Source organism: Marmota monax, unplaced genomic scaffold, assembly GCF_021218885.2.
Source record: "Marmota monax isolate L192 unplaced genomic scaffold, Marmota_monax_Labrador192_F-V1.1 WCK01_AAM20220418_F8-fsc00102, whole genome shotgun sequence".
Lineage (NCBI taxonomy): Eukaryota > Metazoa > Chordata > Mammalia > Rodentia > Sciuridae > Marmota > Marmota monax.
Genome location: NW_026692494.1, coordinates 3,302,385 through 3,422,488, shown reverse-complemented (window position 1 = coordinate 3,422,488; position 120,104 = coordinate 3,302,385). Strand labels below are relative to the sequence as shown.

General features: G+C 56.1%; 6 protein-coding genes across 21 annotated transcripts; 3 read left to right on the top strand and 3 right to left on the bottom strand.

Moving 5' to 3' along the window:
- The first annotated feature begins 7,541 nt into the window (after positions 1-7,541).
- On the top strand, positions 7,542-19,545 carry Nrtn (neurturin). The gene is made up of 3 exons (XM_046443981.2): positions 7,542-7,668; positions 16,163-16,338; positions 18,960-19,545. The coding sequence occupies exons 2-3, from the start codon at positions 16,170-16,172 to the stop codon at positions 19,382-19,384; spliced, it is 594 nt and encodes a 197-aa protein (XP_046299937.1). The 5' UTR covers positions 7,542-7,668; positions 16,163-16,169; the 3' UTR covers positions 19,385-19,545.
- A 2,777-nt stretch (positions 19,546-22,322) lies between these two features.
- LOC124092414 (3-galactosyl-N-acetylglucosaminide 4-alpha-L-fucosyltransferase FUT3) lies at positions 22,323-23,454 on the bottom strand. The gene has a single exon (XM_046443961.1). The coding sequence runs from the start codon at positions 23,445-23,447 to the stop codon at positions 22,323-22,325; it is 1,125 nt and encodes a 374-aa protein (XP_046299917.1). The 5' UTR covers positions 23,448-23,454.
- A 24,120-nt stretch (positions 23,455-47,574) lies between these two features.
- Ndufa11 (NADH:ubiquinone oxidoreductase subunit A11) lies at positions 47,575-53,559 on the bottom strand. Its single transcript, XM_046443989.2, has 4 exons — positions 53,372-53,559; positions 49,606-49,698; positions 49,180-49,302; positions 47,575-47,760 (listed from the first exon to the last, which is right to left on the bottom strand). The coding sequence occupies exons 1-4, from the start codon at positions 53,466-53,468 to the stop codon at positions 47,648-47,650; spliced, it is 426 nt and encodes a 141-aa protein (XP_046299945.1). The 5' UTR covers positions 53,469-53,559; the 3' UTR covers positions 47,575-47,647.
- Positions 53,560-54,291: 732 nt separating this feature from the next.
- Vmac (vimentin type intermediate filament associated coiled-coil protein) lies at positions 54,292-58,562 on the top strand. 2 transcript variants are annotated; one of them, XM_046443985.2, is made up of 2 exons: positions 54,292-55,084; positions 56,428-58,562. In XM_046443985.2, the coding sequence occupies exons 1-2, from the start codon at positions 54,894-54,896 to the stop codon at positions 56,744-56,746; spliced, it is 510 nt and encodes a 169-aa protein (XP_046299941.1). In that variant the 5' UTR covers positions 54,292-54,893; the 3' UTR covers positions 56,747-58,562. The 2 variants fall into 2 exon arrangements, with proteins under 2 accessions (XP_046299941.1, XP_046299942.1); XM_046443986.2 differs by lacking the exon at positions 54,292-55,084 and adding an exon at positions 55,098-55,610.
- A 950-nt stretch (positions 58,563-59,512) lies between these two features.
- Caps (calcyphosine) lies at positions 59,513-61,188 on the top strand. The gene is made up of 4 exons (XM_046443984.2): positions 59,513-59,749; positions 59,831-60,008; positions 60,186-60,392; positions 60,477-61,188. The coding sequence occupies exons 1-4, from the start codon at positions 59,667-59,669 to the stop codon at positions 60,576-60,578; spliced, it is 570 nt and encodes a 189-aa protein (XP_046299940.1). The 5' UTR covers positions 59,513-59,666; the 3' UTR covers positions 60,579-61,188.
- On the bottom strand, positions 61,115-117,088 carry Ranbp3 (RAN binding protein 3). 15 transcript variants are annotated; one of them, XM_046443953.2, is made up of 19 exons: positions 116,968-116,977; positions 116,039-116,165; positions 99,181-99,236; positions 93,292-93,388; positions 83,992-84,028; positions 83,816-83,902; positions 82,048-82,119; positions 77,507-77,572; positions 76,472-76,564; positions 75,056-75,183; positions 72,174-72,293; positions 70,035-70,138; positions 69,176-69,254; positions 68,050-68,152; positions 67,536-67,660; positions 65,864-65,984; positions 63,318-63,460; positions 62,633-62,816; positions 61,115-62,530 (listed from the first exon to the last, which is right to left on the bottom strand). In XM_046443953.2, the coding sequence occupies exons 4-19, from the start codon at positions 93,316-93,318 to the stop codon at positions 62,487-62,489; spliced, it is 1,533 nt and encodes a 510-aa protein (XP_046299909.1). In that variant the 5' UTR covers positions 93,319-93,388; positions 99,181-99,236; positions 116,039-116,165; positions 116,968-116,977; the 3' UTR covers positions 61,115-62,486. The 15 variants fall into 15 exon arrangements, with proteins under 15 accessions (XP_046299909.1, XP_046299901.1, XP_046299899.1 ...); XM_046443945.2 differs by lacking the exon at positions 116,039-116,165 and having other exon boundaries at positions 116,968-117,088; XM_046443943.2 differs by lacking the exon at positions 116,039-116,165 and having other exon boundaries at positions 93,188-93,388; positions 116,968-117,078.
- Positions 117,089-120,104: the final 3,016 nt, after the last annotated feature.

Below are 120,104 nucleotides of genomic sequence, written 5' to 3'. Positions count from 1 at the left end.
GGAATGTTTAAGGAGAACTACCCTGATTTGATCATCACATACTGTACATGGGTCAGATTATCACAGGGCACCCCACATGTTTGTACAATTAAAATAAATATTTTTAAATGTAAGTTTCACTACTTTTAAGTGGGGCATTTGTTCAACAGATAGTTGACAGTTTATGTGCCAGATGCTCCCTAGATGCTGGAGATACAGCAGTGAAGAAAACAAAATCCCCCTGAGCTGGCGCAGGAGTTAGACAGTGAACATGAATCGTAACTACCCTGTTAGTAGTAATGAAGTAGGGAATGGGAATTGGGGATAACACTTTTGGTGTTTGCACATTTTTAGTAGGATAGTCAAGGAAGGCTTCACTAACAAGGCCATATTTGAGTATACTCAGAAGAAGTGAGAGTCATAGGGCTATTGAAGGAAAAAGTGCTCCAGGCAGAGGGCATAGGTCCTGGGGCAGGACTGGACTGAGCATGTTGGAAGCACAGCAAGGAGAAGGAGAGGTTGGGAGAGGACAGGGAAGGTCATTCAGTGTCCTTTGGGCACAGGGAGGACTTGGACTTTGATACCCAGGGATTTGGGAGCCATGGAGGGCTTTGAGCAGAGGAGGGAGGCCCTAGTCACCATTTGCCACTGCCCCCATCATGCCTGGTTATGCCCCCTAAGGTCCCCGATTTTGGAGGAGGCTTGTGCAGTGGGGAGCTCAGGCTCTCCCTGAGTTAGACTCCCTGCCCCTCCCTCCACCTGCCAGTGGGGAACACCCTGCAGCTCTCTCGCCTCCCCTCAGCTATAAAATTGGGCTGATCAGAGCACCTCCCTCAGAAGGAAAGGGCTCCGCGAGCAGTAGTCGGACAGCCGTCGTCACTGCATTGTTGTCACTGTCCTCATTTTCCCTGGCTTCCGTCCAGGAATGCCATGCGTCCCTTCACCACCTCACACAGCACTCAGAAGGCGAGCGCTGTCCACAGCAGGAAGGGGATGCCGTCCTTCTGGTGTGACAGGTGGTGAACAGGCCCAAAGAGGGAAGGGATGTCCCTGAGGCCATCACAGCCTCAGCACCAGTTTTTCTAGGACGGTGGAGAAAATGGAAGGGTCAGAGCTGCCGCCCACCTGGGGCCCGACCACCTTCTGTGGGACACAGTAGGGTTAAGTGTGGAGGCGACCAGCTCCCTCCTCCCTCCTGGGGTGCCTGTCCCCTGCCTCTGGATCCTGTCACTTGTCCCCCACACAGCTTCACAGGAGACAGTTGGGGAGACAGGCTCAGGGAGGCCTGCCTCTTCCTGGCCGAGGAGCCCATGGCTGGCTGTGGACACCAGGGCGTTCATATGAACGGTGGCGTGTTGGCTCATTACATGTACCGTCCACACAGTAGGACGATGGTGGCATGATAGTGCTCACTTGTCCCCCGTGAATGGCTGTCAGTGCTTGCTGTGGGCCAGGCCCTGTTCTAAACATTGATACCTGACTCTGACCTTTGTCACCCGCAGGCCACAGAGGGCCCCTGAACTGCACTTGTCTGGCCTCCCTAGCCTCAGGCACCCCTGTCCTAGGGAGACCCCATGTTGTTCCCAGGAGACTTCCCTCCTGCTGTGGCCTCAGAAGCCTCCAGCCCCTCCTGGCCTCCTTCCCCTGGCCTCCGCATCCCCAAGAGAACAATGGTCTCAGCACCTCTCCTGTGTCCTGCTGTCCCCAGCCAAGGGCTGCCTCACCATCCAGAGCCAGAGACCAAGAGGACACCTCCCTGCCTCTCTCCCCAACAGCCTGTGGACCTCCATGACCGGCTCACTTTCCCGCCAGACTCTCACGTCCATCCCCACCCCTCCCCCCTCCAGACTTCCATCTTCCTGTTCCAACAGCCCAGTGGGAAACACGATCCCGGCAGAGGATGTACCTGACGTGCATGAGCCCCAGGTTCAACGCCTGGCACTGCAAAATAATAATAATGATAATATTGGGCAAAACTGACCGGGCCCTCCCGGCTCCCAGTCCTTCCCTGGCTCCCTAGTGCCCTGCCTGTCCCATTCCCTAAGCTCCCGCACGGCCCAGCCCTGCTGCCTTCTCCCTGCTTACTCCAGAGATCTCAGGAACCAGTCCTCCCTCTGAGCCTCCGCACGTGGTTCCCTCTTCAACAGCACCATTCCCTGCTCCCAGGCACCTTGATCTCCCCACCCTTCCCCCCTGGAAGACTCCCCGACTGTCCCGACGAGGTGAGTCCAGTGCCCGCTCTGGCCCTCTGGCTGCCTGGCCCCATGATCACCTTCCCCACAGGACTGTGAGCCCAGAGAGGGTGGGGGTTGGGTCTGCCTTTGTCACTCTGTGTCCCTAGCACCCAGCACAGGCCTGACACAGGAGGGGGCTCCATGAACACTTGTCGGGGGAAGCATGTTTCCCCGGCTGGAAATGGGGCACCGCGGGGAGCCTTCCCTTGGAGTCCCACCTTCACTGAGCTGTGGCAGGGGCCTGAGGGGTTCCTATGAACCTTGGGGGCATGGGGGACATGAGGAGATGTCACCCAGGCTCATCCTCCCAATGCCTGACCTTGACTGAGGTCAAGGAGGGAGGCTGTGACCCTGGGCCTCTGAGCCGGTGGCGAGAGTGAGGGCCAGGTGGGGGTGGGACAGGCCTGGGGACCTCGCAGCTGGCTCGCTCTTTGCGGCTTCTCTCTGCCTCTGTCTCTTTGATTCTTTCTATTTCTGTCTCAAAGATTCATTTTGCTCTTGCTCTTGGTCCTCTCCTCTGCTCCCCTCTGCTCCCCTCTGCCCCTGCGGCGCCCTCCCAGCCCCTGCCCTCTTCCTGCCTCTCCCTGGCTGGACAGCGCTGCAGGGCAGGTGCAGCCCGGGCTCCATGCCCAACACTGCCGCAGCCACCCCGGATTTGTGGCTGCGACTTCTTTATCGGTGGCTGCAGCTGCCCCTTATCTCCTGGCTTCAGGACAGGAGACCGGGATCAGGGCAGCCCGGGCTAAGGACAGGAGACGGCAGGGCCGGCCAGGCAGCTGGGCAGGCGGCAGTGATGACAGGGAGCCAGGGTGCATGTGGCACACGCGGGTGAGCAGTGGTGTGCACACTTCCATCTGCTCCTCTGTGTCCACGGGCAAGTGCGTGTGTCTGTCTGCACAGCCCTGCAGGGCCCCACCGGCCACCCGCATAGCCCGGCCCCGCCCCCTGCCGGGATTGTCTGCCTGATGGCTTTCCCACCTTGCTGACCTGAGACCCCCAGGGATGGGGCCCTCGACCTGTGACCCGAGGCTGTGAATGGCCCTGTGGGGACAGCTGCTGGCCCTGTTTTTACCATCCTGGCCTGGAAGGCTGGCTCCTTCCTGCCGCCCACAGGCCTCCTGGGCTCCATCCCAGCCTGGCCGTCTTCCCCTCCGGCTCCCGGGCCCTGGCTTGACCCCCAGCCAGGAGCGTGTGTCCAGCTCTGGGGACCCTGCCAGAGTTGAAGTGAGAGTGATGTTGAATTCAGCACCCAAAGCTGAGCGCTGAGGAGGACCAGGGCCAGTGGCGGCAGCCTGGAGTCGTCCCATGATCCAGGCCAGTCCAGGGGACACTACCCAACTCCAAGCGCTGATCTGATGGCACAGGGAGCTGTTCCTCAGGTGGAAGAACTGAGGCCCGGGGGCCTGTGCAGCAGCACACTGCAGGATGAGGACGGGCTCTGTGACTAAGGCTCAGGCCAGAGGCAGCTGGAGGTAGGGAGGACACTGAGTGCCCAGCCACCTCCAACCCTGCACAGCCGGTCCCTGGGGGTCCCAGGGTACAGCCCCAGGCCCTCTGGCCCTGGACCAACTCCTAGCACTAAGATGGAAAGTTCTCCACCAGCCAAGTCTACATCTTGGCCAGCGGCCGCTGGCCTCCCAAAACTGGCCTGGGTCTCCACCCCTGAACAGAACACTTCCCTTGGGAGCAGTGGCCTCCCAGGGAGAGAAGGGGCCAGTCTTGGGGGAGGGACAGGGAGGAACATTCCAAAGTCATCCAGTCCCAGGTCAGAAGCCCTTCTTTGCGGTGTGACCTGGACCTGCCTCTTGATCTCTTTGATCCTGGGGTTTCCCAACCTCAGAACGGGCATAGAGCAGGCTGTGGAGGAGGGCGGCTGTTGCCAGGAGCTGCCAGGGGCAGCCATCTGCAGAGGTGGTGAAGGAGCGGAACTAATTTCCAGGCAAACACAGGGAGGGCAGTCAGGCTCTGAGGCCTGGGTTTCGGTTACCCTTGCCCGGACCCACCCCTGCCTTGGCCTTGACCCTGGCATCCTCATGGAAGGAGCAACGTGCCCAGGGGTGCCCCTGTGCCTCCCCAAGCCTCAGTTTCCCCACTCCTCTGTTCTGGGAAGACCAGGAATCCCACTGTGGTGCAGACACGTGGGAGATTCAAGGCCTAGCTCCCCCCACCCCACCCTGCCCAGCCCAAGTCCCGACAAGGAAAGTTTAAAAATAAAGCGCTGTAAATGCCCCAGCCCCGGCCGCGCAGCCTCCCGCGCAGCCGGGCTCTCCCTTTCTTCGAAGCGGTTGAGACCCCGAAGATTGGTCCTCACAGGGGGTCTGTGGGTTCCCAGTGGGGATGGGCCCCTGGCCTAGCTGGGGGTGGAGGAGTTCTGGAAATGAGGTGTGACTGTGCACCCCAGTTCCTGACTGTGCTGAGTCAGCGCATGTGACGGACAGGGCGCTGTCGGTCACTGCCTGTCTGGAGGGTGACATTGTGTGTGGGTGACTGTGCGACTGTGCCCAGATGGAGGGAACTTGTGCTTCTGGTGTGACCACTTGCGGAGGTCCTGAGCAAAGCAGCATCCTTATGTCCCAGAGTGTGACACTGTCTCCTCCATGTGTGTTTGGTCATCGCGTGTCCCTGACTGTGGCTGGAGGAGTCCTGAGTCCCCACCTTCTGCTCCTGCCCCGCCCATCGACCTCCGCCCCACCCCTGAACCTCCGCGCCCCCAACCCAGAGGAAGAACCAAGTCTTTCAAGTCGCGTTGCCCAGGCAACTATTTTATGAGCGTCCACATGGTGGGCACATGTGTGTGTCCTGCACCCCATGTGTTGGCCCGCCCCACCCCCGCGGCCCCCAGTCACAGCGGGGAGGGGGACACAGGCATTGAGGGGTGAGCGGGAGGCGGCGGAAGGGCAGCTGGTGACAGCTTAATGGTGGCTGGCTGGCTGGGGGTGGGCTCCTGCAGGCTGCGCGTGTGCAGGGGCCTGTGCCTTGGAGCCCTGCCCGCGGCCCGTGTGTGCACATGTGCCGCGGTACCGTCTCTGGCATTCCCGCGGCCCGGTGGCGGGGGTAGGCGCCTCAGCACAGGGTCACCTGAGCGTCGTGTGTGGGCGCTGTGTGCATGTGCAGAGCAGGTATAGGTCGCCATGGGTTATGGCCCGGATGGGTGGTATCATGCCCAGAGCCTGGTGTGTTAACCAGCGCCAGGCAGTAGGGGCAGCGGAAGGACCCGCCAAATGTGTATGAACGCGTGCACGCGGGTGCACCAGCAAGCAGGAAGTTCCTCTGGAGCCAGTGGGCTACATATGTGCGTGTGTGAGTGTTAGTGTGTCAGTGTGAGGTGCAGGCTGGGGATCAGTGGTATGTCCTGCTGTCCAAGTGTGAGCATGTGGGTGGTAGTGACCTGCTTGTGTGGCCTGAGGCTGCACTCGTCCTCGTCTGGCTCTATGAGAGTGGAGGCGGTTTGGGGGTCCTGCCCAAGGGGGAGCGCCCCTGCCACACCTTGTCTGGGTCAAAGCCAGCTGGCGCTGAGGGTAAGTGCCTGCGAGTGAGCATCTGGCATCGCCGCTGTGCATACGCCAAGCACGGTCACTTGGTACTGCATCCCATGAAGAGCGCCAGTCACACCCCACGGGGAAACTGAGGCGCGCGGAGGCCACGCAGAGCACAGACCTTTGTTCTTTTCCATCCTGGGCTGGAGGCAAGCCACTGCGGAGCTGTCACTCCTCTGACCCACTCTCCTGTCCCCGCACCCCCAACCTCACCTGGCTCGCACGTGCACCGCACCACGCGCAGCCCCGCATCAACCCGCACCCAGTGATCCAAAAGAGGCGTGGGTGTATTGGGGTTGTCCTGGGGAGATCCAATGTGAACCCACAGGCTGCCGGGATCAGAGGAATGTAGGCGGCCAGGCCAGAGGGAGAAGGAGGCCCCAAGAAATCAGACAGCGGGAGAAAGAAACCAGACCACCAGGCCAAGAGAACGCGAGCCGGGACCAGGACCCGCGCGCTAGAAGGAGTCTGCGCGCGGGGGGCCGGGGGCGGGGCCTCGGGCGGAGAACTCTCAGTAACTCGGCTGTGGGCGGGGCCAAGACCGCTCCGGCCCCGCCTCCACCCCGTCCCTCCTCTGAGACTGCTGAGCGCCGCCAGGGGGCGCTTTGTAAACGCGGAACCATCGGGGAGGGGTCCGGGTGGGTTTGGGCTCTGGGGAGTGAAATGACGCCGGGCACCGAGGGTCCTGGAGCCCAGGAGGGGGCGCCGACGGGAGCCAGGAAATAGAAGGGGATCCCCGTATGCTCTGAGGCCATATTGGGGAAACTGCTACTGGATGGGGGACTCTGTGGACAGCGGTATCGTCATCAGTCTTAGGGTATCGTGGGCGGTCTTGAGGGGAAACTTTGGGTTCTTGGTTCCCTGAGAGGATTTTCTTGGGATCGAGCTTCTTCAACTTTTTGAGAAGAGGACCTGGGACAGAACCGGCGGGTGGACCTATAATCATCAGTGGGGCGGGGGCCTGTGGGTCGAGGACGCCGCTGTCGAGTGGTGCTGTGGCCCTTAGTCCTCCAGGCAGGGACCTGGGGGGCGTCTTGGGACTCGGGATTTAAGGAAGACATAGGGATCTCCAGAGTAGGGATGGGAAGCAGCCAGTATTCAGGGGGGCGCTGGTCTGGGATTTTCTCCTGAAAGGCTTTCTTGCGCCCTCGGCTTCCGGAAGGGGACCTGGGACGGGACTGTGGGGTCTGGCAGTCGGGCCAGATCCTCAGTGGACTGCCGGGCGCCGAGGGCCGCAAATACTGGCGTCGGGGAACTGTGGCTTTAGGATTCCAGGAGGGGACTCTTGGGAAGGGCGTCTGGAGCCCTGGCTTTCCGGAAGGGGCGCCGTCGGGGCCCCCGGGACCCGGGGAGCTGGCCGTCTAGGTGGTCGCCCTGGGCCCCGCGCTCCTGCCACCTGCGCTCCTCCAGCGCCCCTCGGGCGGGGGCGGGGAGGACGGGGGCGGCTCCGGGCCCGGGAAACCCGAGCCACCGCCCCCGGCCCCGCCTCCGGCCCCGCCCCCGGCCCGGCCGGCCGAGCCGTCCGCGGCGGGAGCGGCGGGAGAGCGCGCCGTGGAGCCGCTCCGAGCGCCCGGGCCCCTCGCGCCGCCGCCCCGGAGCCCCCGCCGCGCGCCCAGGCTGCCCGCGCCGTCCGTGCGGCCCGCGCCCCGCGCCCCTGAGCCCCGGCCGTCCAGGGCACCCGCAGCCCCAGCCCGCGCCGGCCCGGGATGGCCGCAGCGCGCGGCTGAGCGAGCCCGGGGGGCCCCATGGGCCGGCCCGCGCCGCGCACCCCCCGCGGCCGCCTCCTCCGGCCCGGGCCCTCCCGGGCGCCGCGGGCCCAGGCCGCCCTGATGGCGGGCGCGGCGGCAGGGGCAGGGGCTGGGGCCGGCGCGGGCGGCAGGCGCAGCCGCCACTGAGGGGTAGTCCGGCGCCCTGAGCAGGTAAGCAAGGTTAGGTGGGGGCCTGCGGGGACCGGCACGAGACGACCACCCGGCCGGTGCACCCCCGGGGCTCAGGGAGACCATCAGCTTCCCTCCTGGGGCCCGGGACAGGCGCGTGTGTGAGGGCGGGTCGGGGGCGACAGGTCTGTGCGTGGAGGGGCGCTGGGCTGGGGAGGGCGATCTCAAGCGCCCCTCCAGGCGGGAGTGGCGGAGATGTCCCTGTCCGACGGGGCGGACGCGCTCTGCCTCCATAGACCCCCGTAGGTGCCTCGGAAGAGGCCAGGAAGCGCCGGCGACGGGAATGCCCTCCCCAGCCTCTAGGAGGGCGAAACCCAGACACCCCTTCCGTCTCGGGGTCTACAGGGGCGGGGCGGGCATCTGGATCCCGAAGACCCCGGGCGGGGGCTGCAGTCGCGGCCCAGCTGCGCACAGAAGTAAACATCTGTCAGCGGCGCGTTCCAGCCGCGTTCCCTGCGCGCCGCCGCCGCCGGCGCCGCCGGGGACACGGTGTCCTCCGGTAAAGGCCGGGCCCTCTCGGCTCCGGGAGACGCCAGTACTGCCACAAGAGGGCGTCCAACCCTTGGGGTGGGGGGTCCCTTAAGGGCAAAGATTGGATTTGCAGGGGCCGGGCAGCGCCTGTCTTCTCTGTTTTTGTAAAAGAAGTCTCTTGCTCAAAATTGCCCCAGGAGGTGGTTTTTGGGTTAGGAGTCGTCAGGTCCAGGGGGATTCAGACAGTGGGCAGAATGGCGTGGACTGGAGAGAAACCATGTGGCTGCTAGCATACATTTGGGTGGCTACCGGGCTCTGCAGTCCCCAGCCCTGAACTGGGGGAGCAAGGGCAGGAGCCCCGGGTGAAGTAGGGTGGACCTCATGCCTGCCGCACAGCTGCCTATCTGCCCTGCCCTCTCCTGCCCCATGTCCTTGTGTATTCCATGGCACTCTTTGTCTCCAAGTGCCCGGGGCTGAGGAAGCCCCGATGGGGCGTGACCAGCCCAGGCGGATGTCAGTGGAGGGCAGATTCCCGGTCTTGCCAGTCTCTCCCCACCCCCAGTCACTTGCCTGGGGGCCCTGTGGCACCCCTCCCCACTCCTTTCATCCTAGGACTTCTGAGGGTCGGGGTTCCCAAGCTCGTGCCACCCCCAGCGAGCTGCAGAGAGCTGGCTGTAGGGGAGCAGGAAAGAAAACAGACATCCCCCTCTTCAATGGGACAGTGTCTGGAATAGCACCAGCCCCTTGGATTTCTGGCCTCAGCTTTCAGGGCTTGAGCAGAGGATAGAACTTTCAAGAATCTGGGGCAGAAGAGACCCAAAAGTTGGCCGCCAGGCACAAGAACACATTTGTTTCAACAAATGTTTGACAAACAATGATGGTACCAGAGTCCTGGTATGGGGCCTCTTGTGCCCCGTCCTTGAAGAGAGACAGATTTGGAGACCCAGGGACACAGAGCTTCTGTGTAGTAAGGGGTGAGGGCTCTACCACAAGGTAGGAAGGGCATTGGAGCTGGGGCTGTGAAGGATGAAGAGGAGTTTCCTTAGTGGGAAAAGAAAGGACATTTGGGGTGGCAGGATCTTCACATGCAAAGATCTGGAAGCAGGCGGTGGCATGGCCAATTCTGGCATGTTCAGGGTTCATGGTTAGTGTGCCAGAGGAGGAAGAGGGTGGGGTACTCAGGACAGAGCTCTGGGGTGAGGGTTGGAATCAGAAGGAGAGAGGAGATCCTAATGCACTCAGCATTGCTGGGCCAGACTGGGCTGAGGGCTGGTCCACGGGGGGGGGGGGTGTCCAGGTCTCAAGGCCCAGGTGGGGAGGTCAAGGGCAGATGGGTCTGAGCTCCAGGCAGGCCCAGCAGGATGCCACTTGTCCGCATTTCCCAGCTGAGAAAACCAAGGCTGAGCAACTGGGAGGCACTTTCCTTCCTGCTGCTAGTTCCTGAGCTTGGGGCTGCATTGTGCCCAGGCCCCGCGAGGGTGAAGCCAAGCACAGGACGGCCGGGCAGGGACGGTGCCTGTGGGCGAGGGGCGACAGTACCCCAGGCAGCTGTGCACTTGCAGAGGTGCCCGCTGCAGAGAAGGGAGCCTGCGAGCCGAGTGCGGTGACAGAGCCCTTTGGACAGGCTGACCAGGAAGGCCTTTCAGTGAGATAATAGACAGAGAGTTCTTCTTGTCAGATCCAAATGAAATCAGGCTTCTGGTGAGACCTGGAAGGAATCAGACAGGAGCCAGGTCCAGTGGTGCACACCTATAATCCCAGCAGCTCGGGAGGCTGAGGCAGGAGGATCCTAAATTCAAGGCCAACCTCAGCAATTTAGTGAGGCCCTAAGCAACTCAGTGAAACCCGGTCTCAAAATGAAACTTTGAAGGAGGCCGGGGTGTGGCTCAGGGGTGAAGCGCCCCTGGGTTCAACCCCTGGTACTGCTGGAGAATCGAAGAAAGCAAAGGCCCGGGGTGAAGCTCAGCGGCAGAGCACCCCTGGGTTAAGTCTCAGCACTGAACGAAACTGGGGTCCAGAGAGAGGGTTCCATCCGGGTCTGAGTGGCACCGGGCCTCAGGGACTTGAGTCCAAATTTGAATTCGGGAGGAGGAGGAATGGCCAAGTACGTGGTGCCCGTCTTCCTCGGCGTGAGGGTCTGGGCCCCTGGGGCAGGGCCTCGGTTTCCCTCTCAGGTGGTGGCTTCCTGGGGTGTCCTCTGGCTGCTCCTGGGAGAGCCACGTCTCCGGAGCTGCCCGCTGGGCCCCACGCCAGCTGTTCAGTGTGCCAGGCCTCATTAGGCTGATCCTGTCATCCCACCCCGCCGAGCCCCCTCCTGCCAGCCACAGACACCTGTGGGGCCAGCGGGCTTGCCCCATGTGGTCAAGGTGGTTATTTTATGGGCCAACACAGAGGGCCGGCCAGCAGGTCCAAGAAGCTGGTGGCCTGGCACACAAAGGTGCTCCTGGGCACACCTGTGGTGTGGGGTGCAGGAACAGAAGGCTCCAGGTGCTGGGGCAGGGGGTAGGGAGCCGATCCTGGGCCACAGGGCTGCTGTCACGTCTGACCTCAGCCTCCCATGTTGTCCCCTGGCTCTGCTTGCTGGAGCCACACTGGTTGCCTCAAATGCACATCCCTAGCTCCAGGCCCTGCCTTGCAGTTCCTTCTGCCTGGAACCCTCTCCCCAGGGGTCACCTGGCCAGTTCTTACCACTCCCTAGGCCTCAGCTCCAAACCTCCTGTCTGAGAAGCTGTCCTCGCCACCCCTGGGAGCAGCCGGCCGGTCACTCCATCTGGGCTGCTGTGGTCCGCGGGCGGCCAACGTCTACTGTGCCATAGCTATTCACCTTTGTTCTGTCTGTCTGTCTCCCCCACCAGATGGCAGCCGGGCCCAGGGTGTCCCTGGCCCCATCCCAGTCCCTGGCATACAGTAGGTGCTGAATAAGTGTTTGCTGGGTTGCTGTGTGTCAGGAGCAGAACCTGTGCTGGCATGTTGGGTCGTTTCTTTGCCGGGACCTGCTGTGTGTCTCTGAGGAAACCTGTCCCTATCCTGGGCTCTGCACGCAGGGCCTGGCCCCCCGTCCCCACTCCTCACCCCCGCTCCCAGGCTAGGCGGGCTCCCAGCAGAGTGGACTCGCTGGAGGCGAACCCCGGCACACTCCTATTTGCTCTGTGACCACTAGCTGTCCCCTGACTGCGGAGCCGCTCTCTGTGGGAAATGGTTTGGAGCATCTCGTGCAGGCTGTGAGGGGATCGGGCAGCAGAGAGCACTCCGCACAGCACCTGGCCCCAGCCACCAGAGGCCGAGTCGCTGTTGAGGTCATGGCTGTGAGGCCACACGGCCCGAGGCTCAGAGTGTGAGGAGGGGGTGGACAGCCAGGGCTCTGAGGGGTGCATAGGATTCGCCTAACCCCCGCGCCCGCCCAGCTGAGCCCTGTGCTGCTTCGCCCAGAGCAAGGCCACTCGCTTCCTGGACGTGGGTTTTCCACCTGCCACGTGGGGATGAAATGGCACACCTGCTGTCGCTGCTGCCCTAAACACTGGGGACAGCACCGGTGTAGCTTTATGTCCTGCCATGATTATCACAAAGCGGCTGTCACTGGCCTCCCCGTAGGCCAGTGTCCCTGTTTCCATCCCTCGGCGTCCCTGTGGCATGGACAGACCCAGAGCCTCCGAGGACGACCAGGGGCCTTGATGCTCAGGGCAGCAGGGAGCCCACCATGGCTCTAGCAGTGGAGCAGCACCGTACTCTATTTGGGAGAGGCGAGGGGGAGAGGCCGGTCGGGAGGTGGGTGGGGGCCGAGTCCACCCACCCAACACAAGCCGCCACCCCCGCCTGCGGATGCTGCATTCGAACCAGCTGGGCTCTCCAGATGTTCCTGGTTTGCCCCCAGATGTGCATCACTGCCCCGTCTCGTCCTCCCGCGGGGTGGGGCTGGGCCCTGGCCCCCGAGGGAGGGGGCACATTTTTGTGGGCTGTGGAATTTGTTTCTTGTATGAAAGCCATGGCGTCCTCCTTGAGAGAGGCCCCAACCGCTGGCCAGTCCTGCCCCTCAGTTTCCCATCAGCAGGACCCCAGGGAACCCCCCAGGCCACTGGGCGAAGGGGCACCGGACTGCCCTAGGTGTCAGCCAGCACCCCCCCCCCCCCCAGTGCCAGCGCTGACCAGGAAACAGGCATCGGGAGGCAAGGTGAGGCACGTGGGCCCGAGGCCCCTGCCCCGGGCTGCCACCACCAAGCCTGCAGGACCTCACTGAAGGGGCCCTTCAAGTGAGAGACCACCATCCCCGTGGGGACAGCACCTTGCCCCCCGGCCCAGCCGCGCCTTCCTCCTGCGCCAGCCCACTTGACCCCCGCCTGACCGGCCCTGGCAACAGCATCCCCAGAAGCCCCCAGCCAGGTCCTCCCTGGAGCACTCTCTGGCTCTTACTGAGGAAGAGTCACTGAGGGGACGGGGGCATGGGCAGAGGAAGAGGGCACTGCTGTGACTCCAGGCCCGCCCTTCCAGCCTCCACAGGCCGAACTCTCAAAGCCTGCCCCTCACCAGGAGAGGACCCCCCCGCCCCGGGAGGACCCTCCTGAAATCCTCGCCAGCGTGGATGGGGCTGGGGCTGGGGACACAGGAGGCCTGTGGCTGGGAGCGGCCAGGTGCCGTGGAGGGGCTACAGGACTTTGAAGGATGAGCAGGAGCTTGCCAGACGCGGACAGCCCCTTGCCAACCCACCCCTCCCTCCTTCCTGTCTCCCTGGGGGCAGCCATGGGGGCAGACAGAGGCTGGACCCCAGGACTGGCTGTGCCTGGCGGATGTCCCCTGGGGAGCATGGCAAGAGGGTGGGGAGGAACACAGCCTGCACAGAGGACATTGCCCGCTCCTCGCGGCTGGGCCTGCCCTGCTGCCTCCCCTCCGGGCCTCTTTCTCCCCTGCCCCGGCACGGAGGGTTCCAGGGCCTCCAGCCAGAAGTGGTGGCCTTGCCGCAGTTTGGGCCCTCAGGGTCCCAATGGAGGATGCACCCCTCCTCGGTCAGCAAGAGCTCTCAGGCTGTGCACGTCCCCCCAGGACAGGAGAGACTGCTGGACAGGCCCGTGCCCGCGGCGCAGCTCCAGGCCCCGGTACTCAGGCCCAGCAACCGCGCCCGTGGCCCTGGGCAGCCCAGCTGTGCACTCCTGCGTGTGAGCATGCAGCCGGGACGCAGAGCTGGGACGCGCCCGGCAGCCCCAGCCCAGGCCAGGGCACGATGGTGGCAGACACCCCTTGGTGCAGGAGCGAGCCGGGGCTGTGGCTGGGGCACGCGCAGGCGTGAGCACAACGTTGTGTGCGGTGCTGCCCAGGAGCGCACTGAGCTGGGGACCACTCAGCCTGCACGCCGTGGGGTTTGGGTATGGGAGGGAAGCACACCTGTGTGTGGGTGTGGCAGACCTGGAGTGTGAGAGAGGGGCGCGGGTGCCACTGTGGGGAGCGTCTGGGCATGGAACTGTGTGCAGGGCGTGATGAGCTCCCGCGTGTGCGTGAAGTGCTCTTGTGGGGAGTCATGTGGCACGTGCAGGAGCAGAGGGCTGGGCGTGTGTGACACAGGCTCACGGGTGCACACCTGGTCCCCTCCCGCTGCCCGCTGCCACACCTGCCGCACCCCCTCCCGTCGGGCCTGTGCCAGAGACAAACCAGTTGGGTGACCCCCAGACAGAAGGGCCCATTGTTAAGGTGCTTATCGGCTGCGCCTGCGGGGCCCCTCCACAGCGGCCCTGCTTCCCTGCCTCCACCGGAGCTTGGGTGGGGGTCTGCAGCTCCAAGGCCACCAGAGGCCCCTGTGGCCAGCTGGGTTCAGTCTCTCAGTCCACTCTTAAGCCCTTTGCACACACAGCTCCGATCCTGGGTGTTGACACCTCGTGGGAAACTGAGGCGCGCCACTCCCAGACGTGGCCGTGGGGCGAGCTGGGGCTGGCGGCTGGGAGGGCTCAGTCCCCGAGGCTTCCCTGCCTGTCTCCCTTCCTGGTGGTCAGGCCACCAGCTTTCAGATCCTAGCTGTGACCTTGGGCGAGTCGCATGGCCTCTGGGCTCAGTTTCCCATCTGTAAAACGGGGACAAGGGTGTCACCTGCTTCTTAGGGCTCTTGTCAGATAAACGATTTAATTTGTGGGACGGGTGTAGAGGGGTGATGCCCAAAGCAGGTGCTCGCCAGGGGCGAGCAGGGGTCTGGGCGGGCAAGGCCACGCTGCCCTCCTCGCTCCCTTCCCTCTGTCACCTGGCTTTCCTTTCTGTCCTCAGCATGCTGGCCCTGGCCACTGTGTTTCTCTGCACGTTGTCTGTCTTGGTCCCACAGAGTCTTCAGGGCCTGGGCACCACAGGTGCCCGCTTTGCCTTAGGTGAGTGGGTGGACACCCATGTGGACGGAACCTGCAGGCAAGGCCAAGAGGAGACAGACAGCAGAGCTTCGGAGGCAGCAGTGGCCTTCCGCCAGGGGCTGGTGCTGGACTAGAGTGGCGGACAGAACCCTGGACCCTGGACCAGGATCCAAGCCAGCCTAGGCCCAGCTCCCATTCGTTGATGTGTCAGGAGCGCCCTCCAGGGTGACTCTTATCAGACCCCCAGACTGGTCCAGGACTTGTTTACACACCCGGGTACCAGAGAGCTCACTCCCACCAAGACCACCAGCCAGAGACTGCGCAGGGCTGGGGTGTGGGCAGTGGTAGAGGGCCTGCCTGGCAAACCTGACACGGTGGGTTCCGTCCCCAGCACCAAGAGAAGAAGGAGAAAAGCAATACCACTGACAGCGGCAAGTCCCCATTTGTGCCTCAGTTTTCCCAGCTGCAAAATGGGAGACCCATGGGGGCTTGGCATCAGGCCTGGTATACAATTGGAGCTTAATGAAAGTCCCGTCTCGCGTACTGTTTGGTGGTGCAGCCATGTGCATCCATGCGCTGGTGGGATGCCAGGAGGACGAGGAGCCATTCCAGGGCCCGGCTCATGCAAATCACATGCAAATGAACGCAAATCGCGAGCAGCTAAATGCCCGCGCGCTGGGGCGGCCTGCGAGGCTCGCGGTGCGCGCGTGGGGGCGCCCGGGGACCTGAGCCCCGCCGAGCGGCCGGGAGCTGACCCGGCGTCCGGGCTCGTGTAAATGTTTACACCGGGCCGGCCGCCAGGCTCCGCGCCGCGACACCAGGCTGCCGGGCGGGAATGTAAACGCGGCCGGGCCGCCCTGGGTCCGGGAGCGCCCAGCCGGGGTGGGGGTGCGCGGGACGCTGAGCACTCGCTGCACGCAGGAGCCACAGCTCCAGCAACCAGTGCCCTCGTGGAGGCAGCTCAGGGAACTGTGGGGACCCAGCAGGCATCCCTGCGGTGGCTGCGGATGTCAGGGGAGGCTTCCTGGGGGAGGCGCAGTCCACCCTGCCCGAGGGGAAGGAGAGCAGGGAGCGTTCCCGAGCGGAGCCTGGAGGCCGGGCCGTGCTGCTGGGCAGCTTTGGTCCTTGGCTGCCGGGTCTGCGCCTCAGTTCAATCTGCCTGGAGGGAAAACAAGCTCAGGAAGGAGCAGGGAGTCTCGCCCGAGGACATAAATATGTGGGGGAATGGCCTCAACCTGGGTTCCTGCCTGCACTCTGTCATAAGCTCCAGCTGCCCTCCCCACCCTTGTCCCACAGTGCCACCTTCAGGAATGCTCTCACCCTCCTCCTTTCATGGCTGCAGTCAAGACACCAAGCACTGTGCAGCCTCAGGGCCTTTGCACTGGCCGTTTGCCCCACCACGCACCATTCTCAGCCCCCAGGCCAGCTCCTGCTGTTAGCTCCTGGTGTCACCTACCATCAGCTACTCAGGAAAACACTCTGGGACTGGAGTTCGTTGCACCTGGCACGAAGCCCACCTGGCCTCAGGCAGCCTTCTGCACAGCCTAGTGCACTGGCTCTTTCATAAGCCATGGCGAAGTTACGTTCAGCATGAAGTGTTCAAAGTCAGGGGCCCCACTGTTCAGGGTGCCTGGCCCACTGCCCCGTCTGCTGCTCAGGGCAGGCGGCTGACCATCCCGTGCCCACAGGCCGAGGATGCAGCGCTGGAAGGCGGCGGCCCTGGCCTCGGTGTTCTGCAGCTCCGTGCTATCCATCTGGATGTGTCGGGAAGGCCTGCTGCTCAGCCACCACCTGGGACCCGCGCTGGCCCCGCTGCGCCGCCTGCCTCGCACCCTGGACGCCCGGATCGCCCGCCTGGCCCAGTGTAAGCCCCGACCCTTTGGCTCGGATCCCCCATGTGGGGTGGCCATCCGGTGGCACTGCAGGCAGTGGAGCTGGAGGGGGTCACGGAGTTTTGTGTTTCAAGATGGAGGTGAAGGAGGTACAAGTGCCCACCCCGGGCCTGGGCCTGGCCGGTGGGGAAAGATGGCTGCTGGGAACCGGGGTCCTTGGACTTAGCTGTCACAAGGAATTAGGCTCTGGCCCTGAGGGACTGTGGGGGCCAGATGGAGATTAGACCTAGGCATTCGGCCCAGGCGGCCCCCACAGCGCAGCAGGGGATCGGGAGAGGGAGGCTGGATCCAAAGCCCCAGTGACCTGCCTGGTGAGAAGCCACAGAAACACCAGGGGCAGGAGGCCTGCGCAGGGCGGGACAGCGGAGGGGCACCCTGGAGGCATGGAGCCCAACGTGGCAAGGGCCTGGCCCAGCTCCCCCAACTGTCCCTGGTGCCTTGAGCTACGAGGACTGTGCGAGGGCCCTCCCCCGTGTACAGCGCACATGCCCACGCGTGCGCCTGCGTGGGTGGCTGGGCTGTAGGACGCGTGCGTGGTGCCTTCGAGAGCTGGGGAGGGCAAGTCTGCGCCCGCCCTTGTCAACCCACACAATCCTCCTTTCTTGTCCTCACAATGGACAAGGGCAGCCCCCGGCATGAGCTCCACTCCACCCCTCTGAGCTGAGAAGTCTTCTAGGACACTGGGTCCCTGAGACCCGGGCGGGGCCCCCCAAAGCCAGGGCTGCAGACCTGGGGCAAAGCACGCCTGGTGGAATTTCAGCCCCAGGGAGGGTCCCAGTTCCATGGGCAGGTGCCTGCCTGCCCTGCATCCGGTCCCAGGGAGAGGCGTTGATCCCCCAAAGCCGCAGCGCTCTAGGCCCTGAGCTGATGCACAGATGGTGGGGTTTCAAGCTCGGGGAGGTGGATGGGGCATCTCCTCTCTGTGCAAGTGGCCAGCCCTGCTGGAGGGAGGCAGGGACAAACACTAAAAGATTGTTTGTCAATTATTTCTTAGTGATTCAGGTTCAACTGTGCATCAGTATTTTATCTGTGAACCCCATGAATAACTGCCCATAGACATACTTCTGGGGTGGAGACAATTCTGGTGGGGTTCTAAGCTCCGGTTGGGCTCGCTCCTAGCCCCACTGAAAGCCTTATGCACCCTGTCCCCACCCTGCGATTAAACAGGTGGGACTGTGCAGCTCAGGGGTCCCTCTGTTCCCACCTTTCAGTCCCTGCCAGGACAGGGACAATGCAAGATTCTTTGAGTAGACAGGGAAACCAGGGCCACCGCCTGCCTGCCTGGAGCTTCAGTAGCGAGTGTCTGAGCCCAGGTTCGTCTGGTTTCCGAGGTCCTGGCAGGGAACAGATACCCCAGGGCAGCGGCAGCCAGCCCCTCCTCCTAGACCCTCCTGGAAAGCTCATTCTTTTGCCAGCCAGGTGCAGCAGCCTTGGGGCAGGACTAAAGTCGGAATTCCCTTCCAACCTTCATTGTGACTGCCACCTGCTCTGGGGTAGGGAGGCCCCTGCCTGCAGTCCCACCTCCCTCGCCCCTGCCATCCGTCCCAGCATCTGCACTGCTCTCCTGGGGATGCAGGGTGTTGGGGCAGGGCCAGTCACTTGGGTAATAAATTTAGGCTTCAGGGTCCTGGGAATTTGTGACTCAGGCACCTCCTGGAGACTGTGGGAGAAGAGGGCTGGGATTGGGCCAAATTTGGGCTGGGCGACTGATGGAAGCAGGGAGAATGTCCTTTGCCTCGCCCCCCCCACCACCTGCTAAGTGGATGACCTTGGGCACAGCTCTACCTCTCTGATGCTCATTTCCTCCCCTGTAACAAGAGGGTGGAGCTGACGGTAACTGCTGCCACCCCACAGGACAGGGTACCCAGGCAGTAGGCGCAGTACCTGCTGCTCCCCTGTGTTCTGAGAAGTCCAAATACTGTGGTTTCTTAGGCAGGGACACTGAGACCTGCTGCACAGCGCAGCAGCACGGGGAGGCAGACAGCCCAGGCTCAGAGGGGAAGAGGCTCTGGGTGGGGCCCAGAGACAGTTTTACCTACTCAGCGCAGCTAAGGAGTGAGGATAGGGGATTGGGAAGCAGCCCCTCAACACTGGCTGGAGAGGGTGTGCCAGTGCCCTTGGGCAGCCCAGCACAGGGGTGGAGAACAGCTGGGGGCCCCATGGGGACAGGGGTCACAAACAGCCCCAGGGAATTCTTTTCTGCAAAGTGGAAAAAGACACCCGCAGCAGTGCAGCATGGATGGGGGTCAGATCGAATTAGGCGAGCAGATGGATCAAAGGGAGATGGGCAGTAATGGGAGGGGACAGGGAGCCCCAGACAGCTCAACTCAACGGGAGGTGGGGGAGAAGGTGGCCCTGGACACCCAGAAAGGGTGAGGCTGGTTCTGAGCAGCCCGTCACAGAGGCAGGGGTCCAGAGAGGGGTGCTGGGTCTGAGTGTGCACCTGCCCCAGTGCAGCCCAGAGATGGCGCGCGGGCAGCAGCAAGGGCGGGAGAATCGGGATGTGGGAGTGGGGGGAAGGGTCCTCTGTGCGGGGAACAGCGGGAGAAGGGGCGCCCACCCGCTGATCTCTCTGTCCTCTCTCCCCTCACAGACCGTGCGCTGCTGCAGGGAGCCCCGGACGCTGTGGAGCTGCGCGAGCTGACGCCCTGGGCGGGCCGGGCCCCGAGTCCACGCCGTCGGGCAGGGCCCCGGCGGCGACGCGCGCGTGCGCGATCGGGAACGCGGCCGTGCGGGCTGCGCGAGCTCGAGGTGCGCGTGAGCGAGCTGGGCCTGGGCTACGCGTCGGACGAGACGGTGCTGTTCCGCTACTGCGCAGGCGCGTGCGAGGCGGCTGCGCGCGTCTACGACCTGGGACTGCGGCGCCTGCGCCAGCAGAGGCGCGTGCGGAGGGAGCGGGTGCGCGCCCAGCCCTGCTGCCGCCCGACGGCCTACGAGGACGAGGTGTCTTTCCTGGACGTGCAGAGCCGCTACCACACGGTGCGCGAGCTGTCGGCGCGCGAGTGCGCCTGCGTGTGACCCTACCTCATCTGGCCGGCGAATGGGCGCCCAGGCCCTCCCTCCCCGACGGCACCCAGCGGCCCGCAGGGAAACAGACTGCACGTGCTCGGAGGATGGGAAGATGCCGTCGAGCCCACAGACTCGCGATAACTGAGTTGAGATAAAGTGTGGGAAATGGTGCCTGGCTCTTCACTAAGAAGGGATGAGGTTGTGTGGGGAGGGGCACCGTCTCCATCCAGAGAAGGGGAGCAAGTAGGGGTTCCACCTGCAGGGCGGAGGGAGGCTCCCGTTTGCTTTGGGGGAAAAAAGTTGATATAAAGAAGGGAGCGAAAAAGAAAGTAGGGTGAGTGGTGTGAGGTCACAGGGACCGCTTTTCCCGTCTCCCTGCGGATCCCTTTGCCCCCCTCCGCCTGTCTCCCCCTCCCCGCCTGTCCCCCCCTCTGCCTGTCCCCACCTTCACCTCCCCGCAGTGTATGCTTTTGAGGTGACAGAGGGGGCTTTGGGGTTGATAGAGGGAGGTGGAGCCACCGTGTGGGCGAAGAGAGTGAAGTCTAGGTGTGTACCCCGACCCCCATCGCCTAGAGGGCCTTCTCGGGTCTGGTCCGCCTCCACCAGCACGAACTCAAGCCACTATCTCCTTCCACCAGCTAAAAATATCCACATGCCGCTTACCTCCCGGAGGGGACAGGTCCAGGGCGACGCCAGCCCCATCCAGACCTAAGCCGGCGCCTGCTGGGGCAGAGCTGTGTCCCCAGGGACCTGGGTCCTGGGCCCATAAAAGCCTTGGACTGGCCTCGAAGGGGGATTTACGACAAGCCCCGGCGGAGGATGGAAAAAGCTCTGCGTGGTGTTTGGATTTGCCGCGGTGTCACCTTGATGCTTGGCAGGCCCAGACAGCGCGGGGGGTGTGTGTGTGTGTGCTGTGTTCCCAGAGTCTGTGGGTCCCACGGTATGGTGGTGGGGAGGGCGCTGGGACCCAGGCTGCGGGGGGGGGGCTAACCCCTGCTGTCCTTCCCCTCAGATGGGGAGTGGGTTCTAGAGGGTGCATGTCCCTTTTCCAAGACAGCCTCTTGCTGATCCGGTCTCCTGAGGACACATGCCCCCAGATGGGGAGCCCAAAGCACAGCCCTTCCTCGAGACTGGGCCTCCTCCCCTCTTTCCCATACCTCTGAGCTCAGGACCACCTCTAATCCCTGCATCCTTCCCAGACACATTCCCTGGCACAAGGCTAGAGGACACCATCAGAGGCTGCATCCAGGGAGAGCCGCCCAGCTCTTCACTCTCCATGCCCCCCAGCTGCAGCTGAAGGAAGATACTCAAGGTAGCTACCAAGAGGACTTCCAGGAACCCTCAGAGCAGGGGTTGGCAGCCAGGCCCCAACCTGTGGGTGGTCTGCTTGGAAGGCCGTTTCAGAGCCATGGCTGGCTGGGGTCCCCACCCGCCCCCACAGTCTTCTGACTGAGGTTTGGGGTGGTGGATTCCTGCTCTATTCCAGCTGACTCAGCCCAGCCGGGGCAGAGAGGCTGGAGTCCCCAGATGCTGCAGAAACCCACGTGGTGCTTGCACAGGGCCTCAGTTTCCCCCTGGCTGCCCCAAAGACCTGAGACTCAGAGAGGGAAGCTGTTGGCCCTGGGCAAGGGGGAGGATGGGCTCTGAGGCCCAGGCCGGGTCCCTGAGGCTGCCTGCCTTGGTGTGCATACGTGTGTGCAGGCACACCCGCACCCTGCCCGGCCACAGGCACCCAGCCTCCCACCGCAGGTCTCTGGTGCCACCCACCCGGGAACTGGAAACTAAACAGAGCTGCCCGCAGGCCTGGGCTCTCAGAGAGCCCGCCACGCACACACGCACACTCAGGCAGCAGCGACCAGACCACCGCCACCCAGGGACTGCAGACAGGATCACACACAGATCACATTTCCCCCAGAAGGCTCCGCTCAGGGAGGCACACCTCCAGGTCAGCCTCTCCACGACGGCACTCAGGGTCACCCAAAGGCCCTCCACACCCCTAGCCCCTTGATCCCACCCGGGTGCACAGCCTTGCCCCAGTGACGTCCGCACACAGAGCAGGGGACCCTCCTGGTACACTCAGAGACACTCCCAGGCCTGCCCATTCAGTCCCCTACTCAGAAGACCACCGTGGCACACAGAATCACCCACAGTCACATGGTTGGGACACGTACACTGACATCATACTGAGTCAGTGTCACAGCCAGGCGCACCGTCAACACCTGGCAGAATGGAGATCTGGGACACACATGCAGCCTTCCTGGGACCTGACCTCTGTGATGGCACCCCAGCCCCGCCTGGCCCTCCACCCCTCTGCCCTGTGGCCTCCTCACCCTGCCAGAGCCCCCCCAGGAAGCCCCCGCCCTGGGCTAGACTTGGGGCCATGGAGAGGTTGAGAGCAGCTTCTCCCACCCCCAGGTCTGGGGTTGGAGCCCCCTGGGTGTGGAGCCTTCCTGGGACTGCAGGGCGATTAGAGTACTTCTGGCCTAGGGACAGTCTCTCCGCCCCTAGATGTGACAACCAAAAATATCTCTGGACATTGACAAGTGTCACCTAGTGGGGACAGAACCATCCTGGACTGAGCCGCTCTTCTAGAACAAGGAGGGGACACGTCTGCTTTCTTGAAGCATCACTATCTGGAAATGGTGACAAGATCTGAACACCCCACAGACAGTAATGTCACAAGCCCACGGGCCAGTCACCAGAGGACAGGACCCCCAGGGAGCCCGGTCCCCAGGGGCCAAGTTTTTTTTTTTTTTGAGGGCAAGGTCCTGGGTAGCCCAGGTCACCACCAGGCCGGGCTGCTAGCAGGGCAAGCAAAGTCCCCAGCAGGGGAGGCCGCTGGAGCCCAGCCAGGCCAGCAGAGAGGTCCAGCAGGCCTGGTTCCAGGTAGGAGGCCTCCAGAGACCCAGGTCCCAGCCGGCGCCCGGCAGGAGGCCCAGCCAGCCAGTCAGGTGAACCAAGAGGCGATGCTGGGCACCGTCTGGTACCTGGAGTCCTGCTGCAGCCGCCAGCAGGCTTTGCAGAAAGACAGCGCCCAGCTGCCCGACACGGGCCGCAGGGTCTCCCGCCAGCGGAAGTAGCCCAGGTAGCGCGCGTGGTCGCGGTCGAGCTCGAGCAGGTGCCGCGCCAGGGCCTGGGGGCTGGGGAAGTCCTCCACGTGGATGAAGGCGTCGGGCGGCAGGAAGCGCTCGTAGTTCTGCCTGCTGGGGCCCAGCACCACCGGCACGGCCCAGGCGCGCAGGGCGTTGTTCCACAGCTTCTCGGTGATGTAGTCGCGGTGCTGCGAGTTCTCGAAGGCCAGGTAGAACTTGTACTGCGCCAGGCGCCCCGCCATGGCCTCGCGGGGCAGCTGCTGGTGCGACCGCCCGAACACGTGCACCGGGAGGTGCGCGCGCAGCTGCCGGTAGTAGCGCACCCTGGCCGAGTCCTCTCTCCAGTTGGACACCACCCAGGCCACCAGCTCGGTCTTGGCCGAGAGGTTGAGGCCCGCGGGCTCGGGCGGGCCCGGCCAGGGCTCGAGCCAGCCGTAGGGCGTGAAGACGTCCGAGTCGCTGCGGTAGGACATGGTGAGGTTGAAGAGCCCGTCCAGGGCCTGCAGCTGGCGACAGTGGCTGGGCGACTCCATGCTGAACCACATCCAGCGCTGCCCGGGCGGCCGCGGGGACGGCGGCAGCTGCCTCCTGGGCGAGTCGCTGATCTCCCGGTGGTGCACGATGACAGCATCTGCCCAGGGGTACTGGCTGCGGTTCGTGGTCAGCTGGCAGTCGGCCTCACTAGGCCGCAGCTCCGAGCAGCGGGACAGAGCCACAGGGATGTGGAAGGGCCACGTCCACAAGAGGATCAGGAGGGACCTGCCGGCAGGGGGACTCCAGGTGGCCAGCCCTGCTGACCTGTTGGCAGTGGGGGGGACAGGTTCCCTGCAGGGGACCCCTGCCCTAGGAGGTCCAGTGGGATTGTCCTGTGACACCCGCAGGTAGGAGTAGAAACTCAGAGCCACCAGCAGCTGCAGTAGCAGCCACCAGAGGTAGTGGCGCCAGGGACAGGACAGCTTGGCCTGGTGGAGCACATCCATGGTGGAGAGGCTGCAGGGAAGAGGGGAGACAGAGGCATTGAGGACAGGGACCCCGCGGAGGGGCACACAGGATTGCCAGAGATAACAGTGGTGGTCCCCATGGAGCCTGCCACGGTGCCTGTTTCACAGATGACAAAACTGACCAAATGGCTCTCGGCCAAGAGACAGCGAAGCGAAGCTGGATTCAGACCAGGAGACCTGGCCCCGTGTCCACTTCTTTCTAGCCACAGGGCAAGGGGACTCCATACTTAGGCAGGGGTCCCAGGGAAGCTCAGGTCCCACCCTGACCCTACTATTTCCCAGACTTTTCTCCAGTCTGGAGAGAAGAGTGTCCATTATAAATGTGTCCAGGTACTCCTGGAACCCAGGGCGGAGTGAAGGAGGTTTGGAAGGTCATGCGAGAGCTCACCAGGAAGAGCGGGGGGCAAGGGCACTGCTGGCTGAGGAAATGGCCCAGTGGATCCTGGAGGTGAGAGGGAGCCCAGCAACTCCTGGGAAGGTGAGGAAGTGCCCGTCTGAACTTGACTGGTGCTGGGCCAGCGCTCTGCACTGAACCACACTGCCCACCCCAGCTTGATTCAGCCAGCTCGCCACTCTGCCCTGTGAGGCCATGCAGGGTGATCCCGGGGCCCAGATGTGGCCCTCAGCCCCTCCCCACGGTGGGAGGAGGAAAGTGAGCAGGCGTAGGGCCCCAGGGAGGCGGGGCCGAGCAGGCGGGCAGTGCAGGCTCCCAGTCCTGGGGTCCAGGGAAGGAGCGGCTGGGGGTCAGACAGGAGCCGTGGGTGGGCCTTGTTCTGGAGACGGCCAGTTGGCGATTGGCGCTGTGGGGCCGGAGTGCCAGGGGAGGGCTGCGGGGCCCAGAGCATGGGCACAGGGTCTGGGGATGAGGTCCTGAAGGAGGAGGAGGAAACCCACCTTCGAGGGGTGGGCGGGCGGAGGCTGGGGTGTACAGCTGGGGCAGGGATAATGTCCTGGTGCCCCTGTAAACGGCAGAGTGCAGCTGCTGGAGGGACCTGGGCAGGGGCCCTTCTCCTCAAGGAGGGCGCCCTGGGCAGTGTCTGGTACCCAGGGCCACTAGGGGACAGTATGACCCAAACCACAACGGCACGGGCAGATGAACCTCAACACGGGTATATGGTGGCCAGGTGCTCCTGTCCCCTCCAAGTGCTCCCAGACCCAAGACTCCAATCTCTGAGGCGGAAACCAAGACCCCAGCCTTGCCCCTCTTTGCCCCTAGTGGCCCTGGAGCCGTCCACTTGAAGTCCAGAGCGACACCATGGGCCTTCCCAGTCCACCAGGCAGAGCCGGGGGATCCAGACCGGCTCTGCCCTCCAGGCCACCGGCTTCTCCCCTGCCCTGCCCCCGAGCCAGACCAGAGCCACGGGTGCCCCAGGACTCTCCGCAGGTGGAGACCTGCGCATGCACCGTCCAGCGGGGGACTGAGGAGCCCCTCGACACTGTGTCCAAGCAACGTTCAATGTTAAATTTTAAGCCCGGCATTCTCTCCTGGACAACAAAAGCTATTTCAAAATTAAAATAAAAACCAAAATCGGCCCTCAGCATTCGCGATTCACAGGGAGGGAGACTGCTGGGTGCCCTAGAGCCCCGAGGGTGTGCAGAACCTGAGTGCCCTCCGCGGCCTCTATGCACATCCAGGGGAAAGCTGAGCCTCGCGAGTGTGTCCTGAGTGTGAGTCGCACGCCGGCTCCCAGACTTAGCGTGATATGCCCAAGCTGGCTTCAAACTCCTAGTCTCAAGCAATCCTCCTTCCTCAGCCTCCCAAGTACCTGTGTGTCTCTGTGCCTAGAAGAGTATATTATTAAAATTATGTTCACTATGTCTTTTTGATTTTTTAAAAAAATGGCAGCTGGGTATGTTGATGCATGCCTATAATCTCAGCAACTCAGGAGGCTGAAGGAGGAGGATGTCAAGTTCAAGGTCACCCTCAGCAACTTAGTGAGACTCTCTGCAAACGGGGGATGTAGCTCAGTGGTAGAACACCCTTGGGTTCAATCCCCAGCACCAAAAATATTGTGTTTAAATATGGTACTAGAAAAATATCAACTGCATGGGTTGGGGTTGGAGCCCGGGGGTAGAGCACTTGCCTGGCACATGGGAGATCCTGGGTTCGATCCTCAGCACCACATGAAAAAAATAAATAAAAATAAAGATATGGTGTCTGTCTACACTAAAAATATTAACTGCATACATGGCTTCCTGTGTGTTTCTTGGGGCTTGGTTCATTGCCCTTTAGTGTCTAAGAAATGGAAACCAGCAATAACTGTTCACAACTTGAACTGCACTGCCATGGGAAACATCTAGATGCCACACACGTGCACGGGGCATACAGAAAAAGGCTACGAGCCCATGAGGGGGAACTGGTTAAACTAGGGTCCTTCCCTATAAGGAATACTATGCAGCTGTGAAAATGATCAACAGCACCACACAGGCATAGACACAGGCACACAATGGAGACAGGGTTTGTGGAGGCTGACCCTCCAAAAGCATGGGAACCTGCTTAAGAAACAGTGACCCAAACTATCAGACAAGGAAGCAGTTTTTCTGGGTGTGGTCACAGAGATTGAACCCAGGGGTGCTCTACAACGGAGCCACATCCCCAGCCCTTTTTATTTAAGTTGCCCAGGTGGGCCTTGAACTTGCCATTCTCCTGCCTCTGCCTCTCAAGCCTCTGGGAGGACAGGTGTGCCCACTGGACCTGGCTGGAAGCAAATCTTTTTTTAGGAACCTAGAACTTAGGCTTCATGCCCTGCATGGTTAAAATTCTCCGCCTGATACAAGAGTTCCCAGACAGGGCGTTGGTCCCCACATATATATTGAACCCAGGACACTCTACTACTCGGTTAAATCTCTGTCCTTTTTATTTAATATGTTTTATTTTGCTGAGGCTGGCCTCAAACTTGGGACCCTCCTGCCTCAGCCTCCAGAGCTGCTGGGATGACAGGTGTGTGCCACGGAGTCCAAAAACTTTCAAATTTAATTTTTTTTTTCAAATAAAAATTCCCCCCATTCAACAGAACTTCATTACTTTGGACAGAACCTATTCCACACTAGTCACTGAAACATTAGCATTAGAATGAGGTGCGAAATCCACCCGGGTTGGTGAGACACACACAGGGGCTCCCGGTGGACCCTGCCTGGGTGGAGGGGGAAGGAGGCTGGAAGGAGATGTCGGTTGGGTTGCCAGGATCTTTTCATTCTTTTAATATGGCTACTGGACATTTTGAATTACATTGGTGGGGTAAAACAAGTTGGTAGTTCCTTAAAAGCCTCACCATAAACCAGGTGCGGGCCATCTAGTTGTCCCAGTGACTCAGGAGGGTGAGGCAGGAGGAGGGCAAGTTAGTTCAAGGTCCACCTGGGCAGCTCAGTGGGAGCCTGTCTCAAAATAAAAAGGGCTGGGGTGCTGCTCAGGGGTGCATGTGTGAGGCCCTAGTCCACCCGCAGCACCAGGGAAAGGGAGGAGGGAGGGAGGGAGGGGGGAGGGGGAAGGAGGAGGGAGGGGGAGGGGGAAGGAGGAGGGAGGGGGAGGGGGAAGGAGGAGGGAGGGAGGGAGGGGGGAGGAGGGGGGAGGAGGAGGGAGGGGGAGGAGGGAGGGGGAGGGGGAAGGAGGAGGGAGAGGGAGGGAAGGAGGAGGGAGGGGGAGGGGAAGGAGGAGGGGGGAGGGGGAAGGAGGAGGGAGGGGGAGGAAGGAGGGGGAGGGGGAAGGAAGAGGGAGGGGGAGGGAGGGAAGGAGGGGGGAGGGGGAGGGGGAAGGAGGAGGGAGGGAGGGGGAGGGGGAAGGAGGAGGGAGGGGGAGGGGGAAGGAGGAGGGAGGGGGGAGGGGAAGGAGGAGGGAGGGAGGGAGGGGGAGGGAGGAGGGAGGGGGAGGAGCAAGAGAGCAAGCAGGACTGGAACAGGTCTTGTTCACAAGAGACGGGTGGGCAGCACCCACGTGTCCCTGGCGGTGAAGGACAGGCACCATGCGGTCCACCCTTGCAAGGCAGGTTGGGCAGCCAGGAGAGGGAGGAGGTGCAGGTGCGGCGCTCACTGCCAGTGGAGGGACTGGGAACAGGAGGCGACAGGAGGTTGTACTTGGAGACGGGTCTCGCTAACTGCCTGGGGGCCTTGGATTGTGACCCAGGGCTTGGGTGAGACCCGCGGACAGCCCTGGATGGACGCTGGCCTGGGCCTGACGGTGCTCCTCCCCACGGAGAGGCAGGAGGGGCCTGGCTGCGCCCTCGGGCTGCTGTGGCGTCTCTGCTGTGGTGCCCAGAGCTGGCCTCGCCACCCTCCTCCCCTGGTGTCCTGCTCCGGTCGGGCGCTGAGCGGCGGCCCCCAGCCTGCGGACGGAGAGCCCCGCGCCCTGCCGCCTTTCCTCTCTACTTTTCCTGCAGGTCCCTGGGCAGAGCGCAGACGAGCCGACTGACGCTCTGCCTCAGCATCCTGGGACGACCGGTGTGGCCACGGCCCGACTTTCTCTTTGTCCCCCCACCTTTTATTTTCTGCACTGGAGGTGGGACCCAGGGCCTGGCTCCACCACGGAGCCACTGAGCGCTGTCCCCTCCTCATGCTGAACCTCTGTTCCCCTGGGGCAGTGGCAGCGACCTGGCCTGGTCGGCAATGTCAGTGGGGGCTCCACGGCCCAGAGCAGCCTCGAAGCTGCGCGGTTCCTGCTTTCCCACCGGGGGTGGGGCTGGTCCCACCTGACCTGCAGACTGGGTCACCTGAGAGGCGACTTTGGGGGAAGAGGGAGTGGGCTGCCTGGTTCACGCTCCTGGGTACATTCTGGAAGGGGACAGCCCCAGCCCTGGGCAGCAGGCAGGTGGCCTCTTGCCTGGGCTCCAGCTCTGCGTGCTCGGGCTGTGTGTGTAAGGCTAATAAATCGCCACTGAAATGATCACATGGGCCTGGATCTTGGTGGCCCCTCCTAAGGCACCAAAAAGTCTTTGGCAGTGACCTTGAGGAAGGCAGATTGGGGGAGGCCGTAAATAGGAGGCCAGGGCTGAGTCCCACCCAAGTTCACACCAAGATATTTTTCCTTGAAAGAGATTGGAAGATACCACTTTGCCGGGATGCCAGAAAAGTCAGAAAAAGCAGATCCAAGATCAAGATGAGCCGCCCCCAAGGCTCCCTCCTACAGGGCGCGGGCAGAGAGCATCTCAGGGAAGAGGGAGGAGGCCCAAGAGGTGACGGAGGGCGAGGGTGGTCGGGTTTTGAACCCAGAACATTACCCAAAGGAAAACCGGGCAGAAACTGCCCCCATACCCTACTCCACCTGGGTCCCCAGGTCCCCAGAGAAACCAGGGGCTGTGACTTCAGGTGTCCCCCCACTGCAGGACCCTCCCCTGCCGATTCCCGGGGAGCCCAGCTGCCAGGTGAAGGACAGGGGTGCCGGAGAGGGGCCAGGTCCAGGTTCCCGGGGGACTGCGGTGCCTGGCGGTGAGCTTCCTTACCTGAGGACATGGACGGGCTCCCAGAGGCCAAGGGTCAGCTGCTTCTCAGGGCACTGATGAATCAAAACTAGGCAGAGGAAGAAGGAAGTGCATCAGAGCCACCCTGGCTGACAGTCCAGTCCCCACACCTGTCATCAGGTGACCCAGCTCCGGTGTCAACCAGAGAGGCTTCTCCAATCCGCTGCTGGGCTGCCCAGGGGTGGCAGGGGGCAGACACACGCTTGGCCCTGCCCTCAGGTGACGCCGTGTGGTTTGGGCACAAGACTAAGTGATCCATAAAGTGACTGGATTGAGCAAAATCACCGGCCTCTCTCAAAGGGCTTCCTCGTGGAGCCGCAGGGGCTCCTCGGGAGGCTGGGGGGCAGGGACAGCGCAGCAAGGCCCCCCACCTCCACCTGGCCAGACCCTGTCCCCTCATCCTCCACATCAGCACAAGTCCAGGGACACTGGAGCAGAGGCCACACGGCACCGAGCCATGTCCAGGGTTCAGCGAGGGAGAGTTTGTCAGCGCAGAGATGACCGGGAGCCGTGCGGGGCAAGGCACAGAGGGAGGGGTTCGCCTGCCGACTCGGCTGTGCCATGCTCTCGGCAGGAGACCCCGAGGGGGCTCTCCGGAAGGTGTCCTGGAAAGCACCGGTGTCCGTCTGTACCAGGGCAGTGGCCAGGCCCAGGTCTCAGAACCCATCCAGATCCCTGCAGAAGCACGGGAGAGCTACCTCAGCTTCCTGGTGTGGGGGAGAGAATGTTCTGGAAGTCTGGTTTTGAGAGAGGGTGGCCCTAAGCCCTGTTAAGGTCATCGTGGGGACAGAGTCTATGCAGTCCTCGATCCAGCCGGGAGATAGCTCCCCTTCCCTGCTCCAGAAGCCATCTTGGGGTGCTGCTGCCCGGTCCCACGGCCTCCTTCCAGCCTCCTCCAGGCCAGAGTGCTCAGGAGGAACGGCCGCTCTGGAGGGTGGGAGTCCGAGGCCGGGTATTTGCAGAAGAGACGGGCCTGTCTGATCCGCGCTCCCCTGGCTGACCGCGTCAGGGCTGACCTCCTGAAACATAACTCATGAGCTGTCCGACCAACTGCCACTGTGTCCTGGGCCCCTGGCCAAGTCCGAGGGACAGGCTCGCAGGCTCCCTTCGCAGCCACCTGCTCCTGTGGAACCCGGCCAGGAGACGGCCCTGCTCCAGGTTCCCAGGCCAGCCAGATCCACCCAGCGGTCTCTGCAGGGACCGCCGTCCTCCCACCGTCCTCCCGCTCCTGCCTCCGGCTCCAGTCCCAGTCCCCTCCAGGGTGGCGCCCAGACGCTCCTCCAGGGAACCTCCGCTGTGCTCTAGGCTGCATCCGACTCCTCTTCCGGCTCCCGCGGCTGCCTGCGCGTCCCCATCAGAGCCCAGGACACACGGTGTCACTTCCCCTGCTGGGCTGCTGTCCTGGGACACACAGAAAATGAGGAATTTGGATCATATCTCTAGGATTCAAAAATCTGAAAGTAGGTCTCTAGTGAGGGCCATGGGCTCTGCTTAGGTCACTCTGGTGACCCAAGACTTTCTGGCAAATCAGTGAGACCCTGTCTCTAAAGAAAATAGAAAATGGGGCTGGGGATGTAGCTCAAAGAAAGAAGGGGGAGGGGGAGGGGAGGAGAAGGGGGAGGAGAAGGGGGAGGAGGGGGGAGGAGAAGGGGGAGGAGGGGGGAGGAGAAGGGGGAGGAGGGGGGAGGAGAAGGGGGAGGGGGAGGGGGAGGAGAAGGGGGGACCCACAGCATGGGGCGAGAGCCAGAACCTCAGCAGTGTGTCTGCAAGTGTGTCAGGTGGTGTGAATAATAACGTTTGTGGTCCGTTTCCAGAATATAGTCCTTAGCCTTAATTGGGATGTAAGATCCGACTGTAGCCCCCCTTTGCCTGCCCCGAGCTCCCCCAGTCAGGACAAGGGGAGCCCTGGTTCCTTGAGAGCCGAGGCTCTGCCACCTGGGTGCACCTGCTAGCCAGGTTCTGCGGGTGCCTCTGGCAGAGGTGAAGTTTTCTTTGTCTCCCGTTTCCAAGGCGTCTGATTTATTGCTGCCCCTCAGTACTAACCATTCTGGCCTTCAACACGGGCTCCATACCTCACCTGGGCGTTGTGGGAACCTCCTTTCTTAGAAGAGATGCAACCTGGGCTGGGGAGGTGGCTCAGGGGTGGTGCGCTTGCCCGGCATGCGCGGGGCGCTGGGTGGATCCTCAGCACCACATAAAAAAATAAAGATGTTGTGTCCACCGAAAACTAAAAAATAAATATTAAAAAATTCTCTCTCAAAAAAAAAAAGAGATGCAGCCTGTTGCCTTGTTGCGGTGGCCTTGAAGTGGGGGGAGGGGGAGGAGAGGAAACTGCGATCCCCGAGGCTGGCAAGAGACCCCAAATCAAAGTGGGGTCTGTAATTCTAGCGGCTCAGGAGGCTGAGGCAGGAGGACGCGAGCTCAAAGCCAGCCTCAGCAAGAGCCAGGTGCCCAGCAACCAGTGAGACCCTGTCTCTAAATAAATACAAAATGGGGCTGGGGTGGGGCTCAAAGAAGAAAGAAGGGGGGGGAAAGGAAGGGGACCAACAGCATGGGGCGAGAGCTTAAGTGACAACCTCAGCAGCCAAGTGACCCCGTGCAGGGACCCAGGCCCGAGAACCTGATCTAGGCCCAGCGACAGGAGGAGCAGTGCCAAGATCCCGATGGACAAGTCTTCTTTCCCTTCGAAGAGTCCTAAGCAGGGAAAGTAAACAGTGGTGAAGTGGAGTGACCGGCCCCCACCGAGAATGAGTGGCCCCCGTACCTTGACTTTGGGGCCCCCCGTGGCTGCACACTGTGTTCCTGGGGTTCCCGGCGGCTCCGGCCCTCTCCTCCTCTGAGTCGTGCTGCGATCCTCTGTGACAGGCTCTGTCTTACCTGGGATTTACAACACATGGGGCTGTGGCTGCGACCTGGGTCCTGCAGGCTTTGGGAGGGCACCAGGGCCAGGCCCAGGGTTCTCCAGTTGGCTGGACCCTGTTGGTCCTTGAGTCTGAGTTTTCCTGCAACCTCCACTTGGGTCCACCCCCACTTCCATCTGCCCCCCACGCCAGGGCAAAGGAGTGGACTGGGATGCTGAGCCTTGGGGGTGGCCTCTGCATTTGAAAAGATCTTTAATGAGGGCCCATTTCCCTGAGTGCCTGCTGATTAACCCTCCTGTCATATTCAGGGGGTCACAAAGGACAGAGGGTCCCAGCAATGGGTCCCAGCACCACTAGAGCAGAACCTGAGGGCACAGGACTTTTTCACACACACACTAGATTGTCTCTCTCTCTCCTGGGATAAAATTTGTTACAGAAGTTCGGCAACATTCTCACCCAAAGAGCCACAGTTTCCTGTGCAAGAGCCTCCCAGGAAAAGGACAGGAGCCTGCCCTTCTGGAGGTGTGCTCAGAGCGAGTGAGGCCACTTGGGCTGAAGGGACCCTGGGAGAATGAGCCACGTGACCTTAATCAAGACTGTGTTTAAGGAGGAGGAAACTTGCCCCAGGGAGAGAATATATATATGGATGTTATATATTTATATATTCCCCCTTAAGACATCAATGGGGATCCATTCTCTTCTGTACAAATTTTTAAAAAGAACATGCAATGAGTCAACTTTGACAGACACCCCAAATATATGTGGAGATACATACATCTGTGTAGATCGATGCCTAGTGTCCACCTACCCACCTGTGCCCAGGGGTGCACTTTACCCAGAGGGTGTTCCCTAAAGTGATCTGTCGTGATAATCTCCTCTTCAGATTTATAGAGAGATAGCAAATTTTAGGAGGGGACTTATTTAGATCATTTGCTGTTCTGTAAGTGGACAAAGGTAACCTGTTATCCATAAGATATCTACATAATTTGGGGTTACTTTATACACTGGGGTGGAAATCTAGGTGTACTTTTAAGGATCATAAGGAGATCATAAGGAGATTTGTTTAAAGGTTGACATTGTAATGGAAGCATTTCCCCACTTTTTCCATAAGAAGAAGTTAGGAGCTCTCATGTGTTGTTGATTCGTGCTTCAGATACAGCGCGTGTTGGGTTGTTTAACAGGAGCTGGCCTGAGGAAAGCCTGCCTCTCACCCACTCCATGTCAGGATGGCTCCGAAGTAGGCTGAACTTAGCTCATTTTAAGTTATATTTGAAAGAGACTTAATTATTATTATTTTTTTAAATTTTTGGTACTGGGGATTGAACCCAGGGGCACTCGACCACTGAGCCACATCCCCAGCCCTATTTTGTATTTTATTTAGAGACAGGGTCTCACTGAGTTGCTTAGTGCCTCGCTTTTGCTGAGGCTGGGTTTAAACTCGTGATTCTCCTGCCTCAGCCTCCCAAGCTGCTGGGATTACAGGCCTGGAAAAAGATAGGTTTGTTACCAGGGCTGGGGATATAGCTCAGTTGGTAGAGTGCTTGCCTTACATGCACAAGACCCTGGGTTCAATCCCCAGCACAAAACAAAAACGAACGATAGATTTGTTGTTGTTGTTGTTGTTGTAAAGATGACTGTCATCTCAAAGTAATGAAGAGATATAATACAAAACTAAGTAAAGGTTTGGAAGAATTATAAAAGGTCTATATGATTGTAAGAGAGTTTTAAAAGAAAGTCAAGTTTATAAAGGCTCTCATATGTGATAGAGTTGATAAATTTCTGAATCTTTGTGGAGACAAAATAGATACCAAAGATATATTAGTGTTATTATAGATTATGTTTTTTGGTTCAAAGCTATTATGCAGATGGAATGTTTTTGGTTTTGTTGATTTCCTTTTGTATCTTCCTTGTAGACCTTTATAAGTTTTGCCCTTTATCCCAGAGCAACAGTTAACTTGAGATAGTAATCTTCACCTGCAGAACAGAACAGGATGTAAGGCTGACTTCCAGTACTAATATTAACCCCAGTTAAATGGGAGGGTAACTATAAAATTATAGCCCTAAAGTGACTGGTTTAACTGGCTTGCTGGATGTTTAAAACAAAAACTTGGAAACCAAAGACAAGGAAGTAAAAGGGCCAAGGAAAGAGTAGCTAGTATTTTGGCCCTTGTCCTCTAAGGTCAGCCAGGACCCAAGGAAGGACAGGACCCCTCTAAAGGCCCTACATCTCTGGTGAGCCACCTGACCTTCCGATTAGGAGGATTGAAAGGACCCTGGAAAACAGGAAGGCAATCAGTGCACATTCTGCAGAGAGGAAGGTCACTGGAGAGGGAAATGTCCCTGATGCTTCCAAGGGAAGCCACGTGTGGTCAGCAAGACCTTGACCCATCCAGGCAGGTGGCACAACTGGTAGAGGAAAGCTAAGGGAGCCAAGGGGCTTCTCACTCATTTCCAAGTGTGATCTCTGAGGCGGCTCAGCTGACTCTTAACAACAGATAGAAAAAAGATCAAGTTGGACCCACTTGGTCTCGGACACCTGGCAGGAGGAGGGCATAACCAAAGTACAGCCATACCTGGGCATTTAAAAGAAAAGACAAGGGTCCTTAAAAAAAAATTGGTTGTTGATAGACTTTTATTTGTTTATATGCAGTGCTGAGACTCGAACCCAGTGCCTCACACAGGCCAGGCAGTGTGCTACCGCTGAGCCCAGCCCCAGCCCCCACAATGGTCCTTTAGAGTAACTAGAGATGTACATTTGTGACAGTCCTCCCCAAAGTAAGCAAAATGGGGTGGTCACAAGGGAAGGGGTTTCACAGGGGTTCCTGATAAGCCTCGCCCAGAGCGGTCAGTAACAGGTCTGTTCTGAGGGAACTTGAGACCCCCTGCGCCCCCACCCCACCCCTGTGATTCCTGTGAGCTGGACTCCTCCTCTGCACTCTGCCCTTCTCCACTCCCAGCCCAGCACGTGGTTTTCACCAAGTCCTAGAGAGGCGGCAGCTTCACTGAGGGGAAAGGACCTGACCCAGTGCTCCTGACCACGGGGTGGCCATCCGAGTGCTAAAGGGAAGAACCCATTACCACGGGAGATTTCCACCTCAGAAAGTTCGAATATCCAGGAAGGATGGCAACCCCAAAGGGCACGATAAAATGGAATTAAAGCATAAGAGGAAGAAGGGAGGGTTTGGAAAAACAGAAAATCGGTGTCCGGCTTCCGAATCCAGCGTCCAGCCTGGATTGGATCCCATCCTAGCCGTTTTAGCCGTTTTAGCTATAGCCCTTTCCACCAGGCGACCAGCACACTGGTTTCATTAAAGAGGTTCGTGGCATAAAAGTTAACTAGTGAGATCAAAATAAAACACACAGACTCAGTTACCTTTTTCTATGACCAGGTCCGAGATGGCTCTCCCTCCAACCACCCGGTGGGGCAGCAAGGCTTACTCAGGGCTAGCAGGAGAGAGGGAGAGCACGCCAGGGAGTGGCCTTTTATTGGGGAACAAGAAATTCAGGGGAAAATTCCATCCAATGAAGGTCGAGGGGGGCAGCATTCCAAGGTCAGGGTCAGTGATTGGCCTCAGGGCCAGTGGTCAGTCACACCGGGGCAGGGACAGGCTCTGGCACCTGGAGAGGGTGGGGAAAGCTCGGACACAGTTTGGCCAGAGCGCCTCACACCCAATCCCGGAGGTGCCCAATCACGTGTGAGAATGGCTCCCCACAGCCCTTCCCTTTGCCCGCCCACTTTAAAACTTTTTTGTAGTTGTAGAAGGACAGAGTGCCTTTATTTTATTTCTTTAACTTTTGATGATGATGATGATGATGATGATGATGATGATGATGATGATGTCTGTGATGGGAAGGACCCAGCCAGCGCCTCGCACAGCTCCGCTAGGCACGTGTCTGCCCCTGAGTTACAGGCCCCGCCCCGCCCCAATCTTAAGATTAGCCAATCGCATAGCCGGTGGCCCGAGCTCCTCCAATCAGGGAAGGGGCGGCGCCGGGCTGGGCTCTGAGCAGGCGCACTGTGGCCGCAGGTTCGCCGCCCGCCCTGGGGAGTGGACGGCTGGCCACCGGCTGCCCAGCGCCGGTTGGGAGTCTGCGGCCTCCGTGTTTTTAACAGCCAAGGCGCTGCCTTTGGCACCTGAACGCGGGGCGAGGGTCTGCTCATGCGGAACTCCCACTCCCCACTCTGAGCGTTGCGGGGCTCCTGCGGGCTCCATGGCAGCTGTCGGCAGGAATGAGCTCCCCACCGAGACGGGTCCGGGCAGCGTGGCCCTCCCCTGTGCTCAGCGCCACCTCCAGACACCGCCGAGGCGCCACGGGGAGCTCCACCTGTCCTGGGCCAGGCCAGGAGGGTGCCGGCAGGTCTCTGCCTGGGAGCCCGGGACAGGCCCGGACGGGAGCCGAGGGCCCGCCTCCCCCGTGCCTGCCTCCTGCGCTGCGGTTCAGATCCGCTCTCTGTCCTGCGGCCAGATGGTGCGGTCTTGGGGGGTCCCCACACCTGCGCTCAGGACCCCGAGCCCCTGGAGTCCCCTGGAGCAACATCCATCCATCCGTCGCCAGGCCCCGGGTAGGCGTGGGCTGGGGCAGGAGCAGCCAGGCCTGGGGTCTGACAGCGATTTTCCGTGTTCCAGCCCCTAACCCTGCCCAGCCTCCCGCAGGCCCGCAGCACCTGGCTCAGCCCCGCGGGGCACGGAGGCTGAGGACCTGCTGCACAGGGATCGTGCTCCCAGGTTGGCTGCCACAGCCAGCCCTGCCTTGATCCTGGGAGGAGCCCTGAGCCCCAACTAAGCACCCACCCAATCTGAGCCCCACACCCAGCAGAGCCCCAATTGCAGAGATTTGGGTCGCTGGTAACTGGGTTCTGGGAGCATTGGGATCTCTGATTCTGCCCATATTGCCCTTTCAGCCATCCTGTCACTCCACGGTGACAACTGAGACAACACACGCTCCTTGGACAGGGCTGGAAACAGGTGGGGTCTCAGGTCCTCCCACCCAAACCACCAACAGCCTCCATGGTGGTGGCTGACTTGCCGGAGCCAACCCCAGCTGCACAGCCAGCCCGTGGCGCGGCCTCCCAGACCCGCAGCCTGTGGCCCCTGCCTCACGTGCTTTTTCCTCTGGCTTGTGTCCTGGGCCAATTCTGGGGGACCTTCCTGTGCCATTGCCTCTCCTGAGCCCTGGTCACAAGCTGGGAAGCAGGGTGGGTGTAGGTGGCATTCGGATCAGGCTGCCTGGCCTTGGAATGCCGCTGCCTACTGGGTCCCAGCCTTTGGGGTCTGAGGAGTCCCCACCCAAGCCCCCCGGGGAACTGGAGCTCCCCCTGAACGCGCTGTGTGTCGGGAGAGGTGTCCTGGGCCTTTCTGGGCAAGGTTCTAAGGCAAGCTTATCTGGCAGAGGACAGGGCCAGGGCCCAGACGGAGGGACCAGGACATCTCTCTCAGACTCAGGACGAGCGAGGACTGGCTTTCAGGATGAGGCAAGTCCAAATGCACCCCCTTTCTGGGGTCTCTGCCCTCCTTAGACCCCCAGTGCCTCCTTTGGCCTGGGGAGGTGGGCAGTGGAGTCCCAGCCTGCTGGAACGTCCATCCCCTGGGCCTTGGGCTACCAGCCGAGGGGGACGGGCGGCTCAGGAGGAGGGGAGGGGACCCCGGCCGGCTGGGGGCCGTATTCCACCTGTGCACCTGGGGCAGGGCAGGGCAGTGGGGCTTGGGGACGATGCTTAGGCCTGGGGGGCACACTGGGGATGCCCTGGTGGCAGGGCAGGGAGCCTGCCTTTGTGGGACCCACAGCGGGTGGCCAAGGTCTTCCACGCTTCAGAAAATTCCAGATGGAGGGAGTTAAAGAGAAGTTGGGTAAGAGGGAGATGCTGGGTCCTCAGACACCGGTCCAGGTGGAGGCAGTGACCACAGAGCCCCCGGGGCTTTGGGGGGCAGCATCGGTGCCCTGCTCCATGCACTGCCAACCTGGGTGCAGCCCTGCCCAGCCTGGGAGGAAGCCCAGGCCTGGCCTCCAGGCACCTCCCCACCCTCGCAGCCAGGTGGAGGGGAGAGGGGCCCCAGGTGTGTGGTGTGGGTGGTGGGGTAGCGGGAGCCACAGCCGGTGAGGCTGGCTTACGGGGCCACCAGCTGTGGGCTGAGGCACTGCAGCCCCGGGCCCTCACCTGCCCAGAGCCCCGTCCATCCTCCCGCCCAGCCCACTGAAGGCTTTGCAGTCCTCCCTGAGGACCTATCGGGAAGATGGGAGAAGAGGCTCAGAGAGCACCTGGAACTCTGCCACCCGCCCCCAGCCCTGTCTCCCTCGGCAATTCCCCAGGCCCAGAATGTTCCGGAAGTCCTCCTTTACAGTCCTGATTCACCTGCAGCCCTGGGTGGAGGGATGGAGTGGAGGTGGAGGTGGGCTGGAGCCAGGGCCCGTCTGACCTCAGAGCTCTGGACCCTAAGAGCTTTGGAACAGACTTTGATCTCCGGCAGCTGTGTGACCTCCCCCGAGTCCCTGCACTTCTCCGGGCTTCTTGCAAGCAAGATGGAACCAACACCGGCTTCGTGAGGGTCTTTGCCTACCCTCTCTGCAGGGCAGATTGTGGGCAGGGGCCAGGAGCCCACAGGTCTGAGTCCCTGGCTCTCTCTGGCCTCCCCTACTCTTCAAGTGGTGCTGGGGGCTGCTGAGCGGAGGGGAGCAGGGACGCCCAAGGTGACAGAAAGCTGGCATCCCCTGCCACCCGCCCCCGGCCTTTCCTCACCCCGGCCCCCTGGCACGTCAGGGTCTGCCTGCCCCTGGCACCCCAGCCGCGCTGGGTTCATGCGGCTTGAATTTCAGCGGGTGGGTGAAGAGGCGGGGGCTGGACACGCTTCATTTTCCAATTTCTGTAAATAAGAGCTGTGGGGCCATCTTTTGTCGACTGGAAAAAAAGCCCATTGCACAACGGTGTGAGAAAAAACAACAGCGTGTAGGTGCCGGGAGAGGATTCCAGGGAGCCGCAGGACAAAGGGCCTTTCTCTCTTTCTGGAAAGGTTTTGGGGAGCATGTGACGGGGAGGATCAGGAAAACCAGGGAAGGGATTCTGTGAGAAAGAAAATAGCTGCAGGGAAAGAGAGGTTAAAAAGGATCTTTTTTTTCCGTGTGATTTGGGGGGATGTTTTCAAGTCTGAGACACCTGTCACTCCACCAGCAAAAAAAAAAAAAAAATAGAGCCAGGAATGTTGGTGACGAGGTCTCCAGGCTTGGCCCCGTGGGGAGCATCTGGAGACGCCGTGTGCAGAGGGCGTCCTGAATGTGCCCCCGCCAGCTCTGTCCCATCATAGTTCTCTGGAGAGTGGCAATTTCCCCTATCCAGGCTCTCAGAATGTTCCGGAAGCCCTCATTTACAGTTGAAACCCACCTGCAACCACTCAGCTCCCAGGCAGCTGCAGCCCTATCCTGCAGGGTGAGAGTGCTGGGGACTTGATCTTGGAGCCAGATGTGGAAATTTCAGGCCGCAAATTGCCCATCCTCAGCTCCAGTTCCTCCCAAGCCTCCAGTGACCTCAGATGCACAATCATGGATCCCGAGGCATCTCTGCCTGTGCCCCTATGGTTTATGCCCCAGGACCTTTGCATGTACTCCCTAGAGCCCTTGTGCCCCCACTGCCCAGATGGCTCCCTCAATGTCCCCCTCTGGCATCATTTTAATTCAGAGGGTGTCCCCCCAGCATGCCTCTGCCCACCCTGGCTTTAGCTGGCTCCCCAGCAGTCAGTACTGCCTAGCACCGGCACGGGCCGGGTGCGGCTCAGCGGCAGGCGCTTGCCTAGCATGTGTGAAGGTCTGGGCTCCAACCCCAACTGTGCAAACAAAACAAACACAAGAACAAAGGGACAGACGGCACCTGGAATTATTTGCCCAACTCATAAACCAGGCGTATCGGCCTATTGTCCCCGGCCTGTCTCCCCCACCAGGATGTCCACCTGAGGGCTGTGTTCCTGCAGCGCAGGCCGACGACCCGGGGGCCACACTCGGTGAGGAGGAGCCAGCAGCCGATCCGCCTGCGCGCTGCCTGCCCGGGTCAGGCTCAGGGGGCGCAGGCCTGGGCTCCAGGGGTCCCGGCACCCAGTGGGTGCCACATAAAGGGCAGTGCGGGCCCGCGGGGATGCGGGCTGGGCGGCAGGAAGGCCCGGGGGGCGCTGTGGACCCCGTGCCAGGTCACGGCCTGCCTCACAGACACCCCCAGGTGAGGTGTCCCCACCCAGGGCGACACGGGGCGGCGTCCGCGGGCCCTGGATAGAGGCCTGAGGCAGGCGCGGGCAGGCAAGGAATGCTCTGGCCGGGGAGGCCCCTTGGAAGTCAGGGCGGCGGGAGGGGGCCGCTCTGAACCTCGGGCTTGGCTGGGGATGTTTGGACAAGGCAGGCGGCCAGGGGTGTCATCAGGGCTAAAATTAGCCTCCGTTCCCGCTCAGCCCCTCCCCGGCCAGGAGGGAGGCTGGGCGCCCTCGTCCGTGGGCGCTCGGGAGGCGGCAGGCACCGGCCCAGTGACCTGGGGCCACACTCTTGTGGCAGTGCCCTCACCCCCATTTCACAGGTGACAGAGCTGAGGCTCAGAGAAAGCCACTGGCCGAGTCACGGCTCAGGGGGCAGAGCTGGGACGGCCACCCCGGACGCTGCCCTCCAGGCTCCCGCAGGGAGGTGACGGGCACGTGGTGAGCGGGCGGGGACCCTCTCGCCCTCCCCTCAGCATGTCGCGACTGGTTTTTCTGACCAACTTCCCAAGAAACGCCTGCTGGCCTCGCGACCTGCCAGGGACCCGAAAGACCCTGGCCTGGGCCCAGGAAGGCCAAGGAGCTGCCCAGGCGCACAGGTGGCCGAGCATGAAGACGTGAGATCCAGCGGCAGGGATGTGGCCTCCCCCAGGAGCCCCAAGGTCCAGCAGCTAAATGGGGGCACACGTCAGCCAGGTCCCGCTCCCCGGGGCCCTCTGAGGGGTCAGTGGTAACCAGCGGCTGTGCTCTGGGACTCGCCGGGCAGGCCTCTGAGCTGTCCCCAGCACGGCGGACAGACGGAGCCTTCATTTACAGTCCAGCTGAGCTGGCCCCTGACTGTTTGTAGGTCGGATCCCTTGGCTGTGGGGACGGTCCCCGCGAGGGCAGGTGCTGAAACGGGGGTGGAGGAGGCACGTGGGCCCCGGGTGACTGTGGGGGGGGACCAGCCAGGAGGGGCCGCGGGCTCGGGCCTCCCCCACCCCGCCAGGGCTGCAGCTACTTCGCCCCCGTCCTGGCTCTTCACTGTTCATGCGGTCGCTGGACAGAGTGGGCTGTGCGCCTGGGGCCCCGCAGGGTGGCCTCGCGTGGGGGGGCGGAGAGCAGCGAGGCGGGAGGGGCCGGCAGGAGGAGCGGGCCTGGGGCAGGAAGTGTCCAATCTGGGGCACAGCGCAGAGCAGACCTCCCCTCCCCAGCCTGCCATTTCCTTTCTCCTGGAAGTGACAATTGGGGACAGCACCTCTGGAGGCCTTACCTGACCCATGCCCACTGGGACAGGGTTGTCCTGAGCCGATGACCTCAGATGCAGGGGGCTGCTCCAGCCCTCCTGGCTGCCCTGTCCGGGGAGGGGCAGGGCGGTGCCCAGCTCCCCAGGTGGCAGGTGGGACAGGCGCGGTGCACGGGAGCCTTCTAGGGGCCACGGGGCTCAGCCCAAAGAGGGGCCTGGTGACCGTGCTAGGACCTACCTCTGAGCCCCTGGCCCTCCCGTTCTCTGCTGAGCCGCCTCCGTCCTCTTCCTCCCCTGGGCAAACTCCCACTCAGGCTTTATCCCCCGTTCCCCAGGAAGTCTCGTGGACACCCAGACTGACCCCTCTTGCTGTGGGACCCCTTCACAGCCTTGCTCAGCCTGGTCACCGGACTGTGAGCCTCAGGAGAGTGGACCAGGACTGTCTCCGCCATCACTGTGTCCTAGTGGCCAGCACAGGGCCCAGTACCCAGCAGGCAGAAGTGTTCCCGTGTCAGCCAGAGGCCCTAGCTCCACCTCTGTCTGCTGTGTGACCTTGGATAAGTGAATATCCCTCTCTCAGCCCTGTTTGTCTCATCTGTAAAATGGATACTAATGCCTCTCTTCCAGCCCCAAAGGCACTGAGATGGCAAAGAAGTCACGTGGTACAGAAGGCCCTGGACCTGTGCTTGGCACCCAGGACGCAGATCAACAAATGTGTACTTAAAAATCAGGCAAACTAACGCAAGATCCCACTGTGCACCTGTTAGAGTGGCCCAGATCCAAAACGGTGCCCACTCCAGGTCTGGGGAGGACGTGGAGCTACAGGAACTCCAGCCACTGCTGGTGGTGATGCCGAAGGTGGGCCACTCCGAGCGGCAGCCTGGCAGCGGGTTACCAAACCAAACCCTCTCTCCGCCACCACCCGGAAGCTCGGCCCTCAGGTCACCCGCAGGAGCAGAAAATTGATGTCACACAAAACCCTGCGCGGTGTTTATGGCAGCCCAGACGGAAGCAGCACCTGCGCTTCTGGGTGGATGGCACGGGCTGTTGGCACCACAGAAAGGAGCCCGCGGGCCGCAGAGCGGAGGCTGCCCCCGAGTCCCCGCGGGGAGGCAGCCGGTGCGGTCAGAAGGGGCGGCGCCGCCAGCCAGGGGATTTCGGGCAGCAGACTCTCTGCGCGTCCTCCGAGGGGACCCTGGGGTCACACTGGGGACTTGAGCTAATGAAAACGTGTGGCACTGGCTCCTCAGCTGTGGCGGACGGCCCCCCTGAGGCAGGATGTGGAGCTGCCGGAGGGACCCAGACCTGCTCCGAGACAGGGAAGTCTGCTAAGGAAGAAGGCTCTTCAGGAGGGCATGGCACCGTCCCCCATGGGCACGGCGACACTCACCAGGCGGCTTCTTGCATGCCTGATGGGCGGCAGCGGAAGACTGGAACAAGGAAGCACACTCTGCCCTGATGTGCCACAGGGTGGAATATTATGCTGCCACTAAAAGAGCGGGAAGCCCTTGGTTAGAAGGAAGGAACCAGCCCTGCTGTTAAGAGGGGCAGACAGAGCACCTCAGGCCCCCGAGTGTGATACGGTCTCTGTGGGGAAAAGAAATAAACAGACATGCGTGTTTGGGTCTGGTCTCCCTGAAAGGAGAAACTGGACACCGCTGGGGGCTTCTGCGGGTGGTGGGCGGTGGGGCGGCTGAGATTTACCCCAACACCCTTGGGCACCCTTTGAATTCTGTGGCCCAAATTGGTTTTACCTGTTGAAAAAATAAAGTATACAATAGATTTTAGAAAGACGGCTGTGGAAATAAGGGCACAGTAAGGGACCGCAGGGCGAAAGCTTCCTGGCCAGGCCAGCCCTGCACAGCCCCTGCCTGGCTGCACGGGGCCCCCAGGGCCTGCCCCCACCTGACTCACCCCCTTCCTCTCCGGTCCAGCCCCTGTTCAGAGCCCAGGGGGCTCCTGGAGTGAGACGTGGGCTGGGCTGGGGACGGGCCGGGAGTGGCCTGGCTGAGCCCTGGAGGCTCCAGCCGAGACCACCCAGCCTCGAACTTGACTGGCTCCAACAAAGGACCCTGCGTACCAGTGGCCGGGCTGGGGGCCCACTCCAAGGGGGACCGCGGAGCGGAGGTGGTGACTGGAGGTGTCCCAAGGCAAAGTGGTTCTCTGGGGGTGTCCCTGGCGTGGGCAGGACCCCCCAACATAGCCGTGACCAGGGAACCGAGCCGGAGATGCCAGGTTTCCAGCCTCCACGTCCAGCCAGGCGGGACAAGGGGACAGCAGATCCTGGTCCCTCAAAGCCATGACTAGGCTGGCTCTGGGCACTGAGACGGGGTCTGCCGAGCAGGCGGAGGCACCCGGCCCCTCTCCTACCCTCCCCCGGCCCCCTCTACTTCCAGTGCACCCCTGCTCTGCCGGGCACTCGGGGAGCCCCTGCTGAGCACCTTCTGGGGTGCCGGGGGGCCAGCGCTGCCAGGGCAAGGGAAGCGCTTCTCCGGGAAGGTGGCTAGCCAGTGGCTGCCGCTGACTTGGGCACTCCAGCGCCCTGCCAGCCTCCCCTCTGTGGCCCCCTCCTGCGCCCCCGGGTCCCCAGGGGCGAGGCTCGCCTGCCGAATCCTTCTTGCTGTTACTCCTGGCCCCAGCCCTGGCCTGGAGCTCAGGAAAGGGCGGAGCCCTCACGGCTCCGTGGCCCCAGCAGTGACCAGGCCTGGCACAGGCAGCTGCTCAGGAGGACTCGTCATGTAGGTCCTGATCCTGAGACCCAGTGTGGACGGCTTCCCTCCTGCCCAGCACAGTCCACATCCCACGGGGAAGCAGGATGCAGGCAGGCTGCAGGCCCCAGGTGAATCTCCTGTCCTTTGCTCACCTGGTGACTCATCCATTCAGGCCACACATATTTCTGAGCCCTGCTGCAGGGTGTGCCCAGCCTGGCCCTCAGGGAGACACCGGCCCACGGAGATTCAGAAGCTGTGAAGGGCCATGGGCAGCGTGAGAAGGTGAAGGGGCATGGAGTCAGCTGACCAGGTGGGAAGAGGTGACGTTTCAGCTGAGAACTGAAGTAAGTAAGGAGGGAGAAGCTGTAGGGACCTTTGGGGAACCATGTGTGCAAAGGCCCTGGGGCAGGATGGAGCCCAGGAGGAGGAGCAGTGAGGAGCGCAGGGCTACTGGGAGGTGGTGTGGACCTTTAGGAGGTGAAGCCTAGTGGGAGGTCCCTAGGTCACTGGGGGTATGTCCTCAGATGGGAGTGTGGGACCTTGCCTTTTCTCTCTGCCTGAGGTAGGCACTCAGCTCTAACCCGCCCCCCCATCAGTTTGCCCCCAGCCCAGGCCCAGGGGCGTCTGGGACTAAGCAAACCCTCGGTGGATGGCCTCAGGTGTTTGTCACAGTGAGGGAGCTGACTACACAGGGACAGAGGGCCGGGCCTTGTGGGGCGCGAGGAGGCTGGGGCTTTTACCCTAGGGAAAGCGTGGAGGGCTGTGGCACAGGAGGGACGAGACTCAGGTGCTCCCAGGCGCCCTTTGGCTGCTGTGGGCAGGACATGTGTGTGGAGGTGGGATCCCTAGAACAGGGTGGCTTTGCTGCTCCCAGTGTGGAATGAGGGGGGCTGGCAAGGGGCACATCTGGGCAGACACTGAAGGCAGGGCTCTTGGAGTGGAGGTCAGCGGCCCTCGGAGGCCTTCTCATCAGCCTCTGGCCCCCTGACACTTAGGCCGCGTCAACAGAACCATTTCCCAGGACTGGGCTTGAGCCCGGGGCTGCTCCCACTGCCACCACCAGCCCTTTTTATTTTAAATTTTGAGACAGGGTCTCAGTAAGTTGCTGAGCCTGGCCTTGAACTTGGCATCCTCCTGCCTCAGCCTCCTGAGCCACTGGGACGACAGGCATATGCCCGCCACTGCACCTAGATTCACGGAACTTTCCAAGGCATCTGTGGAGGCCATCTTGCTTGCGATGGCTCGGCCCCTTGGAAGTCTTTCAAAGACAACCATCAAGTTTCCAGCCACAACTAAAGCCAGTCAAGCAGCGGGCGGGGGGGGGGGGGGGGGGCACCCCCTCCCTGGCCTGGGGCTCCTCTCCGCAGCGCCCACCTGTGGGTGCAGGTCCTGGAGTGCCCCTCCCCACTTGTCTGCTCCCATCTTTGTTCACGAGAGCTCAGAGGCCCTGGTGGCATCTGGGTGGACTGGGCCAACAGTCTCTCACACCCGTCCCTGTGGGGGACCTGTCCCCAGGATGGGTTCCTGGGGAGTGTGCGCTTTACCCCATGGGCCCCAAATACCTGTCCTTGGCCCAGAAGCCCCCAACTGCTCACTGGCTCTGCCTGTCGCGGAGACTCTTGCCCTTGGGCACACCTTGGGTCTCCCTTTCATGCCCTCCCCTTCCAGGAAGCCCTCCTTGACTCCCAGGGAGGCCGCTGCTCAGCCTGTCCCCCTCCTGGTGACCTGGAGCCAGGGGCTATGTCCAGCTCGGAGCAGTCTCTGGAGGGCTCCCTGCTGCCCCAAACAGGGGCTTCTGCAGGAAGGGGGGAGCGGGGTATCCAGACAGGGCCTCCCCGTGAGGCCTGTGTGGGGGGCAGGGATGACGTCAGCCCCTCACAGTCCTGTAAATGTTTATGGGCCAGGCGGCCTCGGTTTTGGGGTTCCCTGGAGCCCCATGAGCAACCTCCCCCTCCTGCCCCCTTCTGGGGGGCCTGTCAGACATGCTCCGGAACTGGCGGCCAGCCCAGAAAGGGCTGGGTGGGCGGCGAGCAGAGCCCAGGTCTGGCCACCACTCCCCAAACAGGGGGGCATCTGAGGCTGGGAGGGGGGACAGGGCTCCCCCTTGGAAGTCCCCCTCTTCCCTGCCCTGCATCTTGGCTGGCGCCTGTGACAGGTCCTGAGACAATGGCTGGGGAGGGGCCTGCAGGTGGGTGAGGCCTGGGCAGAGCTCGCTAGAAAGGAGCCTGTCCCTGTGGGTGCCAAGCAGGGCGGACACAAGGGAAAGGACGCTCCTCACTGTCCATCGTGGAGCTAAGGGGACCTTGCTGCCCCTCCGGCCAAGCGGAGGCGAGCTCTGCCCCCTGCTGGCTGTGGTGGGGACAGTCCAGGCCAGTGCGGGGCCAAGGGGGGGGGGTGGATGGGTCTGCAGGGGAGCCGTCTCCAAGGAGGTGGCTAAGTGCCGCCCGGTCCAGGGTGGAGCAGGAGTCGAGGGTGGGATTCGAACCCAGCCCTTTCTGAACAGGCTCCTGGTCCCTCTCTGCCCACCGGGTGTCTCCATCCTTTCCCAGGGAGCCCCAAGCCCAGGTTCAGGCACCCAGTCCTGGACACAAGCCAAGCTGGCGTCTGGTCCCCTGGGAGCCAGCACTCTGTGACATCTGGACACAAGTCCAGGGAGGGCAAGAGGCAGTGGGGAGGCCAGCAGGGCAGGGGCTGAGGAAGGCACCTGGAGTCGCTGGATAGGTGTGGCCATGGCAAGGGGGACAGCCCCCCATAGCTTTCCTCCTCCCCCCCCAGGTGGATGGAAAGCTCCGGCCCACAGGAGCGGATGAGGGCTGTGGCCCCCTGCCCATTCCTGCTGTCCCTGGCCACCAGGCGCAGGGCCCCCGCTCCCCTGGATGGGGCCGGAGAGCCGAGATTCCCGGCGTGCTGGAGCCTGCGCCTCCTCCCTGCCAGGAAGCTCCACGCCAGTTCTGGGGAAGGAGCCGCGGGCCAGGGCCGGGCGTCGCCAGCATTCCGGGGCCACCTAAATCACTCGGCCTGACAGCTGGTGAGCAGGGCTGGCAAAGATGTTGGTGCTTTCCGTGTCACTGCCACCAGCCCCTCACCTGGCCAGGCCACTGGGTCCTGGGCAGGGCCGTCCAGGGCTCTCCGCTCTGATGCCCAGGAGTTTGGAGAGGGCTGCGTGTGGGGCCCGAGCATGTTTTCCACATGCTGCTGGCTTTGGGGAGTGTCCTGGAGAGATGGCCCGTGGCCTGCAGGGTGGTGGCCAGAGCTGAGGAAGGGCTGTGGGCGGCTGGGTCTGGTTTCCATTCCCTGGGGTCCTGGGAGGCTCCTGCTCCACCCTGGGGAAGGGCTGCGGCCTGGCAACAGGTGCGTCCCTGCCAAGCCTCCTCTCCTGGCTCCCTGTGGCCCTAGTGTGATGCCCCCGCCCCCCAGTTCTGCAAGGCCAGACTGGTGCCCTTGGCCTGGCAGGGACACACCTACAGCCAGGACAGTAGGTGGACCATGTGGGGGTTCCCATCTCCACTCCCTCCCAAGCCCAGAGCCAGGTCGCAGGCCGAGGCCTGTGCCCAGCCTTATCTCCCTTCCTCCTGCCTCGGGACCTGCCCAGCCCCCTTGCTGGCTGCGAGACACCGCTCAGCCCCCAGGACACTTGTACACACACATACATGGAATTTATTTCTGGGCACATTTGGCCCTGCCTGGCACCTGGGGAGCAGCAGGGCTCACACCTTGGGTTTTGCAAACAGCTCCCACCCCTCCAGCTGGCCCATCTTGAACAGGGCGGCCGCCGTGCCCATGTACACGCATCCAGCAGCAGCAATCCCATAGTTGTGAGCTGCAAGGAAGAGGTGACATCAGGCACACTGTGCCCAGGACGCCTTGGCCCCACCTGCCTGGGGGCTGGACTTGAGCTTCAGGGGGCCCAGCCAGAGCTGGGCTGCTCTGGGGCAGCAGCCCAACCCCCAGCAGGTGCAGGTCCAGGCTGGGTCCTCACTGAGCTCCACACCAAGGGCTCCAGGGACACAGTGCCACCCAGGCTCTGGGCTTGGGAAACACTAGGCAGCAGTGACACTGTGGGGTGTCTCGGCATCACAGGTGTGTGGCTGAACAGCAAGTGCCCTGCTTACCCCAAAGCCACAGGGGCTGGCCGAGGAGGGGGCATGTCCTGCCAACCAAAACCCGCTGGGACTCAGGGAGGCTGGCCTGGGGCAGGGCTGGGCTCTGTGTTGGGACATGGAACCCGGGGCACTTTAACCACTGAGCACGCCCCAGCCCTTTTAATTTTTTTCTTTGAGACAGGGTCTTGCTAAGTTGCTGAGGCTGGCCTAGAACTTGGCACCTTCCTGCCTGAGCCTGCCAAGTCGCTGGGATTGTAGGTGTGGCCACCATTCCCAGTGTCCTCCCCATGGTGTTGACACAAACGCGGCGACTACTAGAGCCCTTGCCACACGCCAGGCAAGAACGGGTGCCAGGCACGGTGGCCTCATTTCCCCTCCTGTGACCCTGAGGCAGGGGCACACAGGGCTGGGGCGGTGGGGACGGGCAGGAAACAGCACTGGACCTATGCCAGGTGGCTCTGCTGCGCAGGGCTGCCCTGGGGCCTGGCCTGCCTCCTCCAGGGCCACCGCCTCTGCTGGCTGCAGGTAGGCCCGCGACTCTAGTTCCTGTATCTGTGCAGTGGGCTGAGAGCAGCTCCCTGTGGACCCTGGGCCTGCACGTCCCTGGATGCTGTGGGGGGCATGGGGGCAGTGCAGGGACATCTCCTCTAAGCTGCTCACGGGTCAATGGTGCAGATAATTAGTGACCTGTGTCCTCTAACAAGAAATGACAGACGGGACGTGGAGTGGGAATAGCAGGGGTGGACCGTACAGAGGATCGTTGGGATGGTGATTGGGGACCGACACTAACATCTGGGGGGGATGACATTCCAGGCAGAGTGCAGCTGTGCAAAGGCCCTGGGGCAGGACTGAACCTTGTGTGTTGGGGCCACAGTGAGGAGACTGTGTGGCTGGAGCAGAGGGTGGAGGGAGGCAGGGGTTGGGGCAGGCGGTGTGAGGCCCTGTGGGCTTGGGCAGCAGCACCTATCACTGCTGGCTGGCCCGAGCCGCCAGTGGTGTCTCTGTGGTGACCTCCCTGTGCCCAGGCAGTGTTCTGCACACCTGGCTCCCTGGGCTCTTGTCCGGGTCAGAATAGAGAATAGGGTCAGCTGGGGCAGGGGTCCTGTGCTGGGGCGCAGGGCGGGTGGGGTACTCACTACGAGCTCCCAGGGTCAGGCCTCCGGCACAGCCGCCTAGGAAGTAGTTCAGGGGGTCATCAGGCTTCCCACGGACCTGGGCGCTGAAGCAGGAGGTGATGCCGAACACGGCCCCGATGGCGGCTGCCGGGGACACACAGAGGGCAGGTGCTCAGTCGGAGGCCCAGAGGGGGCATGGCGAGAGACTCCTGGAAGCTCCCTGCCAGCTGGCTGCTTCCCACAGGAGCTTCCCGCCCTGGCACTGCAGCTGGCCCCTGGGACCCCTGCCACAACCCATGTCCCTGACGGAGGAGCACCCTGTGTCCCCCGACGGTTCGGACTGTGGACTGGGCTGGGAGCCAGGGAGAAGTGGCGGTTGTAGAAGATGCTCCCAGACCGAGGGCAAGAGCTGGGCACTAGGGCAGCCAGGAGAACCCCCCTGCTCACCTGCGGTAAATGTATATCGTCCAGCCCGAGCCACTCCTTCGAGGACGGAGTCTGGGGGACGGTGTGTGACACTGTAGACTGACCAAATCAGGCCTGTGGGACAAAGGGAAGGAGGCCAGTCGATCTTGGTCTCCTCAGTGATGAGAAGCAGCCCCTGACCAACCTTAGGCTCCAGGGTTCAGGTGGCCTGCTGGGCACTCTGTCTCTGGGGCCACCCCTCTGTGCCAGGGCTGAGCTGGAGGATCCTCACCCACTCCTGGCCCCTAGGCCTCTCCTTTCTCAAAGCCTGACCAGTGCTGGCTCAGCTGTGGGGTCCCTGCCACCCATACTGGCCCTCAGTGGGGCACTGGCCAGCAGATACGGGAGCATCCATGAGGCGAACACAAGAGTGGGACCAGGGGCCTCAAGAGTTGTGGGGCTGCTTCAGGGCTTCATGCCACCAGCTCAGATGCCACAGCAGCGCCCCCTACAGGTCTTGGCGCCTGGGTCCAGCTCCCACTCCCATCAAAGCCTCCACTCTCCTGTGGGCCCTGGGCCTCCACCTAAGCCTCCCAGGCAGTGGCTCAGCTCTGAGGCTGCTAAAGCCTCCCTCCTGCCACTCCTGGGACACCCCCCCACACTGGAGGTTTGGGCCTAGGTGTGTCCTTGGCACCTAGCTGGCATGGCTGCCACTCATGCCCACTTGGCCCCACCACTCAGGTCAGCTTTTCCATCTTCACTGTCTCCCCAGCCTCCTGCCCCTGATGCTGACTCCTATGCTCAAGGGGGCCAGGTGGGGGCCAGGCGGTGAAGAGGAAGGAGAGTCCATTCTGGCTGGCCCAGCCGCCCATCAGAGCCTCGCAGGCATGCCTCCCTCTGTGGTGGGTGGGCAGACTGTCGCTGGCTCCTGACCACCCAGCAGCCCAGCACGGCCTCCCCATCTGCTGGCAGGAGCTGCTCGGTGCAGATCCCTCCTTCCTCTCCCTGTGGCCCTCCTGACACGGCCCAGTCACCACAGGGACCTCCTGGGGCCTGAATATCCCAACAAAATGGACTGCCCTGGACAGGCCACAAGGGCAGTCACCGCCCCTCACCCTCTCCAGGCCCTGATGTCCTGTTATCTGCTGCTTCATGGAGATGAGGCGGCCTCAGAGAGCAGAGCAGCTTACCAGAGGCTGCCCAGCAGCCATCTGGGAGACCAGGTGGGTATGACCCAAAGAGTGCCCCTGACAGCTGTCCTTATGCCCAACCTCCAGCTTTTAGGACCCACACGTCCCTCCAGGCCGGGCGATGCCCTGCTGCCCAGCTGTGCCTCTATTTCAGTTTGCCCGAGTCTGCCCCACAGGAGCCTCCAGGGGCCCTTTCTATGTCCCGCAGTGAGCTCATCTTCAGAGGGGCCTGAGGAGGGCCAAGATGCTCTCCACTGCACGAATGGGGACCTGAGGCCCAGGATGCTGGGAAAAAAGCCGAACCTGGAGTGCCTTGAGGATCTTCTCCTCCCAGTGAGGACCAACACCTGGGTCCCTGCTGGGCTGCAGAACATGATGGCGCCAAGGGCCTGCTCCCCTGGCCCAGCAAGCCCCACCCTCCCCCACACCAAGGCTTATGTGCACCCCATTCGTAAACACTCCCAGACCTTCCTGGGACTCAACGAGTCCTGATCTGGTCTGTGCTGGCCACAGGGTCTTATAACCCTCTCACCCCACCCAGCAGGAGGAACACTGTTTCAATGATGCTCCCAAACCCACTCACAAGCCTGGTGCGTGGCACTTGTGGGCACATGCCTTTAATCCCAGCAGCTTGGGAGGCTGAAGCAGGAGGAATATGAATTCAAAGCCAGCCTCAGCAACTTAGCAAGGCCCTAAGCAACACAGCGAGACCCTGTCTTTAAATAAAATATAAAAAAGGGCTGGGGATGCGGCTCAGTGGTTAAGTGCCCCTGGGTTCAATTGCCAGTACCAAAAAACCCCCCAAACAAACCCAACAAAACCAGAACCCACTCACAAAGAGACCCTTGGGGAACCTTACTGTCCCTACCCCAGGCATAGATCTTGGCCAAGGGACCTTTTAGCCCATGGACCACGTCCCAGAAAACAGCAAGTGCCCACCGTCCTAGGTCCCCTCCAAAGCCCCTTAGCAGGTAGCAGGTGACCTAGGACTCCCTGCTTACCCTTTGGAGGTCAAGACTGCTCCATTACCCTGTCCCCATCATTCACCCATTGTGGTGACCTGCCACTCTTCTTCCTGGAGCCCCTATAAGCACAAGAGGATCTCTACTGATCAGATCTCTCCACTGCCCTCAACCTCCTTTCAAAAACCCCCCTGCAGCCTGCTGCCGGCCTCTTGACCTCCAGATACTCGCACGCAGTGCCTCCAGTCAGGCACAAGCTGCATGCCACAGGTGCCCACCTAGAGCTGCTCCTCCCACATGCACCATTGGGTCACCCACTCATCACATTACTATATACCTCCTTCCCTCCCAGACTGCTGTGCCCACAGATGACATCCAGGGACTTCCATGAAGCAAGTGGCCGCCCTTGGATGAGGGTGGCAGGAGATGAAGGGGGTGGGACCGGAAGGGGAGTAGTGCCCATAGAGCTAGTGACCCCCCAAATGACGCCCTCAGTGACTCCCCAACGCCGCATGTCTGACAAGGTTTCTCTCTCGCTGCTCCCCCAGTGCCCTCCAGTGAGTCCCCTCACTAGCCGTGCCCACCACGTCAGGCTCAGGGACTCCTGTGTGTGAGCATGCGCACTTCTTCATGGCCCTCCACTTATGGACACAACACCCCCATTCCATTCATTTATTTTATGTGATGCTGAGGATCGAAGCTGGTGCCTCATGCTCTGCCACTGAGCCTCAGCCGCAGGCCTACTGCCCTCAAAATCTCCTCAAAGAGGCCGGGATGGAGCTCTGGGTCCGGCCTCGCCCCAAGAAGAGGCCCAGAATGCCTCTCAAGTGTCTCCCTCCTGCTTTCACATCCCTTCAAACATGACCACCCCCCCCCAAAGTCCTTCCAGACATTTCCTAATGTCATGTCTCCCCTTAAGAATGTGCCAGAATGACTTCCCCTCCTGGACCCCCATCCCTCCAAGGGGGACCCGCAGACCCGGCCTTGCAGCCGGGCTCCCAAACGCTCAGGGATGGTTAATGCGCCTCTTTCAGTCCGGAAGCGCTCCCTAGGGCCACCCTAATCCAACTGCGACCAGGAGGGTCTCAGTCCCTGCCAGGCCCGAGAGATGGTGGTGGCCAAAGTCATTTACTTCCCAGCGGGGCAGAGAATGAAAGGAGAAGGTGCCCGGGAAACCCTCATGGGAAGGGGCGGGCACTGGGACGACCGGGCTGCGGGTGCCTCGGCCCACCTCACCTAGGATCCCACTGGTGGCCCCATCAGAAGCCCCGGGCACACCTGACCCTACAAAGACCTCATCGCACCCCGGAGCGTCCTCAGGCTTCTGGGACCGCTCCCGACACCGCAGTGACGACCTCCTCGAGTCCCTTCAAGGCTGCCCCGCGATGGAGTCTCACAGGGGACCTCGAAGCCCTCCCGGTCTCACTGCGCAGCCTCCCGGAGCCTGGAGAAGGCTCCACCAACCCCTCCCGCCTCGCCCGCGGTCCCCGTGCCCGGCTTGTCACCTGAGCCACGACCTCCCGGGGCCCTCCGACCCCGCCAGGTCCCCCAGCCGCGCGGCCGCGGGAGCCCGGCGCGCAGGACCCTCGGGCGGCGCCGCGGCCCCGTGACCTCCTGCGCCCTCGCGCTCCGCTGCCGGGGCCGGCCGGCGCTCACCCACTGCGCCGCCGATACCGGTGCTGGCGTAGGCTTTGCGGTGGCACTCGGTGCCGTCGGGGATGTCCAAGAACTGTCGAAGAAGACTCGGAGCCATGGCCGCGCAGCCCCGAGCCCACACCGCCGACCCCGCGGGCTCCGCGCTCCCAAGGGCAGCCGCTGCCGACTCTCGCGAGACTTCCTGGGGAAGTGCGCGCAACCTCCCTGACCAAGGGGCCCGCAACAAGGGCGCAACTTTATTGAGCTCCGCGGACAAGCACACGGGTCGCGCGCATGCGTAGGGGGGCGGGCCTGGCCTAAGGAAGCACGAGTACGCAGGGTCGATTGACAGAGGGGGAGCTAGTCCCGGCTCAGGGAGTCCTAGGTTAGGGACGGTTTACTACTGGAGGTGGGGTCTGTTCTACAGGGCAGACTGACGGGAGCTAGGTCTACCGCCACGTACGGACTAGGTATGTGGCCCCTCTTAGCGCCCGAATCTGTATGGGACGTTGTCATGCCCTGTGACCAATATCCAAACAGGAGTCTGAACCGGGTGCCACTAAACTTTAGGATGTGGCCAGGATAGAGGCGAAGTTTAATGGAAACGTGACCAATTCTGGGATCTTAGTGGGAAGCGTTCTGTGCCCGAACCGTGTAGGAAGAAGTATGTCTCGGTTTGAGGGCGTGGCCCAAAACGAAGGAATAACCCGGAGGGGTTTGACCAACCCCGCGCGGTTGTTTCTGATCTGCGGCTGCTAATTCCCAGGAAGGGAGCGGGGGTGGCGCTCGGAAGGTAGAGGTCCTTGGGTTAGACGGGGGAGCGTGAAGGAGGGGAAGGGGTTTTGGGGTAGGGGGATAGTAGAAAGAACATCATCACCCTATGTGCATATATGATTACGCGGCCGTGACTCTCCGTCATGTAGAAAGGAAGTCACACTCCATTTATGTGTGATGTGTCAAAATGCACTCTACTGTCATGTATAACTGATTAGCACACAGAAACATCAAGAAAAGGAAAAAGATAAAAATACAGTTGACATAAAGTTAAAAAAGAAGAAAGAAAAGAGCAGCTTATGTTAGCCTAAAGCGCGTCTGTTCTTGGACTGCCCCTGACAGAGACGTGGCCAATGGTGTGGGCCCCAGAGGAAAGCAGCCTGTTCCGGCGGGCGCGCTGGTGCCTGCCGCGGCCGAGAGTTCCGGACCATTCCGGGTGTCACTTTCTAAGTAGGGCGGGGCTTGTCTGGAAAATTCGACCAATCCCGTGAGCTGAACGAATTGCCCCTGGACCAGGCCTACACGGGGGCGTGTTCTGTCAAGATCTTGACCAATCTTAGGCTAGGCTTAAGGGCGGACTTTCAAGATGCTTGAATCAGTGAGGGCGTTCGGATTTCCGGAGACGCACAGCCCAGCTCCGGAGGCGGGGCCTAGAGAAAGGCTCCTGCCAATCGTGCTAAGGCCCTGAGGGGGTGTGGCCCACTTTGGGGCGTGGCTGCCTGTTCCGGGCCGCCCGGGGGCGTGTCCGGCCTGGACCTCGGCGGGGGCCATGTCCGCGCCGCCCGCGTTGCAGATTCGCGAGGCGAACGCACACCTGGCTGCAGTTCACCGGCGCGCGGCGGAGCTGGAGGCGCGGCTAGAGGCCGCGGAGCGCACGGTGAGCGCCCAAGCAGAGCGCCTGACCCTCCAAGATCAGCAGTTGCGCGCCGCCCTGGACGAGCTGGGCCACGCCAAAGACCGGTGAGACTGGGATCCGGCCAGGTGACTTCCCAGAGGAGGTGGGCGGAGGCAGAGATGAGATTGGACGGGGAAGAAGAGTAGGAACCCTGTGAATTCACGTGGGGGCTGGACTGCTAATGGGATTGGAGGAAGAAAAAAAAAAAAAGAAAAACACAAAGCAAAACTCGGATTAGTCCTCAGGATGTAAATGAAGATATACGTGTGAATTTGTAACTTCAAATAGCCTATTTTTCCCACAAGGCAAGATCAGCGGGTACTGACTGGCACAGGGAGCACCTACTCCCTGGTGTTGGCACTGGGAGCCATGGCAGTTTCTTGAGCAGGGGAAGATATGATCATATCAGCATTTTTGAAGAGTTCCTTTTGGCAGCTGAAGATTGAAAGAGATGAGACAAGTACCCAGGGAGGAGGGAGGACCTGGGGTCCAGATGCGGAACAAGGAATTCAGAGCTCATTGGATTCATCCATTTGTCTTTACTGAGCACCTGATATGTGCCAGGTGCTGGGCTGGGTTTGGAGCACATTGGTAAGAGAGAGACATATCATTGGGTGGTTATATCATGGGATGATCAAGGTTTGTGATAGGAGGGGGCAGATCACACAATCTCAGGGACCCAAAGGGAGGCTTCCTGGAGGAGCCATCAAAGCATGAGAAATGGGAAAAGATGTTGAGGATCAGGAACTGCAGAAAGATGGGGAGTGGTGAGCTGTTGTGGCTTGGCTGCCATAACAAAGCAGTATGGCTGGCATCTCAGAAAACAAGGTTTATTTCTCACAGTTCTGGAAGCTGGAAGTATGCAATCAGGGTGCCAGTTGGTTGGGTTCTGGTGAAAGTACCCTGGCTTGCAGACTTCCACCTGTTGCTTGTTCTTGGTGGCAGAGAGACCGAGCAAGCTCTCTGGTGCCTCTTCTTATAAGGACACTAATTCTGTCATGGGATCACAACCTCAGACTTCATTTAACCCTAATTACCTCCCAAAGCCTCTATCTTTTTTTTTTTTTTTTAAAGAGAGAGAGAGAATTTTAATATTTATTTTTTAGTTCTCGGCGGACACAACACCTTTGTTTGTATGTGGTGCTGAGGATCGAACCCGGGCCTCACGCACGCCAGGCCAGCGCACTACCGCTGGAGCCACATCCCCAGCCCCACAAAGCCTCCATCTTGTGGGTGGGGATTTAGGGCTCTATCACATGAACTGGGTGGAGACACAGAGTCAGTAACTGAGAGGGGCCTGGAGGCAGTGGTGGGGGCAGCCATGGGGAGCTGTGGGAGGGCTGGGAGCAGGGGGAGCTGCCCCTCTGCTCTCCCACCATCCTAACTGCCCCGCTTTGCCTTCCTGCAGTGAGATTGCCGCTCTCCAGGAGCAGCTGCTGACCTCCGAGGCCGCCATCCGCAGCCTGCAGGCTGCTGTGCGCCAGAGGGATGAACTCATCCAGCAGTTGCAGCCACGGGCCAAGCTGCTACAGGACATTTGTCGCCGGCGGCCACCCCTGGTCGCACTGCTGGCTGACCTGGCTGAGGCCGAGCGTCTGGGGCCCTTGCCAGCCAGTGACCCAGGCCATCTACTCCCCAGTGGGCCTGGCCCACCCCTTGCCAACAGCACTGGTGAGAAGGCGGACCAGGACCACCCCCAGCCTACGATGTTTGGGACCACAGTGTGAGCCTCAGAGCAGATTCCAGAATGAAAGCAGAAGGCTCCTTTGGGGATTTCCACCTGTGTCAAGGGGCAGAGCCACGACCCTTTCCAAACATCAGAGCAATCTAAAAAGGCTAAGTTTCCAATTGGGCCCATAGGCCAAATACACATGTTTAATCTGACAAGTTAAAACAAATGACAAAACTTTGAATCCATCCTCTTGTTGAACAACTGGTGATGCTTCCAGAGAAGCTGGATATCTGGCTTCAGACCTGGCTGGTCTCGTCTGGCTCTGAGTCCAGGGTACCCTTTTATCCAGGGTGAGTTCTATTGGTGCCCTCACCTCTGAGGCTGTTGACCTGGCCCTGGAAGCATCTGAATTTGAGACCTCTGTCTGGTGGAGACAGATGGCATCAAGTTCCACAAGATTTGTTGTCCTTGGCCTTGATACTGTTCCTCCTGACACACCCTAAAGTGTTTCTTAGCTTTTGACCTTGGACTACAGCTAGGGGCTGGAAGCCTTATGCCAATCTGCATTGACCATGTGATGACACATTTATATCCTAGATCTCTGTTCCCTAACTCTGACCTTTCCTCCACATATACTCCCAAAGGATGAGCAGGCAGGGGTGACAGCCTAGACGCTTTCCTCAGGGTGCGCTGCCTGGGACCTGCACGCGGGCTCTTCTCTCTTCCTATAACTTTCCCCCCCAGATTGCCACATGATTGGCTCCTTGTCACTCAGGTCTTTGCTCAGATATTACCTCCAAGAGGCCTTCTGTGACCATCTTACTTGGAGTAGTCCCTACTTTACCCTGCCAGCCCTGCCCACCATCATTCCATGCCATTCTTTTTATGGAGTGTCACACTATCTCACCAGTAGCGTCAACTCTGACAGCAGGGTTTTTGTCTCTTGTTCTGTTTGTCACCAGTGCCTGACATTTCTCAGAGCCCCCCTCAGGGACAGGGATGGTCCTGTGAGCCCTGAGGGAGCCCCTCCCCAGGGCCAGCCAAGCTTGTGTGGCAGCGTGCAGAGACACTGTTTTTTAACTCCTTGTGTCTAGCTGTCCTTGCCGCCCAAGGCACTCAGGGAACTTTGCTCTTTATCAAACCAAGGAGGGGACTCAGGCCCTGTTCCTCCCACTCCCTGCCTGGCGGGCCGCCATCAAGGCTCCATACTCAGGGAATTGTCATGCCAGCAAGTGCCCAAGAACAGGGACTGTTTCAACGGGCGGTCATTCACAGCCCTGGGATGGTGCCGCCTTCCTGCCTGCATCCAACAGTGACTCTCAGTGCAGTGACAATGGCCCCATTTTCCTCTCTGGATGAACAAGGGAGCTGCAAAGGGAAGCAGGCTGGGGACTGTCTGCCCTCAAGCATAAACCGTCTGCTTTCTCTGCTGGGCCCTTCATCCTCTCCCTGGCGTGGGCAGGAGAGCTGGCCCTGCGTGTTGTGCGTGATCCTGGTTGGGGTCCTGCGAGCTTTGGAGCTGGTGCCACAGTTGTCTAATCTGGACAGCAGACTTGTCCCCTTCTCACAGCTGTGGGCAGAGGCCTCCAAGTAAAGCCGCCCGGCCTCCAGTTCCGCAAGGCCAGGGCAGCGTCCCGTGCTGGGAGGTTGCTGGAATTCTTTATTTTCTGTGGGGCTGGGGAGGGTGCCCAGAGCCCCCCACACTGGGCAAGGGCTCCGGCACTGAGCTGCACTCCCAGCCTGGCATCGTGTTTTTAAAAAAGTGAAAATTTCCGGGGGCGTAGTCCAGCGTATACCTAGCTTGTGGGGGACCCTGTATTCCACCCCCAATGCAAAAATAAAAAACCCAAAACAATTATAAAAATTGATTATATTTTCATTTTTTACAGAAGAAAATTGCGGCATGTAACACTCATTTAAAAGAAATTCATCTCTGCCCACTCAAGAATTTTGGGCTGCAGTAGCCTTCCGAATTTGTGCAGTGAGATGTCACTTAAGTTTCTTGTCAACCACCAAGTCATGGCACAGGGTGGCTTGTAATCTGGGTTGTTTCTTCACCCTGGGGTCACTTCCAGCAGTATGGCATGATGGTATGTGAGAGGTGGCCCTGTTTTGGAAATTCTCCTCTGATGCCCTGGTCTGTTCAGTCCCAGGAGGTCCCCGTGCCTTCAGTCCCAGGAGGTCCTGTCACCTCAGCTAGCATTCATGACCCATAGAAGGCCTGTAGCTTGGCAGAGCCCAGAGTCACTTCTCCATTTGGTCCAAATGGAGAGGTTTGGTTTGAGGACCAAAAAGCAACCCACAAAAAGATCTGTAATGACAAAATACTGTAACTGGTTCATAAATCTACCAGAAACAGCTTTGTCACAATGTGGTGACATCTCTAAAAGTTCGCTCTCAGCTCAGCATTCACCGACTCTGAAGACCTCCTGTTGGACATGGGCCTGGGCAGTTCCTGGGGCCCCAGGACCTTGAGTTCTTTTGAACTTTAATCTCTTAGCAGTTTCATCAACCCTGGCTTTGCTTTGGCTGAGCTGCCCAGTAAATCCCTGAGAGGGAAAGGGACTTGCCCGGGGCCACACAGCAATCAGGTCTTCTCTCTGCCCAGGACTGCCTATTCCCCTGGGCTGTAGCCTCTCTCTCTTCCCTGTGACCAGCAAGAGTCCCTGCTTGTCTGGGCCTGGCTGTAGCCCAGGCCTGGACCTCTTGGGGCTGCGAGTGAGTGAGCAGATCTCTCAGCACCGCCATCAGCCTCAGCACGTGGAGAGTTAACAGCTGGGCCCCTCCCAGTCTCCAGAGCCACCACCCTTAGCAACGGTCTTGCCAGGCAGGACGCAGACCTAACACAGAGCAAAGTCAGCAGGACTTGGGGACAGACACAGGCCAGCCAAGCAAGTGTGGGTTGGTTGGCAGCTTGAAGCCTGTGCCTGGCTAGCTGGGTGGGAAGTCCCAAGTGCCCACAGACCCGACCCAGAATGGATGCCGTGGATGCCACTGTGGAGAGGCTGCGGGCACAGTGCCTGTCCCGAGGGGTCTCAGGCATCCGGAGCTTGGCCAGGTGACGGGGTCTTCTGCAAACCTTCCAGACTCCAGCCCTGGGGTTGCCTGCCATCCAACCATAACCACCCCCCCACCCCAGGTTTTTCCGTCGCCTGGACCAGGATGGGAGCCGAGTGCTGGATGCCAGGGAGCTCCGGCGGGGCCTGGCAGAATTGGGGATGTTGCTGGATGAGGCCGAAGCAGAGGGTGTGTGCAAGCGCTGGGACCGCGATGGCAGCGGGACACTGGACCTGGAGGAGTTTCTGCGGGCCCTGAGGGTGAGGCCCACTTCTGGGTATCCAAGGACACAAGAGTCAGGGAGGCTGACTCACCCCGAAGGATTGCTATTAGGAAGCGCCCATCAGGGGTGACATCCTGTCCTGACAATCTTGGGGGAGGGGTGTGCTGGGGACACCCTACCCTCTGCCTCCAGTCACCACCAACCCCTCCCCCAGCCCCCCATGTCCCAGGCCCGGGAGGCAGTCATTGTGGCTGCCTTTGCCAAGCTGGACCGCAGCGGGGATGGCGTGGTGACTGTGGACGACCTCCGTGGAGTGTACAGTGGTCGTGCCCACCCCAAGGTGCAAAGTGGGGAGTGGCGGGAGGATGATGTGCTCCGCTGCTTCCTGGACACCTTCGACTCCTCCGAGAAGGACGGGCAGGTGGGTGGATGCCCACGCAGGGCTCTCCTCCCCACAAGGTGGTGTCCAGCCTTGGCCCCCCAGTCACAGCCTGTCTGCCCACAGGTCACGCTGGCAGAATTCCAGGACTACTACAGTGGCCTCAGCGCCTCCGTGGACACAGATGAAGAGTTTGTGGCCATGATGACCAGTGCGTGGCAGCTGTGAGCAGACTGCCCTCGCTCAGCTGGTGCCCAGAGCCGAGGACCCCTCCCACCTGCCTGAGCCGGCCCCTCCCCAGACAGCCCCAGCAGGGACACGAGTGGGATTTGAGTGGGAGTGGAATCCGTGAGAACTGAGCCTGAGGAATTGGTGAGACCAGGCCTCCTGCTGGGCCACCAGGCAGACGTGGGACAAAAGTTCCAAAGGTCACTGGCTCTGGACCCCAGGGAAAGCAGCCCTTAGGCCGCTTGTTGACCAAGGCCCCAGTCACTGCAGGTACCCTCACTCCCTCCCCCGTGGATCCCGTAGAGAGCCAGGTGACCCCTGAGGGGGAAGCAAACAGCAGGTCCGAGTGGAGGCTCCACATGGAGGCCAGTCTTGGGAGGCGGTTTGGACTCCTGCCCAGGTGTGGAGTGCGAGGCAGGGCGGCAGGGGTGCTCGGGCAGCCAGGCTACTTGGGCACCTCTCCCTGTGAGGCGTAAGCTGTTCCTGGCTGGGCTGTCTGGCTTCCTGAGGCCCCTGGGGCATGCAGGAGGCTGGGGTTTTAGTTAAAAGTTTTAATGTAGTTCCCAAATACATTTCATATGACAATCTTACATAAATGTTCCAAAACACATGGGCATTGTCTGGTTTTCCTTGTCACTAGTTGGCTAAGGCGTAAAGCAGAGAAGTGTGACCGGATCTCCTGGGCAGGCCTCTGGTGTCTCCCCTGGCTCAGGCTTGCAGGGGGCTGGGCAGTGCAGACCCACGGAGCCACCCTGGCCCTGGGGCTTCTGGCTGCCCCTGGAGGTGTGGGTGGCACAGCTGCAAATCGGGGCCTCCTCTTCACCCCGGGGGGGGGGGCAGGGCTGGGGGATTTCCTCTAAAGTCCTGAGGAGCCTTGTGCACAAGGTCCACCTCCTCTATGGGTTGCCCTACGGGGTGGTACCCAGGCACCCACTCCTGTATACTGCGTGCATGGGGACAGCGTACTGTCTGGGACCTGGTCCCCATGGCTAGCTAGGGCCCTGCTGCCTCTCCCAGAGGTCCCAGCCCGTTGTGAGGGTATGATGTCCAGGGCTGTGCAAGGAGTGGCCCACAGCAGGAAGCAGGCTGGCGCCAGGTGCCCGCGGACAGATGGATCACATGATGTGGACGGGGAAGAGGCTACTAGGGGTCCCTGGGGCCCCTCCCAGGCTCCGTGGCCTTTTTTTAGATAGGCATCTCCACACCTAGGCCAGATGGAAGCGGACACCCCACCATCCCGTGACTCAGCTTATAGGAACCCAGGTGGGCAGAGTGGGGGCCTACTGACCCTGGCTCAGAGGCCAGGACCACAAGAACAAGCCCTCAAGGAGCTGTGCCTGCTCAGCGCAAGAGAGCAACTCAATCCCAGAACTGAAAACAAAGCCTTTGGAAATTAAAAAAAAAAAAAAAAAAAAAAAAAAATTGTAAAATATAAACCCATCAAATCAGAATATGGCAGACAAAGAGCCACACGGAGCACCCAGGCCCAGTGCTGGCTCCTGGAGCAGAGCCCAGGCTTGGCCACTGCTCCCAGGCAGGTGCCACCCATGCAGGAGGGAGGGTGCGGTGGCAGGGGGGCCAGAGGCCCTTGCTGCACCCAGAGGCTGCGACACGCAGGGTGAAGAAACCAGGTCTCCCAGTCCCAGTGAGAAGCTGTGACAAGTCTTAATGTGCCATTTCAGAGGAGGGGCAGGGAGGAACGTTCTTTTTTTTTTGCTCATCAATATGATGAGGTCTCATGTCCCAAACCACATCCAGGCAGCTCCCGAGTGAGTCTGCTTTCCAACGGACGCAGATCCAGACTGTGGTCAACCCAGTGGGTGTGGCTCCGCCCATGGTGCCGCTGCCTGCGGGGAGGGGGCGGGCGGCAGACAGACGACCAAGCAGCAGCCTCCTGTGCGCCGGCTGCTATGTGCTCCCAGGCGTCTGCCCGTCACCTTCCTCACCTGCGCCTGCGGGAAGAGCAGCGTCACCTTGGGGCCAGTTCTGGTTTGGCCCACATGGGCCGGGAGGTCAGCTCTGGGCCCCTCCTGGGCAGGCAGTGCCTGGCTCACCGGCCCCGGCAGCCCCCGAGGGAGCCAGCACATCATCATCGCTGTCATCCTCCTCGTGGGATGGGGCGGCCCCAGGCTCAGGGGCAGGCATCTTGGCCTCTTGTTCCTGCTCCACACGGCTGCGAAGGGCCAGGATGCGGTGGTGTAGGGCAGCGTACAGCTGGCCTGTGTCCTTGGAGCTGGCCTGGGGGAGGCAGGGGGTTGTGAGGGCCCTGGGACCCATCCTGCTGGGGATGGGGGTGGGAGGTGTCCTACTCACAAGGGGACCTGGCTTGCCAACCGGTCACATCCATAAGGCCATCCCCACCCCTAGGTGGCTGGGAGGATACTGGGGCCAGGACACAGAGGTCAAGATTGGGGACACGTGTCATCCGTTCACATGACACAGGATGGGGTGACCAACACACAGGGTTGTTTGTCCTAAGCACACCTCTGACCTTGGCCAGCCCCTAAGGGGGAGACAGGGAGAAGGAAACAGAGGGTGAGGCTTCCTTCTGGGTGTGCTGACCTCAGGGCACACCCCATTCTCCACAGCTAGAACACAGGTCTGGGTGACACCCACAGGAGTCTACCTCCCAGAGTCCAGGCAAGTGGCGCCCAGCATGTCAAGGAACCCCGCGTGGTGGGTGGACTATGGGGTACAGCCTTCTTTCTGAGTCCAGCAGCCTGCCCAAGGGTGGCTCACCGAGATCAGGAAGACCTTCACACCCTGGTCCTCAGTATCCATGGCGGTGATGCGGATGCTCTTCTCACTGGCCTTGTCCATCTGCATCTGGGCCCACAGCTTGGTGTTGAGGATCAGCCGCAGGCTGCCCTGGGTCCGCATCACTGTAACCAACAAGGCCACTCAGCCTGGCCCCCACCCCGCCACCACCAGAGGCAACAACCTGAAAGAGAATCCAACTTGGCCAGCCAGCAATTCTCCAGCCCAACTCCTGCAGGACCCTGGTGGATCGGTGGCTGCACAGACTGGTGTGGCAAGCCAGTGGCTGGAGGCCACATCCGGCCTTGTGAGAGTTCTGTTTGGTCCACACAGGCAAGTGCCAGGACAGCCATTCCCTTGGGGAAATGGGGGATCGGAGAGGGCAGGAGACGGGCTGTAGGAGGTGAGGGCTGCACATGCTGAGAGGGAAGCTGGGGCCCTCTTGACCATCCCCACTCTTGGGCCAAGTCCTGGCCCCTATCCTCTGGTTTTCTTAGGAAAAAGAGGAAGTAAGAAGACTGCTTACAGCATCCACCAAAAGGAAGCCAGGAAGGAGGGCAGCGTGCTGTGGAGGGAAGGGCAGGCCTTGTCTCTCTGGATGCTGCCCACACTGCCAGGGCCCATGCACCTGGCCTGTGTCCATGGCATGGACATGGCTAAGTCTCATCTTCCTGCTGACTCAGCCCTGCCCACTGGAGGGCTAGGCTGTCACCTCTGCCAGGGGCCCTCTCAGCTAGATCTCCCTGTGCTCACATCCCTGGGCCAGGTACCTGCCTCAGACATGGGGGCTGGGGAAGGGACAGGGTGCCGAGGGTGGTGCTTGGTAATGGGGGGAGGGATCCATGGCAGTGGGCTGGCCGCATGTGCTGACAACAGCTGGGGAACCCCACCATGCACACTCTGCTCACACATTTGAATGCTTCCATAAGAAAATAGTAAAAGTCAATTGAAGCTTGGTGTGGTAGCACACATCTGTTAATTCCAGTGACTCAGGAGACTGAGGCAGGAGGACCACTATCTCGAAGCCAGCACAGGCAACTTTGCAAGCCTTGGCAACTTAGCAGGATGATTCTCATCTCTGCTCTGACCTCAGGGATGTTTCTGAATTGAACTGTGTAAAACAACGCTTAAGGGGAATGTGAGCTACCTTGGGCCAGAAACCCACAAAAAATACTTTGATCAGAGAAGATGAGAAAAGATGAGCATGTGCTTTTAAACACAGACACACACGTACACAGCTTTCCCCAGTATGTGCACATATTCACTTTTATAACAAGCTTACTTATGGAAATACAATTCATGCATTAAGATGGCCCCGTCTTGTTATCTATGATAGTTTACAAAAATCTGAAACAACCTAAATGTCTGTCAGGGATTAAATAGGGGGCTAGGGTTGTGGTTCAGTAGTAGAGCACTTGGCCTAGCATGCATGAGGCACTGTGTTCAATCCCCAGCACCATATTAAAAAAAAAAAAAAAAAAAAAGCAGCTAAATAAACAGAGACTAAAATATAGTAATTGCCAATAGAATGTTCACATAGAAGTTTTCAAAACCAATTGTTATTTCTTTATTTTTTGCAGTACTGGGGATGGAACGCAGGGCTCCATGCATGCCAGGCAAGTGCTTTATTACTGAGCTACATCCCCAGCCCTTTTTAAATTTCATTTTGAGACAGAGACAGAGCCTCACTAAGTTGCCCAGACAAACCCTGAAGTTGCAATACTCCTGCTTCAGCCTCCTGAATAGCTGGCATGACAGGGATGACCACTGTGTCCAGCTGATAATCTTTACTTATTTTGGGGGGTATCAGGGATTGAACTCAAGAGGCACTTGACCACTGAGCCATATCCCAGCCCTATTCTCTTTTTTATTTAGAGACAGGGTCTCCCTGAGTTGTTTAGCACCTCGCTGTTGTTGAGGCTGGCTTTGAATTCACCATCCTCCTGCCTCAGCCTCCTGAGCCACTGGGATTACAGGTGTGGGCCACTGCGCCTGGGGGCTGGAGAATCTTTATTTTAAAGGGATATTTAATGCTATTGGAAAATGCTCACAAATAGTAAGTGAAACAAGCAGGATATAAAATTGCCCTATTTCCTTAAAAAGGACCACAAAACAGGAGGAATCAATACGTTACGAGCAGAGACTTCTCTCTTTAAAAAGAAATAATTAATGCTGATTTCTTCTTTCTCCTTTCTATCATAAAATTGCTATTTTATCAGTGAAAGTAAATTTAAAAATTGCTAAATATTTCAACACTAGGGAGAAGTCTTGGAAGGGATGGCAGCTGGAGTCACTGGGTCAGGCCTGTTTTGGGGGTGCCCAGCTGGCAGGCTGACTGGGCGTGCTGGGGCCACACTGTCCCGTCTCGACTGGTCTTCCATTCCTAGGCCAGGTCAGGTTTCCCTTTCACTCCTTCTGGAAAGGCACTTCTTGTCTGATCTTGGAACAACCCCAAGCCCTTTCTCTCCATAGGGACCCTGCCATGCCCACCTGCAGGAGGCCTGGCAGCCCCTCCCTCGGCAGCTCACCAAGTCGGGACTGCAGTGTCCCATCGTCGGTCGATGCCATGTCGTTGAGCCTGAGCAGCCCCCGGCCTCGCTCCACCCAGGACTGTGAGGTCTTGTCAAAGACAAACAGCTTGCACTGGGTCTGGAATACACATGGCCCTTGGTGAGCAGGGCCCTATCGGCTCACTGTCGTGCACACCCCGTCTCTGTGTGGGTTACCTGGATTACCAGGGCCAGCAAACTATGACACAGGGCCATGGCAGGTCCTTGCCCAGTTTTTTTTGTTTTTGGTACCGGGGATTGAACTCAGGGGCACCAGACCACTGAGCCACATCCCCAGCCCTATTTTGCATTTTATTAGAGACAGGGTCTCACTGAGTTGCTTAGCGCCTCATAACGTGCTGAGGCTGGCTTTGAACTCGTGATCCTCCTGCCTCAGCCTCCTGAGCTTCTGGGTTTACAGGAATTTACAGCCATTGCGCCCAGCCTTGCCCAGTTTTTTTATCCTTCCCTTAAACTAGGTCAAGTCAAACAGTAATAAAGAGATATTAAAAAAAAATGATTTTAGAAACAAAAGAAACTACAAGATACCTCCTCCCACCCAACCAGGATGGCCAGAACCAGAGACTGTCAGCTGCTGCAGGAGGGGAGTGACGTGGGGTAGCTGCTGTGGAAGAACAGCACTCCCTCTGCGTTCCTCAAAATGCTAAACACCAAGTGTCCACTTGGCCCAGCAATTCCATGCCCAGGTGTCCATGCGAAAGCTCACTGATTATCAACTGGTGAACGGACAGGCAAGTGTGGTCCCAGCATACACTGGAGAATTTCTCAGCTGTGCAAAGGAACCAGGCTCTGACACGCTAAGGCAGGGATGAGCCTGAAACAAGCTCAGCGAGGAGCCAGCACAACAGGTCACCGAGCACGCGACTCCACCGACAGGAACTGTCCAAAAGGGCAAATCCACAGACAGGAAATGGATTTGTGCTTGTCAGGGGCTGGGGCGGGCAAGGGATGACTGCTCAGGAAAATGAGGCTTCTTTTTAGGGGATGAAAAAGTTTTACGTTTTCATTTGTAGTGACGGTTGTGCAACTCTGTGCGTGCACTGACGACCCCTGAACCGTGCGCTGTAAAGGGCACCTTCTATAGCTGTGCGCCATCCCTCCACAAAGCTCTCACATGTGTTAACAGGAGAAAAGCACACGGCAGAAACCTCATGTAGCCCTTCAGAGGAAAAAAATGTGGACCCCCCCCACATCAGTGACCCCCCTATCATGAACAGATGAAAGAAACAATGTTGGGTGGAAAAGCAGTGCCAACAGAAGCCCGCGGCACTCCACGAGGCTGGCGGACACATGCACATCCATTTGGAGGGAGGGACGGCCGAGGGCGGTGTGCAGCACACCAAGGGGGTACCTCAGGAAGGGCGCCCAGGCTCTGGCCATACCCATACCCACCCCCCCACCCCCCCGGCCAGGACTACATGGGGCGCCAGTATGACAAGTAATTCAGCTGTTCAGTATGGGAGAGGAGAGGAGGTGCTAGGACAGTCTCATCCGTGAGCTGCCTCAAAGAGTCAGTATGAGAAGTGCCTGGGCAGGCAGTGTAACCTCAACGGGCCTGTGACCAGGGCCTGGGGCCACTGTGAAAGATACCGCCCCACGCCTGTGCCCGCTAGCTCCCTGCAGCCCTCACCTGTAGCACGTTGCTTTCTGCCTCCTCCCCAGTGATCACTTCCACTTTCTCCAACAAACACTTCCGCGCTGTGGCCTTGGTGTAGGCAGCTGCTGACTCGACCAGGGACTCTGCAATGTTATTAGCTAAACAAGATTGACTATGTATTTGGAAAGGGGCGAGGGGATGCCTCCCAGTGGTTCAAAAGTACTGGTCTGCCCTGGGGAGGCCGGCCACCCCTAGCAGGCCAGACGCACTGCCTCGAGGAGACCTTGCGGGAAAACCATCTAGAGCCACTACATGTGAAATGTTCTCATTCCTCAGAGGACAGGACAGCGGGGCTCCTGAGAGAGGATGCAGGAGAACCTTCCTGGCCTGCTTCAGAGCACCTGGTCACAACCACGGCTCTCAGACTGTTCCTAACTGGTCTCCATGCTGGGGAAGACAGGCCCTGCAGTCCTCCCCCATCGGATGCAGAGATACAGTGTCCCTTGTCACTGGCCACCCCAAGCTGACCTGCGGGACTAGGATGTACCTTTCTCAGGGGTGGCCTCCTGGGAAGACGACTCAGATCCAGACTCGGCAGCTGCGTTTTCCCTGCTGGCATCTGAGCTGACCTCATTTAACTTGGGGAAACTCTGCAGGGAAACAAAAGGAGAATGACTACGTGGTGCTGGTGGCAAAAACAGGAGTGGAGAAAGCCCTGGTGGGGAGGGCAGTGCCGGACCCTTCTTAGCTGGGCCCCTGACTCTGCGTGATGCTCCCCAGCACCATGTGGGGCCAGTCTGAACGGGCCACCCTGAATGTCACATGTGAACACCTGAGAGCTGCCCCAGAGCTCTGGGAACACGGTCTCTCCTAGCACCACCAGGAGCCCTGCGCCACCAGCAGATTGCCAACATGGGCTGTGCCATTCATCTTTGTCTGCACACCAACCTGTGAAGTGAGTCTGTGAACGGATGGTTGTGCAGGAAAAGGGCAGTACTGACGTGGGGACAACTTGCTACAAACCAGACAGAGCTGGAAAGAACGAGGACGGGCCAGAACAGAGCCTTCCCCACAGTCACAACTGGCTGTGGCCGTTCAATTGGGAAGAGAAAGAATAGAGGCAGGAGGAACAGTGCTCTAGAACCCTCTCCCATGCCAGCTGGGCTCTCTGGAACAGAAAATGGCCTTTTCATATACCCAAGTGTTCTGGCCACGATGTGTGCCCAGATGCCCAGGATGACCTCGTTCCACAGACATGGCTGGCTCTACTTCAACAGGGAACAAAAGACCTGCTGCCCCCACTGGCTACAGACTTGTGGTCTGGGTGGGGCTTGGGGGCCTGCAGCATATGGCCAAGAACTTCAGCCTCACACGGCTGTCACTCATTCCGACTGCCCTTATAGGGATGGAGAAGGCACTCTGGCTGCCAGTCTGGCCCCATGGCTGCAAGGGAAGACCAAGTTAGGACTAAGTCAGCCCCCTGGGCCACCAGAGTCAAGGGCCAGTCCATCTTTAAGCCGAGTCTGAGCCTGACTTTCTTTCTCTTTTATTTACAACTTAAAGTCCTGATTTTGTAGGAGACATGGCAGCCACAGCCACATGCCTATCAATCAGGGGTTGGTGCTAAAAGCTTTTGGGGTCCAAGAAGAAGAGTGCCACGAGGGGCTGCTCACCAAAACACGCTCGCTCATGTTCTGGCCAAAGACGAACTTGTTGCTGGAAGCGTCGGCACTGTTGGCTGTGTTCTCTAAACTGGAGAGGAGATGTGCCACGAGTGTGTGATCAGGTAAATGTGCACGTGTGAACACGCGTACACCAACATGCAGGTGCAGGAATGACCACCCCCCCAACATCGGCAGGGAGCAGTCTGGACCCCTCTCCCTCTACTGACGGGCTGCAGCTAGTGGGATCCAGAGTCCCTGGGCCATGCACACTGCCAGGCAGAAACCCAGCCTTAGCTTGCTTGGTGGAGGATCCCAATGACACAGGGGAGGCCACACTCATTAGCTCTTCAGGCCTGTCTCCCAGGCAGGGAGACCTCTCCTTCTGAAGCTCTGGGGAGTAGCACCTCAGGCACCAACCAGGGTAACCCACAGCCTTCACCCCACGTAGCCACACCCACGTTAAGGGGCACTGGGGTTGGCCCCTCGTGGCTACAGGAGGTGACCAAGCTGCCACTGGCCCTATCAGCTCTGCTCTAGTCGTTTGGTCCACGTGAGAGGGTCACTCTGAGGCTAGGCTGTATCCTCCATATGCCCCTGATGAGCACACTGGACTCTGGTCTTGCAGGAGGTCTGTCGTTGTCTGGGACAACCCTGGCCCATGGCTTCACCCAGAAGGGGGAGTAAAGGAGGGCCTGGGGTACCTTGACTATGATGGCTTTTGCTTCCTCCTGCTCCACACCCCTTGGGAAGGACAGGGCTGGCTCCTGGTCCACCACCAAGGTCCCCAGGCCCAAGGCAGAAAGATCATGAATGGCCCCACCGTGGCTGAGGCTTTCTTCCACCACCTCTTCCCAGCTCTGACACCTACCTGGAACTGATATACTGGAGAAAGTAGTTGGTGGCAGCTGGTGTGTCTGAGCTGGGCTGTCCGGCACTCTCCAAGCCAGCTATGTCGGTATTCTCATTCACCAGCTGTGAACAGAAACACCCCATCAGGACAGAAGGGCCTGGGGCTCTACAGCTATCTGTCTGCAGGACCCTGCACTGTGGGTCATGGCTCTGAGGTCAGCTCCTGCTGAGTGCATGTGCTATGTGTGGCTATCACCAATTTCACATGTGGCTTTTAGTGGTTAAGATAGAGAAACAGACCACAGAGCATTCAGGAAGCTCTTCTACCTCGCCACAGACACCTGCCCTGAAGCTGGTGCGGGCCAGTACTTCTGACCACACCACAGAGCACAGATTTGCACCCTGGGCCTCCCAAGGGGCTGGGTACAGACAGGATAGAAGCACTCTCTGAGGCTCTTTCAAGGCTGCCCTCAGGGGAGATGCTGAGAGATCTGACATCAAGACTCCAAGGCTCTGGACATCTGTGAGACCCTGATCCCACCCACTTCAAAGCAGCCACCCCCAAATGTGAGGGACAGAGAACTGGGCCTGAATGGCCTAAGTGTAGGTGTATTTCAAGTCTCTCACCCGTCCCTAGTGGGAACAGGCAAAAGAGACTCATTATTTTGTCTGAAAGCTGCGGCAGCGTCAACACCTAGTTTCTGTGTTTCAGGACTGGTCCTGCTGTCGGACAGGGAGTTAACAAGCAGACAGCAGGAAGACTATCCAGCACCTTCTCAGCAGAAATTTTTGATTCCTTATTTTAAGCTTTCCCATTGGGTGCTATGGACACTAGGCTGGGTCATTCTCTGGGTGGGCATCCTGAGTACTGCACTTCAGGATGCTGAGCAACATCCCTGGCCTCCACCCACTCCATGCTGGGACACCCCCAGTTGTGACACCACACTTGTTCCAGAGATAGCCACTGATGCCACCTCTCAGGCTACTACAGAAGCTTCTTACCAGATGAGCTGCTGAAGAGCTGTGGCAGAGCGCTCGGGGCTTCCCAGGGCTCCAGCCCATGGGCCCAGAGACGCTGTCCTCCGACACTGCCAAAGCTTCCCACTCAACTCGAGTGTCCAGACATGACTGACACACCTGAGGGCAGCCAGTGACAGATGCCTGCTCTCACCTACCCTTTTTGGTGGTACTGGGGATGGAGCCCAGGTGTGCTGCACCACTGAACTACATCTGCAGCCTTCCTTACTTTTCACTCATCAGCTGGAAACAGAGGCTCCAAGTTTACCTAGGCTGGCCTTGAACTTTGGATCCTCCTGCCTTAGCCTTCCTTCCAAGTCACTGAGATCACATGTTTGTACTACCATGTCCAGCTCCCAACCTGTTTTTGAGAAAATAAGGTGTCCATGCACAGTGTTGTGTCCTGTTGTTCCCGCCACTTCCAGGCTGAGACGGGAGGATCACTTAAGCCCAGGAGCTCAGGGCCAGCCTGGACAACACAGTGCGAGTCTGTCTCAACTACAACAAAAATAAGGTGATGGCCCAGGGTTGGGGCTCAATGGCGCTTGCCTAGCACACGCAAGGCCCTGGGTTCGATCCTCAGCACCACATAAAAATAAATAAGTAAAATAAAGGTGTTGTGTACAATTACAACTAAAAAATAAATACTTAAAAAAAAAGGCGATGATGGTTTGTCATAGCTGGTACACGAGTGACCCCAAAGGTGTGTGCTGAAGGTTGCCCTAACGCAGCAGTGTTCTGAAGATGTGTACTGGGGATGGAGCCCAGGTGTGCTGCACCACTGAACTACCACTGAAGGATGGACGGAGGCCGTGGCACGCACCCTCGAAGGGTATTCCTCGTCTCAGACCCTTTCTGTCTCCGTTCCTGGCTGCTCTGAACTAAGTAGCTTTCCTCTGCCATGTCCTTCCTCCAAGAGAGGCTGCCTTGCTCAGACCTAAAGGGACGGAGCAGGCTGGATGAGCTCAGACTGGGAGCCGTGATAAACCCCCCCTTCTGTATTTTCAGATATTCTGGTTAAATCTAAAGGAAAGTCCACTGATTTTCTTGTTGAACACGAAGTCATTAAAAAAATAATAATAATAAATAAATAAAAATCAACTCAGTAGTTCAATATCTCATTCAATCCCTGATCACATACCTTAACTCTGTCCCTCAAGTTCTGCCCAAATACAAAGGCTTGCTGTGCAACTTGATCTTTCTTCTCACAGTTTTCCTCCTCAGAAGTATTGCTAGACTCATTTTTCTGGGGCTCTTTCTCCTATTAAAAACAAAACACAAAAATTGGGAAAAGGGGACACATTAGCCCAGATACACAGAACCAGAACACTCTTCTGTCTTTTCCATGTGGCTCTTTCGGTTGTGGTCCTTGGGCCAGCGGGGGCCTGAGGACTCCCCAGCACACCTGCCTTGCCAGCAGCAGGGTCAGCTCTCCCTGGGTAGAGCCGTGGGAGAGGCAGACAAGGACCCATTCCATGTGCTGCAGGTTCCCTAAACAGGCGCAGGGCTCTGCTTTAGATAAAGGGGTCAAGAGGCCCCCCCTGCCTTGGTAGGGCAAAGGGCTGCCAGCCTCTTCCCATGCCTTGGCAGAGGTGGTTCCTAAGTGGATAGTGAGATGCGGTGGCCTGGACAGGCAATGCTGGAGGCTTCTACCCACCCTGGGATGCTTGCAACCAACCCATAGTCCCCTGGGTTACTTAACAGGATTGGACCTTTGTAAGGCCAGGGTGGCCTAAATGGTACCAGAGCTTCTGGGCATAGAGTCAGACTAGGTTTTGGTTTTGAAAAGCCCACTGATGAGTGGTGGCCTTTCTGTCTAGGTGGATAAGATGCAGAGATGAACATCACACCCAACATGGCTAGAAGCTACTTCTGAGACCCTGTTCTCAGAAACACTTCGAGGAGGGCTCTGGCAGAGACAGAGCAAGGTACTTGCTGCAGCACCATCAATACTGGCAGAGAGCTGGAAACAACCCAGAGGTTCATCGTTAGCCAAAGGACTAACATAACTTAGGATTTAAAACACAACGGGGGGGAAAAACTCACAATGCAGCTGCTACCGAGAAAGGCAGGATGCCCTCAGCAATCAGAAAGATAAACAAGTTGTGAGATATGAAAGTGTAAATCCATTTTGATCAAAAGTGAACCGGGTGGAGTGGTTCAGTGGTTAATCCTTTTCTAGCACATGGGAGACCCTGGATTCCATCCCAGCACTGCCAAAAAAGCAAAGCAAATAAAGCCCCATGTGTCACCTGAGCCTTAAGTCTACTATCTCATGGTCCCCCATGGTAGCATGTCAGTGTGTGCCATGTTTCTGAGGTGACAAGAAAGACAAAAGTCTGCCTGGTGAACCCTCAGTCCCTGCAGACCAGGGTGTCAGAGGATAGCAAGTGTGGCAGTGCCAGCAGCAAGAGCCTCCACTTCTGTCCTAGTGTCAGCCACATGCAGAACTGCTGGTGGCATGTGTGGCCTGTGTGGCTCCACCCACACCCACAGGGAGCACTGGCTGGATGGCAGAAGGGGGATGTCAGGAGGAACTGGGAGCCAGATAGAATCATCCGCAGCCCAGCACAGGAGATGGAGAGGAGCGATCCCGGTGGCCTGTAGGGCTGGGGAAGGGCTAGATGCAGGAGGGCAACTCAGGGGGACACCTTCTGGGTTGGGACGGATTGAAACTCTACAGCTCGTGTGAGCTGTGGCAACTGGTGCCACCAGCACAGCCATGCACTCGCTGTCAGGAAGTGAGCAGTGTCAGGGACGGGCTGGGTCTCTTCCAGGAGCCCCTCCAACTCAGAAGATCTGTGCTCCTGACCCACTGCCCTCAACGCCTCAGCATTTCCTATTCCCACATTCCCAACTGAGACCTGTGGTTTGAACACAGGGGCAGGGGAAGTTCTAGAACATAACTAGAGACAGCCAAGCTCCCACCTGAGTGGAGGGTTCAAAACCACAGGCAGCAGGTCTGTTGACTCGGCTGCAGAGTACAGAAGACACGCGGGTCCAGGCAGGCTTTTCAGAGATGCCAAGTGGTGCATTACTGCAGATGACCAAAAGGCACCTGCCAAGCTTGGGAGCAGCTGGTCATCTAATGTCCCCCACTTCAGCTGCTGTGAAATACATTGCCCTGGGCCTCCACAGTCCTGGAATCCTGGGGGACCTTTTAATTTTTCTTAAATGAACTATTCCCGAGCTGCCCCCAGGCATGCTTTCCAACTCAATGGAACCACCCAAATCCTGGAGAACTGACTCTTGTGTGCAGAGGGGGAGGTTCTTCTTCCCATGAAATATTGCAAGACAATCATTCATGAAAGCCACTCCTCTGGACCCAGTGACTCCCAGGACTCAGGATAAGCTACCCCAAAGGACCACACACACTGGGGGCCAGATGCTCGGTAGCACAGGGCCTGCCCAGCAGGCTGCTTGAGGCGCTAATCTCCCGGGCTGAGGAAAGGACCCCCCTGGCAGGCTCATGGTTTGCCAGTGTTCTAGGGTCTGTGGGCACAGGATGATGGTTCTCGTTCTGAAAGCATGGTCCCCCATGTGGAAATGGGGATATGCTGGAACTTTGAAACGGTGGGGCCTAGCACAGGTGGCTGGGGCATAGGGTGGGGTGGGGGCACTGCCCCTGGAAGAAACTGATTGAGTTGTCATGGGACCCTGGGGAGTTCTCTCTAGGCAAGATGTTATCAAAGAATAGGACTGTCCCCTCCCTGCTCCCAGCTTCCTGTCTTGCCTTGTGATCTCCCTCTCGCTCCTGCCGAGACGCTATTGCCATGAAGAAACACGGCCAGAGGGTCCTAGGCAGAGCTGGTGCCCTCCTGTTTGGACTTTCAGCCTCTAAAATTGTGTGCTAAATGAACCTCTTTTCTTTATATACTTCCCAGCCTGGGTATTTTTCTAGACCACTGAGCAAATGCAAAAACAGGCCCACGGCTAAAGAGCTGTGAACTCGGCAAGAGGAGTTGACTCTCCGGTCCCGCTGGGCTGGGCACATGGTGGCCCCCTTCCCCAGAACACACTGACCTCAAGTGCATGTGCCTCGTCAGCAGATTCAGAGGGACTTCTCCGTGCAGGGTTTTCTGGTGATAATGATGTCGCTGCCCCCATGCAGTCTGCTGGGATGCTGACTCCATTGGTGCCACTGCTAGGGACTGTGGGAAGAAAGGAGAGTGGGGAGTGTTGGGCATCCAGCCAGGACCCCTCCAGCCCACCTCTCCTATAGCTGTAGAGGTGCTGCACCCCATGTAGGGACCTCCTTTGGACAGTCAAGTCCCCTTAGTAGGAAAGGGCCTGGCATCTCTACTAAAAGCCACTTGCACTGAGATCGGCTCAGGAGGCTGAGGCAGGAGGATTGCAAGTTCCAGGCCAGCCTCAACAACTTAGCGAGACTCTGTGTCTCAGAATAAAAAAGAAAATAAAAGAGCTGGGGACATGCTCAGTGATTAAGAACCCGTGTGTTCAATCCCCAGTACCAAACAAAAATAAACAGCCCCCCCCCCCCCACCAAAAAAAAAAAACCCTCCAACTCTGGGCTGGGGTTGTGGCTCAGCGGTAGTACACTTGCCTGGCATGTGTGAGGCACTGGGTTCAATTCTCAGCACCACGTAAAAATAAACAAACATATATATATATATATAAACCCAACTCTGGAGAGCATATGACTCAAACATTAAAATCTGGCCTTAGCCGGGCTCAGTGGCACATGCCTATAATCCCAGCGGTTTGGGAGGATGAGACAGAAGGATTGCGAGTTCAAAGCCAGCCTCAGCAAAAGTAAGGTGCTAAGCAACTCAGTGAGACCCTGTCTCTGAATAAAATAAAACAAAACAAATCAAGACTAGGGATGTGGCTGAGTGGTTGAGTGCCCCTGAATTCAATCCTTGGTACCCTCCCCAAAATTAAATGAATAAATAAATAAATCTGGCTTTGACTGTTAAACATCAAATTAAGATAATTTCCTCTATAATTAAAAACCCTTCAGAAATATTAACCAGTTCCCTGTGTTGAGAGGCTGAGCTGTTTCTGATGAAGAGTTCTCAATTACAGGGAAAGACCAAAAAGAAGAAAAGCTCATAAATAAGAAGGTTAAGGATGAACTGGAAATAGGAAAAACTGCTCCTGGTATGGATGTGAGGGAGACACAGCTCAGGAGTGGGTGTGAAGTGGGCAGGAAGATGAAAATGTTGGCCCCATGGCCATAACTGGCAAGTCTTCTGAAGACCTGTGTGGCTCATGGCTAAGTTTTGTCTGTAGACATGCAGGGACAAATCTACACGTTCACAGGCTCAGGTTGGCTTTTATGAAGACAGTGAGTGGGTGACGCATGTGTGACCCAGTCACACTGCCCAGAGCCTCGGGGAGCCTGGGCTGGTTTAAAGGACCTCCTCTGTTCTCTGTATTTCTGAGTACACTCAGTGGTTCCTGGGCTGCATCTCTTACTGGATTGCGACAGTGCTTTTGGCTGTGGGGCTTGCAGTACGGCTGGGCGGAGAACGCTGCGCTGCTGTTCCTTGGGCTTCTGGCTTGGCAAACCTGCAATGGAAGTCGGCTTTCCTAGGGCCCTGGATGCCCAGCAGAAATGCAGCACCCCCCCCCCCACACACCCCCGTCCCCCAGGCGCTTCAGAACAAACTAACCCCAGTGTCCCTTGCTGGCTGGATTAGGCAAGGAAGCAGCTTTTAGAAAACCTTTTCTTTACAACTAGACACGCAGATTCTAGCTCTTTATGAAATTCCCACATCACCAATCATGACTGTGAATTAACCAGCTAGTACACTCATCAAGGGCAATACTGGACTCAAGAGTGAAGAGAAACCATGTGCACGCCTGTAATCCCAGCAGCTCGGGAGGCCAAGGCAGGAGGATCGAAAGTTCAAGGCTAGCCTCGGCAACTTAGCAAGGCCCTGTCTCATAATAAGAAATAAAAAGGGCTGGGGCCCCAGGGTTCAATCCCCAGTATCCCCCACCCCCCAAAAAAGTGAAGAGCAGATGGTGAGGAGGAGGGGAGGGCATGGCATTCACAGCAATTCCCCAGATTTTGGACTCTGGGATCATATAAAGGCATCTTCTGTACCTACTCTTTAAAAACCACATGGAGAAGATCCCTCTGCCAAATACAGGCTGGGCAAGGACCCTGAGAGGAGGTGTCCTGTCCTTGCAGGCTTCCATCTAAGTCCTTCCCTTGCTGGGCCCTGCTCATGAGCAGGGTGCAGGGGAGCCAGGTGCTCTGGTCATCAGGTGAACCCTGGCACACTGGGCCACACTCTGGAACCACTGCTGCTGCTGAGCACAGCCCACACCGCCTCTCCTGCTCTGAGTGCAGAGAGCCCCAGCAGCTCCCTGCTCAGAGAGGTCCTCCGTAAGCAGCTTTCCATGGCTCACAGGTCAGGTCTCACCCGGACAGCAGGCTGTGAAGGAGCCTGGAAAGATCTGAGGAAGCCATTCCCATCACCTTTCTGGATGTGGGCCACCTACCTGCACTGGGCGCCTGGCCATGGATCAGTGTCGGTGGCTTCAGCCGGAACCCGCTGCTCTTTTCCTCTATAAGCACAAGACAAAACATGAAAAGCAGACCTGCCTGGGGCAGAGCAGCCAAGCCCAGAGGGCAGAGGACAGAAGAAGGGCTTCAGGTCTAGCCTCAGTGACCATGGGCCTAAGGAACTTGGGAAACGTTTCCAAATTAACAGAAAGGCAGAAGCTGGGGCCAGCCAGCAGGCAGCTGGGCAGCCCAGGTTGTAAGAAGCACTGGCTCTAGGGCAAAGTGCTGACAACAGGGGACGGACAGGAGGATGAAGGCATCAGCGGAGGTGATGAAGTCCCCCAAGATCAGAGCCCTGCCTCTAGAGCGGGATTCGAGGCAGACAGCTTAGGGTTTACACTTGAGGACAACAGGATTGGTCTCCTTTTTCCTAGAAGACTTGTCCATCAGAGAATGTGTCCAAGGTCAAGAAAAGACCAAAGTGGCAGATGGTGGGTTTGCTCCACCCCCAGATATGCCTCTGGAGCTTTGCCTTGGTGCTGGACAAGAGCACCCCTGGCCACCTGCGAGAACAGCAAGTGCCCAGGGATCCTGGGAGGGCTAGAAAGCCTGGTTTTGGCACAGTCTGTTGTCCACAGATCCCTCGACTGGCAGGTCTCAGTGACCTTGCCCACGGAAGGTGGTGAGAGCAGTCTAAACTGATCCATAATAGGAAGGATGATCACAAAGGCCTGGGTCTTCTGGAGAGAGCAAGGGTCTAGAGGCAGCCTTGCTTTTATGCTAAGGGTCAGCCCAGGCCAGGGTGCAGGGCATGAGACCAACATATAAAAATCAATTGTGTTTCTATATACTAGGGTGAATACTCTGAAAATGAAATTAAGAAAAAAATTCCATTTTCAACAGCACCAAGAGAAATAAAATACTTGGGAATAAATGTAACAGAAGCAAATTTTGTTTGAAGAATTAAAAAACTAATAATATAAAGGGAAAGAGAATCCAAGAGGCCACATAGTATATGACTTCATTGATAAGAAATGTCCAGGAGTCGGGCTGTGGCTCATGTGTGGAGCACTGTGTTCGATTCTCAGTGCTGCATATAAATAAATGGACAAAATAAAGACCCATTAACATATAATATATATACAATGTGTGTGTGTGTATGTGTTTATGCATATAATGCACAGAAGGGGTAAATCCACAGAGACAGGAAGTAAAATGGATTCATGGTTTCTGGGGGCTGGGAGAGGATGGGGTGACTGCTCATGATCCCCAGGAGGGCTTCTTTTTGGGGTAGTGGGAAGGTTCTGAAATTAATGATGATGTTCGCAGCATAACTTGGCGGGTTCATTAAGAGCCATTCAACTGTACAAGAAAACGACATCAAAATCCTAAGAATCCCATCAGATCAAACTCTCAGACACGAAATAAGATCAAGTCAGAATTCAGAACAAGCAGGAAGGCTGCGGCCCACTGAAGAGGCGCTGCTGAGCCCAGTGCTGTGAGGCTGATGTCTCTGGTTTGACAGAGTGGCCACACAACCCCCCGAGGAGGTGCCAAAGCACCAGGGAAGAGGCCCGCCAGGTGGTCCATTCCAGAAGGCAAATGCTGAGTTATTAGCTGATGACTAGCTATTAAGTCACATTTTTCAAGTTGAGGTCAAATGCACAATTTAAATAATTTTTCAGAAGCCCTGAGAGCCAGTTTACAACATTTATGTTTTGGCTATAGACTGCTCCTCAGCACCTGGCTGGGTAGAGCCTATGCCAGGAGAGGCTGGCAGGGGCAGAAGGCCTGGGACATCATGGCCACTGAATGGCCTACCCCAAACCTGGCCCACCCTACAGACACACAGGGAATCCATGCTGGGTGCTGCAGTGAACGGACAGACGTCTTGCCTTTTCCTTTCCAAGCACAAGACAAATATGAAAAGTACGCCTGCGTAGGGGTGGGACGCTTCTAATGGCAACTGGGCACTCAGAGGACAGAGGGGGCACAAAGTAGCAGGGAAGTGTGCTTGTGGGGTGGCCAAGCTCTGGAGGCCCTGCTGTAGGACCTGTTCCATGAAACACTTCTTTTAGAAATGCGCTTTGTCTGCAACACAAAGCTGCTGCCTTGTGGGCTGACCCCAATGTCCCCCACACATCCCAGGTCCTGCTGGGTGCAGGCATTGCTTCCCATGGGCCCAGTGGAAGAACAGAGTCCCAGGGGCAGCCCCGGCTTGCCGGGGAGACAGGCCGGAGCAAGCAGGCTGCTATCTGAGTGCTTTCTGCCCGCCTCCCAGGGACCCCAAGTGAAGTCTGAAGGAAACAATGCCACCCCCGATGGAACTCCTGATTTAGTCAGGAAGATGCCCTGGAACTAAACCTGGCCTGCACCAGATGGAGGAGAGGATCCCAGAGCAGGTGGCCTGGTGGAAGTGTGCACTGAGCAAGGATGGGCTGGGCTGGGCTGGGCTGGGCTGGGCGGTGCAGGGCAGGGGAGGGCAGGGCAGGGCAGGAGTGGGCTAGGCTGCTGAGGGGAGGGACGAGCTGAGAAGAGGCAGAGCCAGGTTTCTTCCTTGCAGAGGAGAGGTAGGTTAGGCCCTGGGTTATGCAAACAGGAAAGAGATGGAGCAATCACGCAGGTGGAGAGCTGCGCATGTTCCCAGGTCTGCCTACAAGAGGCTCAGAACCCAGACCTTGGTTCAAAAGGCCATTCTCTACTACAAAAGGACAGGGTCCCTTTGAGAAATGAGGAAGAGTCCAGGACCGGAACAGGGAAAGATGACAAGCATGGAGTCTCTTGTTGGGACAGAAAGCAAAAAAAAAGTATTCAAAAGAACAAAGGGAACCTGGGGGAAAGGGGAGAAGTGCTGACCAAATTATGTTGTTCTGTTGTGAACAGGTACAGATACGTAAGGACAAACCCCATTATGAACTACAGTGCACCAATTAAAAAAATGTGAAAACAGAGAAAAACAGGGAAAACAGAACGAAGGGCACCTGACCCAGCAACACAGGAATCTGCCTGATTGGGGTGGGGGAAATGACTTCACGTGATTGGTGCAACTGGTGAACTATGTTCAAAGCAAATGGTACAACTGGATGATTTCACCTCTTTGAGCCATCAAGGGGAACCCTGCTAGCAAGAGGACAAAGCCAATACGGTGTACACCAAGAACAGGGTGTCCCCCCTGGGGGTTCCCACCCAAGACACTCCCTGGGTCTCTTCACCAAACCCAAGGACTTCCACAAGACCCATGGCCTACAACCTTCACAGATGGAAATGTGACACTCTGGTTTAGCAGATGGAAAGTGAGATACACAGGGTGTGACATGGACATGATCCCTCTACCATAAAGACTACGTGGACAAATGAAGGACGTGGAAGGCAGTCTCCAGGTGACAGTGTTATGGAAACACTCTACGACTTCTCTAAGTACTGAAGGTTTTCAAAATTAAAGTTAAAAAAGACGTGAAGTTCACTGTGCAGCTGCCCTGACACGCCTCCCACATGCCCAGCACTAGGGTATCAGGGACTTTAAATCAAGGCTTTGTCTAAGCTGTGGAATGGACCCCAGCCATCTTGGCTTCCTGGGCCACCTGCTCCTAATACTAGTGGACAAAGAGGACAGGGGAGACTCAGAGGTGCATCTGAAGAATGACTCGTACCTGTGCTCACAGTGCTCCCATGATGGATAATGGAGACCACAACCAGGGACTGGCGGACTTTGCCTCCATGGTTCAGAATGCTGCCTGCCCAAGTGACACCCAGGTACAACCTACCGGCTGGCTCTGAGGACCTTGAAGAACCAAGCTCCTCCTTGAGATGAGGTCAGGGGGTCAGTTGAAACAGTTAACTTGTAGAGTCAAAATGAATTCCACTGTTTCAAATTATGCCACCCAAGTTATAAAAATTCACGTCACCTCTTCCCTTGCCAGCATGGGACTTATCTCACAACGCTTCTGAAGTTGGCAATGGATTTATATAAGGCAGGCTGGGTTACAGAATGTGGGTTGTTAAACTTGCTCACTAAATATTTTATGGGGAATTCCAGCCATGTGGGAGAAATTTTCAGGACACTCTGGAGTTGGTTCTCTAGCAAAAGACCAAAAAAGGAAGGCTCTTGTACTCTGCAGAAGGGATCACATTGTTTTCCTCAGCTTTAAAGTTGTGATGATACATGCTTATCTAACAGACCTGGGCAATATTAATGTGAAAATTTAATACACAGAAATGGATCTGGAAAAAAAAAAATCACATGCGCTTCATAGTAGCTATTTTGGGGTAGGAGAATGGAGATTGGGCAAGGGAATTTTTCTTCCTTTTTTTTTTTTTTTACAATATGGATACATTGTGTGAAAAATTGAAAAGAAATCTCTCTCTCTGTCTCCCCCCTCCCTCCCTCTCTCTCTCTCACACAGTACTGGGGATTGAACCCAGGGCGTTTTTTATTTTGAGACAGAGTCTTGCTAAGTTACTGAGAATCTCACTACTGTGTTTATCTCAGGAAAATCCCCAGGGACAGGTGGACGGGCAAAGGGACATGAGGTCTCACCTGGGTCTGAGTCAGAATTGCCTGCAGAGGACTCGCAGAAGGTTGATGGCATAAAAACATTGTGTTTTGACACTGTCGGCATGGAGATGCAGGCGGGGGAGGGAACAAGAGGGAAAAGAGCATGAGTAGGCGGGGCACACAAGGGGGGATTCTCTTGCATGCAGGAGCACGAAGACAAGCATTTAAACTCTCAATGAGAGTGGAGCCTGTCCTTACAGCCTCAAGCGGTCTGACAGCTGGCTGCCCATCTTAGCTCATACTCCCAGCCCTACCTTGGCACCCTGGGCCCTGGCAGGGGCAGCCAGCTGGCACATAGGGCCTCACTGAAGGCTGCCTCAGCCCATTTCTCCTCAGCAGCCAGGCATGTGCCCTACCCTGATGGTTTAAGACTTTTCTTTACAGCAGCAATTGCTTCTTGGGGTGTGGGCCAGCCCATGAGGTCCACAAATGAAGTGGAACTCCCTGAGCAACAGCTTGAGTGCACCGAGACGGGCTGCAGCAAAGTGGAACTGGAGGGCAGCATAAAACTAATGCTCACCAATCTCCAGCTCCACTTCTGCCCTGACACTGCGGTGACTGAGTAGGAAGGGAAGCTGCCTCCTCCTACAGGAGCACCTATCCAGGTGTGCAGAAAACTTTAAACAAGGATGCAAACCAACCAGGCAGCTCCTTAATATCTGGGGACAAGTGACAGCGTGTCTGCTCGGGGGCCTCATGCAGCTGATAAAGGATATGGCAATATCCAAAATAGACATTAAGGGCAGGAGGCGTGACAGCATTGCTGGGCGCTGCCTCTGCCCTGTGCTCCTGCAATGTGTGCATCTCTGTGTGAACAAAGCCACGTTCTGAGTGATCTTTCCCTTGCAGTGATAGCCACAGCCACAAAGTTCCCAACTGCAAAACGTTTTCTGTGAACTTCCCAAGAGTGCATTTTACTTTGTGCAACCAGAACTCATCTCTACACACACATGTGCCTCCAAACTGGTGATGCACACAGACCACAAAACAATACCAGTGTGGACCAAGTCACTTCGGGGAATAGCCCAGGGCCAGCAGTTACCCTTGACCCTGCAGGGCAGCTGCATTCTGGAGGCGAGGGCCAGGCTGTCTAAGCTTCCTGAGTAGCCCCAACCACTCTGTCCTAGAAACCTGCCTCTGCCAGACCTGCCTGTGTGCCTAAGGGCCTGTTGCCTCCACACTGCACAGATGCCCTGGGTATGCCCTGGGTATAGTTTAAGACTTTTCTTTACAGCAGCAATTGCTTCTTGGGGTGTGGGCCAGTCCACGGGGGTCCACAAACGAAGTGGAACTCTCTGAGCAACAGCTTGAGTGCACCGAGACGGGCTGTAGCAAAGTGGAACTGGAGGGCAGCATAAAACTAATGCTCTGGCCCTTCCTCCAAGCCTCACCAAGTCCCCTCCCCTGGGCTGCTCCACTGTCAGTGCACAGTGTCACAGCAGTCTCAGGAAGGATTATGAATGGTCAGAGCCCCTCCCAAAAGGGCTCTCAATGCTCGGCCCTTGTCTCCTACTTCAGAGGCACAATTTCTTTACTGTCATCCTCTGTCTGCTAAGTCTCACCATGCTGTTAAGTGTCACTGACTGCACATGGGGGACACGTGGTGCTCCACTCGGGCAACTTCTGAGTTCACTCCTGAGAGGCCACATCTCAGGCTGATCCTAACTGATCTGGGCAGGGGTCAGATGGTGGATGTGAGGTGTCAGAAGGGAACAATAAATGACAAAAAGATAAATGCTCTTATCATTACCTGACTGTGAAGGTGGGAACTGGGTTAAAGAGGACGTTCTTTCTCGCTTGACAGGAGGGCAGTAGTTTCCATCTTCTCGGTCAGAATCTACAGAAAATAATGTGGAACAGGATGAACATCAGGCTATCTCTGCCTTCACCACCAAAGATAGCCATTCGCTTTGGAGACTTCCTTACCTTCTCCTGCTTCAGGACTGGAGCCTCCAGCTGACCTCTGAAACAAGAGCACATGGCAGGCTGGTGAGAGGGTGGTGGGCGTCCCAGGACCCAAGCCCCAGCTCTGGAGCCAGTGGTGCTCAATGCACGACTGGGGCCAACTCCTGGTGCTGTCTCTGCTGCCTTCACGGAACTTCAGCCCACTCAGAGGCAACTTCTGACTGCTGTTTGTGGTGGCTTCCCAAACCCAGAATCCTCTTCATAGCTCAAAGACTCCCAGCATGGGACCAGGTTCTCTGCTTCTCCACAGGTCACAGCTGACTGGCATGCCACCCCCAAGACTCAAGCACAGCACAACTTCACCTGGCCACGATTCATTCTGCCAAGAGCTGACAAGCGACCCTCTCTACCGCAAGGGCAGCAGGGTTGTTTGAAATGGCCACTTAACATCGGATCCACTTGGTGTCCACTCCTTGCCCAGGAACAGCGTCCTGTTTCAAGCTGGGCTATTACTGCCAGAGCAGGTGAAGGCTTGATGCTTGGGGTCAAAGTCCACTGCGAAGCGTTCGGGACAGAACCATCTAACCCTGTACAACAACTTTATGGACCAGAGAACCACCACAAGCCAAGAGAAGTGGGCGCAAGAATTGCCTCCTTTTACAATTTTTAATTCCAGAATATAAACAAGTAGCAGTTGAGATTTAGAATGAGCGCCCCCAACCCCATACACAATCCCTCACATAAGCCCCTTCTCAGGGGTGTATTGTTCTCCAGACCTCAGCAGACACCAGCAAACTCTGAGGAGCGAACGAATACCATTTCATTTAAGAGTGAGAAGAACCAATTTCCTATTTTTGAAAAAATCTCCTCAAGAGTCAAGTTTGGCCACAGGAGGTCTATCTGCCTCAATGAGCTGTTAGGGAGTAAATGGGATGATGCATGTGAAAGTTCTCTGCAAACTGCAGAGCAGTGTGTGAAAGAAGTAACTGGAATAAATAAATCTGAAGGTGACAGGGACCAGGAGAGATCCTCCCGCGGGGAGAAGTGCTGGCACTTTTTTTCCATAAAGGGCCCGTCAGTGCTTTGGCTTGGCAGGCCACATTTGGCCTCTGCCACCTTCTTTGCTTTTCCCTTATAAATCTTTAGAAATGTAAACAATGTCTCAGCTCCCCAGCTGCACAAAAACAGGCTGTGGGCCGGAGTCTGCAGCAGCCAGAACCCAGAGAGAGCAGGGGTTTCTTCAAAGTCACACAGCTAACTTACAACAGTCAGAAAAGGACCGCAATCTGGAATTCCTCCTTGGCAGCTCAGCTTTGTGTCAGGAGAGCAAGCTGCTTGAGGTCTGTCACGAGAGCTCTGTGGAACTGGTCCTAGGGGACTGTGTAAGGTGAGGGAAAGTTGTCACTAACCCTGTGTGTGTACCTGGGCAACTGAGAGGATTAGAGGTTACTGCCATCCAAATGCTGGGGAAACAAAATCCTCTTAATACCACGTATGGAGCCTCTCTTATTTTTTACTATTATTTTTAAAATATTTTTATTAGTTGTTAAAATTATTTATTTGTATATGATGCTGAGAATCTAGCCCAGTGCCTCACATATGCTAGGCAAGCGCTCTACCACTGAGCCACAATCCCAAGCCCCTCTCTTATTTATTTGGTGTCTCTGGGGGTTGAACCCAGGGTTGCTCTACCATTGAACCACGTCCCTAGGCCTTTTTATTTTGAGACAGGGTCTCATTAACTTGCAGAGGTTGGCCTTAAACTTGCGATCCTCCTGCCTCAGCCTCCTGAGTAGCTGGTATTACAGGTCTGTGCCACCGGGCCCGGTTGTGGTGGGTTCTCTCAGTGATGGGGAAACTGTGAAAGTATCAGTGCCCCAAATGAAATGAGGTCCTTGTGTCCAGTATGCCAGCTCTGAGGCTGCACTGAGCAGTGCTGGGATGCGAGAGCAGGACCCCAGGTCGTACCCATGCCGTCCCCCTCCCGAAGGCATGCAGAAGGGATCCTGGCTCTGCTGATTTTATTTTCTATGGGGCTGAATGCGGGGGTTGGGGGGGGGTGTCTTGGTTCCCTCTCTGACACTGGGGATGCTAATATCTTCCTGGCAGGGAAGTCTCTGGGCCTTCAGAGATGAGGCAGGTGGAGCCCAGAAGACAGACAGGAAGCTTTGATCCTGGTGTGATTACAACTGCTCACTGTGTGGCTAAACTCAAAGCTGGCCCCTGCTGTTTAAAGCTAGACCCCTGGGTTGCATAGGCACAGGGCTTCCAAGTTCAGGGGACAGGCTGACTGGCAGAACCAGGTCTTGTGAACTAAATCCTGGGTCCAGCCACAAGGTGAGGTAGCTTGGAGGACCCGTGAAAGGGTTTAAGATGCATTCCTGTAGTGCTGTGAGGCCAGAGGCTGAGTAGTGTTTGATTGTACAGACTGTGTCACTGGCTTGCCGCCAGGCCTACTCTCTTGGGATCATCCCTCTCTAGAGGGACATCAGGGGGACACAGGCCCCAGGCACCACTCACCCTACTAGCAAAGGCGAGAGGAACAGAGACAGCAAGTACTTGCCCTGGCTGCTGCAACCCTGGCTCAGAAGTGGGGCCCAAGTCCCAGGTCTGGACAGCAGGCATCCTAGCCACGACTCACACCAGCTTCCTGACCCTGGCAGTGGAGAAATGGCAAGGACACATCTTACCCACCCTCTGAGCCCTGCGGCCTCCCAGCACTTGATGTAGGTCCCTGTGCGAGGCCAGCCATCTTTCCACAGCCTGATATTCTTGGGTGTGGCACTGCCTGCCTTCCCTTGTCCTCCCACGTATTTCTAATGGCCGGCCCAGCACATCCCTACCCCTACATCTCAACCCATGGTTCTAAAAAGCTCTTCTTTCGTCGTATAATTTAACAAGCATCTCGACTTTACCGAAACCCTCTGTGGTCACCTCCTTGGTCCTGGGAAACCTTCCCTTTCCTGAATAACTTCTGGCCTGGAGATGGTCGGCTCTCAGAGCTTCACACCACTACAGACGACCTGCTCCCTCATCCAGGTATGCCCTGCTTTCCTCAGACAGGAATAAAAGCCTTGGTGACTCAGTCTTGTTGCTCCTTACACTTTCCCTCTGTGGCTTCAATTTCGACTCAGTGATCTGTGTTAGAGCCCATGCAGTAGACTCCCAAGTTCTAGGAGAGAACTGGTCCTCGGAACTTGCTGGGATTTGTTCCAACAAAGGGATGCTGTCCTAGACACTCTGCAGGCCATGGACAGACAGCAAAGGCTTGTGCCCTGGCCTTATCTGTACTGGTGTCTGGGCCAGGATACCTGGGCGTCTGTCTTCCTGCTCTTTCAGCTCCCATAAGGATATTTGCATCATCACTGCAACCAAGGCCTCTGCATCTGGCCACCTGTGACCACACATGAGCTCTGTGTGAATTTCCTGGTTTTCCTTCTGTTAAGAATTTCTAATTTCATTCCACTGTGGCTGGAGAATGTACTTTGCATGACTTTAATCCTTTTAAATTGGAGAGGTGTCTGTCCATCCTGCAGAAGGTCCCTGTGCATGGTGAGGATGAGTGCCCTGTTGCCAGGGCTGGCTGGCTTCCAGGGCTGCTTGGTCCTCCTCTTCCCATCATCTTTACAGTAGTTCTACTGAAAGCAGGGTGCTTTCTCTTTTCCGTTCTGTTGGTTTCTGCTTCGAGTATTTGGGGCTCTTTCCATGACACCCACACATCTTAGTGATCTGTCTCTCTCTAAGAATGTGATGGGTGCTACAGATCTCCCTCCAGAGTGGAGTAGCCAGGTCATGAGCTGACGCCTCTGGGGCTCCCACCTGGCCTCAGAGGTCTTGTGAACAGCTCGGGCAGCCTGCTGCTTGGCATGCCATCCTCCCCTCCAGCACACATCCACCTGGTCATGCCTCCATGGCTCCTACTTGCAGCCAGCAGCCGGCCTCCCACCTACCCCTGCAGATGGCCCACTCTGCACACTGTGGCCACGTCCGCCTGCTTCTGTTCTGACTCCTGAGAGCCCTTGGTGGCCTCCCGCAGCACAGGGTCCTCTCATCCTGCACTACTTCTCCCACTTGCCACCCTGGCTCCTTCCTGTTTTCTAAGCTCCTCCCCCAGCATGGGGCACCTTCTCCCTCAGGGTCCACTGCGACAATCACCGCTGGGGCACACCTGTGCTCATTCCCCAGCCCAGCTGTGTCCCTCTGGCCCCTCCCTGCCCTGTTTTGCCCAGCAGAGTCTGTCTGGTGTCTGTCTCCCATGACCACACAGCTCAGAGCAGCAGCCAGGGCCCTGGGCACAAAGTGCATTTGGTGAGGATTTGCAGCCCACACGAGGTCCATGTCCTCTGCTGTACCTGCTTTGGTGACCCTGAGAAGAAAGGGTGCCTCGTCAGATAAAGCTCAGATGCTCCCTGGCCCGACCTCAGGAGACCCTCAAATCCATGCCCCGAGTCTCTTCTAAGAACCTGCTCACAGGAAAGCGGTGGCCTCTTGGTCCTGGGAGGGACGATGCAGGAGTCTTCCTCCTGGGGAACCTTCCAGGTGCTGCTGGAACCTCCAGTGAGGAAATGCCGCCATGACTCCTCTTTAGGACTAGAGGAAGGATGCGGGAGAGGGTGCCTAAGACAGCATCCTGTCTGCTGCTTTTAGACATGCCAGCTCTTCTGGAGCCCTCCATGGCTGCCCACGGGGGGGCATCACCTGTCCCCCGCCCTTCCAGGGCCCCCTTACTCCACACCCTGCAGATGGGAGGGTTTCTCTCTCAGGACAAGGTTGGGCTTGCTGTCCGCTGGCTTGTGCCATCTTCCCCAAGGCAGGAAAAGGTTTGGGATGCGGGACCCTCTTCAATCACCTGGCCCCACACAAGGCCTACACCAGCTTCACACTTTCCACCTCCCTTAGACTCTGGGGTACCCAAGCAACCTGGGGGGCACTGTTCAGCCCAACCAAGGGAGTTCTCAGAGGCTGTCTGGGATGATGCCTGGGTTGGGCTACAGAGGGGTGCAGCCCTCAGCCCAAGAGCCACTGGGGAGACTTGAGAAATTCCAGAGCACTTTTTGAGGAGTACTGAGGACAGAAGCAGGGTGAAAGAATCTCACTTCTTTCTCCACTTCTTCCCTAACTTGACTCCACCTTTGGCGATTAGGACTCCAGGATGATACCCCAGGAACACTGGGTCGAACACTCTGTGGGGAGCCACTCCAAATGCACGCACCTTTAAGTCTTGATGCACCACGGGGATCTGAAAGATCACTGCAGTCTGGCGCGGTAGTGCCATGACTCGAGACTCGGTCTTTTCTCTCATTTGGATAATAAGGTGTGGCCCTGGGAGTAGGTGGCACCCAGAGGGGTTGAGCTACACTCACCTGTTCCCTTATAATCCTATCCCTTGCCTCATTTGAATGGCTTTTCCCCAATAAAAGGGTTCAGCACGTGCTCCCTCTTTCCCTCTACACCTAAGGTTGGAGGAGTCGTCACAGGACCCAAAGAAAAAGGTATTTCTCTGTCTCTGTGTGGTTATTTCGTGCAGCCCAGTTCACCTGGATTGACCTCGAGTGTTTAGTCATGGAACTCGACAACACTCATTTGGGACACTACAATAAAAACATTCCTCACTGACAACCACACCAGGAAGCAGAGGAGAAAGACGGCCAAAGACGACCCTTGGACTTACTTCCCAGGCGTCAGGAGAATGCACGAAGCAGGCTCATAAAGAAGACTCCTTATTTGTCTGGACTGAGGACAGGCCAGCAGCCTTGCTAACCTGCTGCTATCTAAGGTGCATGGGTCCCTGTCACCAAGTATAGATGGGGCAGTCATACCTAACCCAAAATGGGACTGTGGATTCAGGGGCATCTGTTTTTGTATAGAGGATAAAATGGTGAACACTGTAATGAGTACATTTACTCAGAATCTGTCCCTCCAAAATACACGGCTCCTGTAAGGCTGCCTGGCGTGGCCCCAAGAATGAAAAAAGGGGCCAGGCTGACCCAGGGAAGGGGACAGAGCTGGAGCTGCCTTCAGAAGCTGACCCACAGATGAGGACAAGTGGGCAGTGAGTAGGAATGAAAGGCACTATCTCCCCAACCCCCTGGAAAAGGCCAGAGAGCAAGGCCCAGCCAGGTAATCCTCTTGTTAACAGCGCCTACAACTGGGCCTGATGGAGCCTAGGATGATTCCCATCTGCACTGACCAGTTAGAAAGCCTGGCTTCTTGTAGCTGCAGGAAGATGAGAAACAGAATATTGGCTACTTCACGGCTGTTTATTCACAGCTGTGACAGGCCACCAGCTCAAAGATGCTTACTGAAGAGACAGACACTGAAAAAACCCTGAGGAAAGCAGAGAGACCGCCTTGAAGGTCTGGATGGCGGGGGGATGAGGTGGACAGCCAGTCTGAACGATCCACATACTCCTTCCCACCATCAGAGAGGCTGTCAGTCATTTTCATAGTGACCTGGACATTGCCCCGATCCTCGAAGTAGCAGAAATGTGTCTTCAGACGTAGGTGTGTTCCCCATGGATTGAGCTACGCCCACCTGTTCCTTGGTGACATTACCCCTTGCCCTGTTTGGGATAGAATGTTCCATGGAAACACTTTGGGTGTCCCCTTCTCTTGCTCTGCCTGTGGGTGTGGCCTTCCTAGATGTCAGTCAACCTGCTGACAGCAGACATCACGAAGCTAGACTCAGCCCCTTGAATCCTGACCCTGGCCTCATTTGAATGGCTTCTCCTCAATAAAAGGGTTCAGCACAGCGCTCTCTGTCTCTTTCTGTGGACCCTTAAGGTCAGAGGAGCCGTCACAGGACCCAAAGGAAAAGCTCTCTCTGTCTCTTGTGTGGTTATTTCATGCTGCCCAGTTCCCCTGGAGGGACCCTGAGTGTTTTAGTCACGAAGAACTTGACAACTGGAGGCCCCACTGGGATGAGGTTATGCCTTTGTGGGAGCTGGGAGGAGAGGAGGCTGCCAGCCAGAGGGCTCGCTCCTGACTGCCTGCCACTTCTCGGTGGGCCTAAAACACATCTGGAGCTTGGCAGTGACTGGCCCAGAGCGTTAGTCCAGCTTGATTCCAGCAAGCTCAGAGTAAGCACGGAAAGCTGCCTGCTTCTCCAGAGACACTGAATTTAGTCTGCTTGAGGTTTGGTCTTCTTCAGTCTGTCTTCTGAGAGCCAAAAGTCTTAATATAGAGAGACTTTTTCCTGGTACTGAGTCCTCAATGGCCCGAGCTCTGAGGAGACTGAAAGATGATAAGGGCCTTTTATAAGCAAGCCACTCTTTATTATAAAGAACGCCCAGGGGTCATGGAACAGAGAACAGACCAAACATGATGAACAAGACTTGCTGGGTAACAGTGGGTGGTTTCCTGCGCACCAATGTGGGGCAGAGCAAGATCCAAATTTGTTCTGATACAAAAGAAACAGTCTGTATTCACTAGAGAAAAACCTCAGCCCAAGAAGCAGCAGGGTCAGGAGCTACCTGACTTGATTTAGGGACTGACTGACCTACAACAAAGTTTCATTTTCCTTGAAAAAGCCCAACTAGTAGAGAAAGCCAATTAAGAGGAGCTGCTGGGAACCAGCCTGATTTCTCTGTGGAGAGCCCAAAGCAGCAAGCCTGACTGGCTCAGAGCTGTCACCAAGTGCTGGGACAGTGCTGTGTCCAAGATCCCTGAGGTTACCAACTACAGCACGCACTTGTGCTCTGTGGCTGGCTGTCAGTTCATTTATGACCTGCTGCCCTCAGCCCTGCAGCCCTGGCTCTGTCCACGATGGCTTAACTCATCCTGAGGCTCCCGGCCATGATGCTTCACGTTTTCTTGACCAGTCTGGGAACTGCTTGTGTTCCTCAGGATCAGAGTCTCTAACCTGAAGACCACAAGAATCAAGAAGCCACGTTTCACACAGGACCCTGCCCAAGGCAGCCAGATCTCAGAGGCAAATCATGGCAAGAAGTGAGGCCCCACCAAAAGCCAGGGGCCCCTGTGCTCTTGAAAAGCAGCTGCCATCACAAAAGGTTTGCGACTGCCCGATTAGCTACTCTCACTCTGAAACCTGCCACTTCAGCAGCTGCAGGGTCCGCTGCAAGCTGCGCTTCTCAAGTTCTGGTCCTATCTGTTCTCAGAAGCTGTGCTCCCGAGGACCAAAGAAGACCACATGCCCAGGAACTCCCACTATCCGACTCAGTATATCTCAAGTTTTCAGGAGCTGCTCTGCCAAAAAAAGAAAAAGGAAAGATTGCTCCGCCAGCCCTCGGGCACTCTGGTGTGAGGGCCACACTCCTGGGGCACTGTGGTGCGCTCTTGCAGCTTCTGAGTAAGTCTCATTACCGGAGCCCACTTCTGCACCCTGAGGGGCACCCCTTCCCCCACAGACCCTGGTATGTGGCACAGGACACACTCTTTTACACACCAATTCCTCCAAAATGTTAAAAGAGGGCTCCAACTTCCTTCTGCATGTCCTAGGGCTTGGTGGCTGTAACTAAATCTTCATGGTTTCCTTAAAAACAGGAACTAGTGGTGGAAGGAATCACTCAGGGGTGGGGGAAGTATCTGGGACTCTGCTACCCTGGGGTTTAGAGCAAGCAGTCGGGCCAGGTCCTCTGTTCCCTTGTTATGTCATGAAAGCAGGGGAGGGGTCTTCTATCATTAGACAACCGAAGGACAGAATTTTCAATCCCAAATATAGGATGATTGTTTCCACCTTTATCTTCAAAATCCTTCATAACACAAAGAGAAAGGGCACAAAGGAGGGGCTTTTCTTCTTCCTGCTTTGAATGTGGACAAGCAGTTCACTGCCTAGCCACAGTCCAAACAGAACCAGTCTTGCAACATGACTGGGGCTAGATGACTCTTCTTCCAAGGGAAGCCAGAGCTCCTCAGATTTCTAAGACATTGAACTTAAATGCCCAAGTTCAGAGACAGGAGAAAGAGAAGGGGTAGAATTTGATTTGGAAGGCTCTCCCCTACTGTTCAATTTCTCTTTTGACCACTGTGTCTCTTTCAGGAAGCAGGATTAGTCTCACTATGGGTACAGACGTCCCCACCTAAAAAAGACTAACCATAAAAGAGGAGTTAATCTTCCCAGCTTTTATTGGATGACTGAAGGGAGCTGTGATCATTGACTGCTTATGCTGATCTAGGGTCTGGATGAGAGGGACCCCAGGGAAAGGGCTCGTCTGGGTGGCTCCCCTGGGGCAGCGGGGGTGCCGGGTGATTGGACTTACCCCTGCCAGTTCTCGTGGAAAAGGAAGCTGGGCTTCAGGAGCGGGAAGCGGAGGAGTGCTGGCTGAAGTGCTAGCAGGGGCAGGAGGTTCTAGGGCATGCTCACCAGCTGACTCGGGGTGACCCGTGCCATGGTGGGGGGCCTCAGCCTCCCCCTGAGGCTCCTCTCCCGAATCCGACAAGTCTTTTTGCTCTGCAGAGGACTGGGAGCAAAAAAGACAATTTTCCTTCAATGTAAAATAAAGGCTGCACCAAGGGGCAGGGGAGGGCAGGGGCGGTAGGGCTGGAGATGGCTCCACCCTCAGGGAGGAGGGGCCAAAAAAACAAGCTCCTGGACTGCTTTGCTCAGTGGAACTGGTCCTCCCAACAGGGGCAGAGCAAAGTGAACTGTTTGACTTGGCAAGGAGCTCGGAGGTGTCCAGGAAATCCAGATCCTCATTTTCAAAACTAGGGTGGCTAGTACAGCTAACTGTGCTTATGGGCCTTGAGGAAGAAACAATTCTCTTGGTGACAAAGAAAGGAGATGATTATGCTAAAGACTCTTTAATCCCCAGGGGCTGATCCACTTCTGCTCAGCCATGCTGTCCATGTCACTGGGGCCAGACCACTTCTGTGCACGAGGAGGTGGGGAGGTGGGCAGGTGGGCCTGGAAATGTGGTTAGATGTGAAACTGGGAGCCTAAGGCACAGGCTTCTGGACTTCACCACCATTCTGGGATCTTTCTGTTCCTCTTGCTCACACCTGAGGTGGAGGAAGTGCCTCTTGCCTCAGTGCGTGCGGGGCAACAGAGGCACTGCGGCAGGGCACATCCACAGAACTCCTTGGTCTAGGACTCTCCAGAGTTATCTGGACAAACTTGGAAAATAGCCAAGTTTGGAGAAAGCTGTTTCCGGAGGTCTCTGTTCCCAAGGTACCACCCCAGCATACTCTGAGGTGCACCCTGGTATTCCAGACAGGCCTACATGGGCTAAGAGCTGTGGCCACACTCCACAACTCTTCCTGAGAAGTGCGCTATAAACCTGATGTTCTGACATATGGGGCTATAGTCCCCAAACCTCCTGTGTGGACTATCTAACACTGTGGAGCTGCTTCTCTTACCCAGTGACCCAAATGACTAGAGGGCCACCCTGTCTCCCTGCAGACGTGGCTGTGTTTTCTTGGCATGCAGTGACTGACCTCCTCAGAAAGGGTGCTTCTTTCTTTCTTTAACTTAATTCTATTTTTGAGATGAAGTCTCACTCTGTGGCCCAGGCTGGCCCCAAACTCCTGGGCTCAAGTGATCCTCCTACCTCAGCCTCCCAAGTAACTGGGACTACTAGTGGGTCATTATGTTGCTCCTGGTGCTACGTTTAAACATGTGATCCTATAGGAGGAAACGAACTACATAAAGGAGTAAGAACTTCCCAAAGCTCTTTGGAATGCCAGAACAACACATTAATGTATTCTTCTGTCTCAAGAGTCTCCAAAGGGACAGTCTCTATTCAGGGAAATCCAATGACAGAGGCCTTCCCAGGGGCAAGGTGGTCAGTCCCAGCCACCAACATCTGTTGCTACTTTATGGACAGAGATTTAACAACTTGCCAGGGAAAATTAAACCCAGAGCTCTGTGAGAAACTGCTGTCTCTAATCAGAATCACTTGAATGTCTTGAACCCCTGCTTCTGGGATCTAAGTCTTCTAATGTCCTTGGGGAGGATGTGAGAGGCAAGCAGAAAGACCCAAATGATACCAAACTTCACTGACTACCAAAGAGTCTTAAAAGGGCTGAGAAATGTCACATCACTCCCTCTCTTAGATTCAGAAATTTTTTGGAAGAAATAAAGAACATCATTCCAGCATCTTCTACTGGGGTCCTAGTGTTTTTCCTGGGCAAGGGCAGTACGCACTCAAGAGCCCAGGTAGGACTATGGTTCCCAGCATGTGTGGAAACATCAGACATCAAGACTTCACCAGCCTGAAATATGCCAAATGTGTGACAAAAAACAAAACAAAACACGAGCATGGGGTGAGCATCAAACCAGGTCCAAACACACCGCGATAGCACTTCCAGGGTCACTGCACTTTCCAAGCAGCACTCACAACCGCCTGTGTTCTCTCAACACGGGCACCCTCCTGCTAGAGGGACAGCAGAGCCCTGCAGGTTAACCAATGCTCTGGAGGGAGGGTGACTGAGAGAAGCGCTTGGACATTTCTTTGTGCCAAAAAGAAGGACCCATCTCCATTCAAGGCAGTTCAGAAAAAAGGCTTTGGTTTTATCCTAAAACACCAGCGCCTGCGAACCCCATGTTTCCTGAAGGGAGCTGTCCTGGTGGCAGAGGCACAGGGAAAAAGCCAATAAAACTCCGGGGCCACCCACTGGCCACAGTCGTTGAAGTCTGGCCCTGCAATCCAAGCACCCACCACCTTTCTTAACACAAAGTAAGAGGGTCAGGCCACTTGTCCCAAGGCTAAGTCACACCCCAAGCACCCCACAGAAAAGGCAATGCAACACGTGGACTGGACCCACAGGGCACATAAGGGCTCTGCCGCTGAACAAAAATGGAAGCAATGGGCTGGTAGCAGAGCTTCTCTCTTTCCCTTTGAAATCCTTCTTCTCTTTCCTGATTCAGCAACACCACAGGGCACAGGGACACCCTCCTCTGGAGGAACGAGCTCTTTCCCGTGAAACCTCCTGGGTAGTTTGAGATCATTTACTAAAAGATAAGTTAGTTGCTTCCACAGCTGACAATGGAACTTCTTGATCTTTGGGATCAAGCAGTGGTTAGGAAGGCAAAAAAAAAAAAAAAAAAAAAAAAAAAAAAAATCACTACAAGAGACATCTGAGGGGCAACTTAAAATACGAGCTGTATGTTGAAGTCTATGACTGTACCCATGATCTCAGGAGTGACACTGTCTCAGGTCCACAGAGGAGAACGGCCCCACTCCTAGACACTTGTGGAAGACTTTAAGGGGAAATGGCATATGGGCACCATTTACAGCTGAGAGCTTTAGCAATGAGAAATGCCAGCAGCAAATTGAGGTGACAGATGCCCCATCATTCAGCGCCAGTCAGCTTTACTCAGACTTCAAATGAAATTCAAAAATTTAAAAATAAAAAATGTTGAAGCAAAAAGGGGGAAAAACAGTCTGCTCAGAAAACTCCAGCAGTTCTGATGCCTGACTTCTGACTGGGCTTCAGCGGGAAGAAGGGGAGCAGCTGCTGGTCATGCCAGAGGAAGGAACCCAGAAGCCAGCTCAGATTCTCATTCTTGGCAGATATGAAAGAGAACTGTGGCTGCTCCTTGCAGAGCTGCCTTGTGGTGTCCCTTGCACTAGGAAGCCAAGGAGAAGCTAAGTCAGGTATCTGGCCCACGTGTTCTGCCTAACTCTTGACAGTCCTTAAGCTGCAGAGAAAAGCAGAGTGGAAGACTGCATCCACCTGGATCCGGCCGCTGGGCTATGGACCCTACCAACAGAACCCGGCTTCTCCTTTCAACACAGATGTTTCTTGCATGCCCTTCAGTGATCTTGCCACAGAAGTGTCACAGAAGTGGGGCAATGAACTCCCAAGAGCTGGAGGGCAGTTATTTTTAGAAGCCCATTTGGAATTGGCTCTGAGTCAATATTTTGATAAGAGCACTTACACATCTCTTAAGTGACTCAAAGCCTTCCTAGCTAACCTTCCAGCTCAGGTTCAAGGCCCACCTTTTAAGGTGATCTGCACAGACCTCTGAAGGTCATCCTTTTAAATCAGTCTTCACATTATAAAGCAGCTCAACTCCCTTAGCTGTGAAAGAGTACCAAGACAGGAACTAATGATTTTAAATTCATCTGAATGAATATTACATTTCAGTGTTTCAGCTGAGCTGGTTGTCTTAAAGTCTTCATTATTAAGTCCTATTATTTGTTGGCAAACTTCTACAGAGGTCAAAAAGACACTAAATATCTAAAGATACTAGATAAAGATACTAAATATCTCTTATTTCTTTTGGTGCTAGGGATGGAACCCAGGGCATGGCACACGCCAAGCACCTACACCACCACTGGGCCACAAGCCTATGCTGAAGGACTCTGCAGCCCGGTCTGTCTACACCCTGCTGCTGTGTAGCCATGGAGGTCTGCAAAGGGTATGGCATGGCCATGCTCCAGTAAAACTGTTCACAAAAACAGGTGCTGGTAGAGGGCCTTAGTGTGCCGACCCGTTTTAAACAGAATGCAGTCCAAGATCATTATAAAACCCCAAATCTAGAAAAGTCCTGATTTTACTGAACACTGGAAAGAAATGTCCTGAACATCTAAAATAGAGATCTAACACAACACATCCGGTTCCTAAGGGCTTTATTGAACATCCTGTGTCTGAAAAATTCAGTCCCTTCATATCCATTGGCCCAGCAAAGCACATGTCAGGGTCTGGGGAGAGGGAAGCATAGCTTCTGCAAACACTGCCTGATCCTGAAAGCCAACCCGTACCCAGACTCTTTGGCAACGTTAGTCACGAGCCACGGGAAAGTTTAATTCAAGAAGACTAACGTTACAAGCTTAACAGACATTAGCCAGGCAAACACAGGTATGTGTGTGGGTGGTGGAACAGGACAGTCACTTCCCTCCTCCCTACTACACACACACACACACACACACACACTCTCTCTCTCTCCCTCCCGCCACACACCCCCTTTCTGGCAGAGCACTTGAACATCACCCAGGAAAACTGGGCCACATACTGACCAAGGGAAGTGGCTGGGTTGCCAAGAGCTCCAAATCACCAGACCAGAGCAGTTCCCAACTTGGGATCCAGTTACCCTGCAAAAGGCCTGGAAATCTACTGGAGCACTAAGTGAATGAGATTCTTAGACACTGTCATTCCCACAAGATGCAAACATACTTCAAATCTTGCCAAATTCAGTGCAGCACTGTGGGTATAAAATGCTGTAAAGACATTAAATCACAACTGCAGTCAGGTTACGGGGCCTCAGTGGTGAGGGACCACAAGAAATTGAGGTGACTAAGGGGAATCCTCACTCCAGCTGGGGAATCACTGCCACACAGCACCAGCTGACTTTTTTTTTTTTTTTAGGTACCAGGGATTGAACTCAGGGGCACTTGACCACTGAGCCACATCCCCAGTCTTATTTTGTATTTTATTTAGAGACAGGGTCTCACTGAGTTGCTTAGCGCCTCACTTATGCTGAGGCTGGCTTTGAACTCGTGATCTTCCTGCCTCAGCATCCCAAGCAGCTGGGAATACAGGAGTGCATCACCATGCCTGCCTTTTGACACAGTTCCAATCTTCCATATTATTTGTCAGGGAAGGGCATGAACTGATGGCTTCAAGGTACACAGCAACATCTGTGACTGCGGTTTTATGACGGATCTACCGAGCACCCATCTGACCTAACATCAGGAGAGGTACTTCTAGCATTCCAGAGACACAATCCAAATTGGAAACAACCCCACAAAGACTGGGACCAACAGACAATGCAAGCAAACTCACAATCATTCTAAATGTATCCATGTCAAGTTGATTGGGGTTTACATAACCCCTCTAAATTCTTTGTTTCCATGATGCTGGGGATTGAACCCAGGTCCTCACACATGCTCTATCTATGAGCAACACCCCTGGTCACCTGCTACCATCTCTACACCTCCCTCCTTCTTCCCATTTTTCTTCCCTCCCCCCCTTCCTTCCTTCCACAGAACCCCTACCCCCCCCACTTCAGCCCAGGCTCTCTGTTTCTTCTGCCTCCCACTACGTTTCTCTGCTGCTGCTTTCCAAATGCACAGCGATGTTTCTAAAACAAACCAGTAGGCATTACGCAGACGTTGCTAACACTGCTTTACAAAGGCCACTGGTAACTTAAAGCCACCCTTTCAGCTCAAGGCGAAGGCTTAAAGGCTGTGCTTAGGTCTTCCTATCAGTGGGTAGCAGCAGCTGTGGCCATGTGTCCTGGATAATACGCACTTTGGCAGAGACCAAATTAGAGAAATGGTGTGAAGAGAGAACATACCGGGCCCCTTACCTTTTGTCCTTTATCCTTCTGAAACACAAAGACGGGCGGAGCAATGGCAGGCTTTTCTGCAAAGAGAAAGATTGGTTTTTTTCCCCCCAACACTATATTCACACAGTAAACAAAGCTACAGCTTTTTGTAATAAGTTTAAAAGTATATATGCATGTATATACATATATATATGAATAGCCTTCTTCACCAGGACACTTGGGTGTGAGGGTGTGTTCTGCTGGTGAACGAAATCCAAACCTTATGAGATGATTTGTGCCCCTTTCTATGTGCATATTATGTGATAAACAAAATGCTTTCATGACTCCCTGAGGACAGGCATGAGCATGACAGTGGGAGGGCACCGGACTGCCACTCTCTAGCCCCATCAAGGGCACCTTGCAGGAAGGCCACTCAGGGTGCAAGCTCTTTATAGGGGACCTTCTGAATTCCAAAGGCTGGAGGCCAATTTAGCCCTCCCCCTCCCCCCTTTTAAATCTGCAACCCAAAAGGAGATGCGCCTTCGGCCTCTGGAGCAAGGCTGCTGCTCTTTGGAGAGCTTGTATGGCCCAACACAACACTGGGTGGGAGTTCCATGTGAGCACTCATTAAAAAGGAAGGCTCTGTGGGGTTGCCAAACAGCTGTTGTTGCAAGAGAAAATGCTGTGGGATGCTCTACCTGAGGGGACAAGAGCAATGCAGCCTATGGTTCCCACCACTTGTCACCTATCAAGGCCTGCAGTCCTTTGCCACTTGGCCCTGACATAGGTGGCAGCTTGGGAAGCCCCTGCTGTCCACTCTGGGACATGCTCATGAGGACTGCCTTGAACCCCAGGCTTCGGGCCTGGGTGCACTCCCAATACTCCTGCAGGGTGCAGCAAGAGAAGCTGTTAATCTGGTGCCCACGAGCTGCATGCTGTGCCCTGTTGCCTCTGTAACAAGCAGAATTTGGGCATAGCCCTGTTCCTTGGCACCCCACTGTGGGGATCCAGATGCCAACCCTGAAGTGTGCACAGGCACTGTGTTACCATGTTGAGGGTGCTCTGCGTGGGGAACTGGTGATGGGAAAAGGCCCCTAAGAGGGAGCTGTGCAGGAGTCTCAAAAAGTGCTGAGAGAGACAGTGGCAACTCACAGGTGCAGCTTTTAGGGTGACGAGAGTGGGGAGGGGGTAGTGTGGCTCTGCTCTGGACATAAGGCGGTGTTGTAAAGGGTCTGGGGAAACATGTTGGGATTGAGAGAAAAGTCTGGAAAGAGGGACGTGGGCAGTGAATGCAATTGCTGAGGGGAAACACAGGCCTGGGAGCAGGTTTTAGGAGAAAAAGGGGTAAGATGGTGGATGGCAGGGGTGCAAAGGGCTATCCAAACAGGTTTTTACATTTCCCTAAGCTAAATCTCCCTGGACAACCCGAATGAATGAACAATCAAATGAATGTGTCTCTGCCAGACAATAAAAGATGCCAAATGAATGCTGGAAGGACTCGGGCAAGGCAGCAGTTGATCCATACTGTGTCTGCTGCCAGGGAGCCTGGAGACCTTCTGGCACTTCCCCTGGACCCCACAGGATCAGAACCAGGGCAGGAGGTCCGGACTACACCTCCACTTCTGCATTTGACTCCTCGGCTACTAGATGTACAGGGAAGAACCAGGATTTCAGCCAGCTTAGCATCCCCTCAACCTCATTTTCTTTAGGGAAGAACCCCTGCCCCACCTCAACTTCAGCCCAGGCTCTAGGCCTGACAAAGACAGCACAGCATGCCCTGGCCCAGCGGACACTGGCATGTGGAATACAGCCAGGTCAATCTGTTGGAGCTACTGAGGAAGAGGTGCTCTTTTTCTCATGGGGCTGCTAAACTGGTAGTACGGGAGCTTGGGGTTGCCACAGGTACACAGGGCCAACCTTCAGGGAAACAGACAGAGAGTAGTGGGAAGGCTAAATCCCAGCCACACTGGTGGAGGCCCTGTGGAACTTCCCGATGCTAACCCTCTCCCCAGGCATTTCAGTCAAGCCAATCAATGTTGGCTTTTGCTGCAGCGGCTTTGAGCTAGACTTCTACCCCTGGTCACTAAGACTGCAGTCTAAGAGGGCCATTGCAGACTTAATTAAACACCTGGTGCATTTGGGCACCCTGTGGAAGAAACCCTGGACAAGTCTCAAAGCCAAGCTGAAAATTTTTTTTTTTTTCCTTTTGTAGCAAGTTTCGCCACCTGACCCATTATATACTTAAAAGGTTGATGGTCTGTCTCCCCTCTGCAATATAAACTATGAGGTCAAAGACTATGCACGAGTAAGGAAGGCACAGAAACTGAACATGAGGCAAAAACACCAGTGCCAGGCTAGGAAGGAAGAGGTGGAATGCACAGATAATTCTTTGGTCACTGGTGATGAGGACTGGGTCAGCACAAAGGAAGCTGCAGCCATGTGGGCAACTACAGGAGGCCTGAGCTGCTGCAGTGCAAGGGCCCTGCTCGAGCTACCTGGACCATGCGGCAGGGTCAGCGGGGGTGAGATGGGCAAGGGATACTCTGCACTCCATCTCACAGGATGCTCAGCTGGGGAGAGTGGGAAGCTACATAAGAGGGTGTGAGGGTAGAGTTCTGAAAACAGCCAGCCAGGCAATTCAATCAGGTCCTCCCTAATTGACACCTGGTCCTGCTCCTGTGACCCATTTCAAGCACCACTCAGACCTACTTTTTTTCTCTGCCTCTATTCTCACCCATCTCCGGCCTCCACAGAGCAGCCAGAATCACTGGTGTAAAATACACACTTAAAACCGCAATGCCCTGCCACTAACAAGGGTCTGAGCTCCTTCAGACAGGCACGCCCTGCCACCGCCCCCACCTTCCACGTGACTATGGTTGTGGCACTGAAGAGTCTACATGTCCCATTCTATGGTGTGCTTCTGCACTTCTGTATATTTTCATCCCTCTGCTGGGAACACACAATTCACCTTCTTTTCTGCAGCCAACACTGTCTCCTGGACAGACATTGGCCTCTGTCAGGAAACTCCTGGATGCCCTCCTGAGCACATCCCTAGCTTGTATCAGGCCACAAGTCACTCCAAGTTACCTACCAGGGAAGATGAGAGACCACAGCCTCTGAAGAACTCTTTCTCCCAACATATGAACCAACGCACACCACCTAGAAATCATCCCCTTCAGTTCCACACACAACACCAGCGGCTACGTAATCACATAAATATTTATTAAGCCCTTATTCTGTGCACAGCACCAAGGGAAAATGGAGAACAGGAAGCTGAGGGTGAAATGTGATTAGAAAGGAAGGGGTGTGTCTGCACCTGAGCTCCTGGCTGGACTGATCTGCTTGCTGGCATCCACCCCTGGGCTGGAAGCACTATGGCAGGGGCCTCTCTGCTTTCTTCCCCTCCGTGCTTCAGTGCCACACACAGAGCCTCACACAACAGCACTTGACAGGCAGCTGCAGACTGAATGGAATACTACCCTCCCCAAAGACTGGACCCTGGTGAGGCACGAGGAGGGTCCTCCAGAAGGAAAAACAATGGGCTACATCAACGGTAGGTGACAGCTGCCCACCTGGCCCACAGGACCTCTGTGGACAGTAGGTCTGGCGTTCAAGACTAACCCAACCACTATACTAACTAAACCGCAGACATGAACCTCAGTCACACTGCAACCCAAACACCAAGCATCAGAGTCACAGGCACTACATTTCCACTCAGCTTGGGTGAGGGGTGGGGATTCTGAGGAGGAAAGCCCCATACTTAGCACGGGAGCAGACTGCTCTATCCAGGCCTGAAAGTGGCACTTGTTGTGCTACCTGAGCCCACATCTGGGGACAATCAGAAAGGAATAGGAGGCAGTGAGGCTTCTATAACCTGCTCTGATCCCCACCCAGCTTTCCCTTCACAATGAAGGGAAAACCACCACTGTAGATGGCTAGAGACCCAGGCCACCACAGATCCCTCATGTATTAAAAAGTATTAATCACACGTAGAATGTTCCACTCAGATTCTGTTAATCAAGTGTTCTGAGCTTTTTTTTTTTGGGGGGGGGGCGGGCGGAGGCAGGGGTCCTATGAAATGCTTTCTGATCAAATTCATTTATGAAAAAGCAGCAGCAAGCCTGGAGATTGGCTCAAGACATCAGCATTTTAAAAGTCAGGAAGACCAACAGAACTGAACCCCTTTGTTTCTGTTTTTTGGGGAGATAGGGTACTGGAGATTGAACCCAGAGGCATTTTACCACTGAGCTGCATCTCAGGTCTTTTTGTTTTGTTTTGAGATGGGGCTCCTTAAGTTGCCGAGGCTGGCCCCTGACTTGGCATCCTCCTGCCTCAGCCTCCTGAGTTGCTGGGATTATACAGGTATGAATCACTGTGCCTGGCAGGAATCACAGATGGATGAAATCCTCCCCAAGAATTTGATCATGGACCACCCATGAGGCCTGAGCACAACACACACCAAGTCAACTCTGTTGTATGCAAGGTGATGGGGTTCTGAGCCTTTCACATCGAACAATACCCCGACTCTGGGTGGGTGGGCTCTATCATTTGGTATGTGAGGCGCTCCCTCCCATCACAGGCTTCCTCTCTGACCTCACCAATGCTTTCCAGGGTGCTGCATGCCAAGGCCCAGAAGGTGCCACCTCAACTCAATCCCCATCCCACACCTTCATTCCATGAAAGGAGAGAGTAAGAAGCTGGCCTGTACCCAAAATAGTAGTGGGGTGGAAGACTGCTTCCCAGCTTTCTAGGGTGCAGTGTAGGCATCTCAGAATTCTGTCTTTAGATTTCTTCCCACCTCTGCCACATTATGCACAGCAAAGATATCCTCCAACAGATGTTTCATGCATATGGCTAGCATTTGCTGAGCACTACACCACATGCCAGGTTTACCTGTATCATCATCTCACTGCATCGTCACAAACCTTCTTCTTTGTCAGGAAAGGGGAGGATGGGTACTTGTCCAAGGTGGGTCAGGCCCATAAATCAGGTGGGCCCCACTTTGAACCCCAGGCACCACACCATACCACCATCCAGGCACCACAGGTGCAGAAAGGAGGGGATGAGACCCACCCCACTTGCTTCCTCCCACCTTTCCTGTACAGGAGGCTGCAGAGCTGTGAAGCAGACACTCTTTTCTTTTGAGGAGTGACATCAGGAATAAAGCAGCTGTCAGCTAACATTCTCGATAAACACCTATGGAAGAGCACAAACTAAACTAGGGGGTGGGTGATGAGTTCTGGGGTCATAGTGAGGCTGGTTCTACCTGTCACGTGACTGCCCACCTCTGAGAACACTGCAATTACGCCAACGGAAGATCCTGTGGAGACTGAAATTCTATAAGACTGTCAAGAAAAGAATTAGACACATTCTAAGGTACACACTCAAGGGTGCAATAAGTTACACTCTGTCTTGTCTGTCAAGGGTTTAGTCATGGAATGCTTTGCACAACACATTCAGGATCTACTCTGACAAAACACACTCTACCTCCTCCCACATAAACTAACTTTCTTTTATATATATATATATATATATATATATATATATATATATATACACACATATACACACATATATATATGTGTATATATATATATATATTCTTAGTTGTAGTTGGACACAATACCTTCATTTTTATGTGGTGCTGAGGATCGAACCTAGCGCCTCACATGTGCTAGGCGAGTGCTCTACCACTGAGCCACAACCTCTGCCCCTAAACTAACTTTCTTCTTTGCTTTGGAGGGAATAATGCACATATGTGGTGCCCACAACAGACCTGCCCCGCAAAATGCACCCCCTGCTTATGGCTGTCTCCAGTCCGCCATGCAGGATCTCCTACGAAAATGACACACTGAAGGAAACTCTGCAGACCCAGGAAAACACAGGCAAAGCAAATCTGCAAAACCTCTGCTTTTTCTGTTTATTCCCCCCTAACTAGTGTTTCCTATACCTGCCAGGAAATGGTCCCTGGCTGGATAGCCACTTAGAATCCTAGACCAAAATGTCAATGAGGTATTTATATAAAATTAGCTTTAATCCTGGGCTGATGTGTCTTAATCTTCTTATCTGTGAAAAAAAATGTGGAAAACATTTCACCAACAACAATCTATGAGTACATTGCTATTGCTTTAATCTGGTGATACCCACCATTTCAACCTCCTAGTCACTGATTTTCTCAGGAATTATTATAAACAACTCTGTGCTGCAACATGAAGACAAACCTGTCCCTGACATCAGCTCTATTCTCCAGCTAATTCTTCAGTGAAGAATGGAACTGACCTCAAACATACTGTTGCTAGGTGATGTCTCTCCAAGTCTTGGTGTTTAAGTGCTCAGCCACTCACTGGCCTCACTTGTGGAGGGCAGGGTGGGGGACAAGCAACTCACTTCTTCATTTTCTTCTTTTTGGTGCTGGGGATTGAACCCAGGGCCTTGTGCATGCGAGGCAAGCACTCTACCAGCTGAGCTATAGCCCCAGCCCAACTCACTTCTTTTTGTATTTCCCCTCCTGCAACTCTCAACTGGTCTTATGGAGGCACAGCATTTAGAGGTGTTATGCACTTCTTTCTGGTATGCTCTTCATCTTGATGCTACTTTCACCTACTGAAATCCAAGCTGATCTCCAACAGTCTCATCTTAACCGCCAGACCCCTAAATCTCCAAAGACGGCAGGAACAAGGAGTTACTCATGTTTGTTCAATGACCTTTACCAGACAGCAGACGGGTGCTTTACACATCTATTCTCACTGAACCTCACCAAACTGCCATGATGAAAATTATTAGTTACCATCACTGATTTGTGAATCGTGAAATAAGCCTGATAAGCCTGAAAGGCCTTGGACAAATGGGTGCCTTGCTGGAAGTCACAGAGTTGGCAAATGACAGAGGAAGGACTAGACCCTGATCTGCCTGATTTCCAAGCTGGGTGCCCCCCCCCCCCCATCTCATGAGGGCCAAGCCACATTCTGCGGCATTTATCTTTGTACTCTCTGGCCCTGCAGCTAAACCCTCCTACCACCTCCATTCCTGCCCCATGTGGCACTTGTAGCCTGGGCACCTATGTGCCTTGAGTCCAACAAAAACCCCATAAACTTATCAAACAGGTAAATCACATAAACGTCAGCAGCTTTGCCTAAAACTGTAGGAGAAATTCACTGATGCAGCTCTGATGGCACTTTTCTGTCCTGCCACTAGGTGGTGTGTCACGGACACAGCCAAGGTGAAGTGAAAGTAGATGAAGATTTGGGGGAAAGTTCCAGCAAAGAATGGAAATCCCCACTATAAAGGGCTTGGAAGGAAATATCCAAGGACTGCAGAACTTGTGCTGAAGCAGCTGACCAAAATTGGTGACACTTGGTTGGGTGTGGTAATCCCAGGGACCCGAGAATCTAAGTGCATAACACCTCAGAAGAATTTTAAGTTCAAGGCCAGCCTGGGCAATTTAGGGAGACTCTTATCTCAAAATAAAAAATAAAAAGGGCCGGGGATGTAGCTCAGTAGTAGAATATTTGCCTAGCATGCATGAGATCCTGGCTTTAATCCCGAGCACTGCAAAAACAAAAAATAAACACTGGTGACACTTGGAGTGTGGGCTATGCATATGTGTTTAAACCTGTCTCAACCACTTGTGGTGAGGATTCTGGCCAAGTTACCTGACCTTCCTGTACCATGTTCTTGACTGGAAAACAGAGCGGGTGGCTTTACCCTGAGGAAAGGTTGAATAAAACGATGCATTTACAAGGCAGGCACACTATCTGATCCCATATCTGAATTGGTATTTAGTATTATAAGCATACTCGGAAGATGGAGTAAACAACACGCCAAGGACACCTTGAAGTATGAGTCTTGTACCCAAGGCCAAATGCCAGTCCCTCAAGTCACCAGCAATGATAAATGCCTCATGGTTTGGCCCTTTCCCGGGGAAGGAATGTATAGACTTGGTTCAGGAGCTGCCTGGACACTCAGGACACTTAACGCAAGTGTTCAGTCACTCAGAATCCCCAATCTTTTCTGAGTCAGGTGGAAACACTGAGGTGATGTGAGGAAAGGCCAGACAGTCAGGACCCCGGCTCTGGCAGGGTTTCTTGAGCCAGTGTCTGCTCTGTTCCAGGCCCTGAGATTGGCACTGGAGACAGGGATGAAAAGGCAGATAAGGCCTCAGCTCTTTAGCAGGGAGTCAGAAAACAAGTACCCAGTTGCATGCAGAGATTACTGGGTAACTGTGGATAAGTGGTAGAGAAAGCAGCAGGAGGTGAGGAGATCAAGGGCCGGAAGGACTCTCTGAGGGGTCACTTGAGCCTCAGACGTGTGAGATCAAGAAGGGACAGCCAGGTGAAAGAAGGCAGAGGATACTGAGCAGAGGGAATCCCAAATATATTCCTGAAGACAAAATGGGCTCAGAGGTGTAGGGCGGTTGGCAAAGGCTAGGTAAGGCCCAGAGAGAGCTCGGCCCCACAGGCCTTGGAGAGGAATCTGGATTGTGTAAAGGGAGCCAGTGGACGGGGGTCCAAGCAGGGAGCAGCATGATCTGCTTTATACATTTTAAAATGCACCCCTGGCAATGGTCCCTTCTCTCCATTTTTATGTTAGAATAACTACAATACAGATTCAGCATCCCTTATGATTGGCACCAGAAGAGTTTGGGATTTTAGAATATTTGCATATACATAAGGTATTTTGGGAACAGGACCCAAATCTAAACACAAAATTCATTTATATCCCATATATACCTTGCAACACATAGCCTGAAGGCAATTTTATACACTATTTTGATAACTTTTTTTGTGCTGGAGATTGAACCCAGGAGTGACTTAACACTGAGTCACATCCCCAGCTCTTTTTGAGACAGGGTCTCACTTAGGGTTTAGCTTAGTTGCTGAGCTGGCTTTGAACTTGTGATCATCCTTCCTCAGCCTCCTAACTCACTGGGATTACAGGTATGTGCCAATGCACCTGGCCCAATTTTAAAATAATTTTCTACATAAAACCAAAGTTTCAGGACACCACAAGCAGAAGATTTCACGTTGTATCAGTGCTCAAAAATTTTTTAATTTTGGAGCATTCCAGATTTTGGACTTTTTGAATACTGATGCTCATGCTGGGAACACTGAGAGGACCTTGTCTTTGTGAGATGGAAGCAGATGTGAGGAACTAGAGAGAATTTGAGTCACTGAGTCTAGCAGTGGAGGTGATATGGTGACCCACAGTAGTCTGGTGGCCTTAGAAGAAGCAAAGTGGATACAGTTTGGATATCTGAGACAGACCATGCTAGTACTTTAGCTGGGGTTGGAATGAGATGGCCATAACCAGCCTGTGAGCGCTTCTTGCTCCCTCAGGGGCATACGCCCTCAGCTAAAATAACTGTCATTGCTCTGATGAAAAGATGATGATGACTCAGACTCAGTCCCTGGACTCTTCATGTCCCTAGCGACCACCACTATCAATGCTGCAAGACAGCCCTTCTTCTCTGAGTGGAAGCTGGTCCATTTTCTCACCCTCACCTGCTGAGAGCCAAACTCTCAAAGGACTGTTTTCCCCTCTTGCACTCTGCTCTTACAGAAGCAATGCAAGAATTAATTCTGGGCAAACAAATCCCCAAGATTCTGTGTGGTAGAACTGCAGGCGCTAAACTCAGCAGAAATTTTAAAACTACTGTAAAAGGCAAGGCTTGTCTTCTGAACATGTGCACGGAGTAACTACTATTGTATCTAAGAGTTCCTATTTTTCTTTGAGCATTGTAAATAGTGCTCAAACGCCACAACCTGCATGGGTCAGTTTTGGGGAGGAGAACAAGTACCCACGGGATTGATCCACTGGAATGGGTGAGTAGGGATCCCTAGACTCACTGATTAGAGATGGACATGCTAGTCTCAGAGGCCCTTCCTGCTTACATGGCCTCAGCCTTCAGTCCCTGTAAACTCAGAGCATCTCTGGCATTCTATCAGGTCCCCACCTGGGACCTGAGACAGTGCTAAAGGACAAGAAAAATACTGTCCCTCCTTAATAGAAAGAGGCAACTCCTGATGCCTACTTGGCTGCCAAAAGGTCATAAAGGAAAAGAAGGCTGGGAGAAGCGGCCCTATACTCTTAGTTAGCAGATAATTTATTCCTAGGTAGCTCTGTTTAATCCCACAACCCAGCAGTTCTCATCCAGGAGTAACTCTGGGCCCCTGGGGACATGGCCAATGTTTGAGGACATTTTTAGTTATGGCAATAGCAGATTAGGAGTCTGGTAATGGCACCTATAGACACAGTAGATGGAGAACAGAAAGACTGATCAATATCCTCTGATGCAGAGAACAGTCCCCTAACACTAAGAATGATCCAACTCAATGTCAAGTGTGTTGAAGTACAGAAATCTTGCATTAATTGTTTGGGGGAAAAAGCGAGTTGGATTTCTACCCATACTAGACACTAGAATAAACTTCCAATAAGACAGACAGTATAAAGCAGGGGGATCTCAGCTTCTGGGATTGGCCTCCTCTCTCTCTTCCTACTCAGTGTATGGATTTAAATGTGTACAGCATCCTAGGACCTCAGTAGGGTAGATGATGATGCAATATGATCTCTTAGGTGCCAATGGACTCCCTAGTCCAGGAGTTCTCAGTTAGGGGTGATTCTGTCCAGACACCTAGCAATGTCTGGAGACTTTTTTTTTCCTTGTCATGCCTGGAGGTGGAGGGAGGACACTAGCACCATATGAATAGAGGCCACCGATGATGCTAAATGTCCCACAATGCAAAGGATGGCTCCTACCAGCCCCATATCAGAGAACCTGTTCCAACTCAAAAAAAAAAAAAAAACCCTACTTTCGCTCTACCCACACACCCAACTAGAATCAAAGTTAGCAGAGACAGACACATTCCTAATACCAACACAGTCTTTCAACAATCTCAGACTTGCTTATTATCATTCCTATTTCACAGATGCAGGAACTGAGTTCAAATAACTTACCCAGTGTCCTGGGGCAAGTAAGCGGCTGAAGTAAGACACAAACCAAGGACAGTCAATTCAAGCGCTTCCAACTGTGCCACAAGCTGTCAATGAGAACCTGCTGGCTAGGTCTGGTTTAGAATTCTCCTGAGGCTGGAGTTGGGGCAGAAACCAACACTGATCTCAATACAGGTCTTACTCAAGCCCTGTACGCAGAGGCACTGCTATCACAGGCCAGCAGTTCTCAAACTTTTTGATCTCAGGATCCCTTTCTATGCTTGTAAATGACTTCTGATCCCCAAAAGTTTTTGCAAATGAAGGATGAGCTACTATTATACTCACCATATTAGGAAATAAACCTAAGGAAATTTCAAAACACTAATTAATTAAGGATAAGAACTTGGAAACAATTAACCTAAATAACGTATTTTTTAATGAAAAACCATTTTCAATAAATAAAAAGAATTTGTGAGAAGAGCAGCATTAGTTTACATCATGACAAATCTCAATAATGCATGACTTAAAAAAGAAAGCAGAATTCTCTTACTTGCTTCTGTTTACGTGTTGTAGGCTAGGGAGGTGGCTCAGTGGTGGAATACTGGGTTCTATCCCCAGCTACACACACACACACACAGTGCTGCCGTATGGCATGTCATACACCCTCTGGAAAACTCCCATCGTGCAAGAATGAGAGTTAAAAAAAGCAAACAATGTCTTTTTATTATTATGAAAATAGTTTTGAACTTGTAGTTCTCCTGAGAACATCCTGCAGACTCCCAGAAGCTCCTGGACCACCTTTGAGAAGCACTGTTATGCGTTACTCTCTGAGTATCAGCATTCCAAGGACACTGAATCCGGAATTAATTACAAACCAATTCCAAACCACCAGGAGTTTTATGCTGAGGTTCTATGTTTCAGAGCACTCCGAGGGCAGAGAATGCCAAGTCTGAAAGGCTGCACCATCGAAATTCAAATGCCAACCAAGGTCAGACAGTAACCAGAAAGTGAGAAAGTGGGCCAGATCCTGAGCAACATGGAGGAGGCTATGAGGGTCCAGGGGGGTGCAAGGTCTATCTCCAGGGCAGCTGCTGCTCCTCAGCTCCAGGTTATTCCTGTTTTCAGAAAAATCAGATATCTGAATACCCACCCCCATTTCAGAATTTTAAAGTGTTGGCTCCTAATTTAAAACAAGGAGAAACCTAAATGGGTCAAAATAAACATATCTGCTAGCCCCCCAGGCAAGTTACAACTTCTGCCTGTGGTTTTCAACTCTGGCTTCCTGTTGTAAAGTATCTGTGAGCTTTTTGAACTACAGATGCCCTAGATCTCTGGCAACCATTTCGGATGGAGCAGCCCAGGCAGTTTTTATTCTCTTCAATAAGATCCTTAAGCAAGGGTGGAACACAACCAAGGTCCAGATTCACAAGTGCTATGCCATACATAGTACTGAGTGCCAAGACCACCAAAGAGGATGCAAACCGGGGACATGAGGGTGGCAGGAGGCGGGGGGGCTTTACAATGACCCCCTAAGCTATACAGTTTTCTACAGTGCACAAACAGACCACACTCCTGGGCCAAGGTTTCAAAGGAAGATCACTGTGTAGAGGTGTCAAAAATAATTCCCCTTGCATTGGGCATGGTGGTGGCATACACTTGGGAAGTTGGGGCAGAAGAATCATAGGTTCGAAGCTAGCCTCAGCAACTTAGTGAGGCTCTAAACAACTCAGCGAGACTCTGTTTCAAGATTAAAAAATAAATAAATAAAAAGGGCTGGGGATGTGGCTCAGTGGCTAAGCATCCCTGGCTTCAATCTTCAGTACCAAATAAATAAATAAAAATCCCCTTAAAACAAAGAAAGCCTGTTGTTGCCACCACCACCACCAGATTCAGAGTAGACAGTGATGCAAACCCATTTGCCTCAAGGCTGCTTTAAAGTACCATGGAGAGCTGCCGAAACTACAGCAAAGTCAACACTGGCCACTTCTGCCTTTCTTGCGTCGTCCTTATTGTGTTCCCTTCTCAGGTGCCCCGACAATGCAACCAATCTCACTTCTCTTATCCCAGGCCTATATTGTGTCTAAACTCACTAGGCCAGCATTCAACCTGTACCTAAGTGTTCCCTTCCCAGCTCCAAACAACTGGCTCTCCTCCAAGCTCCATTCCAAGCTCATGTGGAATGACACTTGCTGCCTCCACTCACTCCAAGCCCTGCTGAGCACAGACACACACCCAGAGCTTCTGCACACTGATCCTGCCTGGCCCTAATGCCAGCGAATGCCCAAGGAACACTGCTGAGATCATTCCACAGTCCAGGAATCCAAGAAGCAGGCTTTGGTTAAAGGTTTTATAGAACCATAAGCTTCTCTTGTCTACACATGGGTCCCCTGGGAAAACTTAAACTTTCTTCAAAGGCCTCCAGGCTGTTATGACTCTCCTCGTATGCTACCCCTACCCACAGGTCGACTCTGCTTCAAAGATGAGACAGAAGGCACAACTGAGTCCACAGGAAAAATGCCAGAGTTCACTTTTGTCATAAATCCAAGATGATTTTCAAACACTTGTTTTCTCCTTATTCTAAAAGTTATGTTTAGAGCAGGAAAGGAGATGACAAAAATTGTGTGAACTGAAAATTTTTACTATTTGAGTTCGAATTTAAAAATTCAGTTGCATCTAATCCCCCAAGTCAACAACAAAGATACAACTGAGAAAAGATAAACCACCCCTGAAAATCTCCCGACTCTCACTTGGTCAGGATAGATCAGGACAACTTTGACCCCCAAGGGATACTGGGAAATGTCTGCTGACATTGCGGCTGTCAGAACTGGATGCAGGTAGGATGTGCCATGAGCACCCATCTAGTGGGCAGAGGCCCGGGTAGTGATCAAGAGCCTGGAGTGTACAGGGGGTCCCCACCACAGTGAAGGACCCGCTCTCAGATGTCCACTGTGCCGAGGCTGAGAAACCCCAACCTGGATGTCACATAAGGCAGAGGGACTCAGGAAGACCAAGGGCCCGCTCCTCCTGGTGTCCCACCCCGGCTCCCCTGGGGCCATCTGAATGGGGTGGACTCGACTGCACTGCTCAGACCCATGCCTTGCTGGGCACCTGATCCCCACCTGTGCAAGACACAACTTGCTGCAGGGAAACAGTCGCCACTTCAGAGAGTGTGTCCCTGTGATCCGTGCTCAGTCCCTCCTGTGCCTTAGTTCATCAGTTCTCACAGCCACCTTGAGGGAGCACGATGCTCTTCACGCCCATTTCACTGTGAGAAAACCAGCCTCCCAGCAGGAGCGTCCACGTGGAGCCCAAAGACAAGCCCAGTTCTCTGCAGGGCAGAGTTCACGCCACTGTCACTTTACACCAGTGAGTTTCCGCTGGGGCTGTTGTGCACTCTGTTCCCCTGACTGGATGGGAGGCTGGGTGTGGAGACATTTTTGGTTATCATCACCCCTGCGGTAGGAGGTGTTACAAGCATCTAGTGAGTAGGTTTGGGGATACCACTATGCTGCCAAACATACGGCCATGTACAGGACAGCCCTCTCCCAAACAGGTTTATCCAGCCCCAAATGTCAACAGTGCCAGAGTTGAAAACCTTGCCTTATACTGTCTCCTAGGTTTCCACTATACAATACACGTCTATAGGCCAGAAAGAAAATGTCACCTTTAATGCTAAAATCTAGACTCCAAAATATTCTATGCTTCAAATGTACTTTGCTCACCCTGGGAGAAAACTCTGCCTTCAACACCTGACTCAGTTCACAATGTAAAAGAACTCAAGAAACAGCATGATTAACAAGTTTGGGAGATACAATGAGGAAAATTCTGGGCGGGGGGGTAATATTCTTGGACTCAAATGTAAAACACATAACACACCCTTAAGAAAGACATATTCCAAGTAAATTTTTAAAGTTACAGACCACAGGACTACCAAGAAAGGAATGTGAGAACTGCTGCCTCCTCAAGAGAAGATCACCATGCAACAAGAGTCAACAGGATGCAGTCCTGGACGCACAAGTGAGTTTCCCTGCACACAGCATAGCTAACCTGATTTGCTGAAACCAGTGCTTCTCAACACCAGCTAGCTGTATATCAGAGTCACCTGTGCTGCTCTCTGTCAGACATTCAGGCCATCTGGAAATCCTTCACAGGATCAGAATCTATAGGGTGTGGGAACTGGGTAGCTATACTTTTAAGAGAAGCTCCCCAGGTGATTCTGATACTCAACCAGACTGGACAGCCAGTACTTCAGACTGACACACAGATGGGAAAAGTCCAGAGTACAGAGACAGAATGGATGAGGAGGAACTTGGATATGAGGATGGATCAACTTAAGTTCCCAGCTTGGAAAGGCAGAAGAGGCTGTTAGGAGCTTAAACAGCGAGAAGGAGAGCATGGCTATAAGGCAGTCCCCATAGTTTCAAAATACACTGGCAAGGAAGTCCTACTTTACCTAGTGGATGAGACATCAAACATCCTAGGCGGCCATACATGCTAAAAACAGAAATGGAATCTTCAAGAAACATTACAGAGACCGATTGAAGGATAGGGATATCTGAGGTTCAGAGATCTACTAAAACCTGATCTCCTCAGAATGTCTGTCACTAGTGTCAAGATGAAATGCTGTGGCATTTATTGAAAAAAAAATTTAGCACAAAATATTCCATTCATTTATTTTACATATGTCCATTTAATATGCAACTTATAATGGATAGCGTATGTGTATTATGCAATAAACAGTAACCCCTGGAAAACAGCAAACCATAATTTTCTTTGTGCTCAAAGGTAATCCTCACAATAAGGATTCTCACTAATGAACTCATCAACTCATTAATTCACCAAATATCTTTTGCACTCCTACTCTGTGCCAAGGGCTGTTCTAGATGCAGGAGCTCCACCAATGAACATAACAAACATTCCTGCCCTCATGGAGCTCATATTCTAGTGGAGGGGCAGTCAAACAACCAGGTAAAACTAGCATGCTGGGTGGGGATAAGTGCTGTAGAATAAAATAAAGCAGGCTAAAGGGAATAGAAAATGTGGGCACAATTTAAGGTAGGTAGCCAGATAAGTTCTTAATAATAAAGTTACATAAATGAGTAAAAGTCTGGAGATAAAGGAGCAAGTCATGGGTGTATTTGGGGGAAACAGTTGCAGGCAGATGAACCATTAGGAAAAAAGGCTAAAAGGAGGGAGTACATGGCTCACTCAAGAATACTGAGAAAACTTGAGCAGCCAGAGAACAGCAAGTCAGGGAGAGAGTGGTAGAGAGAAGAGTAGGGAGGTATTAGTAGTAAAGGAAGCCCAAGTAGAAGGCCCAGTTGGTAGTGAGATGTCATCACTCTCTGGAAATACTTTTAAGGTATAACTAATAGGATTTACTGTTGATTTATGGGAGGAACCAGGGGTGACTTCAAAGTTTTCGATCTGAGGAATTCAAAAAATGGACCTACCACTTAGTATAAAGGGACAATGACTGTGGTATGGGCAGGTCTGAGCAGGAACCTAGGATAAAGATTTTGTTTTGGACATGATGTCAGATGTGCCTATTAGATATCCAAATGGAGATGTCAAATATAGACATGGCTCTCCAGTTCAAGAAACTATATGAGCTCAAGAGGTAACTCTACAGAGTAGTCATATTGATTCCCGTTAATTTATCCAGGCCCATTTCTGCCTTTCAAATGGATCGCATGAGTTGGAGTACCTCCCCTCCATGGGCTCCTTTGTCAGATAAGAGATTCAGTGTAAAATGGTCAAGTCAGAGGGCTCTAAAGTCAGATCACTTTGGTTCACATTCCTGCTCCTTCCTGTGTGACCAGACTTGGGTAGGTAACTTAATCACTCTAACTCAATATCCTCACTGAAAGAATGGGACTACCAGTATCTACTTCATGGAGCTTTCCTGGGAGTACTGGAGGGATAACTGTCCCTGTACCACTCCAAATGCGCCCCAAGGCTGACCACTTACTATGAGCACTCGCGCACAGTGCGCACAGTGCGGGTCAGGATGGGAACCCCAGGTCACCCTAGAACAGCAGGGAGCATCGCACGGGGAACCAGAGCCAGACAGGTACAGCTTGCCTGCAGTTGTGCACCTAGAAAAGGAGACAGCTAAAAATAGAACCTCGGAAGTCCTCAAGCCAGAGCAACACGATCGTGGACGAAGGCAGACATCAGCCTGATCGAGTGCTTCCTCTTGGGGATTTGGAGGTGCAACCTTGTCGAAAATGCTCAGGAGGCATGTCAGCGCTCCACAGAGGAGAGAATCACAAGGGCTCTCTGGAAGTGCAGCCAAAAAATAAAAAATAAAGGAGGGGCAAAAAGCAGCCCGGCTTCGGCAGCCCAGCTCCTGTGGCCGGGCCTAACTGGGGACACGCGGCGCCCCGAGGGACCTGCGGGAACTGGCGGGAACGCGGGTGCGGAGCTCAGGCGGGGAGCACGGCCCCGGCTCCCTGCGGGCTCGGCGTGGCGGCCACCGGCCGGGCAGGGGACGCCGGTGCCGGGCGAGGGGGCGGGGAGGGAGCGTGGTGCGCGCGGGCCACCACCAGGCCCGAGGTCTATTTACATCCGCGGCCGAGGCCCGGGCCGCGCCTCCCGCCCCTTCCGGCCCCGGGCCGGGCTGCGGGGCGGAAGCGCCTCTGGCCCGCGGCCCCGGCGGCCTCCCGGCGACTCTGGCCGGACGGCGGCAAGGACCGCGGCTGCCGCGAGTGATGGGCCGGCGGATGAGGCCGGCCTGAGGAGACGGAGTGGGGGGCGGCTGCGGAGCCCCAGAACCTCCAGGGCGGAGCGGACGGGACGCCCGCACTCAGGGACGCCCAGCCCTCGGGCCTGTGGCCCCGCAGCCTTCCTCCGCCCGCTCCCCAGCCGCCAGCTGGCCCCCGACGGCGCCTCCCCTACCTTCGTTCGCCAGGTCCGCCATTTTACTTCCTTAAGCCCTCCCACAAGGCCCCGCGCCGGCCCAGGCTCGCCAGTTTTCTGCCGGAGACCGCTGCGCGTGCGCATTTTATAAGCCGACTCCCAGCGAGGCGGGCAGCCCGCACCTGCGCACTGAGCTGCGCGCCGAGTCCAGCTCCTACTCTCGCTCCCAGCACGCGCCTGCGCACTAACGGCCCCCCGCCTTCTTCCCGCCGACGAGGGGGGCGTGGTCACGTGAGCGCGCACGCGCGGGAGCAGCGCGCGTTTACGGCACGGCGGTCCCAGCGGTGGTCCCGTGGTTGCGCTACCCGGTGGTGATCCTGGGGTCCGAAGCGGCAGGAGAGCTTGCGGGTCTGGTGCGCAGCGGCCGCGGCCTTCCTCTAGGTGAATCCTCGGCCCGAGGGACTTTCCACCGGCGCAGGCGCGGAGCCTGATCTCGCTCCTCGCCGCGGTGCAGGAGCACCGACCTGGGGGCGGGCCCGTCGCGGGTGAGAGGGGCGCGCAGCCCTAGCCCGCAGGTGTCGCCTGGGTCGGGGACAAGACCTTTGATTCCCGCGACCCACGGGAAGGGACGCCCCGGGACGCTGGCGCCAAGCCGGGCACCAAGGCTCTGCAGCTGTGAAGCGGCCGAACTGCCCCGTCTGCGGACGGTCTGCGCCTTCGTTTGGAATTGCAGTTGGCTCCACGTAGGATGCCGGGCAAGAGCTCTACCATGAGCCACGTCAAGATGTGACCACCCCCAGGAACTTGGGGAGAGGGGACACCCAGGGTCTGCCCCTGCTTGCCTGCTCCCTGTCTCAGCAGTCTTTTGGGCTAAAGTACAGCCCAGGTCCACCTGCTCTCCCCGCGTGGCTGTCCGGCCTGGGGCTCTTCTGGGGCACTGAGCAGCCTTCTCCTCCGTCCTTTCGTAGTAATGAAGCCCGGGGTCTGTTCTGCACGCGGCCCAGGACGAGGGAGATTTTAAAAACATAAAGAGGGGCTGGGTTGCGGCTCAGCGGTAGAGCGCTCGCCTAGCACACGTGAGGCCCCGGGTTCGATCCTCAGCACCACATACAAATGAATAAGTAGAATAAAGGTGTTAAAAAACTCCTTCCTTAAAAAAAAACAAAAACAAAAAAAACATAAATATGAAGGGGCATCCCTTCCCAGTGGTTTCAGAGGGCTTTTGCTTGAGCCTGGAAATTCAGGATTATGAAGGCCTTGCGTTTGGTCCCGCGCCGGGCCTCGCTCCGCCTCTCTCCTGCCTTCAGCCGCACAGGTCTCCCCATCCCTGTGTACCCCAAACTCACCGCGCCTGCGCATCTCTGCGTTTGCTGACCTCTCTGCCTGGGTCTCATCCACGTTGAGCCCCAGCTGGCCCTTTTTAGGCCCATCCTTCCACCTGCGGACCCAACATGGCCTGCCAGCTAAGAATGTGATATTGGACAGGTTAGGGAAAGGCAACGGAAGAGTGAGGCTTCACGAAATCAAAGCTTGTATGAACTTTAAATCTCAGTGTTCGTAAGTAAAGTTTTATTTGAAAATCGCCACACTTATTTCTATGGTACCTGTGGTTGCTTTTGAGCTTCACAGCAGAGCTAAGGCCTGGTACCTTTTTCTTGGCACCTGGGGTTGAGCCCAGGGGTGCTTTACCACTGAGCCACATCCTCAACCCCTCTTTTTTCAATTTAAGACAGTCTCACCAGGTTGCTTAGGGCCTGGCCAGGTTGCTGAGACTATCTTCAAATTGTGGTCTTCCTGCCTCAGTTTCCTGAGTCCCTAGCATTAAAGGTGTGCCACTGCCACCAGCCTTTTACCATATTTTAAATTTAGGTCTTGACAGAAAAACTGCCAATCTCTCGTCCAGGGCACTAGCTGTATCTGGGAGGCCTCACGCCCACCTCTGCCATGGTCTCCCACAGCTTTGCCTCCCCGGCTTCCGCAGCAGCCACGCTTTTTCTGCGTTGGCTCTGGAGGATGTGTGCAGTGCGTGCCCGTGCACGGTTTGTTGAAAGTTTTTACTGATATTTTCCATCACTTTCTTAAGTCTTGGCAGCCATCGATAAAATAAATTGAGCCCTGGTGTGTAATGTTTGCTGGTTTTCTTGGTGTACTTCAGCCATGTCCTGTTTTCAGCTACTGATGTGATGTCACCATAGGTAAGTGAGAACCTGCTGCTTCTAGTGTTGTCCCCAGGCCACCAGCATTAGTGTCACTCCTCACTGAAGCTTATGGAAATCCAGAATCTCAAGCCCCACCCCAAACCCAAGTCAATCTGCATTTTAACAAGGTACCCAGGAGCACTGCTCAGAGGGCTCATAAAGTGCCACAGGGATTCTTTTTTATTCTTGCCTGCCATCAGGGTTGGGGTACTTAGTATCCTCAACAGTTCCCTCAAACACATTTTCTAAGACTAGACTAGACTCTGCTCCCTAGAGTTTGCCAACAAGCTGCAGGCACAAGTCACAGTCCTTAAACTGCAGGTTGCCCAGGAAGAGCTTGGACATCAGTGCTGGAAAGGACCTGGAGTCAGGTCGGGTCCTCGTGTCCCCCAGCGGGTCCCCCCCCCACCGGTGGGTCTTCCCGGTCTGCAGGATCTGGGAAGCCTTCAGTATTTTTTCTTTTGTCCTAATTTACATTACATAGACACTTTGTATCACATTTTAAATAGAAAACCACTGAGCCCTGAATAGAGATCATAAAAATAAACAAGAAGAGGAAGGGTGTCCTTCAGCTCGCGCAGGTACTCTGGCCGGCCCAGTGCTAAGCCCAAAGCCTGCGTTTGTTCACTGTGAAGGGAGATTAGCAGGGTGTCCTAGGGGCATTAGGAGCACGTCATCACTGAGAGAAACTCTGCTTGCTGTGATGGGGACTGAAAGAAATTGACGGTGTGATGCCTGTGATCCATGTAATCTGTCATTTAATGTCATGTCTGCATGTCCCCTAAAGTCTTGTCGTGCACCACATCCACCCCACACTTTGGAAAAGTCCCAGCAACATGTCATCACTTGCTAAATATGTTCTAATGGTGGCTTTCAAAGGACGCCGAGATGCAAACCCTATCAGCCCGACAGGCCAACCGAGTGTCCACTGAGTTCACGCGCTCACAGGTGCTGTCCCTGCCTGCCTCAAGCCCCGCA

What these genes read in the sequence shown, in the direction of transcription:
- Nrtn (XM_046443981.2), top strand. Translation starts at nt 16,170, where the DNA reads ATGCAGCGCTGGAAGGCGGCGGCCCTGGCCTCGGTGTTCTGCAGCTCC. An exon ending in GATCGCCCGCCTGGCCCAGT is followed by an intron (nt 16,339 to 18,959) that starts GTAAGCCCCGAC and finishes CTCCCCTCACAG; the next exon opens with ACCGTGCGCTGCTGCAGGGA.
- LOC124092414 (XM_046443961.1), bottom strand. Translation starts at nt 23,447, where the DNA reads ATGGATGTGCTCCACCAGGCCAAGCTGTCCTGTCCCTGGCGCCACTAC.
- Ndufa11 (XM_046443989.2), bottom strand. Translation starts at nt 53,468, where the DNA reads ATGGCTCCGAGTCTTCTTCGACAGTTCTTGGACATCCCCGACGGCACC. An exon ending in CGGTATCGGCGGCGCAGTGG is followed by an intron (nt 49,699 to 53,371) that starts GTGAGCGCCGGC and finishes TTTGTCCCACAG; the next exon opens with GCCTGATTTGGTCAGTCTAC. An exon ending in ACGATATACATTTACCGCAG is followed by an intron (nt 49,303 to 49,605) that starts GTGAGCAGGGGG and finishes TGTCCCCGGCAG; the next exon opens with CCGCCATCGGGGCCGTGTTC.
- Vmac (XM_046443985.2), top strand. Translation starts at nt 54,894, where the DNA reads ATGTCCGCGCCGCCCGCGTTGCAGATTCGCGAGGCGAACGCACACCTG. An exon ending in CTGGGCCACGCCAAAGACCG is followed by an intron (nt 55,085 to 56,427) that starts GTGAGACTGGGA and finishes GCCTTCCTGCAG; the next exon opens with TGAGATTGCCGCTCTCCAGG.
- Caps (XM_046443984.2), top strand. Translation starts at nt 59,667, where the DNA reads ATGGATGCCGTGGATGCCACTGTGGAGAGGCTGCGGGCACAGTGCCTG. An exon ending in AGTTTCTGCGGGCCCTGAGG is followed by an intron (nt 60,009 to 60,185) that starts GTGAGGCCCACT and finishes CCCCTCCCCCAG; the next exon opens with CCCCCCATGTCCCAGGCCCG. An exon ending in CCTCCGAGAAGGACGGGCAG is followed by an intron (nt 60,393 to 60,476) that starts GTGGGTGGATGC and finishes GTCTGCCCACAG; the next exon opens with GTCACGCTGGCAGAATTCCA.
- Ranbp3 (XM_058579181.1), bottom strand. Translation starts at nt 117,072, where the DNA reads ATGCGCACGCGCAGCGGTCTCCGGCAGAAAACTGGCGAGCCTGGGCCG. An exon ending in TGGCCAGGCGCCCAGTGCAG is followed by an intron (nt 76,565 to 77,506) that starts GTAGGTGGCCCA and finishes CTTCCATTGCAG; the next exon opens with GTTTGCCAAGCCAGAAGCCC. An exon ending in AAAAGCACTGTCGCAATCCA is followed by an intron (nt 75,184 to 76,471) that starts GTAAGAGATGCA and finishes TTCTTCCCACAG; the next exon opens with TCCCTAGCAGTGGCACCAAT.